The 101,629-nt window shown below is 41.3% G+C and overlaps 1 protein-coding gene across 6 annotated transcripts; it reads right to left on the bottom strand.

Moving 5' to 3' along the window:
- Positions 1-12,590: 12,590 nt before the first annotated feature.
- On the bottom strand, positions 12,591-77,633 carry slc37a1 (solute carrier family 37 member 1). Of its 6 annotated transcripts, none has more exons than XM_053439605.1 (20): positions 77,486-77,633; positions 76,378-76,547; positions 61,837-61,918; positions 52,754-52,871; positions 52,315-52,393; positions 51,374-51,509; positions 47,931-48,007; positions 40,822-40,988; positions 40,387-40,439; positions 40,094-40,153; positions 38,926-39,048; positions 38,144-38,234; positions 26,887-26,949; positions 26,678-26,763; positions 24,684-24,732; positions 21,922-21,995; positions 21,730-21,808; positions 15,610-15,707; positions 13,757-13,821; positions 12,591-12,993 (listed from the first exon to the last, which is right to left on the bottom strand). In XM_053439605.1, the coding sequence occupies exons 2-20, from the start codon at positions 76,431-76,433 to the stop codon at positions 12,978-12,980; spliced, it is 1,572 nt and encodes a 523-aa protein (XP_053295580.1). In that variant the 5' UTR covers positions 76,434-76,547; positions 77,486-77,633; the 3' UTR covers positions 12,591-12,977. The 6 variants fall into 6 exon arrangements, with proteins under 6 accessions (XP_053295580.1, XP_053295583.1, XP_053295581.1 ...); XM_053439608.1 differs by having other exon boundaries at positions 40,094-40,150; XM_053439606.1 differs by having other exon boundaries at positions 77,378-77,538.
- Between the last annotated feature and the right edge of the window lie 23,996 nt (positions 77,634-101,629).

The following is a 101,629-nucleotide window of genomic DNA, read 5'->3' as shown; positions in this document are numbered from 1 at the left end:
TTAAGTGCATTTCGCCGCAAAAGTTGCATTAGTGTTAGCCTTCAAAGCTGGTCAATCTGAGGAAGGCTGTTTTAGACAGGGTAAAAAGGGTGCTGTTTTAAATTATCCTTGTGGTATTTTGACCAAAAAATGTTAGACATTTCATTAAGACCCCAAGTAGCCATATCAACTGTGGTGAAATGGGCATAATATGTCCCCTTTAACACTGAGTGCTGCTGTTCACGTCACATTTCGTGTTGTACTGAGCACAAAATGTTGAATGCTCAATTTTCTTGACGTTAAAATGCAGGCCCATAAACTAAGTAAACTTCATGTACTAATCAGGTCCTAATAACTGATGAGTGTTTATCAGTTAGAGAGCAGGAGATTGGATGAGGAAACAGAAACTCCAGCACGATACAAACCAACTGCAGTTTCTGCTCTGATCATTGAGCAGCTGAGAAACTCTGTATTTCATTGTTTCTAGTGTTCTTCAACAAATTCACTTACCGGCGGCTTCACGTGAATGCTTCTCTCATCTCACTATGTCGCTCTGAGTGTGTGTGTGTGTTCTGACTGACTGACGGACAGACTGCTGTCTTCAACCAGGCTGAAATCACCCCTACTCTGTTGAACCAGGCTTTACGCTGCAGCGGATTAGACTATGATATTCATAGGCAGCAGGCAGGAAAAACTTTCTTGAGGATTTGTATAATTTATTGCATTTAAAAAATTATGTGACAATAATGATATCTCATGAAATATATCACTACCATCTTTTTTCCTTTTGGAGGGCGGCACCTAATAGCCGTCTATTGACCAGCCGCCCCTGCATGAGAGTTGCAGTGCAATGGCAATTTGGGCTGATCTGCTTTTCCCATCTGAAATCTCATAGATGGCTCCCTGCAAACTAACTAACGCCTTGCTTGTCCAAAATGCCGCAGCACGTGTCCTGACGAGAACAAAGAGAAGAGAGCACATTTCTCCAGTATTAGCGTCGCTACACTGGCTTCCAGTCAAATCTAGAATAGAATTTAAAATTCTCCTCCTCACCTTCAAGGCCCTTAATAATATGGCGCCTTTTTACCTTAAAGAGCTGTTAGTACCTTATAAACCCGCTAGAGCACTCCGCTCCCAGAATTCAAGCCTACTTGTCGTCCCTAAATTCTCTAAAAAAAGAGTAGGAGCCAGAGCTTTTAGCCATCAAGCCCCTCGGCTGTGGAATAATCTACCACTTTCAGTTCGGGAGGCAGATACCATCTTTTCATTTAAGAGTAGACTCAAAACCTTCCTTTTTGATAAAGCTTATAGTTAGAGCTAATTAGTGCGCCAGAACGTTACTTGTTCTATTTTATGACACATGACACACGGAGCTTCTCTTTCCAGCTTCTCCTTCCTCTTCTCCATCCCTATCCCCCTTCCCCGGAATCCCTTTGCTTTATCACCCGCAGATCCAGGGCCTCTGTGGCCGCACCATGGATTGCGGTTTGTGGATCGTACACCGGGGGTCGCAGTGGTGGATCCATTGTGGCGGATTCTGGGCTGATCGTGGTGCTGGTGGCGGACCTTGTGTCGCGTTGGCATTGGGCACGGGCGGTGGACCAGGACCGCGGTGGTGGCTTGTGATGGGTCCTGGTGGTCGGCGGTGGACGGTGACTGAGGACTGGAGTGGCGTCTGGTCTGGATGGTGGATCGTGGTCTAGATGGTTGCTGAGCATGGACTGTGCTTGCAGCGGGACTGCTTGGCATGTCATGTTGGGGTTGTCCTTCGGGAGACTTTGATTATTGATGATGTTTTCCTGCACGTGGCATCTATTGCACTTCTGTCCGTCCTGGGAGAGGGATCCCTCACATGTGGCTCTCTCTGAGGTTTCTACATATTTTTACCCTGTTAAAAGGGTTTTTAGTAGTTTTTCCTTACTCTTGCTGAGGGTTAAGGACAGAGGATGCCACACCCTGTTAAAGCCCTATGAGATGAATTGTAATTTGTGAATATGGGCTATACAAATAAAATTTGATTGATTGATTGATTGATTGTTTTGCTACTCCTGTATTCTATTTCAGCCCGATGTCAGCACTGACACATCGTGGACAACTACAGGTGTCACTGACATGCATCAATTCTCAGAGAAGGTAAAAAAGCACGAGAAAGCAAATATGCATATGGTTGGGGATTGTGTGTAATGTGACTGCACTCATATCTTTCCATTACTTGAATTGTAAATAGTTTTATTCATTCCACATCGTCAGCCCCAGTTCCACTGCTCTTGATTCTGCTGTGTTAAGTAGTTGTCTTTACAGACAATTTTGTTTTGAGGCTGAACCAATAAAAAGTATTTGGTCATTTTAAAGCCAAATTTATGTTAATGAAGCCCTTTCTACAAATGCCTGCACAGTATGTAGCCTTAGGAACAATCCTTGTCTTTTGGTTACTGGTGGTATTGCTATGAGTGGATGGGTAGATGGGGAAATTTCATCATGTTGGGGAAAAAGTCAGGGAACTTGAATCTCCAGGAGTACAGCAGGAAAAAATCTAAAGAATGGGATGCGTTTAAAACCGATTTTCAGTGTGTTTTCTGGCGTGATATGCTTTCGGCGAGCCGAAAAAATAGACCAGATGCCAAAACCATGGCTGCAGAGTACAAGCCCTCAAGTACAGCTTTTGTTGACGCAGCACGTCGCTGCTCGGTGCTTCTGTTTCCGGTGTGAACCCGGCATTAGCCATCATCGCAACAATTGCATCCCCTGAGAAACACTGATACATATACATAATATGGAGAGGAAAAGGAATAACATCTATATGTAAAATCCTAGAGGGAAACTCCTTTAAAACCTTTGACAAAATCTAGTGAATTAAAGTTAATGGGGATCTGTTGAGATATTTACAGTTAAGGCATTTCTACGATACAGATATTAAAAAAAGGAATCTTAGCAGAAGGTAATGAAGTAATTGAAGTGCTGACAGGTGCATACAAACAAACCCCCTCAAAGAGTGTGTCTAAACTGTACAGTGGTTTGCAAAAGCAAAGTGGAAGAAATTCTCTGTATGTAAAACAAAAATGGGAACTAGAAATTAACAAACTCAGAAAGTGAGTGATATTCCATGTGTAGAACACAGCAAACATCCATCGTATCCAAAAGATGGAAGGATTTTTGCAGGAATAAATTGATACACTATACTACACCTCACTTAAAAACTAAACAATTGGGTAAGCAAAATAAATGCTGGAGACAGTGTGCACAGGTGAATGCCACTCACTCATATTTTTTCTGGTCATGTATAAAAATTCAAATATTCTGGGACAGCGTTATTCAGATTCTTGATGAGATTTTATGCTACAAGATTCCTAAAGACCCTCGGATTGTGTACCTGGGATTGACAACTGTAAAATGAGTTTAAAAGAAGGATACATATCTTGAAAATCCTGATACTTGCATGTAAAAAGGCCATTACAAGGAGCTGGTTAAACTGTGACCCTTCTCGAACAAGAGAGTGGTTGGACATTGTACAGGAAATATACTCAAAATTGACTCATCATTTAAGGATAAAAGCAACGCTAGGAAAATCGACTGCATACAAACAGAAGAATGCATCATGTTCTCTGCTGCTCTGAAAAGAATGGATCAAACGCTTCAAAAACGAGAGTGGTATCTATCTCCCCGTTTGTTATTACTTTTGTTATTTGTAATTCTAAGGTCATTGTTGTTGTATTATTGTGACATTAATCAGTGTAACTGCAACTGAAAAGTAAATAAAAACTTTTAAAAAATCAATCAGAAATAAATGGTTCAAGGTCTGTATTTATAAAACACTTTTCTAGTCTTGATGACCACTCAAAGTACTTGACAGTCCATTTTTGCAATTCACTTATTCACAAACACATTCATACAGTATATATCTTCATGCATTACTTGCAGACCTGATGATTCTCGGTAAAGCCATCAGGAGTAATTACGGGTTCAGTATGTTGCCCAAGGACACTTCAGCATGCACATAGAAAAATAATCAAAAGAGAAAACTATACAAATATACAAATGTAAAGTAGAAATGTAAAAGGTTAAAAGGAAATATATGCACACATAAAGATAAGCCACAATTCAGTTGACAGTAAACAATAAATTATCAGCAACATATGAAAACTAGCTCTACATGATTGCATAGTTGTGTGATGGAAAGTTCAGTCAGGAGGAGGTGTTTGTTGTAGTGTGATTGTATTGGTTGGTGGAGTTAGGGAGTGTTCTATTGATCTCCCGAAGCTGGGATATTGTTTAGCCAAGACAGCCCAACAATGTCTTAAGCCTTCAGTATCTATACCTAACGCAATCCTCACCGGCTTAGTCAACAAACTGTTATGGAATAGTCTACAATCTTTTTAATTTTTAGAATTTGCTATAATATGAAATTGTCCTTTCTGTTATTCTTTTAATGCAGATAAGCAAAGAAATACTATTATGGTAAAAATAAAAAATTTGAACTAAAAAAGACAAAACATGATTTGGCTGAATCAGATGAGCCTCATAATAGATTCGACTAAATTTGTATGAATGTTTTACATCAAGTTAGGACTACGATTTTTGTCCCCTATCATATCCGTTGAAGGAACTTGACACTTCAATATACAAATAAGCATATGGCTATTTAAAAAAGACAGACTTGGAACTAAAAACTGGGCTAATAATTTAATGCACAGAGATGAGGGTGATATCAATATATTTATCATACAATACCCTGCAAATTATGTATTCAACAAACTGTTACCCAATCGTGGTTTTCTGTGGCACAGAATGTGGGTGGTTCCTTCATTTTATGTGCAATTTTGCATTGTAATCTTTCTAGTTTCTGCCTTTGTCAGTGAGTGGATTTCAGTCTGTCAGGAGCTTACCATTTCAGGTGATACCTGCCAACTCCAGCTGAGACTTAAGGCCACTCCATGCCATGAATTAGACAGATTAAGCCAGCCTGTAGTTTTATGCTCGGAAAAAGAGCCATAAAAAACATCACCTCCAAAGTTAAGTGAAAAAAACGCTTTATTTTGTTTCCCAGAATCTGTACTTTATAAATCAACGTATCCCAAACCAAGATCATTAAGAGTGATGACAACATTTTGTTAACAAAATCAACTGTCTAGCAAAAAGATTAACAACAAACAATGCACACGTCCTAGGTGCAGCAAAGACAATAAATATACACAGCATGTGTTTTTTTCAGGTAGGCATAATAATCTCAATACTACTGCCACAAAACAAAATGATCCCAGAGTTTAAGATTTACATGTATATAACATTGACAAGTTTGTATTTTGGGGATTTTATTATAATACAATAAACAAACAATAAATCACCAGAATGTAGTTATATTAATAAATGGTAAAACTAAGAGACAATAACCATTTTCAAAATGTTATTTTTTGTCCCACAGTGCTACCACTTTTTTAATGAGAAGGTTTAAATAAGCGGTGCCAACTTCACTGCTAGTCCTATTTCATAGTCTGAAATTACTAAGTATTTCAAATAATAACCTTACTTATCTACACTGCTAAATATATCCACAAGATTTTAATAACTTTCACTAATAGTGTTTCAGATCCCCTCCCCAGCACAATTTAGTTGTAAAAATACAACTTTGGTGCCTTAAGTTCAGAACAAATAATGGGGGGGAAATATTGAATCCACAAAACTGACAGAAATAAGTTAAATGACTGTTTAAAGTAGTTTCTAGAATGAATTACAACTTGATCCCTTAAAATCTTTGGTTATGTAAGACAAGGTGACTTACACAAGTCTATGTGCCCTCATAGAGCATCACACAGGAACTCTACCCTGACAACCATATTTGTCCACAGAGAGGATTTATGTAAGTTGGGGACTTACAAGTTTTCTATTCAACTGTCCTGTTGGTTATTTGTCATCCTTGTGCAATGGAAATTATTTCCATTCAACTCACTTGTAGTAGCAGAGAGACCGAGCTTTCAGATAGACTTCAAAACCGGGACAAATCATAAATCTACCTTAATGTATTTACAGGTGCATCTCAATAAATTAGATTATCATGGAAAAGTTGATTTATTTAGATATTTCAAATCCAAAAAGTGAAATTATATAGATTCATTACACAGAGTGAAATGTTTCAAGCATTTATTTATTTAAATTTTGATGAAAGAAGGAAAACGGTGTGGTCATTGCATGAGTGGAACCCAGTTAAACCTCCTACGGTCTGTACCAATCCCTTTCAAGCAGGGAAGCTGCACAAACACTAGATAGCTTGACAATGGCTTACAGTTAATGAAAACCCAAAATTCTGTATCTCAGAAAATTAGAATAATACATAAGATCAATAAAACAAAGGATTTTTAATACAGAAATGTCAGCCTACTGAAAAGTATGTTCATATATATATGCATTCAATACTTGGTCTGGGCTCCTTTTGCATGAATTAATGCATCGATGCGGCGTGGCATGGAGGCGATCAGCCTGTGGCACAGCTGAGGTGTTATGGAAGCCCAGGTTGCTTTGATAGCGGCCTTCAGCTCGTCTGCATTGTTGGGTCTGGTGTCTCTCATCTTCCTCTTGACAATACCCTATAGATTCTCTATGGGATTCAGGTCAGGCGAGTTTGCCGGCCAATCAAGCACAGTGATACCATGGCCATTAAACCAGGTATTGGTACTTTTGGCAGTGTGAGCCGGTGCCAAGTCATGCTGGAATATGAAATCAGCATCTCCAGAAACCTCGTCAGCGGAGGGAAGCATGAAGTGCTCTAAAATTTCCTGGTAGACGGCTCCGTTGACTCTGGACTTGATAGAACACAGTGGACCAACACCAGCCGATGACATGGCTCCCGAAATCATCAGAGACTGTGGAAACTTCACACAGGACTTCAAACAACTTGGATTCTGTGCCTCTCCGCTCTTCCTCCAGACTCAGGTACCTTGATTTCCAAATGAAATGCAACATGTACTTTCATCTGAAAAGAGGACTTTGGACCACTGAGCAACAGTCCACTCCTTATCCTCCTTAGCCCAGGTAAGATGCTTCTGACGTTGTCTCTGGTTCAGGAGTGGCTTGACATGAGGAATGCGACGGTTGTAGCCCATTTCCTGGATACGTATGTAGTGTAGGGCGTGGTGGCCCTTGATGCACTGACTCCAGCCTCAGTCCACCCCTTGTGAATCTCCCCCAAATTCTTGAATGTCCTTTGCTTCATAATCCTCTCAAGGCTGTGGTTATCCCTGTTGCTTGTGCACTTTTTCCTTCCACTCCACTTTCTATGACTATGCTTGGATACAGCACTCTGTGAACAGCCAGCTTATTTAGCAATGACCTTTTTTGCCTTACCCTCCTTGTGGAGGGTTGTGAATGATTGTCTGAATGTCTTCTGGACAACTGTCAAGTCTGCAGTCTTCCCCATGATTGTGTGTCCTACTGAACCAGCCTTAGAGAACATTTAAAGGCTCAGGAAACCTTTGCAGGTGTTTTGAGTTAATTAGCTGATTAGAGTGGGACACTGTGAGTCTACAATATTTAACTTTTTCACAATATTCTAATTGTGTGAGATACTGAATTTTGGGTTTTCATTAGCTGTAAGCCATAATCATCCAAACTAAAATAAATTAACGCTTGAAATATTTCACTCTGTGTGTGATGAATCTATATAATATATGAGTTTCACTTTTTGAATTTAATTATCGAAATAAAGAAACTTTTCCATGATATTCTAATTTATTGAGATGCACCTGTATACAACTATATATTAAATGTTCACAATTTGGGTGGACTGACCCTTTAAGGGCTATTGTATTTATTTTGTAATAGGGACTGACATTTTTTATCATTTTCACTTTGGCTGGACTTGGCGGGGCAGGATTTTGAAAGACCATATCTGACAATTTTTACAAATAATACTGGGAACAAATGGGCTGCAATAGTCCACAGGGGTTCGGGGTCACAGTGTGACAAAAGATAGTTAAAAAAAGATCAAACGAACTGTTCGTGTTCATTTATCTAAATTCATAAGAAAACCAGAGTGACATACACACCAAACCTTACAAAGTTCACTCCGCAGAAAACATTTACCTTCTAGAAGAATTCAAAAGTTGCAAGGACAATACAAAAACAAAAAAACTTCAAGTAGCATCAAATCTTAGTGCAGTTCAGTCTTGCTGTGGCAGGACCCATCTTACAGGCACAGGACAGTTTACTTTACTGTTGTATATTTCCCTGGAAACACAAGATGTATTCCTAAAGGCTGGCGCATGCTTCTGCAACTGCGTCTGCGGCTTTTCACGCCACTGTAGCGCAGGACTCGTTGTCATTCATGCTTCCCCAAGCATTGCGCGTGTTCACCGCCAGAACACTAGGCGGAGTAACGTGTTTTGTCGAAGACGACCTTAGAGACCCCTTCTCTCTTCTTCGTCGACTGTTTATTTACATAGGCACTTAAGGGGCCCGGAAGGGATCTTGCGTTTACGGGCCTGTGAAAACGCAGAAGCATGCGCCGGCCTTTAGTTAGCCTAGAGGTAAGGTGGCTAACTTTTTAGTTTTTCAATTAGTCACGGTTTCATTTGGTGTCACTGTCTCACCTCACTGATATAACATAAACTATCTTTGTAGATGGTTCTTTGTCTGTAGCAGCTTATTACAGGAGGTTAGCTGCAGGGTTTCCCCAAAAATGCAAGCAGGTGTATCACAACATGGCATTTTAGTTTGTCTTCATTATCCAATTAATCAATAGTGGCAGAAAAATTGGACTATGGGCAGAAAATCCAACTGGATGGTCTCTGGTTCGACTCCACGGAGTGACAACAATAACATACCTGGATGGACAACACCTGGATTTCTGTTCAAAAGTCCAAGAGGACTCTCCCTACCCCACTACCTAAGTGCCCCTGAGCAAGGCACCTTACTCTTCCAACATCTGCGCTGTACATGGCTGCCCACTGCTCTGTGTGTCCTGCTGTGTTCACCAGATGGGTCAAAAGCAGGGAACAAATTTCCCCCCATTTGCAAGTCGTGTGTCCATGCGTGTGTCTGTGCATGTGTTTGGGACCAATAAATGTATCTTATCTTATCTGTCCCACTAAATTTTAGCAGCACGGAGGAGGCTATAGGAGTTAAAACTAGAAAATTCCTCCTGCCGAGAAATTTCGAATGGGTGCCTAGAATTTGCCGGTTCCAGACAGACAGACTGTGTCAATTTGAGAGAGAGAGAGAGAGAGAGAGAGAGAGAGAGAGAGAGAGAGAGAGAGAGAGAGAATGGCTGGTGCTTTACGAGAGAGATAGTAAGATCCAGAGCGAGAGAGAGAGAAACTGGTTTGAGAGAGAGAGAGAGAGAGAGAGAGAGAGAGAGAGAGAGAGAGAAACTGGCTGGTATAAAAGAGAGAGCGACAGACTTGATCAGTAGGTGGCGCTAACGCTGCATACACACTCATCGATCTCTTCAGGACAGGGCTCTGATCATGTGACAGGATTTTGGGGGCGATTGCTAAAACTTAATTTTCACACCTACCACTAGATGGCGCTATCCCTATCACTGCATACACATTAATATATTTGTTCAAAGGTAATTTTTGGTTGCTATAGGTTTTTAACTCAAAACCAGTGGATCATTGAGTCAGCAGCTCAACCCACTGATCCAAATGAATTGACCTTAAACATCAATGACAATTGTATATTTAAAGCGTTTAAAGTTCCTCTTCTGAAAGTCACAGAAAATGACAATGTTAAAGTTCTGCCCTCAGTTGGACCTCTGAGTCATTAACCCTCTTCTGTAACCACTAGCCTACCTATGCTGTTAAACAACACCTTTGAAGTGGCTAATATAAAGATCTCACTGTCCCCCTCTCCCCAATGGCCCCTCCCTCAGCGTGTGTGACTCACTAATGACAACACGTGTGTTGGAGAGAGCGAATGACGGATTAGACATCAGGAGAACGTCCTGAACAAAATGCTATAATCGAAAATCTATAACTCCTATCCGTGAAATGAAAACACCCTGAGAACCACAACACTTGGACGAACAAGTACATAGAAACCTACTTCTCATTTCACTCTAACACCGTCATCAAACAAATACTTGTTACTCAAAAACTACAAGTCCTATCTGGAAAATAAACACATTTTGAGAACCACAAGGCTTGACACTACAACCAGATATATTAATATATTTGTTCAAAAGTAATTTTTGGCTTCTGTTGGTTTTGAAGTCACAACCATTGGATCACTGAGTCAGCGGCAGACCCACTAATCCAATCACATTGACTTTAGATATCATTGACAGTTGATTATTTAAAGAATTCAACAGTTCCCCCCTGAAACACAAAGAAAAAATTCAATGTTTGTGTCTTACCCACACTGGGACTTGAAACCTCCACCTCTGTGTTACAGTCCCTCTGCTCTAATGACTGAACTACCTGCAGTACTGATTACCACCTGTGAAGTAGTCTAAAAATAGATCTCAATGTCCCTTTTGGCCCCCCTCCCTCTGCGTGTGTGACTCCCTGATTACAGCAGGTGTGTCGTGAGAGAGGCACACCTGCCCGCTAAACTGCTCGCATGGCCTCATTTTTTGGGTCTAAACAATGATATAGATGTGTTCTTGTTCGTCCAAGCCTTGTGATTCTCACGGTGTTTTCATTTCACGGATAGGATCTATAGACTTTGAATTAGAGCATTTTGTTCGGGACATTCTGCTCAGGTCTGATGTCTCCCTCTCTCACGACACAGAGACCTACAAATAAACCTGCGGAATTACGTCGAATGGTGTGCTATGTGTTTAATAAGAATTTCGTCCAACGGTTCGCTCAAAGATCGCAATAACACGACCGAAAACGACGAATGGGACCCAAGGTCTCTCGCCCTAAAGAGCGAGAGGCTGAAAATCAGTGTTTTCAGACCCCTTTTTTGTCACTAAAACTGCTCTCAAATCCCCAAACGAAGGTCCTCAGACATGATTTTTTAGATATTTGAGGTGGTGAAATTCTTTCCTTCGCAGACATGTCACTCTCAAATCTCTCGGACCTGTGCTTATATCCGCATCGAAAAATCGAGGAATTATTTCCGGATCCTTCTCCCATTGGAGCCCCATGTTAATTCTGAAGATTTTTCTGAAACTGAAAAATAAAACGTAAATCGCTCCCACGGCTCCATTTCTCAGCTTTCACGAATAAAAAATATATCTGGTTCTAGTGTAAACTCTTGTGATTTTCCAGATAGGACTTATAGTTTTTGAGTAACAAGTATTTGTTTGATGACAGCGTTAGAGTGTGAAAAAATGTATCTTCAATTAAAACTAATGATAGCAAAAGGAGGAGATTTATGAAATGAGAACTACGTAACTAAACTGCTCGTACAGCCTCATTTTTTTACTCTAAACAATAATATAGACATGTACTTGTTCGTCCAAGCCTTGTGATTGTCAAGCTGTTTTCTTTTCACGGACAGGAGTTATAGATTTTGAATTAGAGCATTTTGTTCGAGACCTTCTCCTGAGGTCTGATGTCTCCCTCTCATTCTCGCACACCTGCGGTAATTTGCGAGTTACACAAAACTAATAAACTACTGCACAGGTGATAAACAACGCTATAGGTGGGGAAGTCAGCAGAGCAGAGGCACAGTGACCCAGATGTCGCTGGTTCAAGTCCCAGTATCAGCAGGACTTAAACATTGATATTTTTTTTTCTTTGTCTTTCAGGGGGGAACTGTTGAACTACAATGTGATTGGCTCTACATCAGATTCCTGTATTAGTGTGTATGAAGTGACAGTGATAGCGCCACCTGGTGTTCTGTGTGAAAATGAAGTTTAAGCAATCGCCCCCAAAATCCTGTCACATGATCAGAGGCCTAACCTGAAGTTATATATGAGTGTGTATGCAGTGTTAGTGATAGCACCACCTACTGATCAAGTCTGTCACTCTCTCTTTTATACCAGCCAGTTTCTCTCTCTCTCTCTCTCTTAAACCAGTCTCTCTCTCTCTCTGGATCTTACTATCTCTCTCTTAAAGCAGCCAGTCTCTCTCTCTCTCTCTCTCTCTCTCTCTCTCTCTCTCTCTCTCTCTCTCTCTCTCTCTCTCTCTCTCTCTCTCTCTCTCTCTCTCTCTCTCTCTCTCTCTCTCTCTCTCTCTCTCTCTCTCTCTCTCTCTCTCTCTCTCTCTCTCTCTCTCTCTCTCTCTCTCTCTCTCTCTCTCTCTCAAATTGACACAGTCTGTCTCTCTTCCCCCAAAAAATAAAATATTTAGTCTGGAACCGGCAAATTCTAGGCACCCATTCGAAATTTCTCGGCAGGAGGAATTTTCTAGTGATGAGTAAATAACCACAGATGAGATACATTGTTTTTTAAGTTGCTTTTTGTTCTTAGTAGTATAACCACCCGCAGTCATGCCAATTTGTGATTGCCTTATATTTCAAGGTGTCATTGACAACACCAGACCTGTTTGAGTTCTTCAAAAGTCAGATATGTGGCTGATCTGACCCTGCGGTAGATGCCACTGTTAGGCTGTGTTTAGCTGATATATGGTCCCTTGGAAATAATAGCTTTGATATGAAATAGACTGGTTAGTTACAGATGTTATAATTAGGTCAGGGCTTGGGGGACTCATAAGTAAAAGAATAGGAACTGCTGTCAATAATTATAGTAGGATTTATTAGAATAAAGTAATGGAATTTGCTGGATAAATGACTGCTACACAGATAAATGTCACTTTTAGTTTCTCTGTAGTTTTAAATTTGAAAGTAAGGCTACTTTTACATCAAGAATCTGCCTATCCTTTGTTTAGATTTAACAGCTGATGTGCTCAAGTTCAAATTGGCTACCCTTGCAACAGGTTAAAAGAGAAAGAGGAAAAAAAAAAAGTTGAGTAAGTGTACATTTCGTTCTAGTTCATCTGGCAGAACTTCTGCTTCAGCTCTTCCTCGTGGAAACAAGGACCCTCTTGTTTACAGCAAACCTCTGTAGGTTCACACAGTTTTGTGAATGTATGTACACATACATTCATGTTGGTTGCTCAATGCTCCTTCAACCTGTAAAAGACAAACACCAACACAATTTTGATAGTTGGGTGTCATTACGTTTTACCCTTGAGACCACTTAGCTCTATTAAAATGAACATTGTTCATAAGGAACAATGTTCATTCCATTTAACAATTAAATCAAACTATTAAACATGTTTTTTTGATACATATCTTCTAGTTTGGGTGTCAAGTTAAGCCTTTTTCAGACATATCCACAGAATTGGGCCCAGAGTTTCTCCTGAGTTCTCTTTTTACATGCATAATGCAGCAGGGGGTTCTCTGCTAATACACGCTCACAACAGCAAATTATCAGCAGGATTCAGGTGAGGGGTGGTGCAGCAGATAGAGTGGAGATCACTTGATGTTGTTTACAGCACATCAACACCACTGTCTTATCACCACTCTCTTTACCATCTTCGTTTGTGTCTTCTACGTGTATGACACCGCTTTTTCGTCCGGGGCGAATTGTTTGCTTTAAATTTGTAATTTTTTTTGTCTGTCGTGTGTTAGTAGCATTAGCAAACCCCCTTACATGTTCACGGTAAATCCAGAAGGGAAAACAAATGGGTACTAATTTTCAATGAACATAGATTTTGGTTGCAGTCATTTCTGCTGAATTAACTTGATAAAATTTGACCTCCCAAACTAATATTTGTATATAAAATCTAACTCATTTACATTGATAATACGGGATAAAGAATGCAAATTGTGCAACAACCAATGGAAACAGGACATTGAGTTAAATCATGAATAGCACAAAAAACAGACTTACTGTACAATGGAAATGGGACGGGATTTAGTTGAGTCAAGCTCCTTTTTCACAAGCCGTAGCAAAAACTGTACATACATTTCCAAAATGTCAATTATTACAGGATTTCAAATATTCATATAAATACATATTCATATATCAGGGGCGCTGGTATAAAACATGCATTTAGAGCTTTATTTCTCTTGGGGGTGAAGCAAACTGAAAACACATCTGATACGTTATAAACTCAAGAAATGATGGTGACTAACATTATTTTAAATTGTTTGTGTCTGCCATATGCATTAAGGTTCAATCATCACTGTATGTAAGCTCTCTCTTGTGAGTCAGAACACCAGTAGCATACCAATCTGAATGTAAGGAAGCAAAGCTAGAAAAACCATTACACTGACGTAAATGGTGTTTTTTCCCTGGGGATGAGGGTGGGTGTTTAAGTGGTCAGTCAGCCCTCTTATGTGGCACACAGCCAGAAACGTTGTAAAACCACTGTGTGGTCACAATGTCCTGCATTGCATGTTTTATATCTTCTTACTATAATCCTCAGTTCTTACAGCTAGGTCTGCAAACTTCTCTCTAAACCTCTTCTCAGTGGTCACTGTTATGAACAGACATATTGCACAAATATAAATAGGATAAAAATCAATCAAAAGGTACATATTCTCAATTTAAACACTAAACACTGGAAACAAGTGTCAGAGGTCTACTGTATAACTAGTCAACACAATGGAAAAAACTCAGTCCTTAGACAGCCCCATCAAACTGTTGACTGACTTTACCCATTAAAATAATTTGAAAAAAACTGCAACGATAAAACCAATGTTAATGTGGATGTTCTATGTTTTCTGTTCTGAAAAGGGTTTAGGTTGATACCGACCTTGAAACAGTTGTAAAGAGCAGTGAGTATATATATATATACACACATGTGTGCCACATAAGTATATATATATATATACATATATATATTAGTGCTGTCAAACGATTAAAATATTTAAACGCGATTAAGCGCATTTATGTCATAGCTAACTCAAAATTAATCGTGATTAATTGCAAATTGGTATCTATTCTAAATGTCCCTTAATTTATTTTTTTTCCATAATTTTTTTTATTCGTTTTAATGCTGTTAGAAACATGGAAAAGTGGATTGGCTTGCTTTATGCAAATGTTTTATTTTATTGAAAAACAACATTGCCAAACAGGGCGGTACTAAATAAAATTATAAAGTGCACATTTCAGGTAAACAAGGACTCAGCCTATAGTGCAGTTAAACCATGGCTTAATATTTTCTTTTTTTCAAGTTTGCTGCGAACATAGCAGTCATAAAAATATATATTTTAGTTGTATAAAAGCGAGAGCAGGTCAGACTGGAGCTGCAGCTTCTGCTCAAGAAGCAACAAAAGACAGATCTCACTGTGTCTCTCTGAGCGAGTGCGGTGGGCGGAGCCCCGGGACCGGTGCGCTATCTTGGAGCATGCACGCACGCACGCACGCACGCACGCACGCACGCACGCACGCACGCACGCACGCACGCACGCACGCACACGCCCGCCCGCTCCTGGTACTTCACAACAGCCTGATACGATGATGTTTTAAAAATGATTGTTACTTAGTCAACCACCAACAAAAAGCGTGTGTCACACGGCGAAAGTGTGAGAGTTGGCAGCTCTGCGTTTATCTCGCAAGCAAAAACTTGACGTCGTTAAAATGGGTTTGCGTTAACGCCGTTAATAACGCAATTAACTAACAGCACTAATATATACACATATATATACTCACTGCTCTTAAGTATTTATTCATGCAGCTTTAGGGACAAATCAGTTATTGATATTGACACATCTGTTGCTGGTTTTCAAAGCACTCACCAACAGAGCAAGGAAGTCAGCTGTCATCAGCATGTAGAAGACCTGATCCCACCCCCCTGAAGACAATAGGCCAGCCAGCAGGGGGCCCAGTGCTGCACCTGATTACATACAAATTTGCAGGATCATCATTGTAACAGTTTACCGAAGAACCTAAGGGGAGCTCGGACAGGTTGACACATAACTGAACCTTAGATTTCATGAAAAACACAAGACTGGTGTAAAAGAAATGCAGAAATTACTTTTTAGTATTAGTTTTGAGATTTGACTTACTCCAAACACTATAAAACAAATCACTATAAAACAAATCTCTTGAAAACTAACAATAAATGTAACAAGTATTGTGTGTGGATCCTAAGTCTGATTTGTCCATTTGTGCCACAGAAACATGTGCTCTTGCTCTTGGATATTTTTTAAATGACTATCAAAACGTTAACCGACAGAATTCCAGGATTGATGTTGACTAGTAAAATCCTCACCACCTCACCGCAAACTTTATTTCTTTCAATGTCTCCCATAGGCAGTTACTGTTTAGGCAAGTTCATTATTTTATTTCATGGCATGGAATTACATTTTTGTACTTCTATTTATGCTCACTAATTGTTGGTTTTCCATCTTACCAGGTAGAACAGTTATCAAAGTGTCTGTAATCATATCATGAGTTGATATCTTTTAAAGTCAACCTACGGCCATCCAAAACAAATCCGTCTCGTGAAATCTCATTTCGCAACATTAAGGACATTTAAATGCTCTCTCCAGTGGCATTGACAGCCTCCCAGCATAAACTGTTTATCCAGCACTGATGAATTAGTTTCTCATTACAAAGATGTTCTTCATTGCCTTTTAAACACTCTGCCTCCTTTAAAAACCCGGTCAGTCTCCTTCTCCCGATCTGCCCCATGGTTTACACCTTCATGACACCAACTCAAAGCGAATGGCTGCCGCTTTGAACGCCTCTACAAAAAACTGGACTTGTTGTGCAAAAAGAAATGTACAACGATCATATTCTTCATTACAAGGATGCTCTCTCTTCAGCATTATCCACCTATTACTCAGGTTTAATCAGTTCAAGTAGAGGAAACACAAGAGCCCTGTTCTCCTTGGTAAACAACATATTACGACCACCGGACTATCTTACACCTCACCTGTACTCAACCTCTTACTGTCACTCCTTAATGTCTTTTTTTATCCCGAAAGTTAACCAAATTCCCCAGTAACTGACTTCTAATTCATCCCATAGTCCATCCCTTCTGGTTCTCTCAGCCCCTCGCTCTTGCTCACTTTCAAGTTTCAATCGTCCCTCTGTTGTGGAAATTTCTGACCTCATTCAGAAATCTAAGCCATCAACCTGTCAAATAGACCCTCTTCCGACTGCCCTAGTAAAAGCCTGCCTACCCTCTCTAGCCTCCCTAATAACTGTCATCCTAATTTCCTACCTCACCTCTGGTCTGGTTCCCTCATCTTTCAAATCAGCTGCAATAACTCCTGCACTGAAGAAACCTGGTTCACACCCCAAAAACTTCATTAACTTTCGTCCTATTTCTAACTTACCTTTTCTCTCCAAAATCCTGGAAAAACACAGTTTCATCTCAACTCCATGACCATTTATCTGACAATAACCTCTTTGTGTAATTCCAGTCTGGCTTCCACCCCCTCCAGAAAGTACAGAAACAGCCCTGGTAAAAATCACGAATGACCTCCTCATGGCACCTGGCAACGGACTGTTAACCATTCTCATCCTCCTTGATCTGGCTGCAGCCTTTGACACCATCTCTCACCATATACTCCTCGACAGACTAGCCTCCATAGGCATCACCAACACACCCTTGGATTGGTTAAAATCTTACCTGTCTGGCCGTACTGAGTTCATCCATGGATCTGTTCTTGGGCCCCTTCTATTTCATCATCTACTTGGCCATATCTTCCATAAATTTGACATTCATTTCCATTTCTATGCGGAAGACACCCAGCTCTACCTTTCAACCAAACAAACTTCCATCCTCCAAACTACCTCCCTCTCTGACGGCCACAGGAAATCAAATTCTGGTTCTGCTGCAATTTCCTAAAACTCAATAGCGATAAAACCAAAGTTCTCCTTATTGGCACTAAATTCACCTTATTAAATGAGACAATCTTTCATTCAATATTGACCACCCTTTAGTTTCTCCCTCCCCTGAGGTTAAGCGACTGGGTGTCATCCTTGACAGCACTCTGTCTTTCCAAGCCCACATCAATAATGTTAACGGGTCCGCATACTTTCATCTACGCAACATTAATCGTCTCCAACCATCCCTCACACTCAACACTGCCGCCATTCTTGTCCACAACCTGGTTACATCCCGCATTGATTACTGTAATTCCCTTCTTTTTGGTCACCCTCATATACTCCTTCATAAAGTTCAATAAGTCCAGAACTCTGCTGCTCGCATAATTTTCCAGAACCCCTTCCATTAATCACATCACTCCTGTCCTTCAGAAGCTTCATTGGCTCTCGATCAAAATACCGCATTACTTTTAAAATTCTAATCCTCACCTTTAAGACCATCCAGCATACCTTTCTGAACTCCTGCATGTCGAAGCACCATCAGATCTTCTTCTTCAATTCACCTCAGTCTACCACCTGCCCATTTGTCCACCGTGAGATCTAGAGCCTTCAGCCGCACTGCCCCCCGCCTCTGGAACTCCCTCCCACAAGACATTCGCAACAATAAGTCTCTCTCCTTTTTTAAATCACATGTAAAAACTCATCCATTTAAACAGGCTTTTTCAGTTTGATTGTCTTCCATTTTTTGTTCACTGTTCATTTCATTTTATTGATGGTTTGATACATTGTTTCTTATGTTGCGTTTTTTTATCTGCCATGTAAGGTGATCTTGAGTGCCCTGAAAGGCGCCAAAAAAAAAGTATTATTATTATTATCAGTAACAGACTGTATGCATCAGTGTCCAACCTCACAAGCTGTGTTTTTTTCTAAATGTAATAGCTCAGAGGAGCTACTTTTGTCTTCTACTGTCCTAATTTGTTAATAGGTTTACTTTTGTTGTTGGTACTTTTCCCATTCATAAACCCTAAAATAGAGAAGATTTTGAAACAAGTCACTAACTTTTTTAATTGAATTGAAGCCAAATTATTATAGCCATATTATCATGGGTGTATTACTGTTGACTCAAATGTCTGGGTTAATCAATATATTTTTTACAATATATATATAATTCGTATTTTCAAACTTAACTAATTTTAAAATATCAATGGCTTATTTAATTAAGTGTCGCACAAGATGAAACTGAGGTGAAGTGTTCATGTCGTGATTGCCTCCTGCTCACGCACGTGGGAAGAGTCTGTATGAACTGATCAAGGGCAGCAAATTTTGGCTTGTAAAATAAAGAGGAAAAAAGACCAACAGGGAGAGCTTCGATGTGTAGAAAAGGACCTCAGAGAAATCATGAAAAGAGGATCCGCATTATTTTATTTGGAAATGTTTGCACTTAAAAATTGTGCTCCGTTTCCACATACATTTTTTTTTAATCCTCGATGTTTGTTATATCATTTTAATTTTATTCAGCGTTGAGTGACAATGTTGTAGTTGAGATGCATTTATCAGGATACTGTCTGTCATTTTAATTATTATAGGTTAAATGATTAATATTTGCATATGATTTAACAAAGTTGGTACACAATAGAATTTTGTGTTCATAATGTTCATTTCATGCATTTAGAACTTAGATATGAATTTTTTATATTTATTAATAATTGTTAGTTAACCTTTGAATATATTTTTGTTGGTTTGCTGTATGAAAAGAATTTAGATCTTAAGTTAAGTTTAGGTAATATGATTTAACTTATGCAACTAGAATAATGATAGGGAACATTTTTTTTTTCTCTATCTCTTTATTTTAAGGTTATCATGTGTAATCATTCATCCTGAAATGATTCCTTCTGTGAAATAAATACCAGAAGAAAAGGTATTGATGCCATTTTTGCATTAAGGCAAACATTGAAGTAGAAATATCCCCCCAAAACTTGCTACAAGTATAATTTTACAATTAATTAATTACACGAGTAAATGCCTGTAAGTAATTCTGTATGCAGTAAAGAAAATGTTGCCATGACAAGACAGTGACAATCATTTATATATATACACTCCTGATCAAAATCTTAAGACCAGTTCAAAAATTGCATGAATTTGCATTTTGCACTGTTGAATCGTAGGAAGGTTCTAAGTAGAGTTTCAAAATGCAAAAAGAAGAAATGGGAACAAGAGCCCAAAAGTTGTGAGCAGGCAATTTATTGAAAACAACAATTTAACTGAAGTAGACTGTTCAACAGCTGATCAAAAGTTTAAATTAAAAATAAACTCCTAAAACAGAAATTAAAGTATCAAAACCTGACTCAGTAATGAGTAGCTCCACCATTATTGTTGATACTTCAAAAATTTGTTTTGGCATGCTTGATGCAAGTGTTTCCAAAAGGCTACTGCGAATGTTGCGCCAAGTGGTGAAGATGGCTTCACGAAGGGCATCCACTGTCTGGAACTGAAGTCCATTTTTGTAAACTTCCCTTGTCATCCATCCCCAAATGTTCTCAATTGGATTAAGATCAGGGGAACACGCAGGATGGTCCAAAAGAGTGATGTTATTCTCCTGGAAAAAAGTCTTGGTCAGACGGGCATTGTGAATTGGAGCGTTGTCCTGCTGAAAAACCCAGTCGTTACCACACAGACGAGGGCCCTCAGTCATGAGGGATGCCCGCTGCAACATCTCCACATAGCCAGCTGCTGTTTGACGCCCCTGCACAACCTGGAGCTCCATTGTTCCATTGAAGGAAAGAGCACCCCAGATCATGATGGCGCCCCCTCCACTGTGCCGCGTAGAAAACATCTCAGATGGCATCTCCTTGTCATGCCAGTAACGTTGGAAGCCATCAGGACCTTCAAGGTTAAATTTTTTCTCGTCAGAGAATAAAACTTTCTTCCACCTTTGAATGTCCCATGTTTGGTGCTCCCTTGCAAAGTCTAAACGGGCAATTTTGTGGCGTTGAAGGAGACGTGGCCTTTGAAGACGTTTCTTGTTTTTGAAGCCCTTCCTTCGCAGATGCCGTCTGATGGTTATTGGGCTGCAGTCAGCACCAGTTATGGCCTTAATTTGGGACGAGGATCATCCCGTGTCTTGACGGACAGCCATTCGGATCCTCCGGCTCAGCGCCGGTGAGATTTTTTTGGGTCTACCACTTGATTTTTTTGTTCCATAACCCTGAGGATCTTTTAAGAAATACAAAATGACTGTCTTACTGCGTCCAACCTCAGCAGCGATGGCACGTTGTGAGAGGCCTTGTTTATGCAGTTCAACAATCCTACCACGTTCGAAGACGCTGAGCTTTTTTGCCTTTGCCATCAAGAGATCTTCACAGTGTGATTACTTGAAAGGAAATGACATGGAATCAAAATTTTTGCACAGATTTTGGCTTTTAAAGGCTGTGGTCTTAAACTTTTGATCAGCTGATAAACAGCTTATTTGAGTTAAATTGTTGTTTTCAATAAATTGCCTGCTCACAACTTTTGATCTCTTGTTCCCATTTCTTCTTTTTGCATTTTGAAGTTCTACTTAGAACCTTCCTAAGATCCAACAGTGCAAAATGCAAATTCATGCAATTTTTTAACTGGTCTTAAGATTTTGATCAGGAGTATATATATATGTTCAAAGAAATTAGGGAAACAATTAATCGTCACAGTATAACATCTATCTAATAATATCTGCTCCTTTGTCCAAGGAGGAAGAGGAGGAGCATTACGAGAGTCCTACCAAATGACCTTCAGCAGGCTACTGGTGTGCATGTTTCTGACCAAACTTTCAGAAACAGACTCCATGACGGCATGAGGCCCCTACGTCCTCTTGTGGGACCTGTGCTTGCAGTCTGATTGGCAATAGCCAGAGAACACCCGAATTGGCAGGGCCGCCACTGGCGCCCTGTTTTCAAATGTGTGCTGTGAATCATGTGCGAATATGGCTCCAGAGGACGATAACAGAGATTTATTTTAACAGTGTATATATATATATTTATATATATATATATATATATATATATATAAATAAATGAAGACAGTGTCTGCTTATCAGTGGGACTGACCTACAGATCCTGTGCCATCAATGATGGCAGTGACAGTCGACAGTGCTCTGGCGTTGCCTTTCAGGCTCTTATGGGTCCCCTAGAATGAAGAGTAAAACAGAGAGAGAGAGAGTGAGAGAAAACATAAGAGAGTGGACCTGTTCCTTAGTTTCATAGTGAAAATGGAATGTGACTATAGTAGAACACGCTTACCAAATCAGCAGATACTGCAGTTGTGATGAGGGCGTATGGTCCATTGACTAGACCTCCACACACTAGCAGCATGCCTAGGACATACACAGACATGTCCTATTCATGTTTTCAGTATTTCAGTCTGCAGCCACACAAGTCCACTACACTCTGAAAACCTATGCATACCTCTATGGTACTTGGATACATTTAAGACAACTTTGAGGCGAAATTAACTGTTGATAATGTAATATCTATTATGCACACTTCTTTTGATGACATTTGTTGTGAAAATTATTAAATAGGGGCTCAACATGATCTTCTGCTGCATTGCAATGTATCATATAATAACACTTACAATTTTCCTTCAGCATATTATGAGGATAATGATCGGCACCTGTGACCATCATGACATGAGTCATCAGTCGTGCCACAATGTCAGCCACTGATGATCACCAAAGCTCAAATGATGAAGTCATGTGACCTCATTAATCTGAGCGTCATACATGAAAAGCAAAAAGTTTGAATGGTGTTGATTTTTATATCTAAATGCAATATGTTTGCAAATAAGGCAATCAATACACTTCAGATTGCACTAACAAAAGGCATTTACACACAGATATTTGAATAAGGTTTTGTCTCAGAAGCTTCCATCTGAATCAGTCTTTCAATAAGTAGAACTTTAGACCTTTGTATAAAGAAGCAGAGATTTTATCGACCACTCAAAGTGCAAAGTTCATACACAGCGCGTTTTTTTGGCAGACCATTCATACATTGTCAATGCCATCAGGGGCAATTTGGGGATCAGTATTTTGACCAGGTAATGTAGCTTCAAGGAGCCAGGGTATTGAACCACAAACACTCTAGTTAAAAGAAGACCCTCTCTATCAAGAAACTGAACCCCAATATTGCCCCTTCTTATAAAGAAAGTGCTGCATGTAATGGTCTTTATGAAGTGTGTGAATAGAAAATTATACTGTAAAGTGGTCATCAAGACTAGAAAGTGCGACAGAAATACAGACAATTAACCTTCTGTATATCATAATTTATTTGACTACGTTTTCTTTTATGTGGACTTTCTTTCACACTTTCCCTATATTTCATCCACTTTTTATGGTTGGAGACACACACACAATTTAGTGGACACTTGTGTTCATTTTGTTGACAAAAGCTTCAACTAAATATGGTTGTCAATGTAAGTTTTTTTCCAATAATGATAAGGCCTATCTTTGGTCTTGACTAAAATATTACTATTTGTTTCTGACAAGTAAAATAAATAACAATAACAAACCAATGTTGCCGGATCTCAGGACACAGACTACCACTCAAAAGTAACAGTATGAGATATTGTAGATGTCTCCCAAATAAAATTAACTTCAAATCTAAATTAGTCAGGTTTCCACAGAATATATGATGAACACCAGAACACATGCTCTGTAAATTATTTCTTGAAATTACTCTACTGTGACCTAAAAGAGGTCAACAAAAGAAGAATCTATTATGCATCCCAGAGGAGTTCATGGTTGTTGGCCATGTTCAGGGCCTCTATTTCAGAGGAGGAAAGTGGGAGCTGTAGTCTGATGGTTGTTGTCAGTGGCAGCAACCCAAGAGGCTGCTGATGGGTCTGTCAGACTGAAGGAAACATGGCTGGAAGGTGGAAAGAGGACTTAGAGGAGCACCTGAAACTGTCCCATATGTCTATTGTTGAACAGGCAGAGTCTGAAGACTTGGGGGACGGCTTGTCTATATCCCTGAGAGAGGTTGCTATGGTAGTTAAGAAATAAAGGAAAGTGAGAGCTGCATCCTTCAGTACAAAGTTGAACAGATTCCCATTGGCTCTTGGACTCTGCAAGCCAGGGTTGCTCTTTTATCACCAATTTAGTTTGGGACTTTCATGGATATCATTTCAAAGCTCGTCCATGGAGAGGAGAGCGCTTAGATGTGCATTCTTGCTTTTTGCAGACAATGTTGTTCTGTTGGCTTCATCAGGCCTAACTTGTCGAGTGCAACATGGCAAATCGGCTGGAAAATGGTGAATTGCTCTCTTCAGGTTGGGGTTAGTTGCTCCACCATGTGAAGGAGTTCAAGTATCTTGGGGTCTTGTTCACAAGTGAAGGGACGATGGAGTGCAAGATGAACAGGTGGGTCAGTATGGTGTCATCAGTAATGGGGGGGCGATGTACCGGACCATTGTGTTGAAGAAGGAGCTGAGTTAAAAGTCAAAGCTTTCAGTTTACCACCTAATTTATATTCTAACCCTCACCTAAGTTCATGAACTCTGGTTAGTAACCGAAGGAATAAGATCATGAATAAAAGTGCCCTAAATCAGTTTTCTCCCTAGGGTGGCTGGGCTCAGCCATAATAAATAGTGAGTTCAGGAATCTGTAGGTAGGTCAGAGTAGAACCTCTGCTCCTTCATTCTTGAAAGGAGACAGTTAAGGTGGTTCGAGTATGTAGTCAGGATGCCTCCTGGGTGCCTCCCGTCAGAAATTTACTTGGCACACCCAACCAGGATGAGACCTCGGGATAGACCCAGAAGTCACTGGAGGGATTTACATAACCCTGGCCTGGGACACCTCATAATCCCCCAGGAAAAGATTGAAAGCATGGCTGGGGAGACGGACGTCTGGAATGTCCTTCTTTGATGGTTACCTATGCAACCTGAACCCGGATTAACGCAAGATGAGGAGAAATTTAATGATGCATGTTTTTGTAAACTGCTTCTTAAGCAGCTAACCAAGTGGCACCAACTCTGACTAAGTTGTAAAGTGAGATCTGGCTCTTACCGATGGTTGGCCCCAGACCAAACTCACTTATCATGGAGAAGCCATAGAGCTGCAAAACAAAGACAACGCAAAACAATGAAAGCACTCACATTTTCATTCACAATTCATTACTTACTACTGTGGCTTTAGGATCGAAAAAGATGCCGGCACTGAAATTAAAGTGAAATTGCTTTCAAAGTAAGACCATAAATAGCTTTTATCAGTTAAATAAAATGTGTTTTACTCCCCTGTTGCAAGCTCCCCCCAGGCCGAGCTGGGTAAGAACACAACAAATAAAGTTGAAGCCTAAAATAAACACCCATACAAAGTAAAACCCTTAATTGGTAAAAAAAAGAGCGGGAAAAAAATATTAGGATAAAATTATTACATAAATAAGAATTAAAAAGGAGAGAGAGATTTTATCTTTAATGGTCTGCCCCTGCTGTCTCCTATGTGGGCCCCCCATGTTATTGTGAATATATCATATCTAATGGATTAATTAGCAGCAACTTGTTACAATCACCCCAAATCAAAGGGAAAAATCTGATTTTATTCTTCGACACTTTACCATGAAAGTACTGTAGTTGAGTGCTGTTATTAAAAACATTTCTATACTAATGGATAGTACCTTTCATTAGTTTGAAGCAAATATATGTAAAAATGTAATTGATGTTGACATACTGTTTTAACTCTGCTAAATGACGTTGCTTCTTGCACAAGGCGTGCTTCGAGATGGCTGGCTTGACTTGTCAATTATCGCTATGGAAGACATTTTGGGATCGTACCTAAAATTCTATATTTTCAGCAGGTGACTGGACCTCGATTACCAATATGTTGTTCATATTTTTTTTTAATTTGTTCTTCAGAAATTCCCAAAGAAAACTGAAGAATTGTATGCAAATTTGTTCTTATATTGATGAATGTCATGTCTTCCGAAGTTGAAGTGCAGGCCAGTTCTTCCTGGATTTAAAAGGCAGCAGCAGAGCTGCCACACAGGGGAGAGGCAAATGAAGAGAGGAACATGGAGATAATGATAGACTTTATTGCTGTTAATGATAATGATTGCTGATAATGATAGACTTTTTTGCTCTTTGATGCCATTATCAGGATTCAACACAATGTGGCAGGAAGATGGCTTTAAATACTATTATTGGGGCAATTATCATGCTAATTTGCTATTCTTGTGCATGTTCATGCAAATATGCACAGGTAGCATTCATCATGTTTATGACTCCTCTTCTCATAGCTTGATGCCGTGACTCTTTCATGACTCACAGTGGAAACCCATTGGTCAGCAGCATAATTATTCATTAATCATTCATGTTTGAAAGTGGGCTTGTGGAGGGGGGACCCGGATGCAGATCCACCTACACACATTTCCAGGTGGACTGTGATTTATACAGTGAACATTGCATTCAAATGTGCGTGTGCACGGTTTTATATATCTGAATTTTCTTTTGCGTACATCCCTCCACCCTTTAGGAGGTTGGTCCCGGCAGGCCCTGCCACGAATCGTCCCTACTAAGGATCCCCAATGCACCGCCCCGGGGCAGGCAATGGTGGGTTCAAAGAAAACCCTGAAAAAGACTCAATCCACAATAGCATCTTATCTACAGTATTATGCTCTGCACAATCTATCTTCCCAATGTAAAACTGTCCAAAGAGGATTAGTAGGAGATCTAGTAAAGGGTTGCCAGAATAAATACTGATTTGATCAAGTCTTTTTCTGTTTGCACTTTGTATGAAGTTAACTTAGAAAGCTATTCATGATGTTACTTTTGAAAGCAATGTCACTTTAATTTCAGTGCCTACACTTTTTCCACAGTCCCAAAGACACAGAGTAGATTCAAACATATAAATCCAACATTATTTGAAGTGACTGCGCTTGATGTTGTGACTCTGACTTTATGGAATATCCACTGAAGTCTTGTACACTCCAAAATACAATGCCAGATACCAACTTTTGGACCTAACTTAATAATGTGGATAAGTGAAACAGTTCAATAGAAACTTACAGTGGGAGCTGCAAGCAACAACATTACTGCACAGGTGGTGGCTCTCTTCCCCAGTTTATCAGAGATGACTCCCGCCAAGATTCCCCCTGAGCAAACAAGTACACATGATATCAGAGTTAAGTAAATAGTTACATAAGACACACACTCTACACACACACCAACACACAGACTCAAAATAAGTTGAGGAAAATTTGAACAAAAGCACCTACCCACAATTCCTCCCACATCAAACAAGGTGGAGAGATCTCCAGCCGCCTTGGCATCCAGGTGAGCTGAAACAAACAACAAACAAACACATTTTTATAAAATATATTTATATATACACTCACCGGCCACTTTATTAGGTACACCTTGCTAGTACCGGGTTAGACCCCCTTTTGTCTTCAGAACTGCCTTAATTCTTCGTAGCATAGGTTCAACAAGGCGTGGCATATAAACGATGCTCAATTGGTACACCACCAGCACCAGCCTGAACCGTTGATACAATGCAGGATGGATACAAGGCAGGATGGATCCATGCTTTCATGTTGTGTTTGCCAAATTCTGACCCTACATCTGAAAGACGCAGCTGAAATCGAGACTCATCAGACCATGCAACGTTTTTCCAATCTGCTATTATTCCAATTTTAGTGAGACTGTGCAAATTTTAGCATAATTTTCCTAATCTTAGCTGAGAGGCGTGGCACCCGGAGTGGTCTTCTGCTGCTCTAGCCCATCTGCTTCAAGGCTCGATGTGTTGTGCGTTCAGAGATGGTATTCTGCATACCTTGGTTGTAACGAGTGGTTATCTCAGTTAAGTTGCCTTTCTTAACTGAGTGTATTGTTTAGTGACTCGTCATCTTGACGGGCTTTGTCGGAGGGTAACACAAGTATTTGCGGTTCTGTAATGTAACATTGTTCTTAAATTTGTTAAAAGTATTTGTAGCCAGCTCTTGGCGCATGTTAACCAGTGAAATGTTATATGTTAACAAGCTTTACTTTATCGGCAACAGCCGGGTCACGCCATTTTGTGAGAGGCCTCTGAGGAGTTGGAGTGTGTGCGTGTAAAATGGTGATATGTGTGATTGAAGAAAGTGCTAAAAACAGGAATGGGTTTATAGTCCAGGCAAAGCAACTCATGTTGGAGCCAAAAATCGAAATAATTGTAAAATAATTTTTTTCACTATAGATCATTTCTATGAGGTGTCCAGAACAACATACTAAAAGTCCTAAGAAATCCTAGTTGAGGAAATATGTTTAATTCTCATCAATATATGCCAATAAGGCATTTTTCCTTTACTCCTATCAAAATGAAACTTTACACAATGAAAGTACCCATGAAAAGTAAATATTTTTGTGTTTATAGACTATGCCGGCGGGGGCTATACCCATGGCAGGTATTACCAAGCCAGGCGGATTTCAGGTTAGAGGCCAGTCTAAAAGCAGCTTTTCCATCACCTATTTGCAGTGGGATGGTTGGATGAAGATTGGGCTGATGTATTTGTCATACATATGAATGGTGTATCTGCCTATGCAAATTAGGGCATATTCAATAAGTGTGGCGCTCATGTGCATATTCAAATTCATTTCAAAAGAAACTTGTAATACAAAAAAAGTAACTTTTCATGTATACGTTTAGCATGTAAAGTTTTATTATGGTAGGAGTAAAGGAAAACATTAAGCCTATTTCAGTGTATTTTGGGCATATTCGATTAGTGTATAGCTCATTTGCATATTAAAATTCATTTTCAAAGAAACTTGTAACACAAAAAAGGTTATTTTTCATGGGTACTTTCATTGTGTAAAGTTTCATTTTGATAGGAGTAAAGGACAAAAATAGCCCTGGTAGGGTGTATTGTTGCCTGGCCTTATTGGCACACATTGATGAGAATTAAAAATTGTGTTTCAGTCTCTTTAATTATTATTTATGTATCTGTCATTTCATGTTTGTATTATTTTTGAGTATAATGTTAACAGAAAGTACTGTAACCAGAGAGTGAAACCGAATGGAGAATTGAGATGAATGATGTGTGAAGATCTATAAGTTGTGACATCACATTAAAGTGAGTTCGATCTGAGCAAGACGCTGAATTAGTCTCCTCCCTTCTTAAATCCACAGATCTATGATTCTATTGGTTACGCAGCGCTCCCTAGCCTGTGTAAACCTTGCTGCTGGTCCAGATTTCCCCTAGGTCTGGTGCCGGTAACACATGCCACGTTGAAAGTCACTTAAATCCCCTTTCTTCCCCATTCTGATGCTCGGTTTGAAATTCAGCAAGTCGTGATTAGCTATTTGTGTTAACAAGCAATTGAAGAGGTGTGCCTAATAAAGTTGCCAGTGAGTGTATAATATATTGCTGTAGTTTGGTTTCTTTTGTCGCAAAGTCTTTCGTCTGACTAATGAGGTGATGATAAAACTGAACAGGGTTTCATTTTTAAAACGGTGCGCACGCACACCTGAACGCAATGTTCACTGTAAAAATCAAAGTCCACCTTGAAATGTGCGTACTAGGGTCTGCCTCCAAGACCGCCACTTTCAACCATGAATGATTAATGCCAAGCAAATCATGAATATTCTAATTATGCTGCTGACCAATGGGTATCCACCGCGAGTCATGTGAGAGTCACGGCATCAAGGGATGAAAAGAGGAAGCAAAACTTACTGACACTGACATCGAGGTATTTGTTAGTAAGGTGGAGGTGATGCACGATTTTATGGGATAGAAAATAAAGAAAATCCACTGATACTCTGCTGCTGCTGTGGATAATACAGTGAGTTAGAGTGAGTAGGATAGAAAGAACGGAGCCTGAAATTAAAAAAGGTCCTATTCAAAGGTGGAGGCAAAATTAAAAATGCATGATTATTTGATGTCCTCAATCTATAGAATTTAACTGAATTAATATTATTTGGTCGTGTTTGTACTGGGATAGTTCGGTTCTGTCGGTCGATCCGTGTGATATGGCACTCAGTTCAGCACGAAGTTCACAGATCACAGATCAATAGAATCTATATCAGCTGAACCCTTGCCTCCTCCTCATCTTTCCATTCGCGTTCATCCATTACACAGCATCACACAGGATGCACAGGAGGAGATGCTACGTTGCATTAAGGTGATGATGGACGACCAACGAGCTGAAATTGTGGCAAAATTCGAGTCAATCATATCGGAGCTGGTCAAGAAGGAGGTGGCGACTGCTCTCAAACCGCTGCAGGAAAAAGTCTCCCTGCAAAGTGGAACTATTAGTGACCTGGAGCGCTCTGCTAATGAGCACTCGACAGGGCTCACCGCACATTGCGTGCTAAACCAAAGGAGGGAGAGCCGCCACGCCCGAGCAAATTATTCACATATGTTTTGGAGCTGTTCCTCTCTTGCTAGATTTTGATCTGAGATCGTAGGTAATTGGAAGGGATGTGTCTCCCAATGCCTTAACTGCCGTGTTTGGTGTATGGCCTTTCCCACTTACTCTTTCCCCAGCTGATAAGGACTTGATAGCATTCACAACTCTACTGGCCAGGAGGTTGATACTGCTAAAATGGAAATCCCCAGTCCCACCCACCTATACTCACTGGGTTAAGGACGTGCTTTATTTTCTTATATTAGAAAAAATTAGACTGACTCTGATTGGTAAGGCTGTTTCTTTTGAGAAGTCCTGGAATCCCTTTCTGTCTTATGTCAATAGCACAAGCTGTCTGATCACTGTGTGCTAAGAACTGCCTTGCTGAACTTGTGTTTCTTTTATTTATTTTTTATTTTATTTTTTTATTTGTTTTGTTTGTCTGTTTGTTCTTTTTGTTTTGTTTTCCTGTTTAACTATTTTATTTATTATTGACTAAGTTATTTATTTTTAATTATATATATATATATTTTTTTTATTATTACCTGTTGATGTACTGTAGATATTTCTTTATTTTCTTTTATTGATCGTATGTATCTATTTATTTATTCATTTATTTATTGTTAGTATTACTATTATATTGTTATTATTATTATTATGATTTATGTCATCTATTCTTTTATTAATGTATTTACTTGCTTATTTATTTATCCTTTTACTCTCTTCCTCTATCAACCCATCTTTTATGTTTTTCTTTTGTTTGTTTTTCTTTATTTTTCAACTATATGTGCTCATCTGTTGGGGCTAGGTGCTGGAGGGAGGGGGGTTGGTATCTGTTCTGTGGTATGTTAAAATTACATCTGTAATTTTTACACTATTGTTTGTTTGTTAATTATGTAAAATTCAATAAACAGATTGTTTAAAAAAAAGAAATAAAAAAAAAGACATGCAGTGTTATTAAAAACTGTAAAATGACTCGGATCTGTAACTCCACGGTTTAATGGAATCTGAACCTATTTTCCTGTAAGTTGTTTGTTTGATATATTTTTATATATAAAATAAAAGGTTTGTGGTGAGCAGATACGTAAAGCTGTTGGTTTTAATGTTAATGATGAAGTGGATCAATAATCTGGCTTCAGTTCACCCCCTCACGTCTGCATCGCCACTTTCCCGTCTCCAAAACGTTTGTACGCATGGGTCAGTTTGCCTGGAAATGTGCAAATTATCCCGCAAATTTGTTTATAAAAATTCCAACGTTTGCGTGAGAAGTGGCGTATGTACGTTTCAGGCTCCGTTTTTTGCGTGTTCAACGGTTATAAAAGAGACCCCAGGCCGGTTTACCTACAGACTGTATCACAGCCCCGTAGATGGAACCTGGGATCGCCGATCGCCCAAACCATCGGCTGACGGCTTAGGCAATATCAAGATGATATTTAGCTTGTTTTCCCATTTGTATTTTGAATTATTGTTAGGGCCTAGTATTACATTGATTTAATGTGTAGTTTGCCTCATCTTTTTTAATATATACACTACCGTTCAAAAGTTTGGGGTCACTTCGAAATTTCCTTATTTTTCAAGGAAAAGCACAGTTTCTTTTCAATGAAAATAACATTAAATCGATCAGAAATACACTCTATACATTGTTAATGTGGTAAATGACTATTCTAGGTGGAAACTTCCAGTTCAAAACAGGTCAATCTGAGGACGGCTGTTTTAGACAGGGTAAAAAGGGTGCTGTTTTAAAGGGGACATTTTTTTTTCCCGCTTTTGTAGTGCTTCTACACATTAATTTGGATATCTGGCATGTCTACCGTCCCAAAAACTCTGGAAAAAAACAACTCCCGCGATTTGTTGTGGTTCCTCTATTTCAGAAGCGATATGTTAGAGTGCCTCCAATGGGATTACGACCGAAATAGACATCATAGTCGCACATAGTACACTCCCCCATAGATCTATGCACTCCCTCACCACCACTCGACCCACCCATAGATGGACCCACCCACTTCATAGACAGTCTATCGGTGTCCGGCCGCCATTTCATTCTTGCGAGCCTTGGAAACACTTGGATAAGCTAACTAACAGCATGAACCGAATTCGACAACCGAGATGCTCAGTGGTCGGCTGTACAAATCAGCACAAATGTCTTCATGTGACTCCAGCTTCAGAAGACACAAGATTGAGATGGATTGAGTTCATATATGATGGCAACGTTCCTGCAAGAGTTGGCAAATATCTGTTAGTGTGCGCTAACCACTTTGAATCGGACTGTTTTATCAACCTGGGCCAATATAACGCCGGATTCTCGAAAAGGTTGTTATTGAAAGAGGGGTTGGTGCCATCTTTTCATCGCAATACTGAAGACGAGGGAAATGTAAGTATTTTTTTTTATAATTCTGGTATTTGCTTCTTTTAGACATTTTGTGTGGAGGCTAGTGACGTTAGCATGTTGTGGCATGTGTGAGGGGATGGGGGGCTAGTATGTAGTGGTTGGGGATAGGTAGAGACTTTACAGGAGTTTTCATGTTTGACTATTAATAACGTTATTGAACAATTAATCGAGGACGGCTGGCGAGTCTTAGCGAGAAGACCCTGTCGGAGTCCACGGTGAACGGTGTTCGCACGGCAGGTTCGTGAGTGTTGTGCTCTCCACAGTCTTTCCCCCCCCTCCGCTCGCATGTCCTCCCGTGAGCACTGTGCCGCTGATTTTTTTCCGTGGCAGCACTGGGGTGGAAGTTAGCTACAGCGCCGTAGAGGCTACGGGCGCCGGTAGTAGCAGTTACGGGCAGTAGCTGTTACAGGCGTTACGAGCGACGGTAGTAGCTAATACGGGCGCCGGTAGTAGCTGCTACGGGCGCCTCAAGTAGCTGTTACGAGAGCCAGTAGTAGCTGCTACGAGCGCCGGTAGTAGCTGCTACGTGCGCCGGTAGTAGCTGCTACGGGCGCCGGTAGTAGCTGCTACGGGCGCCGGTAGTAGCGGCTACGGGCGCTGTCGCTAACTTCCAGCCCAGTGCTGCCGTGGAAAAAAAATCAGCGGCACAGTACTCACGGGAGGACACACGAGCGGAGGGGGCGGAAAGAGCGTGGAGAGCACAACACTCACGAGCCTAACTTCCAGATACAGCTGCTGCTACGGGCGCTCGCGCAATATACCAGAGGATGTTGTCATAATGTGTGGGACTAGAACGATTATTCATTACCAGCCCTAGTTGGGGGAAATGTGTCCTTGCATCTTTGTATGCATGACAGTAGTACGAACATAAATAACATTGCTGCTTTTGGTGTTTAGGCAAGCACATCTGTTCACGGTGCTAGGGTACATCACGTAGCATGCCAGACGGACCCACCAAAGATGCGCACATATGGCTCGCAGCTTTCTATGAAAACACTGCGACCTCACTACAAAAGTACAGGTTTGTTTACCCTCAGTGTAACTGACTGCTACGCATGCCACTTAAGGCTTACTGTTTTATTCTGTTATTTTGGGTTGGGCTTATTTTGTTTTACACATAGCGACTCCCCTCGCATGAATACCTGCAGTTTAAGGAGCGGACCATTTTAACTGACGCACCAGATCCCTCTCTTCCGGACCACTGCAATAAAACACCTGCCGTACAGCCCGGCATATAGAGAGGAGCAGTAACAAAGACCGGTCGCCGGCTGTGCGGCATTTTCTAAAACCTTACGGAACAAAAAACTATAGTTTAACACCCCTCGCCAGCGGAACGAGGTAAGAAGCTGGTCCTATTAACTCAGCTGCAGGTAGCACCGAATGGGAGTCGCTATATCACGTTAACCGCATCAGACTTGCCTCACGTGGTGATTTGTTTGTTAAATGTATTTTAACGTTTGTATGATTTTATTGATTAAAAGATCGTGTACTTGATCTCATTGCAGTTTTACGGTGCACTTACGGCGCCACGATGATGTGATCAATAAAGAGCCGTGTGACATCAGTTGAGAAAATCTGTGTCGTGTTTGGGGAAGCGGGGGGCTGTTACACTCAGTTACTTCGTCATGTCATTGATTGTGTCTCCGTGTTAAAGTTGTAAAAGCATCTCATTTGTTGTGACTCCATGGATACTGAATGTCTGTTTTATAATAGGCATACAGAAAACTGTGCCCTGCACTGATGTTGGTGTTGGGACCTCAGCTGTAAGAGACCTCGCTTGGAGGAGGGAGAGGACAACCCAAGTTGTTCAAGTATGGACTTCGGAGATCCACAGGATGCTACCTATGATCCTGCTGACTCGATCACAGTCTTGACTGAGTCAGCAGATGTGAGGTGAGTGACTCAATATTTAATCTAAACATTTCAATAATCAGATGGATTACCATCCTACACTTTTTTAGCTGTTGCAGCCTTTTGGTGCAATCTTTGTCTTTCTAATAGAATGGAATCTTCCAACCCTGTTCATAAGACACACACATATATTGTCTATGAAAACTGCCTCCTGGAGCTGTTTGAGGTGTGTCCTGTGTGTCGGCGGGGGACAGATGTAATATATAAGAAGGGCGAGTGCACAGCAAAGCCGGTGAAAGCAGATGCAGCCTTCCGTGAGTCTCACAGGCTTTATTTAAAAGCCAAACAATGTACAAACAGTATGTGAAACATAAATAACATATCAATTAACTGCTGTCTTTAAATGGTCTTCACGATTTAAAGACAATTTATTTATCGCCTTCACGATAAATAGAATAATATTATTACAAAATAATTATAAAAAGAAAATAATGAATACAAAAAAGTGCAAAATGTCCAACTTTTCCCCCCAATTTCTATTACAGATAACATGGATAACCTGTTGGACCTCATCTTTCACGAGGTTTTTCAGGACCCGGCCCCATATGTGAATGAGGTGCTGAAGATCTCAATACCCGAGGATCTCTCTGCCAAGTATGAGAAACCTGACAAGCAGGAAGTTATAGCCAGCTATGTGAGCATCAGGGAACACTCTGCGTATCTGGAGCACTACTCAGGAGGGCAGGACCACCCTGATTCTCCGGCCCAGATAGCCCCAACACCAGCTAACAAAGCTTCTGTACGCCAAATACCTGTAACGGCTGAGCAAAGTTTACATTGTATTTAGAGAATAAAAGGTGACACACAAATATAAAGTGTATACTATAATAAAGTATATACTTATACTTTATTCTATCTATAATAAAGTATATACTTATACTTTATTATATGCTCTGTGGCATTCTTTCTAGCAATCTTTCTGACAATAAAAGTATATAGAAACAGTGCTTTTAGTGTTTGATATGCAACATGTCAACAATTGACACGTGTAAGATGAGCAGTTAGCAAAGTAATACAGAGGGAAGAGTAATTGATGTATTTTATTCCTCAGTAATATTTGTATTGCAGAAATGACTGATATCTCATGCATAAAAAAATAAAGAATTACTGCTCTATTCCTCTTAGACGTAAAGGCCCATAATCTGCCCTATAGATAATAATACTTGGCCCCAAACACCTTAGAGATACATTATCTAATGATATAGCTGCGCTAGACGACATTGCCCTTGCTTCCAATGAAACAGTCAGGAACTTGGGAGTGATCTTCGATCCTGATTTATCCTTTAATAGTCACTTAAAACAAATTTCTAGGACCGCTTTTTTCCACTTGCGTAATATTTCAAAAATTAGACACGTCCTTTCACAAAAAGATGCAGAAAAACTAGTCCACGCCTTTGCTACATCGAGACTGGACTATTGTAATTCATTATTATCAGGCTCCAGCAGTAAGTCGTTAAAGACTCTACAGCTTGTCCAAAATGCCGCAGCACGTGTACTGACGAGAACAAAGAGAAGAGAGCACATTTCTCCAGTATTAGCATCGCTACACTGGCTTCCAGTTAAATCTAGAATAGAATTTAAAATTCTTCTCCTCACCTTCAAGGCCCTTAATAATATAGCGCCTTTTTACCTTAAAGAGCTGTTAGTACCTTATAAACCCACTAGAGCACTCCGCTCCCAGAATTCAAGCCTACTTGTCGTCCCTAAAGTCTCTAAAAGTAGAGTAGGAGCCAGAGCTTTCAGCCATCAAGCCCCTCGGCTGTGGAATGATCTACCACTTTCAGTTCGGGAGACAGATACCATCTTTTCATTTAAGAGTAGGCTCAAAATTTTCCTTTTTGATAAAGCTTATAGTTAGAGCTAATTAGTGCGGAAGAACTTAACTTTTTCTATTTTATGACACATGACACACGGAGCTTCTCTTTCCAGCTTCTCCTTCCTCTTCTCTATCCCCCTTCCCCGGAATCCCTTTGCTTTATCACCCGCAGATCCAGGGCCTCTGTGACCGCACCATGGATTGCGGTTTGTGGATCGTGCACCGGGGGTCGCAGTGTTGGATCCAGTGTGGCGGATTCTGAGTTATGTGGGCTGATCGAGGTGCTGGTGGCGGAACCTGTGTCGCGTTGGCATTGGGCACGGGCGGTGGACCAGGACTGCGGTGGTGGCTCGTGATGGGTCCTGGTGGGCGGCGGTGGACGGTGACTGAGGACTGGAGTGGCGTCTGGTCTGGATGGTGGATCGTGGTCTGGATGGTTGCTGACCATGGACTATGATTGCAGCGGGACTGCTTGACATGTCATGTTGGGGTTGTCCTTCGGGATGTCTACCCTCATCAAATGCTGCTAGAGACTTTAATCTTTAAGACTTTAATCTTGATGATTTTTTCCTGCACGTGGCATCTATTGCACTTCTGTCCGTCCTGGGAGAGGGATCCCTCCCATGTGGCTCTCTCTGAGGTTTCTACGTATTTTTACCCTGTTAAAAGGGTTTTTAGTAGTTTTTCCTTACTCTTGCTGAGGGTTAAGGACAGAGGATGTCACACCCTGTTAAAGCCCTATGAGATGAATTGTAATTTGTGAATACGGGCTATACAAATAAAATTTGATTGATTGATTGATGTTGAATGCATTCTGTAGTGAGACACACATTCAAACACACAGGCTAATTAATGGAGGTAAAAACGTTATGTCCTACACCTCAATGAGAGGGGGGAGGGATGAGAGGGGGGCGGGGCCCTCAAAACAGGTCAATCTGAGGAGGTCTGTTTTAGACAGGGTAAAAAGGTGCTGTTTTAAATGATCCTTGTGGTATATTTACCAAAAAATGTTACAGACATTTCATTAAGACCCCAAGGAACCATATCAACTATGGTAAAATGGGCATAATATGTCCCCTTTAAATGATTCTTGTGGTATTTTGACCAACATTTTTTACAGACATTTCATTAAGACCCCAAGGAACCGTATCAACTGTGGTGAAATGGGCATTATATGTCCCCTTTAAATAAGGAAGTTTATCACTCCATTTTGCAACGCCATGCCATACCCTGTGGACAGCGCTTGATTGGAACCAATTTCCTGCTACAACAGGACAATGATCCAAAGCACACCTCCAAATTATGTAAGAACTATTTAGGGAAGAAGCAGGCAGCTGGTATGCTGTCTGTAATGGAGTGGCCAGCGCAGTCACCAGAGCTCAACCCCATTGAGCTGTTGAGGGAGCAGCTTGACCGTATGGTACGCAAGAAGTGCCCATCAAGCCAATCCAAGTTGTGGGAGGTGCTTCAGGAAGCGTGGGGTGAAATTTCTACAGATTACCTCAACCAATTAAAAGCTAGAATGCCAAAGGTCTGCAATGCTGTAATTGCTGCAAATGGAGCATTCTTTGAAGAATGCAAAGTTTGAAGAACAAAATTAATATTTCAAATAAAAATCATTATTTCTAACCTTGTGAATGTCTTGACTATATTTTCTATTCATTTTGCAACTCATTTGATAAATAAAAGTGTGAGTTTTCATGGAAAACAAGAAATTGTCTAGGTGACCCTAAACTTTTGAACGGTATTATATATATATATATATATGTTAAATTCTCACTTATTATGATTGAAACTAAATATGTCGGCATAAATTGCTTTACTTTGACAGTCAATTGTCTGTTTCTACAGAGTTACAAAGCCACACAATTTAAATATTTTTAGGCTTCAGGGGCTCCAAACAGTCAGTCTCCCTGAGCACTGGACATTTAACTGCCTTTTGCACGGTGTGCCGCGGCACACAAGGATATGGCGCCATGTTTCAATCGAAGCCCATCGGGCTAAATCCTTTGATTAAGTAAAATTTCGTCCTCACCTGCTTTCGTTATGTAGAGCGGCAGCCAGAAGAGGAAGGTGTAACTGACCAGTTTGGCAAAAAGCAGACACAGAGAGAAATCGATCACCCCCTAGCAAGACAGACATACACATAATACCAATTTATTATAATAGCTTTTCTGTGACTGACAACATTCAGGGGTGGTGTCAGCTGACGTCCTCTGAGCCGCTAAAGTTTCACAATGAATAAATGTATTTTTATGTTTGTCATTGCCAATAGGCTGATTTGCTTGAGGCCACCACCACAATATCAGCGATGTGAACAGATTATGATTTTAATTTGTTTTCAAAAGGATAAAATCTTTCTTCATAGTAGATTTAAATCTCATTGATTAATTAATTAATCTCTTGCATTGACACACTCACAAACCTTTTGACAACAGACACAAGTCTGTTGTCAAAATAAAACATTATTTGGTGTTTGCAAGCACAAAGGATGTATGTGATAATTTGAATATAGAGTGGGGACTGTACATTCAGAAGATATTTTAATGCCATGTGTGATCAGTAGACTTAACGCAGTCCACTTGTGATTGGATCTCTTAGGATGGATGTTCTAATCTAGGTCTGAATAGGTCTTATATGGAACAACTTATGTGGATTGACTCTTTGGAGCCGTCTTAAATATCATGTGACAGATTAAATTTCAGTTATTGATTTGACTGTGATCATTCAGAATCATCACCCATGCCTGTAATGCTCCAATGCTTTTAAATAAAAAGTAGCTTAGATGATGGAAGTGTGGGTCTGTGTGTAGCCGACCGGTATTTGTAGGGCTCCCCCGAAGCTGATGGCAGATGGTTCTGATTCGCTCTTAACCACTACGACTGGTTGCACAGGGACACACACTCTGTCCCTGGGCAACAGCAGCTCTACGTCATAGCTCTAAAAGAGAGGGAGGAGAAGAGAGGACAACTGAATGGAAGGAAAGAGACAATAAATTACAGTATTTCTACATGTTCTTTTATGTTTCAGTTGTTCTGATCAGTTCAGTTCATTGTAGGGGGGAGGGGTACTGAGTCAAATGCAATCTGCATCCTCCCCACTAGATTTCCCACTCCTGCTTAGTTCAACCCATTTGTTGTAATAGATGGGTGGTTTGTAAAGAACACCTGCATATAATAAACCTAACTCTGTTAATATTATCATAAAAAAAAGTTTCAAGAAACCCATAGGCTGAATCCTAATGTTCTGACATCCTGGGGCCAACCTAAGCCAAGTCTGCAAGGGGATGTAAGTGCTCTTTTTGTGAGAATCCACACGCCCCCATTGACATGCTATGATGATGGTAAGCATGTCATGGTCTGTTTACCAGATGTCCATAAAGGCAACATTTGCAATCACCTAAACAATGATATTTCAGTGTTCATCCAGAATCCCACACAACCTGAAAGATGTGACTCCTGCTGAAATGACCATTAAAGGCCTTGAATCACTGAGGGAACTGACCGTCCTGTTTTTAAAACTCTTCTGGCAATAGTAGTATGTCTGCCTGAATGACAATGACATGCTTAGTAACATTTATAACAGTATTTGGTAAAAACAAACAATGATATTCTCACACTGTTCAATGGCTGTACTGGGTTACAGACTTGCCAGTTAATCAGGCAAACATTTACAATCTAAATCATTCCGTTACTGTACTAAAGGCTCTGAATGGTTAATAGTTTGTATTTAAAAAGTTAATTTCTTATTTTTTCCCCCTAACTATTGTTGAGGGTTAAGGGCAGAGAATGTCACAGTTGTTTAAGCTCTATTACATTAAATATCTTTGAGCAGACACTTTTATCCAAAGCGACTTCCATAAAGTGCATTCATCATCTATTCAACACTTCGGCATGGGCAAGGATTCAAGCCGCTGACCTTCTGGTTGGATGAGGACATTCACTCTACTCCTCAGGCTATATGAAGGCTACTTAGTGACACACACCTGGGATTTATTGTTCTTGTGTTGGAGATACACCTCATGGTGTCCATTTACTCCAAGCTGCTTGAAAGGACAATAAATCACATTAATATTCACATGTCTTTCAATATATTGTCTGTTTAGGACAGAAGCTCAAATGAGGGGCTGCAGAACAGCCCAATAATATAAATGTAGCTCTTTCAATACGAGTAACAACAAAATAACACAACATGAGCAAGAATGATTAGATCTAGCAGAGAAAATTAGAATGTATTTCTATTTACAAGAATGACAAACAAAAATCTCTCTGTACTCACACTCTTGCCGGGGGGAGAATTTTGAGCATACATGCTTTTTAGGTCATTTGGGTCTGAAGATGGGAAAAGATGCCTTGAGGTAAATATGTACTCTATTATTTCTATACTTTTATATTTTGTCAGTGACCCGGTAAGCGGAAATAAAAGCCGCAAAAAGCAGACAGTTCAGGTTAAAAACACCCTCATGCATTTTCATTTAAAAACATAACTTTAAAGTGACATATATTAGTGGCAACGCAGCCTCAGCTGACTCCTCACATCAAATTACATTTCCTCTAATATTTCAGCCTCATTCAGCAAGTCTCATTTGACAAACATTTACTTTGCACTTTAAAATGAACACATTAAATGAATACATTCAATTAAAATAAATAAATCAAATAAAAATATATCATGATATTTTAGCCAACTTGACAATGAGGAGGCAGCACTCACGCTCAATGAGAAAGAAGAAGCAGACAACTCCCATGGTTGCAATAATTATCCCTGGTACAATAAACGACAGGCCCCAGTTGGAGGAGACCCAATAGCCAGCAATCAGAGAGCCCAGGATGTTGCCCACTGAGGTGTGGGAGTTCCACAAGCCCATGATAAGTCCACGCCTGACAGGAAGACAGGACACTCATTAACTCTTTCAGCGGGTGCAAGAGAGAATACTGCACAACACTGCAACCAGGGGTGAATATTTCATCTCATTGTTCGGAAGAACAATAAACAGAGAAATTTGTCGAGCGCAATTCCTGAAGGGGACAGAAATATATATTACTTATATTATTACAGTAAGAACTTTATTAGTTATATCAATGTTCTTTGTATGTCCAGCAGACTATAAATGTAAAAGGGTATATATTTATATAGTGCTTTTCTTGTCTTGATGAACACTCAAAGCGCTTTACAGTACAGTTTTGCAATTCACCCATTAGAATTAATTGTATCCTTCAGTAACGTCTCTCTCTCTCCCTCTCTCTGTTAGAGGATTTACAACCATCAGGTGAAGCCTGGTTCTTTCCACAGACTGTGAGGAATTCTATATTTACTGTATGGTTCCTGAACATCATAAGGATCTTTAGGAGTTGTTGTGACTTACACTAGGTCTTAACCCAACTATTTGTATAAGTGGTTGATCTGAAGTTATGAGATCCTCCATAGGATTTATTATGCCCGTATGCCAGCCTGTCTGTGACTGTGTGTCAGACATTGAGAGTTTGTGGGAGGACCGAGGTGACGCAGGCTTATATATTTTTCCCTTCTAGAGGGTATACTACTGTGAAGCATTTGCTGTACTCTAAGCTATTTGGTTTGACTATCTGAATGTAAGTTTGACCAAGAATGTTCTTTGTCGACCGATCCATGTCATAATACTCACATATTTAAGTAAGAACAACTGAAGTTCTTTATGAATGAACTTCATGTATTTTGAAAATTACATAGGAAATCACACCATGGCAGTTATTTTACATATAGTAACAACTTACTTTGGGGAAATTCAAATAATTATAGAAATATAACAATATTATCATCTAAATAAGATCATATATTTTATATGAAAACAGGCTTTTTCAATGTAACCAAGCATTCGGCCATCTAAAAGCAAATTGCTTGGAAATCGGTTGAAAATTCTTCTTAGAATGCTTTCCCCACATCCAAAGAGACCACCACTTCTGGAGTCTCAGTGGATGCTGGAGAGAGAAGGATATTGAGAAGGCGACAGACATTAGAGGAGTGCCGGTTTTTCATAAATCCTGTTTGGTCTGGTGATATAATGTTAGGTATGGCCGATTCAAGCCTTAAGGCTAATGCTTTAGTTAGGATTTTATAGTCGACATTTAAAAGAGAGATGAGGCGAAAGGAACTACTATCAGAATTTTCTTTACCTGGTTTTAAAAGTAAGGTCATTGAAGCCCAAAAGTTTGAGATAGGGCTCCCCAGTACAGAGAATCACTGTAAATATTATTAATGAATTTTTTATTGAATTCTATTGAGTAGCCATCTGGACCAGGGGCCTTGCCACTTTGCATTAGTTTAATCGACTCTGGAATTTCATTAAGTTTTAGGGGCTGATTAATCTCACTCAAGTGGGTAGGAGTTATGGATTGAAATTCCAGGTTGTCAAGAAACCTTATGTCTGTATCATCAGCAGGGGATAAAGCTCAGAATATAATGTTTTAAAGATTTCATTAATGACAGATGGGATTACTGTCATTAAGGTCCTTATTTGTTTAATGTACTGGGATGCCAATTGGTTCTTCATTTGGTGTGATAAAAGAAGTCCTGCTTACTCACCATTCTCATAAAGATATCAGCACGATCGTAAGAGTAACTTTGCAGTTTCTATTGTTGAGCGTAAATTGTAATTCATCTGAAGATTTTGTCGTTCTTTGTCTAATTGAGGAGATGGAGACACTGACAACTTGCTGTCCAGTTCTATTATACTCTCCATAAGCTGTTCCTGTTTTCCTTTTCTCAATTTGTTTTGCCTTGCAGAATGACATAAAATCTCTCCTCAGACTACAACCTTTAAGATCTCCCAAAGTAGAGATGGGGATATGAGGTCGGAATAATTAGTTATGAGGAAATCATCACAGAAATTGTTTCACATAATCTATCATCATTTAACAGTGTGCAATTAAACCTCCAGGAAGGGCATGTTATTGTAAGAGTTTAAACGAGATGCCAATTAACAATGGGGCATGATCAGATATCACAATAGGTGAATAATCAGTGCTTTTGACAGCAGAGAGGAAAATAACTATCAACAAAAAAGTAATTGATTCTTCTAAATGTTTTATGAACTGGAGGGTAAGAAAACTGCTTTTTATCAGGATTAAGAAAAGCCATTGATCCATATTTCCTATTTGGTTTGTAAATGATAAAATTGCTAATAATGTTTTAGTGGCGGAATCATGTTTTGGATAAGACAATGTGCCCAATTGCACAATTAAGGTCACCTCCCAAAATTAAATGGTGAGAGTTTATACAGTTGCAATCAGAAATATTCAACCCCTCAAAGATTTTAAGAATTTATCAATTAAAGTTGACAGAATCTTGCTCTTTGAACAAGATTCTGCTTCGGATGACTTCTTTATGAGTTGAGTGATACAGAAAATCTTCATCTTCATCTTCATCGTCATCCGCTTATCCGGGGTCGGGTCGCGGGAGGAGCAGCTCAAGCAGGGGGCCCCAGACTTCCCTTTCCCGGGCCACATTGACCAGCTCTGACGGGGGGATCCCGAGGCGTTCCCAGGCCAGTGTTGAGATATAATCTCTCCACCTGTTCCTCTTCAATCTGAGGTTCGACGATCGGCCGAACCCTCCTTTCCAGCACCTTGGAGTAGACTTTACCAGGAGCCGGGCGGGGGGCCCCCTGCGGCGGTGCGCCTTGGCTGGCGCCTAGCAGCTGACTTAGAACTGGTGCGGACCAGGGGAATCCGACTGTTTAATTAAAACAAAGCATCGCGAAGGGCCACAGTGGGCGTACACGCGAAGTGATTTCTGCCCAGTGCTCTGAATGTCAAAGTGATGAAATTCGATGAAGCGCGGTTAAACACTGGGAGTAACTGTTGGCACTCAAAACAGGTCAATCTGAGAAGGGCTGTTTTAGACAGGGTAAAAAGGTGCTGTTTTAAATTATCCTTGTGGTATTTTGACCAAAATGTGTTACAGACATTTCATTTAGACCCAAAGGACCCATGCGGTAAAGTGGGCATAATACACTCCTGATCAAAATCTTAAGACCAGTTAAAAAATTGCATGAATTTGCATTTTGCACTGTTGAATCTTAGGAAGGTTCTAAGTAGAGTTTAAAAATGCAAAAAGAAGAAATGAGAACAAGAGCCCAAAAGTTGTGAGCAGGCAATTTATTGAAAACAACAATTTAACTGAAGTAGGCTGTTCATCAGCTGATCAAAAGTTTAAGACCACACCCTTTAAAAGCCTAAATCTGTGCAAAAATTTAGATTCCATGTCATTTCCTGTCAAGTAATCACACTGTGAAGATCTCTTGATGGCAAAGGCAAAAAAGCTCACCGTCTTTGAACGTGGTAGGATTGTTGAACTGCATAAACAAGGCCTCTCACAACGTGCCATCGCTGCTGAGGTTGGACGCAGTAAGACAGTCATTTTGCATTTCTTAAAAGATCCTCAGGGTTATGGAACAAAAAAATCAAGTGGTAGACCCAAAAAAATCTCACCGGCGCTGAGCCGGAGGATCCGAATGGCTGTCCGTCAAGACATGGGACAATCCTCGTACCAAATTAAGGCCATTACTGGTGCTGACTGCAGCCATCAATAACCATCAGACGGCATCTGCGAAGGAAGGGCTTCAAAAACAAGAAACGTCTTCAAAGGCCACGTCTCCTTCAACGCCACAAAATTGCCCGTTTAGACTTTGCAAGGGAGCACCAAACATGGGATATTCAAAGGTGGAAGAAAGTTTTATTCTCCGACAAGAAAAAATTTAACCTCGATGGTCCTGATGGCTTCCAACGTTACTGGCATGACAAGGAGATGCCACCTGAGATGTTTTCTACACGGCACAGCGGAGGGGGCGCCATCATGATCTGGGGTGCTTTTTCCTTCAATGGAACAATGGAGCTCCAGGTTGTGCAGGGGTGTCAAACAGCAGCTGGCTATGTTGAGATGTTGCAGCGGGCATCCCTCATGACTGAGGGCCCTCGTCTGTGTGGTAACAACCGGGTTTTTCAGCAGGACAACGCTCCAATTCACAATGCCCGTCTGACCAAGACTTTTTTCCAGGAGAATAACATCACTCTTTTGGACCATCCTGCGTGTTCCCCTGATCTTAATCCAATTGAGAACATTTGGGGATGGATGGCAAGGGAAGTTTACAAAAATGGACTTCAGTTCCAGACAGTGGATGCCCTACGTGAAGCCATCTTCACCACTTGGCGTAACATTCGCACTAGCCTTTTGGAAACACTTGCATCAATCATGCCAAAACGAATTTTTGAAGTGATCAACAATAATGGTGGAGCTACTCATTACTGAGTCCGTTTTTGACACTTTAATTTCTGTTTGAGTTTTTTTTATTATTTTTTATCTGTGGTCTTAAACTTTTGATCAGCTGATGAACAGCCTACTTCAGTTAAATTGTTGTTTTCAATAAATTGCCTGCTCACAACTTTTGGGCTCTTGTTGCCATTTCTTCTTTTTGCATTTTGAAACTCTACTCAGAAAATTCCTAAGATTCAACAGTGCAAAATGCAAATTCATGCAATTTTTTAACTGGTCTTAAGATTTTGATCAGGAGTGTATGTCTCTGTTAAATAAAGTTTAGTTAAATCACAGATTGTTTCATGAAAATCTGATCCAATTTGTGCTCATAAAAAGATAAGTCATAAAGGGCTGAACATTTTTTAAATAGTGCTTTTTAAATAATGATTTAATTATTTTCCTGGCACAAAAGGGTGTATGAATAACAACAAAAACAAAATAAACAAATATCGGTATCGGCTATCGGCCAGATTGTTGTTTTACATATCGGTATCAGCCAAGAATTTCCATATCGGTGCATCCCTAGTTGATAGTATTAAATACTGAACTAAAGTCAACTAATGGCATCTTGACGCAGGTGATGAGATTCTCTAGGTGAGGGAGAGCAGTGTAAAGTGCTAGGGAGATGGCATGATCTGGTCTGATCTGATGTTGGTAAAGATTCAGGGGGATGCAGGCCTTGATGTGGGACAGCACCAGTCTAAACATGTCATGATAACTAGGGTAAGCGCAAGGACCGGTTTCATCAATAAGGCCTGGTCTGGGAAGGAGGTGTCCATTGAGGGGGAGCTGCTGTGGGTCTCCCTGCTGCGATTGTTCAAATCCCTTGCCACATGTTTCGATGGTTGTTGTCATTAAAGTTATCCTCAATGTGCTGGTTGCACTGACCTCCCTATTTACAGATCTGAGTGCTGCATCCTTGACTTTGAGCAGTACTCACACACTGTTGTTAAATAAAGGTTTCTGGTTAGGGTTTGCAGACAGAGTCTGAAAAATGGACAGATTGTCCAAGATGAGGGGATGCGTTAGTCTTATAGGCATCAGTGATGCCTGGTCCGATACACCAGTGCATTTCCGCTTACACAGAGCACGTCAGATGAGTAGGCAGTCCTTCAATGAGGTCAGGACCACAATCGTGTTCACACTGCTAAAAAGATGTTGATACATGTGGCCCAGACCACCTCGGAATGTGGTCTTGTGTGATCGGATCGCTATCCGATCTGGGTGCGTTCACACCTGTACTGTGTACACTGTGAGGCAAATGAAAGGGAGGTTCAGTCGCTCAAAACTTAAAAACTCTTTAAGTTGCATCTATAATTAGCACACTTTCAATAAATGTTATTATACAAAGTAAACTTAAACTTCTATAGCTACATTCACAGTGATATTAAGGGGGAACACTCATCGTCTCCCCCATGTGAAATCCAGGGGGTGCAAGAGGTAATTATAGGCTGAAAGATGTGCCGTTAAGATCAAATGCTTCACATCAAACATATGTAGTTAATGATGAATCTGTGGTAAATTTACATTGTATAATGTCACTGCATGAAACTACTGTGTCTCTGCTCTGAGAAGTAATTACCCTGTTAACCAAAATGTCTCCCAACTGCTGACTTAAATAAACTATATGGAATCTGAAATCTCAGGGTTGTTATCTATATTGAACTAGTTAAACTAACCTAACTTTAATCATATATGTGGTCACTCAGTTGTGATAGAATCAAAAAAGCCAAGTAAAACATTAAATTGGAAGAGGAATTTATGTAATGTGTATTATTTACAAAATTAATTAAAATAGAATAATCTCATGATAGATGTTTTTTTTGTTAATAGTGAAATAAAAAGTAAGCTTTTCTTACCTCGGAAAAATAATGAGACCTACAGTAGTGGTAGCAGCAGGATGGGGTTGGAGTATCACTAAGAATAAGAATTTTTGATCCTCACACTTTACTGTATATGCAACTATATTTTATGTATATTAAATTATATCTGTACAGGGGAATAGTGTGGAATAAGTACATAATTAAATAAAAACAATTATAGTGGATGGGCAGATCTCATCGTGGGGGGACACTATCTTGGGAAATTTTAACTTCAGGAGAACAGCAGGAATATCAAACACATGGGACTCATATTTAATATATATATATATATATCGTATATCATTTATATCGTTTAAGATCAATTATCAATGTGATTTCTGGTCCGATAAGCTCACGGCAAGCAGAACAAATCAAACCATTGTTACAGATCCTGAGCTGGCCGCAGCGCTTCTCGTTGCATCGCGGCGCTTCGTTGCCAGTGTGTTTAGCCCAATGGAATAACACCGGCCCCGAAAGTAAGCGTTTCGTGGCACTTCGCTGGACTTATGCCTCCGGTTTATCCCCAGCATTAGTGTTTGTATATTGTTCCACCTTCTGTTCTCCTTTATGCATCAAGTCTACATTCAAATCTTCTGCATAAGACATCAGCTGCTGCCTGAGTTATCCTTTCACCAGCTTCAAGAAAACTTCCATACAGTTAGATCCTACCTTCCCTTTCCAAACCAGTTGCCAATGCAGGTCACCACACTAGGCCAGCCAGTGGTTTGGACCAATCCGTTAGCCACCTAAAATCACAAAAGGACAAATGAAGACAACATTTATTTTTTATTCAATTTACTTATCTGGCTAATATTTTATTCAAGGCTACTTACAGGTTAGAGATAACGCTAAAGCATAAGTACAGTAGAGCCATTTTCAGACATTACATGCGGCTTAAGTCCGAAGAATTGGGTATGGACTTTACCCGTAGTTTGCCCTTCCACACATGCAAAACGAAGCTGGAGGTTCTCTGCACAGACGCGTTCACAACAGCAACAAGCCTTCCAAATTATTCAGGTGAGAGGTGCAGCCGGGTGCAGCAGGCAGACAGAGCAGGTAACAAAAATAATTGATTTTCTTGACAACACACAGACAGAGCAACTTGAAGTTAGCAGTATGTTCTAAATCTGTTAAATAAAAGAAAAAGTAGGAGATTGTGTAGGGAAATACACTGAAAGTGCTAATTTGATACTTCGATATTTTAAAGCACCTAGGCAGAACTGATCACAAGCGGCCAGCTCTGAGTAAAGGTTTGAATGATCCCAAGATGCATTATAGCTCCTACAATGACCTTTTAATTTTCGCTGATTTTGGTGCCTCTGTGGACAAAAGTAGAAGGGTTTCCATACTACTTCTCCTGTTTGAAAAATCTAGTCTAGCCAGCATGTGCATTGGTTTTGAAAGGAGTGAAAAAGGCAGCTGATTGCAGATAGCAATGAGATAATGTATCTTTTTGTTGCCGTGTGATTGTTATCGTTATTTTAACAAGGTTTGCGTCTGACCTGTTTGAGATTAGCATTATTGACATCTACGTTGATCATCAAATGCGTCGCGTCTTGACCGACCACAACACTACTGAGCCACAACACTGGGACAAATGCACACAAAGAAGAAGAACTTCATATATAACGTTTCCCGGATTTACAAGAATTCTCAAATAATTAAGAATTGACAGACAGCGTTTCACAAAGTTTATAAAGTTTCTCTTTAATCAAAAACTCTTAAAAGTGCACAAGCGGAACAGAAACATCTGCTGCTTAAACGAGAGCTCAAACATGTCATCTGCATCACAGTGAAACGAGAGAATGTTGATCAGACATCTGGTAAACCTGCTAGACCAGCAATGCCCTAGATGCAGCCATTGTTATGTTTAATCGATACTGTTCATGTGCATCTCTTAACAGAGATGAGAATTAGAACCGGATGTAGGCATCTTTGTTTTTCAGGTGGAAGAGGGCTATGTGAAGGGCTGAAGAGATGGTGTCTGAGGTACTTACTCTTTTAGGGCAATAGGCGTACTGCAAAAAGTCCAGCGTCTCAGGTATACTGCTATGAATGTGAGCCGGAAACACACTCTCAAAACACTTTGTGTTGATTGGAGTAGGTGCAACTGACCTCTAGTCAAGTCACTCTGCTCTTTTTGGGAACTGGGATGATGGTGGTTGTTATGAAACAAGTGGGGACAGAGGCCTGTGAGAGGGACAGGTTGAAGATGAAGAGGAGAACATCAGCCAGCTCTGTAGCACATGCCTTGTGCTACAGAGCTGGCTGAACATGGCATGTGATGTGTTGCAGGCCCAGGCGCATCCACACTGTATCAGAAGTGAAGTAGAAGCCATCCAGTTTCTCCCTGTACTGCTTTTAGCCTCTTTGATGGTTTTCCTCAGTCTGTACTTTGCTGATTTATAGTCTCTCGTTCCCTGATCGAAATGCAAGAGAACGAGCACGAAGCATGTGACGTACCCGACTGCTCATCCAGGGCCTCTGGTTGGGAAACTTCCAAACTTGTATAGTGGACACAATGTTGTCAACACTGGTGCTTATTTACCTATTGACGTAAGCATACTCCGGTATGTTGATGGAAATATCCTCCAGTGTGGCTGCAGCTTTAGGCACATCGCTGTCTAAACATGATCCAGTGCATTCCGATCTGTGGGAAGGTTTACATGATGGAAGTATTTCGGGAGCACAGTCCGAAGGTTGCAGTGGTTGAAATCTTCCTTGACAATGAATGCAGCATCAGGGTGAGCCGTTTTGTGCACGCTGCCATGAAGCATGGATTGTGCCAAGTGCTGCTGTTGGGACCTAGTACTTGTGAGCAATAGATGGGCGTACATGTGTAGCCAAAACCTGCAACCACATTTCTTCTTTGTTGTGGAGACAACGGAGAGCTTCCAGAACTCAGTCTCCCAGGGTGCTTCAACTTCACACCTAGGGGTTAATCTATACTTGGACACAACTTTTAACCACAATTGGTCACTGTGTCGCCCATGACCCATAAGGTCATCAGTCAAATAAAAGTCCAGTTGCCCCTCTATTGTATCTCTTTCTAATCACTTCACTGGGAGAAGAAGAAGGTACCTCTCCTGCTCACCCAGCCAGGGAGAAACTCTACCTACCCAAGCTGGCAGAACTTCAGCACAAGCTGCTTCGACACAATGTCTTGCAAGAAGAACAACAATAACAGGAGCCACAAACCAGAAAGATCACTTCATTGGACTTCGATCAGCACATCAAAAGGGACCTTTTCCCCTTTTTCATGAATTACTAACACAACTGGGCTTAATAATTAGACTAGGCTAAGCAAAGGACCATTTAATTATATTTCGTGTGATGTTTATAAGTTTGATTTGTGTTGCTGTGATATTTTGGTAATAAGTTATTTGAAAGCGAATGTTAGTTATGTTATGCTCCTCACAGTCTTTCTTTGTAGGCAACTAACTAATTTCTCCAACCTGGCACCAATTTTAACTTAAGACATACATGTGACCTCAACCACATGCAACCATTCTCAACCATTCCCATTTTGAAACTCATTCACTGACTCACACTCACATGTATACTTTTTGTATTTTCCTAATAAATGTTTCATTTTAACAAATGTGCATAAGTGTGAATTTTGCCAACCTCTACACTGTCAACAACTCCATATCCTTTAACTTTGTTAACTACTGAAGTGGTAATTGTGGTTATAATTATTAATTTAATTATTAATCAGAGTTAGTAATTTCACGAGACTTAATAAAATGCCTTTTCCTTTGAACGGTGGTGCCCTGAAGAAGCTTTAGTGTCAATTAAAGTTATTATTTAATATTTATATTTTTTATATAAATATTAAATGTTTTACTGATAGCCAGATTTATTGAATGCCCAAAGGCACACATATGGTTAATGGTTTCACGTTTAAGGTATAAGTATAGTTCGGTTAATTTAAAAATTAACTATTTGTGAAAACACCCTCTTCATCTCAGCATGCATGGGGGCAGCTCTCTTTCATACGAAGCAACACCGCCGAAACTCACAATTGCTGAGTAGTGCTATAAGTGCAATTCAAGTTGGCTTATGGTCTCTCCTTCAACTTTCTTTGAAAAACAGGTGTTTCCTGATCTTACCTGGATGGAAATATAGAAGCCCAGGCTGTGGATGTTGTATAGATAACCCAGTCCAAACAGGCAGGTGAACAGGCCACTGGCCAGCATTCCCACAGTCAGGTAAAGTCGAATGGGCAAACGCTCTCCGATGATGCCACTGCATGGGCACACAGTGGTTATATTAACAAACAGCTTACTCTTAGTTATTTACTATTCAATATCAACCAAGTCCCCTGGTGAGCAACCCCCAGACCCTAAAATAGGGGTTTTGCACCCTTAGCAACATGAGACTCCGTTGCACTCTTGGGTACAGGTGGATGCAGGTGTGTTTGTTAATATTAGAGAATAAAATGCAAAGTGAGGGAGAGACGAAATAAATAAACAAGATTAAAAAAGTTCTTTGTATTATAGTAACCAACGGTATTTGCCCTGACCTGTTTGTATAATCTTATTGTATATAAAAATAAATCAACCAAGGCCTCTCAAGACATTTGATTTTACAACTGTGGCTCTGAAGTCACTGGTTCTTGATAGTTTTGAAAAGATTATTAAAAAAGCTTAGGAGGGCGTGTGAATGGGTGAATGGCAAAAACTGTAAAGCACTTTGAGTGGTCATCAAGACTAGGAGCACCCTGTGTGGCCCGGGCGTAACTCCTCCCTCACCCATCCTTTCAACCTGAGCAGTGGCTGTTGTCTAATCATCTAATAGGTAGCATTAATTGTGATGAATAATTTAGTCTCGGCTTTATATTATCAATTTATTACGTTTTCCAAATTAGTTTTGTATTACTTGACTGCAAGACTATTTTGAGCTTCTGAAAAATTTGTTGAAAAAAAAAAAAAATATTAGGGTTGAAAGTAGAAATGGTTGAATGTGAAATGCTTCTGTGAACTGATTTTTTACTCTTTTCTCAGACTGACTTAATTCACTCTGCTTTAAATAAAACTCCACTTCATCTCACCTGAGGTACATTCCAACAGCATAGGCACAGAGGAAAGAGTAGTCCATGGCTCCCAGCAGCTGTTTGTAGTTGCTTTTATCTGAGAATATCAAGTAAAATATATATATATATTCAGGATACTTTACCTACAGCTATTTAGGCTGCCAGGGTCTTCCATGATAAAAAACAAACAAACATAAACTGTAAAAGTTGCAGTGTGCTACAATTTTTTTTAAAGTAATTAGTTATGTAATACCTATCAGTGCAAATATCTCAATATCAAAAAGTTACATTTCTTATCAGACTTGTACATGCGAAAAGGGATAGTATTCCAGTAGCTGATCAAAAGTATAATTGACCTCAACAGTACTCAGATGACTCCAGTACATCTAGTGCACCCAAACCTCTAACTCAAACTTTATAAAGTCAACGAAAAAGCCTGAAATGTCAAGATACATACCAAAAGGCTTCCAGCTACAGTCCATGTCGTTGTGTAGAGATGGCAGAGAGGCCTGCTGGCTGCTGCTGGAGGCAGTGGACATCTCACTGACAGATGAGCAGTTCTTATGGAGTTCACTCTGTCAATTCAAAAAATGTGCACCAATCAGTTAACAAGAAAACAGGAAGTGTATCCGGCATAGACTGGGAGGAATACAAATGTATTAATGGGATGTAAATATTAAATCTATGTCTGTGTTAGTTTTCTCTTTTTTCATTTTTGCTTCAGTCAAGCGTCAGAAGAGTCAACAACTTGCAGTGAATCCAGCCGGGATACTCTGCTGTGTTCACACATTGATTTCTCCTGAATTTCTACAGACCTCATACTAGAAGTAATCACATATCCTGATGGATGTCTGTTGGATTTCTGTTGGATGTCTATGAACACAATTTTAACCATTATTGGTCACTTTGGGCCCCATAACCCATGAGGTCACCAGGACAATATAAGCCAGGTCCCCCCTCTCTTCAGTCTCTTTTCGATTCCTCTTTCCGCGCAACCCTCCAAGAGGAGGTCGCTTTCCACTCACCGAGCGAGGGAAACCTCCTCGAAATCCAAGCTCTACCAATCTTCAAGCAGGCCTGACTGGAGCCGACTGCGAAACCTTCCAAAAGGCAACGACACGAGGTCCTGCCTAACAACAAACAGCAAAACAACTGTATCGCACAGAAGAACTACAAAAACAGGAGCCCCAACCCAGCAAGACGATATCTTTGGCCTTCGAACAGCACATCAACTGTTTTTCCCTTTCCATGGACAGGTCACACAACTGGGCTTAATAATTATACTAGGCTAAGCAATGACTGTTTATTCGATTCCTTGTAATGTTTATAAGCTTGATTTGTGTTGCTGTGATATTTTGGTTACAAGTTATTTGAAAGTTATTGTTAGTTATGTATGTATGTTCTTCACTCTATGCTCCCTCTCTAACTTGGCACCAACACACACACACACACATGCATATCTCCGCACCCATCTCTATGATCCCCACCACATGTCCTTTGAAGGGTTGTGCCCCGAAGTACTCTAATAAATTAAAGTAATTATTAAATATTAATATTCAATATTTTATTTTGATACACACATTTATTGAATGCCAAAAGTCACATTGCGCAAAACCGACCTCAACTTGAGAAACAGACAAATAATTTGATCAAAGCATCACAGCACAGTCTCAAAGCTTGAGCTTCAACAACCTCCAACTTCTTTAACTATGTTTTAGCTGCTGAACCATAGCATAACTACTGTAGTCTAGCACAAATCCAACAAGGGCTGCATAAATACTTTTCATTGAAGACCTACTCGCTCCTCATCCTGACCCTGTTTGACACTCATCACATTAATAATATTTTTACATTTGGAGAGTACCTTGTAGATATTATATGTTCATTAAATGTGAGCTGAGCATCCAACCACACACCCAAAAACGGAAGACTTGAGAGTGGTTGTCCTCCAACCAGAAGTTCGGCGGTTTGATCATCAGTATTCCCCATCTGCATGCCTTAGTGTCCTAAGGCAAAATACTGAACCCCTCAATTACATTAATGCTTTAGTTTTTTCCACTGAGAACTTGAAGCATTGTGTTACAACATTAATTACCTTTTGTAAATAACCAAATTAATGTTATTGTTGATATTGTTGAAGTGTCTTTCTGTTATTTTATTGTGAAATATTTGCTCGCTTTAACGTCAAACATTCTCATTTCTGTTTTTGTATAAGATGCTTTTATTTTGAAAGTGATGTTCCGGTAGAGACGCGGACTTCCTGTTCTGAATCTGTAACTTCACAAAGGTAAAGTTTGATGTTTTAGCGACCCTCCGAAGACGCACAAGCTCTTACGGTGTTGTTTAGGGAAGCATATAAGAAAACTGAAAACATTTTGTAAAAGTCTAGACCTCTATTCCTTCCCCTTTTCAACAAGGTTCTATCATCAGCAAACAGCGACTGACCAATGTCAGCCTGAACTTCAGAGAACTTCACATTAATAATAATGAAAAACATTATTTGACTAATGACACTACCCTGAGGAGTATCATTTTCCACTATATACCTTCCTGATAAAGCTATCCCAACTCTTACTTGAATAAACATATCAAATTAAAAGTCTCTCATCCAAGTATATGTCGTACCTGCTGTCCTTATCATGTTTAATTGAATCATTAATCCTTCCTTCCAAACCATATCATATGCCTTTTTGGCATTACAGACTCTTTATTACTGTACTTGTGCTTTCTTAAGCTCTGTTTCCTAGCATAGACCAGTTGCATGGTCTCTCTTTCTAATGTCCCCTCTTTTCCAAAATGCCTAAATCCACTCTGATAGCTAAATAAGATTCCTCTGCTTTCCATATAAAATCTTCCCGTAATAATTTTTTCAGTGCTATTGGCCTACATTTCATTGGATTTGATGAATCCATCACTGGTTTCCTGAAAGGAAAAATCAACGTCATCCTTCCCTGGAGATGTTAGCCCAGATCTTTCAATTGCTCTCCTCATTTCTTCCAAATACAATGATGCATCCATTTAACTGTTAGTACTGTCCCTTCTCTGATCTCTGATCTCAGATGCCCCTCATGCTACTAATCATGCCCCAAGACAAAGATTGCAACCTGCCAGTGGATCAAACAGAGAAGAGGAACAAGAGATAGGGGTGAGCAGGTGAAAACAGTAGAAAGCGATAATGCACCTTGATGTTGGTTACCCCTCATCAATAAACCAAACAAAGAAGAAGATGGGGAGGGAGATGGAATAGGGCCTTGCTCTGTGCATTTCACGTATCTACCTGGTATTCCAGTACCTCTAGGAATGGTTCACCAACACAGTAAATGGTGGTAATAGATCTTGACTTTGAATGCCACCCACCAATAAAACAAACTGAGAAGAAAAAGAAATAGAATATTGCGTGGAATAGTGCCCCAACACTGTAGATGGCGGTAATAAACGTTGATGTTGGTTCCCACCTGCAAATAAAACAAACAAAGAAAGAGAAGAAGATGATGGTGAGTAACGATTATTGACAGCGTTGATGAGCCTTAGTGCTGGTTGCCAACCACTGGTGGGCCGAGCATAACAGCAGAACAGAACTTGTCTAAGAAGAATACATTTGATAGGGGTAATGCACCTTGATGTTGGTTGCCACCTGCCAACAAACTGAACAAAGAAGGAGTAGTAATATACAGTAGATGGCGGTAATGCACCTTGATGTTGCTGGCATATATCCTGTTGCTAGTAGGTGGTGTTGTGCAATAGTAGGAGTAGAATTGACGTTGGCTAATTATTAATAATCATGAAATATGATTATTAAAATAACAATTATTTCTTAAAAATAATCAAAAATGATAAAGCTATTAATTAAGAAATGTAACACATTTAATTAGAAATGATACGGTTATCCATTAATAATAGTTAAAATAATTAATGAAAACAATAAAATTATCAATTAAGAATAATACAAATCTGTAATCATTGCTTATTGTTGCGGGGCACCACCCTGGTTACAGGGACCAACGAGTCAAACTATAGTTATCAGTCTCATAATGATAAATGTCAAATCAATAATCTCAATATTTAATATTAATAATTATTTAATTAACAGTGAAGGCTACTAAGTTCGAGCACAGGCAATCATAATCCAGCTGCAATCACATACATATGCACAAATAATCACAGACTACAGATACTTTAATTACAAAAGCATTTATTAAAAAGGGGAAATAAAGTTAATGTTATTCAATGATTCATCATTTTAACAAGCTCCGATATTTCAAAGATAAACACAGCAGCAGCACTTATCACAATTCAGAAAATACATGTAAAACCGGCGGTCTACCTATGTATGTCTGTCTCGGTGTGTGTGTGTGTGTGTCTGTGTCAAAGTGTCTCTCTGTGTGTGTGTGTCTATGTGTATGCATGTGAAATAAAGTTAGTGTTATTTAATGATTCATCATTTTAACAAACTCCCATATTTCAAAGATAACAACAGCAGCCGCTTATCACAATTTAGAAAAACACATGTATTCATCTATGTGTATCTGTGTGTGTGTATCTGTGTCAAAGTGTCTCTGTGTGTGTGTGTCTATGTATATGCATGTGAAATAAAGTTAGTGTTATTTAATGATTCATCATTTTAACAAACTCCCATATTTCAAAGATAACAACAGCAGCCGCTTATCACAATTTAGAAAAACACATGTATTCATCTATGTGTATCTGTGTGTGTATCTGTCTGTGTCTATCAATGTGTCTCTGTGTCTGTGTGGGTGTGTCTGTGTGTGTGTGTGTGGGTGTGTGAGAGAGCGAGAGAGAGAGAGAAAAAGAAAGGGGGCGTGGCGATGACGCAGTCACTTGGTGACGTCACATCTAAGATGGCCGATCATGATTCGTGGAACCAAGGCCTAAAAACTCTCAAAATGGCGGATTGACTACAAAACAAGATGGCGGAGCCATTATGAATTTAGAGCCAGAATGGGAGGAGAGGGAGAGAGGAGGCGTGGCAATAATAGATTCAAAATGGTGGTTTAACTTGCGTTATTCAAAATGGAGTCTATGTTAATGACACCATGTGGCCGGAGCTCACACTGGTGGTCGTCACATGAATTACACCAAGGGATTTTCAGACAAAGAGAATTCTTTGTCTCTGCTTTGGCGTTCGGCCGCATGGCTTCCAGATGTGTCCAGCCTCTCTGAATATAGATTTAACTATGTTACATGAACTGTATTCTAAATACAGATCGGATGTATGTATAGGTCGGTTTAGAAGGAGAGAGAGAGAGAGAGAGAGCATACAAGGAGAGAGCAAAGCTCTTAATGCACCGTCAGAGACAAGTTACATTTACTTTACCACTCAGCACCCAAGTGGCGTTGTGTGCTGAGGTTTGAACGGTAAAGTCTCTTTAAAGTTGTTCAAACGGTCACAATGAGCTGGAGACGCTGCTCACGGCGCTTAAAAACTGTGGCACAAGGCCTTAACCGGAAACCGGAAGTGGCGAGTCGCCGCTAAACATTAGAGACTCGGCGGTCTCATACAAAACAAATACGTTCAAGTATTAAAACAATACGCTACGTATTAGATTAACATCTGCCCAGACAATAAAGCCTCTTACTGTGACCTCCGCGGTGTTGCTTGCGCGTGGGGCGCGGATTTCCGGGAGTCCAGTGAATGTCTCGTTAAACCCCAGGATGCGTGCGAACGGGCGGATTCCTGGAAAACAAAATCAGTGTCCTGGCCTCTTAAGCGGTGCTCCGGTGGGTCTCGTGGTTGCAACGGAGATCAGCGCTGGGCCGAATCGAGCGAACTTCTCTTGCTCTTGGAATGGAATTCAGCTTCGTCTCTTCTGCAGGGATGAACAGCGGTAACGCCGCTGTGGATTTGGAAAGAAAGTCTGTGATGCTCGACCGGCGAGCGAGTTCCTGTGCGCGGTCTCTTCAAGTTAAAGTAACAAAAGTCCTTTTGAAAATAAAAACGTCGACTGAATAAAGAAATAAAAGAAATGAAATAAAATAACTCTGGTTGCCCCCTTTAGCCACTAAATCAGCTGGGAGGCCCCAAAGGGGGCCTGGTGTTGTCTTCAGAGCAGGGTAAAATGGCTGCGATTATTGGGGTCTCAGTGGTTTTGTTCTACCTGAGAGGTCCTCCTCCTTGAGGAATTGGTCATAGGATGATGCTGGCTTTAAGCCAATTGAGTGTCAGAAATGGATCTGAGTGGGCGGGGCTTGGAACTGAGCAGGGGCTTCTGGGAAAACCCCAGGACATTTTTCCACCACCAGGGGGAGATTCTTGAGCCTGCAGGAGGATGTTTTCCCGCCCAAAGTTTAACAACCCTTTGTTCCTCTCGGCTCCAGTGTCTGGCGGCCCCCCGCTGGGCTCTGGCCCAACAGTGGTGCTATGAATAAGTTGAATTTTGGCATATAGATATGGTCAAGCCAGGTCATCAGACATCTCTTTCACAGATTGGACAATGTATAGATAAATTAGTGAAACTTCCTGGCGATATGGCCATGGGCGTGCAATTCAAATCACTTTTACCAATGAAACATTAATGTAATGATCTAAACCCCAACTACATACAACATTTGATTTAAGCATGTACACTCAAATGAGAACTTCCTATTTCAAAAGGAAACTTTCAAATTTTTTATTGCATTTTTGGTTGCAATAACCAAATTTGAGTTAGGAACACTTTAGTCAAAGAAAAGTATTTCCCTATGCGTAATTTACATTTGGTGGTATGGCTCTGTTTTGGGATCCCCTCTGGCCCCACGTGCATACATTTAAAGACATTGAAAGACCTCTTAGACGGGGAGAGTGGCAACAAGACCCAAAAATACCTAAAATGAGAGCCAGTCAATGGGATCAATGCCTTCGTCATCCATGAACTGCCTACACACTCTGGCCTCATGAAGCCAGAGTCCTGCATCAGGAGTAACCTACGGCCCACTGTACCAGCGTAAGGTCTGAAAATCGCTCTGAGAATTTCATCCCGGTACCTAACAGCAGTCAGGGTACTGTTAGCTATGACATTGAGTCCTGTACGACCCTACAAGGCTATGCCTCCCCAGACCATCAATTACCCACCGCCAAACCAGTTATGCTGGATGATGTGACAGGCAGCATAACATTCACCACGGCATCTCTAGACACTTTAATGCCTGTCATATGTGCTCAGTGTGAACCTGCTCTCATGTATGAAGTGAATGCTGCTGCTGAGTTGATGTCCTTCTAAAGCCCTGTCCAGCTCTCCTTGTGCAATGGCTGGTCTCCTGGTATTTCCTCCTTGCTCTTGAGACCATAACATTCACAGAAAACATTCCTACCACTGCACGTATGGATGTGCCATCTTGGAGGAGCTGGACTACCTCAGCAACCTGATTGGGCTGCAGGTACCGCCTCATGCTACCAGTAGTGACAAAGACACTAGGAGAACACAAAACTAGAGAAAAATCTTTCAGGAAGGATAAGGAGAGAGCAATTGTCTATGGCCACCACAGGCACAACCCTTCCCTTTTTGAGGGTTGTCTTGCTTGTGCCTTTCTATTGCACCTGTTGTTACTTTGATTTGCACCATTGCCTACAAGGCTATGCCTCCCCAGACCATCACTTACCCACTGCCAATCCAGTCATGCTGGATGATGTGACAGGCTGCATAACATTCACTACAGCATCTTTAGACACGTTCATGCCTGTCATATGTTCTCAATGTGAACCTGCTCTCATGTATGAAGAGAATGCTGCTGCTGAGTTGATGTCCTTCTACAGCCCTTTCCAGCTCTCCTTGTGCAAAGGCTGGTCTCCTGGGATCTCCTCCATGCTCTTGAGACCACAACATTCACAGAAAACATTCCTACGACTGCACGTATGGCTCTGCCATCCTGGAGGAGCTGGACTACCTCAGCAACCTGATTGGGCTGAAGCTACCTCATTCTACCAGTAGTGACAAAGACACTAGCTGAACACAAAACTAGAGAATAATCATTCAGGAAGGATAAGGAGAGAGCAATTGTCTGTGGCCACCACACGCACAACCCTTCCCTTTTTGAGGGTTGTCTTGCTTTTGCCTTTGTACTGCTCATGTTGTTACTTTGATTTGCACCAATGCAGGTGAAATTGATTCATGATCACTTGGAAATGGAAAGATTGATTTTTTCCTGAAGTTTAACTGACTTGGTGTTATATCGTGGTGATTAAGTGTTCCCTTCTTTTTTTTGAACAGTGTATATTCATTCATTCATATATTCATCACTCCAACCTTACTCTGCTCTCTCTCACTTGTGCTGACAAGCAGACACACAGAAAGACTCAGCTGACCCGCTGCAGTTTTAAAGTTGATTCCTTTGTAACTACCGCCACATTAACAACACTGATCAACACATATTGATAAATACTTTTTTCAATGAGTAAAATCTTTCTACATAGCTGAGTGCATTCATTCTTTTACTCATCCCACCACCCCCGACTCTGCTCGCTCTCTTCCTCCCTCACTTGCACTGACAAGCAGACAGACACACACCACCTTCATCAACGAGTTGGCGCTACCCTGGTACCATTTTTTTTGTGTTTCAATGGTAAATGGTAAATGGTTTTATAAAAATAGAGCTTTTCTAGACTTGATGACCACTCAAAGCTCTTTACAGTACAGTTTTACATTCACCCATTCACATACACATTCATACAGTGCATCTATTAGCAGCACTTTGTTGTTCTATGGGGGGCAGTTCGGGGTTCAGCATCTTGCCCAAGGACATGCAGATGGGGAAGACTTGGGATCGAACTGCCGACCTTCAGGTTGGAGGACGACCGCTCTACCCCTCAGCCACAGCCAGTTCTTTGGCAATTTAAACACAAAAAGCTGCAACTGCCTTGGTGGAAAAGGGGTAAGTTAGTGGTAGTGGCTTAGGAGATGGTCAGTCATCGGCTACTCCCGTCTGCAAGTCAATATCCCTGGGCAAGACCAAAACAATTGCTCCCGATAGTTATTCCATCAGTTTGTTGATGGGATGTATGCACTAAATATGAATCACAGTAAAAATGTGTGTGAGTGTATGGGTTATACAAGTGCATTCCATTTACTATTTAAACAAGTTAGGCAAAAAAACACATAAAACTGTCTCAGAGCAAACAGTAGATTTTAACTGTACTAACTGAGTTTGGAGGTCTACAACCTGACTGTGTGTGTGATTGCAGTTCATTTGACCGATTTATTGACTGATGTAAGAAAACAATTACGAAAAACACAATAGCAACGTAGACTTTCATGTTTTGCTTGTGTTTCATAATAACTTCTCATTATAATGTTCAGTGTAGACAAACCTCTCAGTATACTGAGGGCAGACATACCTGCACCTCCACTTCCTATGTAGTGTACAGCTATTATCAATCTAACATTGCTGAGCTGCCCTAAGCATCAGTTACTTAAACAAATAACTTCTTTCCCTCAGTAACATTATCCGTAGAAATCTCAATTTAGTTTTGTCGTCAGTCTTAGACTGGGGTCTATCACTGTCAGGAAAACTTGGTGTATCTGTATACTACAACAACCGGTTTGTTACCTTGATGATGCTAATGGGTTTCCTGGAGAGGTGGAAGCTGGTATAGAGGAGAAAGGTGAGGATAAAGGTGAGGGCTCTGTACCTGCAGACAGGAAGCACAAGAGAAAAGAGACGACAATTGAGGTACAACAGAAAAAAATTCAAACACCACCACTGAACTAAATTAAACAAGCATAACACTGGTCATTTTTTACAAGCCTGCTTATTCTCATCATTGTTAGCAGGACATGCTAAAACCAAAGCAAACATATCCAAGAACACTGCACACAGATTACTCCCCATCTCAAAAGTAGCAACTCATACAATGACATTGGCAGTCAAATAAAGAAGATGGTAATTGGGTATATCTGTGTAACTTTAACAGACACAGAATTTCTGGTAAAGCCATCATTTTGATAGAGTTAAGTAGATCTATACAATCACTTAATATAGTGATCTTTATGTTGGTTTTTTAAAGAATATTCTGATTTAATCTCTTCTAATATTACAATCGCCATGCTGTGTGCTACACCGACTTGTATAGTAAATGTAGTGTAGATTTTAAATGAATTTAATAGATGTTATTAAGTGTCACTTTTAGCAAGAGAGACATTATTACTAGCATGTACGATACCAGTGAATAGTTTTTAGTAATAAATATGTACTTAAGAGACACTGTAGTCATCACTGAGCTACAGTGACAATCACCTGAAGTTCATATTGCTGCAAAGAAGCTACCAATTTAAAAATACAGGCACTTCACATACACCAGCAGCACAGACGATCTATACAACCAACACAGTTTAAAGTTGGGAACCCAAAATGAGTGTACCAAATTCAATATCTGACCAAATGTGAAATGCAGTCACAATCTCACCGGTCGGTGAAGTTGAACAATTATGGCTACAAATGTGGTTTGAACAGTCAGAATAGTGTTCTTGAACTTTGACCAAAACAACCGAGTCACTTCGATGTTTTGATTCCAAGTGAAGATGTCTGTTCATTTTGAAGACATTTTCCCAGAGCATTCACCAGAGTGTTCAACAGAATCTGGTAAAGCATGAAGTTTAATATAGCCTATAAATAATGAATTTTAATATAAAAATATTAACGATTAATCGATCGTTAATTTTCCCGACGATCGATTAAGACAATTTAATCGAATGCCCATCCCTAGTTAATACTGCATCATATTCAGTTGGTTGAAACTAAACAATAGTTAGATATCAAACTTACACTTCACTTAATGTTTTAAATTCAGAATATAATAATATGTCATTTATATCAGGACTCCTGGATGATGGATTCAACTGACTTTTAAACCAAAAAATATATAAAATTGGAAGTTGCGTAGCAATAGGGATTCCTGGAACTTAATGACATGTAGCCACTGTTGATGTTATCACAACTTTGCATTTCCTCTTATGACAATTTAAGTGTTTGCTATGTCAAATGGAATAGTAAATATGGACTTTGTTCCAGCTTAACAAGTGTAACTTTGAGTTGTAAGTCAAACAGAGAAAACATTTGGTTAACATCAGTGAAATAAGTGAAATCCTGTGTGCCTTTAAACTGAAGTAATGACAAAACCGTTTAGCGAATAAGAAAACTTGGTATAGCACAATTAGAAGTGTAATGAAAAAAGAAATATTTACATTACATTCATGAATAATGTGACTTATACATCCACTGGTGAGATGAAAACTAAGATCTGAGACATTTTTCATACATGAAACAAACAGCATCCCATATTTCTTAAAAAGTATATCAATATTTGTCAGTTTATGGTTTGACTGGTGCTGTTTAAATAATTACATTTTGCTGGAACATCTTCTTCATTAATGGTTTAATGACAGTTAACTAAAAAAATGTATTCACCAACTTGACATTTCGACAAACTATTTTCCACTTTTCGCATCACATATCTTGAAATTCAGTTAAATGTGATAAAACAGATTTTCATTAAAAACATAGACACACAACAGTCTGTTGAATCTGAATCAAAATAAGAACTAGCTCTCCTCCCTCTTCCCCTACCTCACCACTTCACCAATTTGTCTCTTCTCCCCCCAACTACTTGAGGTAGTGATGGTGTTTTTTTAACCATAAAAATAGTTGGCTAATAATTATTTTTTTATTGGCAATTGGCGAAATGGCTCAACGGTGCCCCCTGAGACCCCTGGCACGTGTTCACATTGACCGACCTTCACAAAAATCGATACAAAGGTGTATCATGACCAGAAAAAACTAAAAGTCTTAGGTGCAATTGTAAAAACGCAACAGAAAGCCTGCTTTTTTGCATTTAGTGGCTATTTTCAATTTTGTTTCCTATTTTTATATTTTATATTTATACTTGCACAAACACACCGAAGCAAATATCTTGTATCTGTGTAAACATACTTGGCAATAGGCAGATTGTGATTTAGACTAATAATTGACACTGGCAGGTCAGAGCCACTGGAGCTGAGCGCTGTCTGCTTTAATACCATGTCATCATAATATGTAGTGTGTTTATTTTCAATTAATCACAAAAGCATATTGGTCTTGATGAGCATAATTATCTACATTACAAAGAGGATTCTAAATCCAAATCATAAACTAATGCTAATAATTCCTATAATTCCTAATACGACCGTGATTAAATGTTTTTTGCATGTTCAATCTCTGGCTGTTGAGGTGGTGTCCTGAAAACGGTGTGGGCTTTGTAGACAATTGGCAAACTTTTTGGAGGAAACCTGGTCTTGTTAGGAGAGATGGTGTTAATCCCACAGAGTTGGGGCCAGGACGCAGAGCTGTAGTCCTACACACTGCATAGAGACTTTTTCTGTCACCCCTCCCACTAAATTATTAAATTCAAACATTAACAGAGGGAGAATCATCAAAAACCTCTGAGACACAGGAGGTTTTTGACAAAGACAATTAAATGTGGACTCTTAAACATAAGATCACTGTCATCAAAGGTTATTTTAGTAAATGAACTAGTCTAAATCACAAAAAAAAATGTATAGTCCCTCACTGAAATCTAAACTAAGCTACAACTCATTTGAAAGCATTGTTCTTAGGTCTTCTACGCCTATCCATGCAATCAAAACAGCCAATTATGTTAACCATGCTCCGGGGGTTTATTCTGACATTTTAACCGAATTCCCAGAGTTTTTATCGAACCCAGTCCTAAAAACAGATAAAGTTATTATTGTCGGTGACTTTAATATTCAGGTTGACAATAATACTCCTTTTTTTTCTCTCCGTCTGTGACATCGCACCCCCCATTTTGAGAACCACTGCCTTAGTCCAGCGGATCATCCGGTCAGCTGAGAAGGTCATCGGCTGTGACCTGCCGGCTCTCCTAGACCTGTTCCACTCCAGGACCAGTAGGAGCCATCAGGACTAAAACCTCGCGTCACCTGAACAGTTTTTTCCCCATGGCAGTGGGGCTCACAAACAAGCCCCCTGCATCACACTGACTCTGCTGACCCCCCCACCCCCCACCCACCCTTGCACATAATTTATAACTCTATATTACTGGCACTATTACCAATCTCTGCACCTTAAAACCGCACGTAACTCTTTAACTGTATATACTGTTGTTGTTTTTTATATTGTTATATTGTTCAATATTGTGTTTTTTAATTTTTTGTTTGTAAAGTGCACCAACCACACCAAGGCAATTTCCTGTATGTGCAAATATACATGGCAATAAAAATAATTCTGATTCTGACATACGGTGTCAAAATTGAACATCCAATAGTATTTCCACATAATCCGGATCTATCAGACCATAATTTAATAACTTTCGATTTATCATTATCAGACTACATGCCATTAATGAAAAACTCCATTCTAGATGTCTAACTGATAGTGCTTTAGCTACATTTTAGGAAATAATTCCAATTACATTTAAAGTATTCACAGATGGTGTTAAAGCATATAAAAAGGCCCTCCACAAAGCAACAGCTGCCTACTCTGCGAATTAATAAAAGAAAATAAAAACAACCCCAGTTTTCTCTTCAGCACTCTAGTCAGGCTGAGAGTCACACCTCCACCGAACCAAGTATTCCTCCATCCCTGAATAGCAATATCTTCATGACCGTCTTTAATGATATCATTTTAACTAGCACAGAGACAGCCTTGGCAAAAATCACTAATGACCTTCTAATAGCTTCAGATCAATGGTTTGTGTCTGTCCTCATCCTGTTAGATCTTAGCAGAGGTGTCAAAAGTATTCCCATTCATTACTCAAGTAGAAGTATAGATACTAGGGTTTAAAAATACTTCTGTAGAAGTTGAAGTATCAACTCAAGCTTTTTACTTAAGTAAAAGTATAAAAGTACTGGTTTCAAAACTACTTAAAGTATAAAAGTAAAAGTAATGTAAGGGGAATTTTTTTATGTAAATACATTAAAGTACCATATGTGTACTACTGAGCATTTACATGCGTTTCATGGAGCGGAAGACATAATAACTAGTTGCCAATAAGTAATGTAATAGTGCAAAAAGTCAAACTTCAGTGGAATGTTATCAATAACCTTTATTGAAAGAGACCTTGAGACCTTTGTGCTAAACCTGTATGTACAACAACACTACAGATAGGCTTTGTTCAGCCGCAAAAGCAGCTGGTTCTCAAAGTTATTTGAGCCTATGCATGCTCTACCTGAACTGAAGATGAGCCCTGCAACACTAAACAGTCTTTCACAGGCTGCCGAGGCCCTGCCCTTTGTACACACCGCCCGTTGCTACTACCGATTGAATGGTTTAGTGAAGTCCTCGGATCGGCCCCGCCGGAGTCGGTAACGGCCCTGGCGGAGCGCCGAGAAGACGATCAAACTTGACTCTGTAGAGGAAGTAAAAGTCGTAACAAGGTTTCCGAAGGTGAACCTGCGGAAGGATCATTACCGGTAGGGGAGAGCAGGGTAATGTGGGACATCGGGTAATGTGAGACACCCCCTGTATCTAGGCAACGGAACACATTTGTGGTCATGTGAACATTATGTTTTCAAGCCCCTCCCATTCCCCCCTTGTCATGAAGGAGAAGTTAATGCTGGTGCTGTGGAAAGTATTTTTTTTCACAAAAATGTGTTTTTTGCATGTAAAAGTAAATTTTCTTGCTTTGAACTTAATCAACTGTTGCGTCAAAACAAATTGAATCAGGTAGAAAATCTTATATCATACATGTTGGTGAACTTCCAACATATAAAACCATGTGATTGATGCTAGCTGAAGATTAGCCTGAATTGCTAAGAGATGTTTTTTCTAAGACGTGGGACAAATGTTGTGAGACAGTGTCTCACTTTACCCCACCATGAAGCACAAGTTAAGTTTAGCTTTAAACATATTCTAGTGTTATATTACATTATATATGTTTTATTTTTAATGTCAAACATTGTAGAAAAGCCATCATGCCAAGAAACCATACACCAGGAAGATAACCTGGGGCCAAACACCCCTCGCAGAGATGGAGAGTGCAGCCGCTAAGGTCATGCAAGGAAAGAAGTCTTTAAGAAAAGCTGGAAGGGATAGAAATATTGATAAGACAACCCTCAAAAGATTCATAAAGAAAAAAGAGAAAGGGGAAGTAAAATCAGTAGCCTGGGGTGCAGTAGCTGAGGTAAAGAGAACATTCACAGATGAGATGGAGGAGGAGCTTGCCAAACACTTGAAACAACTAGCTGACCAGTTCCATGGCCTTGCTCCAGTTAAGTGCCGTGAACTGGGATTTGAATACACAGAGAAAAACAATATCACTGTCCCTGTGCAGGTAAGCTAGGGTGTGCAAGAGATCACATGAATCATAATAATCATAAATTTGCTTAATTGACCAATCCCCATGATTCTGTTACTAGTCCGATATTAGTTTTGGAATGTGTGGTTGTCAATCTAGCTGTCGGGATTTTAACTACTACAACATTTGTTGTTTTGGTGGTCACACTTTACCCCGTAGCTGGGGTAAAGTGAGACACAAGACCACTTTTTTTAAAACAATCATATTTTCACTGCCCTTTGTCCTTTAGACATTCTGATCATTTCCATTGCTAGAAAACATCCTGAATTAATGGGAAATGTTAAATTTTACTGATATATCATTTTAGCACGCCTAGAGGGGAGCAAATGTAAAAAATTTCTCACATTACCCCGCTCTCCCATACAGCCGGATTCGACTGCATGGCACCCAAAACCCCCCCCACAGGTGCTTAGGGTCTCGCGCTGCACCCCAGGGCCAGCGTGTCTCCCGAGGCCGGGGTTGTGTTGGTGTGGCATGCGAGTGCTCTCCCATCTACCCCCCCGCCCCCCCACACTCTTTCTATTTTTCTGTCTCCTCCACTTCGTCTGAGCACTGTCCACGACCGTGCGGTGCCTCCTTCTCCGCTTTTCCACCCACCTCCGTGCGCCTTTGCCGGCCTGCTCCGATGGCCGACGGACCTGTCAGCGGAGGCGGGAGGATGACGGATGCTGCGAGGACGGTGCCGCACGCCGCAGCTCTGGCTTCGCTCTCCTCTTTTTCGGAACCCTCCAGTACGGTTGTGTGGCGGCCTCGGCCTGGCCGTCATCCCGCACATGCGGCGGGCACCCAACTCAAACTCTCCTCGTTCGAGGGGGGTTTAATGTCTCACAAAAAAAAACCGGAATGAAAACAAGCCAAAATGAAATAAGAGTAACGAGGCTATTTTTAAAATGTAAGGAGTAGAAAGTACAGATATTTGCGTGAAAATGTAAGGAGTAGAAGTAAAAAGTCGTCTGAAAAATAAATACTCCAGTAAAGTATAGATACCAAAAATGTCTACTTAAGTAAGGTAACGAAGTATTTGTACTTCGTTACTTGACACCTCTGGATCTTAGTGCAGCATTCAACACTATTATGCACAGGTGAGGACATTATCTGCCCTTAACTGGTTTAGATGTTTTTCTGATCGCTCCCAATTCATGCAAATTAATGATGAGTCATCTGTGCACACCAAAATTAACCATGGTGTTCCATAGGGCTCTGTGCTCAGCCCAACTTTATTCTCATTATACAGTGCCTTGCATAAGTATTCACCCCCCTTGGACTTTTTCCCATTATGTACTGTTACTAACTGGAATTCAAATAGACTTAAATAAACTTTTTCCCGTTTGATCAAAAAAACATGCATAGTACTTTGGAGGTGCAAAATAAATTTTATTGTGACACAAACAATAATGAGAACAAAAAAGTTGACATCTGTTGGGTGCATAAGTATTCACCCCCCTGTGTCAATACTTGGTAGAACCCCCTTTCGCTGCAATTACAGCTGCAAGTCTTTTGGGGTATGTCTCTACCAGCTTTGCACATCTAGAGATGGAAAGGTTTGTCCATTCTTCTTGGCAAAAAAGATGAAGCTCAGTCAGATTGGATGGAGACCGTCTGTGAACCGCAATCTTCAAGTCTTGCCATAGATTCTCTATTGGATTGAGGTCTGGGCTTTGACTGGGCCATTTTAAGACATTAACATTCTTTAATCCAAACCATTCCTTTGTAGCTCTGGCTGTATGTTTAGGGTCATTGTCTTGCTGGAAGATGAACCTCCGCCCCAGTCTCAAGTCTTTTGCAGACTGCATCAGATTTTCTTCAAGGATTTCCCTGTATTTGGCTCCATTCATCTTTCCCTCTATTCTGACCAGTTTCCCTGTACCTGCTGAAGAGAAGCATCCCCACAGCATGATGCTACCACCACCATGTTTCACTGTTGGGATGGTGTGCTCAGGGTGATGGGCAATGTTGGGTTTTCGCCACACATAGCGTTTTGCATTGAGGCCAAAAAGTTGCATTTTGGTCTCATCTGACCAGAGCACCTTCTCCCACATGTTTGCTGCGTCTCCCACATGGCTTCTGGCAAACTCCAAACGGGATTTTTTATGGATCCCTTTCAACAATGGCTTTCTTCTTGCCACTCTTCCATAAAGGCCAGATTTGTGGAGTAGACGACTAATAGTTGTCCTGTGGACAGATTCTCCCACCTCAGCTGTGGATCTCTGCAACTCCTCCAGAGTAACCATGGGCCTCCTGGTTGCTTCTCTGATTCATTTTCTCCTTGTCCGACTCTTCAGTTTGGCTGGACGACCTCCTCTTGGTAGGTTTGCGGTTGTGCCATATTCTTTCCATTTTCTTATGATGGATTTTATGGTGCTCAGAGAGATGTTCAACGCTCTGGATATTTTTTTATAATCTAACCCTGCTTCATATTTCTCCACAACTTTATCCCTGACCTGTTTGGTGAGCTCCTTGGTCTTCATGATGCTGTTTGTTCAGTAATGATCTCCAACAAACTCTGAGTCCGTCACAGAACAGGTGTATTTATACTGAGATTAAATTGCAGACAGGTGGACCCTATTTACAAATTTTGTGACTTGCAAATGTGACTTGTGAATGCAATTGGTCGCACCAGATCTTTGTTAGGGGTTTCACAGTAAAGGGGGTGAATACATATGCACTCAACACTTTTCAGATTTTTATTTGTAAATAATTGTGAAATCCATGTAATATTTCCCCCCACTTCCAAATGATGCACTATTTTGTGTTGGTCCATTACATAAACTCACGATGAAATAAATTTTAATCTGTGGTTATACCATGACAAAATGTAGAAAAGTCCAAAGGGGGTGAATACTTATGCAAGGCACTGTATATGCTTCCACTAGGAAACATTATCAGGACACACTCTGTATATTTCCACTGCTATGCGGATGACACCCAGTTATACTTGTCAATAAACCTGAAAAAGTAATCAATTAACTAAACTTCGAGCATGTCTCAAGGACATAAAAACCTTGATGACCCGCAATTTTCTCTTATTAAACTCAGATAAAACAGAGGTTTAAGAGTAGGCTTAAAACCTTCCTTTTTGATAAAGCTTATAGTTAGACCTGCTCTTAGTTATGCTGCTATAGGTCTAGAAGTTTGATAACATCAACTGGTGGTATGCATTAATAGAGCAGCAGAACGTAACTTAACCTATGTTCTAAAAAAAGAAGCGTTTAGTTCAAAAAGGCATAGAGGTATTGATGTCTGATCTACTGAGTGGGCCACATGGCTTTAATAGTACTGCCATACAAACCAGTAGCCAGTCAGATTTACCTTTGTATCATTGATTACAAGGCAAATACACCTGATGGTGCAAAGGGAATTTATGACACATGACACACGGAGCTTCTCTTTCCAGCTTCTCCATCCTTATCACATCAAAGTAATTCATATCACATCAATACATGTTTCTGACCCTTGTACCCTTTCCGGCAATGGCGGATCCTTCGTCACGTTAGCATCAGATAATGGTGGTGGACCATGACAGACGTGGCAGCTGATGATGTGTCCTAATTGGCTGCAGTGGACAATGACTGTGGACTATAGTGGCATCCGATCTTGATGGTAGATCATGATCTTGCTGGCTGCTGACCATAGATTATGATTGCAGCAGGAATGCTTGACATATAGTATTGAAGTTATCCTTCAAAATGTTAACCCTCATCATTGCTGCTAATACCTTTATCTTGATGATGTTTTCCTACACTTGATATCTATTGCACTTCTGTCCATCCTGGGAGAGGGAACTCTCTGAGGTTTGTACGTATTATTACCCTGTTAAAAGGGTTTTTAGTAGTTTTTACTTACTCTTGTTGAGGGTTAAGGAGAGAGGATGTCACACCATCCTAAAGCCCTATGACACAAATTGTGATTTGTGAATATGAACGCTACAAATACAATTTATTGATTGAACCTTATTTCCTCCCTTCAGGATCTAGGTGTCTCAGGCTCTGCTCTCTCCCTGTCTCATCCTACCTCAAAAATTGCACTTACCAGGAAACTTGGAGAGGATCTGTGTCGAAACCTTGTCCTCTCACTACTGGGGTCCCTCCTCTTCTCTCTGTACACCAACTCCGTCAGCTCTGTCATTCACTGACAGGGCTTTTCCTACCACAGCTACGCTGATGACACCCAACTAATCCTCTCTTTTCCCCCCAATCTGAACACAGGTAACAACACGAATCTCTGCCTGTCTGACTGACATCTCTAAGTGGATGTCTGCACATCACCTGAAAATCAACCTCAAGGGAAGGGCTCTCCTACCCATGACATGGATATTACCTTTGACAAGTCTGTGGTAATCACCACTCAGACTACTAGGAACCTGGGTGAGACTCTCGACAGTTAACTCTACCTTACTGCCAACATTACTGTAACAACCCGCTCCTGTGTGTAACCCAGGTCTCATGACTTTAAAATAATTTTTAAAAAAATACAATATTTTCCGAACCGGAAGTGCAACTACTACTTCCAGTTTCGGCACTATAAATATCAGGGTCGAGAGGCGCACTTCCTCTTTAATGGCTGAGCAGTGCGAAGGTGAGTTGAGTCCTCTGTGTTGTATATGAGTAGTATAGCGTGATGCTAGTTAGCCTGTGTGTGTGGGTTGACTCTGTCTGTGTACGTTAGCTTAATGCTAATAATGCTAACGAACCCCCTTTGGGGAATCAATGATCAATTGGAATTGTTTGTTTGTATTTACTTGCATTTGTGTTGTACTTTGATTGAATGTTTTGTAGGGATGAGCGAGTACAGCATTATCTGTATCTGTATCTGTATCTGTTATCGGAGTGGGCGGGGCCTAACCCGGAAGTGGGTGTGATTTAACCCGGAAGTGGGCTGGATTTAACCCGGAAGTAGGCCGGGTTGTCTTGAAACGGGCGGGGCTTTAACCAGTATGTTATTTTAAGCATGCAATTGATATGGGTTGATCAGAAATTGTTATATTTATTGCTGATTAGAAAACTATTACAGGACAGCATCTGCATTGAGCTTCAGATCAATGATTTTGATCACAATAGCAAGCGAACTATTTACAGAACAAGTTTTGTAACAATGAATACAACACATGCTGTTGCAATTATGAAGTGAAATGTAATAACAAGTGTTTTCATACTCAACATAACTTTCTTTTTTAACTTTGAATTTTTTTTAATTTATTTCCACACCAGGTGTGTGTGTGTGTGTATGTGTGTGTGTGTGTGTGTGTGTGTGTGTGTGTGTAAGTGAGTAAGAGAGAGACAGAGAGACAGAGAGAGAGTGTGTGTGTGTGTGTGTAGCTTAATTTGTAATATTTTTTATACCACTACTACCTAGAACTTGTTCCTAGAACTTTTACTTCACTCAGTGCGTGAAGTAAAATAAAACTGGTTAGAGCCAACTGACGGTTTAAAAAAAGTTTAAACCGTTAAAGTAAAAAAAAAAAAACTGTTTAAAAAAAAAAAAAAAAAAAATCTCCGACAGGCAGAGACGCAACGCGAGTCGCTTTCTACCAGCACCACGTCTGAACGAACCCACGTTTAACAGAACTCTACTGGTTAATAAGTAAGTACAAACTGAAATAAAAACAAACTTCAAGCTGAAGAAACCCTAAACGTTAACGGAAAAGACCCGCGAACCTGAGTGACTGAGAGACAGAGAGCTGTTCTTTGAGTGAGTGAGCAGAGCGGTGTGTGAAGGGGAGGAGCGCTGTGACGCTGTGTGAGGATTTTCATTCAGTCCGAGCACAGATATTGACTCGTATTACTCGTATAATACTCGTGCTCGGCAAAAGTGCTTTATCCGTACCGGATACTCGTTTCAGCCGAGTATCCGGCTCATCTCTAATGTTTTGTGCTTTGTTAAGTCAATTAGTATATAATGAACAGTTAGCCTTGGTCAAAGGTTTGTATGATTTAAATGTAATACTGACTGATTTTGGACTAATTCTTTTATTTCCTTCAATGGCTCTTTAATGGCTGAGCAGTGCGAAGTGCGAAGTGTGAAGATACCGACAATTGATGGCGAGCTATCCCCTGTATGGACTTTTTCAGAACCAACCTTTCCCTACGAGCCTCCTTGCCCTGCGAGCGGTAGGAGAGAACTAATCGTAACCTTTTTTTTCTCCCCCCTCCTTGGAATAACCTTTTTTTGGACCAACAGACTCTAATTAACTGAACATATAACTGAATGAATGAATGCATGCATGGCGTGAATTAAATGTGTATAATACAATTTATATTTAAAAGCACCTTTTTGTCTGTGTCTTGGTATTCACACGAAGGGCTCCAACCGAACCTTATAGTCCACACTTGTTACATGTGGATACATACTGCACAACATCAGTCCCCTTCTCATTCACAAGGCAGCGCATGTTCTGGTCCAGGCTCTGGTCATCTCACGCCTGGACTATTGCTGGTGTTATTATGGCTGGTGTACCTGCTAGTGCCATCCAACCTATGCAGCTCATCTAGAATGCAGGAGCTTGACTGGTCTTTAACCTACCTAAATTCACTCACACTACTCCGCTCCCTTCACTTGTTACTAGTGGCTGCCCGCATCCATATCAGAACACTAGTACTTGCATACCATGCTACGAACAGATTGGGCCCATTCTACATCAAGGACATGGTCAAACCTTACACCCCAGTTGTCCACTCAACTCTGCATCGGCCAATCGGCTTGTTGCTCCCTCACTGCTAGCTAACCACTCAACAAAATCACGACTCTATGCTGTCCTGGCTCCTAAATGGTGGAACAAGTTCCGCTGCAGACTAAAGACACATTTCTTCAAACTATACCTCGGATAAAAAAACAATTATATGGTTAAGTTAGGACTTATTCACAAAAGTGGATAGTATTAAGTATAAAAAAGTGCGCAGGTGATGTCTGTGCGCGTCTGTGTGCATAACGAGCAGCAGACACCTTATTGCTGCCATGTGCAAAAACTTCAGGGTTATTTATTTTAGCCTAAACATTGCTTTCATTTCTTAAACTCACTAATGAGCTAGGTGGGCTATATGCATGGAGCAGAGCGAGTCCATTCTCTGCTTTATTTTGGAGACGGCGACTCTGAGATCATTCTCCACGTTTAGCTGCGCTCTGCAATTATTCTTTAAGTATGACAGGGCTGAGAAAGTCTTTTCGCACAAGTCCGCCAGCCTTGTTAGCCAGTCAGGGTCAGTGAGGTGGTCAGCGAGCTGGGATCCATGCTCCATCAGAAATATGCGCACCCCGTCCTGCAGCTCATACAGGCGGCTCAGCAGATTTCCTCACAAGATCAAGTCTGATATTGAGTGGACGTGTTTTGATGTAGTTGACCATTTTTTATCGCAATGTCAAGAATATGTTCAGCTCTGGTTCAAGTGTTTTGCTTGCAAGAGATTCTATGTGAGTAATACAGTGTGTGGAATTTACGTCTGGCACTACTTGTAAGACTCTCGCTTTTAGTCCTGCCTTTTTCACCAGCATCGCTCTAGTCCTGTTCCTACACACACTAATACAGTTTTCCGAAGATAGTCCCTCTTCTTTTAGTTTTGTAAAAATGTCCTCACCTGTGCACGTCCACTCCGGAGCGCGGAGCAAAACAGCATTATGTTTCCCGTCAAAACTAATTATAGTTACAGCTGCGGGTTTAATTAACGTTTCGTTGATTATGTCTGGCTTTTTTGCCTGTGCAATTAAATATGCCACCTCTTCTGATGCCCTTCGAGCTGCGGCTAGGATTGTCTGTTTACTAAGGACTTCCTTTTGGCCTTGCAACTTTCGCTTGTTCCGCTAATCCGTGTCGGAATAACCTCATGGGTCAACAAAGAAAAAGGAAAAATCTGACGGATAGGTTTTTATTGCATGGTTTTATTCTAATTCAAACCCACGCATCATTAGCGGGGAATCGTAGATGAGGGAAATTGTTATGTACTGGGTCGAGCAAGATGGAGCAGTGGTTGTTAGTGAGAAATAGGCAAGCTGTTTATGATGAAGGTGAATCAGAAAATCATACTGAATCATTGAAAACAAAAAAGCTGTCTCTGGGATTTTTGAGTGCGGGCTCAGAGGCCAACCCCCAAGCCTGTGTGTGTGCTGTGCTGAGATGCTAGCTAGCGAGACCCTGAAACCATGTAAAGTGCGCCACCATTTAGAATCTAAACATGGACGTGTAAGTGCTCTGTCAAACATATAGCAATAATATATGTTTAACAATCCACTATTTGCACTTAATGTTTTACATTTGTTGCTTTGCAAATTGTATTGCTTAAACATGGATGGATTATTATGGAAAATGTTGGGACTTTTGAGACAGCGCTTTGGTCTGTCCCGTTATTGGATTTGCAATGCATATGTATATCTAGTCTTGTGAATGGATCATAAAGTTGTGATAATTTAAATTTGGGGTTGGGCACACAAATTTGTCCCTTTTTCAAATTGGGTAACGGCATTCTAAAGTTTGGGAATGGCTGAGTTCCACCATAGCATTGTTATTGCACATACATATATAAATAAAGATTATTAACAAGCTATTACAGCTTGATAGTTTTGGATGGAGAGAGATTTAACAAATAAGTCAAGTTGGCAAATAATTCACATTATCACATCATTGTAACATCAGTAGCAAATTGGCAGTTAATGGTGAAAAATACTACTAAATATCCAAGAGAATTAATGATTCAACAGTAAGCTGAAATTCAAAGGAAAGACATGTAAAGAGACTCCAATTCACACACACACACACACACACACACACACGCACGCTCGCTCACTCACTCACTCACCACTGGTTCCTGTCAAAGGACACCAACAGGCGGATCCCAGGAGGAACAGGGGCCATATTTGGACTGAAGTTTTGACAATTGTCTTATGTGAGCTCACGCTGAAGAGATTGATGCATTACATGCTGACATGGTGGTTATGCATCCATAAATCTCCATTCCAGAAGAAGTTGCTGGGAAATGAGAGAAAAAAGGGTTTAGCAGGGGAAAAAAAAGGTCCTGTTCTCAGCTGGTAGTAATATCAGTCCTGGTGTGAATACTGTCACAAAGGTGAAACTGAGTGCAGAGGAGAGGAAACGCCACCATAAATCACAGCAAAACCCAGAAAAGACTCTCACTATGAGCTTAAAAATAAACAAGTACACAAATTAGGTGTATACTTTTTTTTGTTGTTTAGTCCTTTTCATTCTAACAAAATATCTCATTTGTGACATTAGACTGTCCTAATACTGTGTAGAATGACATTACATCTCAGTATCAATTAAAGTTAAAATTGGACTGTGCAAACAGCCTGTCATTTTTTTCACTCCTTAAAATCTGCCTTGTCTTTAATTATCGTTATGTTTCAATAAATACCCGTGAGACAAATGTTAAGGCTCATTTACCTCATGTACCTCATGTGACATAATGGTTTCAAAAAACTTTATCTTATGGAGGCGAATATCACAGCTCTATGGTGATAATATCAACATACCGTGGTCAAAGCCATCGACACAAAGATTCAGGTCTCTGACGTTTACTGAGGGTGAGCATCTCAAACTACAGACGTGGACAGTGTCCGGGTTCACAGCGTGGCCGCTTCGACCCTTTAAGCGACAGTGTTTCCTCTTGTGTAACACATGTCGAATAGTAACTTAACAGGACGTCCAAATATCAGCAGTGTACCGACAAAGACAGTCGATATGCTTAATGACTTTCTTTTCCGTGAACGTTTAAAATTCACATTTGCCCCGATGGCGGAAACAATACGGTTATTAAATCGCAGGTTACAACCAATATCTACCTTTCAAATGTAATGACAGGTAGGCAGAGCACGCTGCGGCTGAGAGACAGTCGGTCCCGAATTGTACACGACTCAGTTCAAACACACGGGTCCTCCTGCGGAGCTTACCTCGAACGGAAAACTCGACGGTTTGTGTTAGTTCCTGATCTCGGCGGCGCGACACGTCCTCCACTTCCTTGTGTGAAAACAAGCGACCGTCACCACAAAGCCACTCACACAGCTGTGCGGCTCCTCTGTGCTTGTCTGACGTCATCAGTTTACACGGTTCAGGCGGTATGTGCTTTTTGTAAAACATCCTGCAAATAACATCAGATTGCTTCTGGTTTATTTTATTATTTAGAATGAATTTATGAGACACATTTTATTATTTAAACTTTAAGACCTTGAACCCAATTTTGTCCAATTTTATCTTTATGTCTTCTGTCTTTCATTTTACAATAATTCTTTCAAAATACTTTGCTCAGTTAGAAATTCTTCAGACATATTCAAGCATGGCACCTCACCCGTGTTCATCAACGCTGTCTGATCTCTATAATTTGTTTTGAATTGTCTGACTCCTCTTTACATTCAATCATTAAAGTAGCAGAATGTTCAAGGAATTTACCTTGTTGGCAGACATATTATAGTCAGGTGACTAATGATACTACAGTATTTTACAAAATCCCTGTAAAGTCTCCAGTAACATTTTTAGGTATTGAGATTGTTTGTGCGTACGTTTACTGGAAGCTGGTGAAAGGAGAACTCAGGCAGCAGCTGTTTTCTTTTGCAGAAGATTTTAATATAGACTTTATGCATCAAGGAGATCAGAAGGTGGAACAATCAACAAACGCTAACAGACTAACATGAGCAATTGGCTTGCTGCTCCCTCACTGTGAGCTAACCACTTAACAAAATCAAGACTCTTTGCTGTCCTGGCTCCTAAATGGTGTCTGATGATGTCTCCCACAGCATCCCCATATATCTTCCTCTACCTGCATCACCCATTCGAACATCACACCCATGAATGGCTAGAATTGCTGTTACTCTCTATTTTATATGTAGTAGTTTGCTTCCTATTGCATAGTGAAGTCTAAATTTGCATTCCTAAATCAAATTGTGTACTTATGTCTTGCCACTGGTGAAATATGTAAGGAGTTTGAGAAGTTGGTGCCTCTCTGTACAATACAATAGATAAAACACAGTGTAAATTCAACTTAATAGGTCTCACACATCAAGCATTAATTTGAACCGCAAACCTCTCTCAGCCAATTTCAGTAAAAGCTCTGCGGCAACCAATTAGTCTGCCTAATTTCAAAGAATACATGATAATATAACTATCGTTGTGGTCAAATGAGACATGTTTCTTAAATGTAATAGTAAAATTCTTGAGTCAAAACAGTCCAATTAGATAAACATAAATGTTAATCGGGAAAATTGTAAGGTTTCAATCTGTTATATATCCTTTTTCGTCTCAGCTCCAGAATGATCATCAATGATAAGTATTCATTATATATCAAGGGCCAGTGATAAATAAAACACTGCATATTGAAAAACACAATATAAATCTATAAACAAGTTATTTCAAACCCCAAATTACAGTGAAACCATTATTATTCACTTCAGTTCTATATGTAAAGCACCAAAACTTCCCTCTAATTCAGGTTTAGGACCCTTTTCTCTTCTCTGTGGTGTCTAGGGAGTGAAACGCTTTGACATTAACCATGCTCTCAAACTTCCACAAACACGACAGACAGCTGCACTACGTCTCAAGGAGAGGAGACAGAGTCTCGGAAACTTCCATAACATCCCCCTTTATTACCATTCCCTTAACTATTACATTTTTCAGGCAGGCACAAAGGTCAAACCTCAATGATGTGGACGAGAAAGACCTAATTTTGCCAATTCTCATATTAGATGAAACCCTATCAAGTAAAGGGGGTAATAACATGAACATACCTGAATACATCAGAACGATATAACAATTGAATAAATTAACTAGTTTTAACAACTTCAATGAAAATCAAAAATATAATAACATTAACCATCATCACAATTAACACATTGTCAAGTCTTCAACCCATGTACTTCACGCAGAGTAGAGGGTCACCACCATGGAGAGGTTATTAGCATATACGATGCATGGCGATATGGAATCCATACTAGCAGGATTATCCTTCCAACTTTCACAAATTATCCACTGCTATTTAGTTTTCTTCTTGATTCAACATTTCTATGATATATATATATATATATATTTGTTATATTTACTGTCATAACTTTTAAACCATTTTAAACCATTGAAAAAATTATACTACAGCTTAATCATGCAAGTTCACCTTTTCAGAGAGCAATGATCCTACTGTAAAGAACGTTCAATTTGACATTTAAATTTGAATGAGAAATATGAAAATATCCTTGGTAAATAAAACATAAATAAAATAAACCACTAACAACTAAAACAATAAATAAAATGGTCTCCCTAGCCCTGTTAACAAAATTGCTCTTGAATACATATTAAACATTTGCCACAGGATATATGTTACCAGCTTAGTAAACGTTGATGGGATGTACTAGGTTAGTATTCCAGCTTTCCTCTAGAGTGTGTATGTTTGTATGTATGAATGTGTGTGTGTGTTATTTTGTAGTTATGGATTGCCTCATGGGCCGGATCAAACAGTCTTGCCCGACGTTCCCCACCCCTGATCTGATGTAATCTTTAAAATCCAAAACAATCATATTGTTCGGGACAATTACCAACTGACCCGTATCTTCAGACCTACACACGCTTGGAATAAGAGCACTTTAATAATTATATCAGATAGGAACACTAAAATTGATTAAAACAAAAGACAATCTCATACATAAAGCTAAGCTGGAAATGAAATATTTGAATTCAATACAAATTGTGATTTTAAATTAATCACAAAAAGTAACAGTCTTGTAAATCGTTTATAATGTCTTAATTATCTAGGAATTAAAGTAAAAAACGCTTATTAGACAAAATATTCACTGTCTGATTCCTAGAAATCAGACTTTCAACAAAAATCATGGCATCAAGCATTAGGGATTTTTCTCAGGTAGAAACAAACATGGATAGCACCACCCAGAGTATGAAGTCCTGCTATCTCCATCGTCTTCTCAGAAAGATTCATCTAATTTACCTTTACATATGAAACCTCCAATCAGGATCAGGCTCTAGGTCAGGTATCTCATCAGCTTCACATACATACTTTGAGGTCTTAAATCAGCCTTATTAAAAAATCTGATTAAACATTGGAGAATGCATCCCTCTGTAGGTTTTTGTTCATTTCTGCTGTGTTTGTCACCTAGAGATGGGGTGGGTTGGTGGGTTCTCAAGGGGTAGGGCGGGGATAAAACCAAAAATAAATAAATGTGAGCATTGTTTATTGCTTTTTCTCTTCTATTTTGTTCTGTGAATACCATATAATGTAGATGCTCAATGAAAATATTTACAAAAAAAAAACTCACTGTCAGCACAGATGATGTCAGGAGGGGGCTCCGAGCTGTAAAGCCCATGAAAGCTACTGGTCCGGATGGCATTCCGGGGGGGGGGGTCACTAAGAGACTGTGCAGACCAACCGGCAGAGATATTTAGCAACATCTTCAAACTCTCCCTGTCAACATTCACTGTCCCAGAATGCCGCAAATCTGCAACCATTGTACGTATACCCAAGAAAGCATCAATCACCAGCCTTAATGACTACAGACCAGTAGCTCTCGCAGAATGGAGACCAAACTGCTGGGCCTCGGTTTGAACTAGCACTTATACAGTTTGATTAAGGACTTCTTAACCAACAGATCACAGATGGTCAGGATAGGGACCCATCATTCTTGACCCCTGATAATCAACACAGGAACCCCACAGGGGTGCTTCCTCTCCTATTCTCCCTCTACAAACATGTTTGCACACCGACCTACAATATAAACACTATAATTAAATTTGCAGACGACACCACCGGGGTTGGCTTGATACACAATGGTGACGAATCTGACTACAGGAATGAAGTCTGCAAACTGACAGAATGGTGCTCCATCAAAAACCTTGCATTTAACCTCTTAAGAAACGGGTGAGATTCGCCTAAAACGCCTGTTTGAGGACACCCAAATTAAATTGAAAGCTGTTCTTGAACCATTTGGAGTAAATTAATGATTTTGGTCTCTTTTGAAAGGTAACATTCTGAACTTTCCCCCCCATCAGAATCACTTTGAGTGCTACTGGCATTGAGTAATAGCAGTTGGCACACAGTGAAGAAGAAAGTTTTTATTTTCGTCTGACTATTTTTGGTAAACAGATGCCTGCAGATGACTCTAGCTGGGACTTATGAGCTGGAAAACACAATGGGACCCTAGCATGAAGCCTTGACTTGCCCAAGTTCAAATTTGAACACAATACCACAGAAAATGAAGATTTTACAGATGTTTTACTAAGGGCATGTCTAGGCGTTTTCCAAAAAGGTCCTTTGGAGACTCCAAAGAACCCTTGGTAACCAAATAGTCTAAAAAGGCTATTTTACACTAAAAATCATACTTTTATATAAAGGAGACAAAACTGGTCATGTGGTTTAAAATGCATTCAAATGTACATCTTAAATTTTTTTGGTTACAGGCCAGCCATTGTAGCAGTCACGACCGGGGACTAAACACAAAGGCACATCGCAGGAGGAGGCTTGTGGAGGACTTTGTAGTGCCCTAGCGGGATATCAGCACCCATGCACCTCGATGGACAGTTATGGGAAAAGAAAAAGAAGTCGGAAGCAATTAGAAAAGCCGTACAGATGCGGTAAATATCTATCCATGATAATAAACATAAATAATACTTACATTTCACATGTTATTGGCAACATGCCAGCCATTGTAGCAGTCACCCATGCGCCTCGATGGACCGATATGGGAAAAGAAAAATAAGTCAGAAGCAATTAGAAAAGCTGTACAGATGCTGTTAATATCTCTCCATGATAATAAACATAAATAATACTTACATTATCATCCGGCACGACATAGAATCAGCCACACTGGATCCACCACAACGACCTCCGACACCACAACCTCCTCCACAGCTGTGGCCCTGGATCTGCGGGAGATAAGGCACAGGGACTACGGTGAAGGGGTCAAGTCAGAAACATGTATTGATGTGATATTAATTACTTTGATGTAATAAGGATGGAGAAGAGGAAGGAGAAGCTGGAAAGAGAAGCTCAGTGTGCCATAACTTCCCTTTGCACCATCAGGTGTTTTTGCCTTGTAATCAGTGATAAAATGATACAGGCCAAACTTGAGGCTACACTGAGGCTCAAGGTAAATCTGTCTGGCTACTGGTTTGTATGGTAGTACTATGAAAACCATGTGGCCCACTCAGTAGATCAGACATCAATACTATGCCTTTTTGAACTAAACTTCCTATTTTATAACTTTATAACTAAGAGCAGGTCTAAGACAAGCCTGGACAGGCTCTAATTATAAGCTTCATCACATATTATTGACAACATGCCAGGCATTATAGCAGTCACGACTGGGTACCAAACATAGAGGCACATCACAGGAGGAGCACTTCAGTGGTGTCTTTGCATGGCACTGCCTGCAAATCAGCCGACCGTTGGTGCTGTGTCCACAGATATAAACCAGCCTGTGATGTGCTGTGACTGGAGCAGGAGGTGGTACGGTTCTGGCTGTGGTGGCAGATCCCACCTCTGCCAGCTCCTCGATGAGGGTCTCTCTGAAGGCCTTTTGGGACATAGGTACCTGTCCTTTAGCCTGTGCACGGTCTTTTTGGAGGAGAAAGGCATTCACTATCCCGATGTCCATGAAGTGATAGAAGAACGTCTTGTACCACCTCATCGTCTTGTGGAGGACTTTGTAATACCCTATCAGGGTGTCAGAGAGGTCCACTCCACCCATACACCTGGATGGAAAGAAAACACATGATTGAGAAAAATATACTAAAACATAACTATATGAAGCATACAAATTATTACATTTCAAAGGGCATAAAAAATCGCTGAATTTATAGTATGTACCTGTTGTATTCCTTCACTGCTGGTGGAACCGGGATGTTCTTCAATGACCACTGCCCATCTGCACCTTTGACTCTCCTCTGCACTGTCTCCTCTGCATGGGCCGTGTGGAGTGTTGAGCACATGGAGATGTCCCTCGTGTCTCGCCACTGGACTAAGAGGAAGGAGTCCTTCCTGATCCAACGGATACTACCACGGGGAGACTTCGAGACAAGAGCGTTTACATTGCTTTTTGGGAAACCAATTCTGTTTGTGCGGATGGTTCCACACGCCCAAATCCTCTTCTGAAGGAGGTCGCGGAAAAGGATGGGACTTGTATAAAAATTGTTCACAAAGAGCTTGTAGCCCAATCCCAGCATTTGTGTGTCAATGAGCGCCATAACAGAATCGTAACTCAGCCCCTTGCCAGTAATTCCCTGTAACTTCCCCTGATAGACAAAAAAGTCCCATGTATAACCGTTCCTGGAGTCCGCAAGAACGAAGAGTTTGTAACCCCAGCGAACAGGTTTGTTCTTCATGTACTGTTTCAGTCCAATGCGGGCTTTGGAAGCAACCATGCGCTCATTGATGGCAATATCTTGGCTCGGGTGATAATTCCTTTTGCAGGCTTCTCTTATCTCATCATAGATGAGTTTGATTTTGCAGAGTTGATCGAAGGCTGCTGTGCCTCTGCTCTGCTCGTTAGCAGCATCCGCCACCAAGCTACTGAGGTGAAGTGCCCAGGAGATCCTGAGCAACTTCCTACCACTCATTACCCGTCTCGGGAATGGCAAACTGTACAGTTTGCTCTGTATCTGAATCAGATGATTACCTATTTTGTGAAAATGAAGAAATAACGTTCATTTACAAATCTAGATAAAACATGTATGCATTCTACACAAACAAACATCTTCCCCCACATGTAAATGCACACTTATTCACATTCCAGTCGTCAAACAATGGCAACAATCATCTCTCCCACATGTATATGCAAACCTATTCACACACCAATCGTCAAACAAAGGCAACACTAATCTCTCCCACATGTATATGCACACCTATTCACATTCCAATCGTCAAACAAAGGCAACACTCATCTCTCCCACATCTAAATCCACACCTTTTACTAATCAACAGTAAATCCTAAAAAAACTAAAAATACACGAACACACACACAGTAATTTATGAGTTATATATTATAATAAAATACGTACTTGTCAAGAGTAATGTCTCGTCCTTCCTGAAACATGGCCTCTGCCTCGGAGTTGAACGACTTGTCGCTGTCTTCCTCTGATACGTCATCATCAGACTTGTTGCTTGCACGCCGATAACACAGATCCCTGATTTCTTCGGTCGTGAAGTTCCGTTTCTCTAAACGTTTCGCCATAGTGTAGCTTCAAAACTTTTCAAAGCAAGACTGAATTCTGCGCACAGATCTCACAGGCAACGCTCTCGGACTTTTACGCACGGATCTTAAAAGCACCGCTCACTTACTTTTATGCATGGAGGCGAGATGCTCGGGAACCAGATGTCCGCTGTTGTGCAGTTACTTGCTGGGTGTTGATATTTATCTATCAGGTCGAGCATCACACGTACTTGCTGGAAAATGTCATTGGCTAAACCAGGGGTGTCCAAACTACGGCCCGCGGGCCATCTGCGGCCCGCCATCCATTTTAAATTGGCCCGTCTCAAAAAAAATTAAATTAAAATGTTTTTGTTTTTTTTAAAGAATTATAATTTTTTGTTTTTTTTAAACTAACAATTTAGTAGCGCTGAAATGGCAGTTACTTATAGCACTATGTAGTTTTGCTCTATTTTTGAAGAAATTGTACTTTCTTGATTCTTGTTGTTCTGGGTTTGTACACTCGAGTAGGGGAGAGGGGGGTAATGTGAGACATTTTTTACATTTGCTCCCCTCTAGGCGAGCTAAAATCATAAATCAGTAAAATTTACACATTTCCTATTAATTCAGGATGTTTCCTAGCAATGGAAATGATCAGAATGTCTTCAGGACAAAGGGCAGTGAAAATATGATTGTTTGTAAAAAAAGTGGTCTTGTGTCTCACTTTACCCCAGCTTAGGGGTAAAGTGAGACAGACCAGAGAAATCAAGGGGGTAAAGTGATCCACTTACCTTTTCCACTTTAAAACTACCATAACAACACATGTTGTAATAGGTCAATTAAGCACATTTATGATTATTATGATTCATGTGATCTCTTGCATACCCTAGCTTACCTGGACATTGTTTCTCTGTCCAATTGGCAGGGACAGGGATATTGTTTTTCTCTTCGTAATCAAATGCCAGTTCACGGCACTTAACTGGAGCAAGGCCATGGAACTGGTCAGCTAGTGTTTCAAGTGTTTGGCCAGCTCCTCCTCCATCTCATCTGTGAATATTCTCTTTACCTCAGCTACTGCACCCCAGGCTACTGATTTTACTTCCCCTTTCTCTTTTTTCTTTATGAATCTTTTGAGGGTTGTCTTATCAATTTTTCTATCCCTTCCAGCTTTTCTTAAGGACTTCTTTCCTTTCCATGACCTCAGCGGCTGCACTCTCCATCTCTGTGAGGGGTGTTTGGCCCCAGGTTATCTTCCTGGTGTAGTTTCTTTGCATGATGGCTTTTCTACAATGTTTAAGGCATTAAAAATAAAACATATGTAATGTAATATTACACAAAAATATGATTAAGACTAAACTTAACTTGTGCTACATGTCTCACTTTAACCCACAGCCAACATTTTAGAAAAAACAACATCTCTTAGCAATTCAGGCTAATCTTCAGCTAGCATCAATCCCATGGTTTTATATGTTGGAAGTACACCAACATGTATGATATAAGTTTTTCTACCTGAATCAATTTGTTTTGACACAGCAGTTGATGGAAGAAAATTAACTTTTACATGCAAAAAGAACATTTTTGTGAAAAAACATTCTAACCACAGCATCAGCACCAACGTCTCCTTCATGGCAAGGGTGGAATGGGAGGGGCTTGAAAACATAATGATCACATGACCACAAATGTGTTCCGTTGCCTAGATACAGGGGGTGTCTCACATTACCCCGCTCTCCCCTTCCCTTGAATGCACTGATTGCAAATCGCTTTGGATAAAAGCGTCAGCTAAATTAATTGTAATGTAATGGACTATGGCCCACTGTATTGTACTTCTCAGTTTTGACACTAGGTGGCGCCACGCCCCCGCCACTGGTGCACTGGTCCGCTCCAGGGCAGGGGGGCGTGGCGGCATGAGTGGCCCAGACCTTCAAATTTTTTTGTGTATGTGGCCCTCAGGATAAAAAGTTTGGACACCCCTGGGCTAAACGATAAGCCAGTCATAAGAACAATCGATTGCAATTGGCTGAGTCTCTACACATCAGAAGAAGGACGCGCACTGTCTGTCAACGAGGGCTCTCGTTGGCTATTGTAGGCTGTGGACAATTGGAGCCTTCTCCAATTGGGTCGAATGAGCTGTCCATCTAAAGTTCAGAGTGCAGCCACCATTTTGATATCCAGAGAGCTGCTTTGTTTACATGCTAACAGAAGTTAGAACGGAAAATAAGTCAAAGTTGGCACGTAGCTTCTGGCTACTCTGAGATTACGCAAAAGTTGACTGTGGCTATTCTTTGATGAAATAGTGTGTTATGGAGTAATTATGTTACTGGATTAGATCGTCTGGACCTTGGGCTATGTACCAACACTGTTTTTGTTGGAATATTATCGATCTGTGGATTAATAAAATGCTTCATAAGTGAGTGACGTTGACTATCGTAATTTATTTTTAATGTAAGTTGACTGACTGTTACGTTGATTGTACCGGCTGTTGTGATCGGATCTTGAAATGGTTTACATCAGTGGAATCAGAAGAGCTAACGATATGTTGCATTAGTACCTAGCTGTACGACGCAGTTCTGTAAATAACTATGTTTGATGCTGATCGGTAAAGCAGCGCACCTTTAGACGCCGCCGGTAGGATGATGCACAGGAAGTTAACATCTCCAAAACAAAGATGATCATCAACTTCAGGAAACAGAAGGAGGAATCCTTCTCCCCTACAGAGGAGACTCATTGGAGACTTCTTCAAATTCCTGGGCATGCACATCTCCAAAGGACCTCACATGGACCACAAACATCCCGACTCTGGTGAAGAAGGCACATCCCCTCAGGATGTTGAAAAGAGACAACCTGTCCCAGCAGCTGCTTCTCACCTTCTATTCACTGCTCCATTGAAAAGCATTCTCACATATGGCTTGTGTGTTTTTTTAGCGGCACTGAGGCAGACAAGAAAGCTCTTCAAAGAGTAATTAAGACTGCACAACAAATCACTGGAACACAGTTACCAACCCTAAAGGACGTTTACAAAACACGTTGTCTCAGCCGAGCTAAAAACATAATCAGAGACTCATCCCCTATTGGTCACCACCGCTGTACTCTGCTGCCGTCTGGGAGGCGCTACAGGTCTTTAAAAACCTGCACTTCCAGGTTCCAGAAAAGTTCTGCTCTACTAACTTAATTCTGCTCAAAAGTACACAACATTGTGAAATAATCAAGTATGTACAATCATTGCCATCATGTGACATATTTTATATAGTGCAATACAGAACATGTGCAATTAAATTTTTAACTCTTGACTTTTAAGTTATTTATTTAGTTTTAATGTGTGTATGTGATCCACAGATTTTCATGTGTGTGTATATTTGTAATCCACTGGAGACACTTAATTATGTTGTGCACTGTACAATGACAATAAAGGCATTGATTTGAATTAAGAGCAACAGCGGGTACAGCCCTGAGACAGTCACTCTTGCCAACAACAGGAGACAAACAAGACGAATAGTATGGAACAGGACGATAATGAAACTTGTGTTTCTGAACCACAATGTTTCTGTGGTAGCCTGGATGCCAGACGAACTTAGCCCCGCCCACAACATTTGAGGTCGGGAAGTCCGGTCTGGAGTCGCTCCGTTGGGGAGAAATTATGCCCGGTACGAAATCGACCGGGCCAATCAGATTGTGAGGGCGGGCTTTATACGATGATGGACAGATGATAAACGGTAACGTAATCAACCACGTCATCAAAGTGTGCTTAGGTTGAATGCCTGCCGCTGGAGAGCTGAGATGTGTAGATGCTGCATTTGAGTCTGTTTTAGAAGACATCGACAGCACATTCATTTTGAAAGAGGAACATTGAATGCGGAGGTGACGCCAAAGCGCCGCGCCGCGCTAATCCCTATCGCGACGGCGCTTGGCTGTTCACACCGGACGATGAAGCGACGCTGAACCGCTGGGCAGCACTAATAATATCACCCGTTGATCCAGTAGTATAAAAGCATATACTTACTTGTTGCTCCAACATTAAGCAACAGCATCCCAACATTTGTCTTTCTTGGTGTTGTCTTTATACAACATGTTCCGAGAATCATACAACTCACTGCACTTCTCCACTTCAATTATTAATTTAATGTCATCCATGTTGAAGAACTTCTCCACTGTTTGCTCCATTAAATGTCGGGTGTCGAGGGTAAATTACGTATTCTCCACCCAAGCCTATGTGGAGAATACAAAGCCCCCCCTCTCTCTCTTTTTATCTTTATCACTGCTTGTGTGGCTGTAGTGTATGGGCAGAGGGGGACATTAAATAATGTCATTGGTCAAATTAAAACTCCAGGACAACAGAAGGGGAATTCAAAGTATGGGATGCATATTTGATCATTTATATCATACAAAATATGTCATCAATATTGTTTAAAATAATTTTTCAGTGTGTTTCCTGGCGCGATACGCTCGCGTCAATCGCAAAAAATAGACTCGACGCCGAAACATAGCTGCACGGCGCGAGGCAGCCTTGGCGCAGTGCGACGCTTCAGCGTCCGGTGTGACCCGCACAAAGGTTTAACATGGGAGTGGATGGGAGCCAGCTGTTATTTAAGGCTTGGCACTGCGCTTCAGCATCCGGTGTGAACCCAGCGTTAGTAAATAACTCACAATGAGTCGCTTAACATACGTCACATACTACGTTGCTCTGATTGGTTGTAGGTCTATCCAATTGAGACAAGAGGCTTTTTTTTTTCTGGTTCGGTTGAAACACGCCCCATAATCACAGCCCAATGGAGCGGTATCAGACTCACATTCTGACTAGAATTGTGAGTATGACAACGTCAGGCTATTTCTGTGGCATAATTGTTCTACTCTCAAACCTACAGGCAAAAGGGCTGCCTGTAGTCAGGGATTCCGAGGCAGGGGGCGCTAGAGAGTCTTTTTGAGGTAATCAATAACCTTGTCCATCTCCTCTGTCCGTTGTGCTGTGGTCGGCACAGCCTGCAGTGTGGCAGTGCACACGATGGAGACTGGCAGCTTACTCGTAGATTCAGTGTCTAGAATAGTTCGCAATTCCCAAGAAAGTGTGCATTTCTTTGTTGACTCAGGGGAAGGCACATTATTCAAGACTTATTCTCTCTCAGGCATCAAAAGGCACTGTCCATCTCGTAGCACGTATCCCTAACATGTAACCTCTGGCGAGCAAATCTGTAGCTTAGCCAGGGATGCTCTGTGACCACTTCCAGGAAGCCTCTGCAACAGCAAAAATGAGTAAAGGCCAATGTATGCTTCTCCATTTTGACGAACACGGACAGATAAGACCGCCCTCTCCAACGTGGAACGCCCTCTGCGTGCCTCTCTGCGGCTCCTCGCAGAGCTTTTCGTGCAGCTCTCATTTTTCTAACTACACGTCGAAATGGCGGAGAGCCCACGGATAGCCCTTGGCTGTGATTGGTCCGCTAACGCCAGCATTTCGGAATGGAAACTTCCTGTTCCATTCCCTACATCACAATAAACCAAAATCACAACTACGACTCTATGATTAATGTGACAAGAGTGTTAAGCCAGCGGCGTTGTCCGGCTGACGGTGGCTGGTTAGAGCACTTACGGCATGTGTGTACGGTCACATACGGTTATAACGAACTTTCATAACGGGGCTAGCGGGCTAACCACCATGCTAACTGCGGTGGGAACAGCGCAAAAACCCGCTGACTCTAATACCACGGCTGTCATGACACTGTTTCTCAAACACCGTCAGGTTAGAAGCAAACACTTGGTAGTAGTTAGTATCGGGTGTCCCTGCTGACTGTGTGTGGAAGCTGGCGGGGGGGGGGAGCTAGCTGCCTCCGTGTAGCTTCAAGCTGTTGCAGCTGTTGAATTAGCAACGCAGTTTGGAAACAAGACCGGGGAACCGCTGCGTTAAGACACGATAACATAAGCATTTTGACCCGCTGGGTTTCACTTTATTCAGCAAAAACTGTCGCGTCATCAACATCCTTTTTCTGTTAGTTGCCATCGTTCACTGTGTGTGAGGAGCCGGGGGGACGTAAATAAACCAGCGTGGACTTCTTCTATATACCTCATGAGGTAGGCTTCTCTAAGCTCGACTTCAGTTGCGCCATCTACTGTTCTGGCGGTGAATTGTTTTCACAACAAAAAGGCTCGTAGAACTATAAATCAAAAAGGGTCCGTCCGATCCGTCCGTCCGTCAGTCCGCAACGGACTCGGAGAAGCATACTGAGGCCTTTAGAGCAACGACAGGGAGACTTTCAACAAGTCATCAGCATACGGCAGGAGTGTGCTGCCACTAGGCAGGCATAGGTCATCAGGTCTTGCTTTACCATCGTTGCATACACCGCCAGACTTTCCCTGAACAAATACAAGAACGGGCTGTCTGGGTGGAATAAAGAGAAATCTGTCCTCAAATCAACAACTGTATAATACTTTGAATCTGGCAGCAATGAAGCCAAAATCAAATTGGTTTCTTAACAATGGATATCATTAATAGTTGCAAATCCTGAACAAATCTCTACTCATAAGTTCGGTTTGGTTTTGGATTCAACAAGATGTGAGTATGGAAAGGACTGGTGGTTTCCACCAACACACCTCAGTCCAACAGAGATTAAATCATGCCTGTTATCACTCCGGGAGGCAAGAGATACTATCTAATTGCAGGTAGCTTAGCATTAGCTTAAACTTTTGTGAGGTGGTCCAATATGAATTTTTCTTTTATTTCTTTTATTTTTTTGCTTTACCTTTAAGATGATAGGAGCTTCATGCCGAAACGTCTGAGGGCGGTCCATATTTTATTGGATGGGGTGGCTGTTGTAGCTTAGCTAAAAGACTTGAAGAAGCTTCATAGCTTCACTCTTTGGCTGGCATGTAGCCACCATCTCTTCAATGTGTTCTATACATGTCACAACCACATCAACATGTTGACGTGTGTAACTTATTCTGTACAAATAACTTTGACTGTTGAATTTTAAAGGTGAGCCATTTTGGACCAACAAAATTTGTTTTTTATTCCAAAATGCATTAGCTCATTGAATTTCTGTATAATTGAATACTCTTGTGCAGTTACACTGTAAGACAGGTCTCATTGCAAACATCGATGGCACTCAAGTAATTTTTGTATTAGGGTGATGGGTAAAAAAGTAAACAAGACTTCCGGTGATGCCATGTTCTGAGACACACGCGTTTGAGTTTCGCTCCCTCAAAATTCAGCCTGATTAAAATTTTTCAAAGTTTTAAAACATTTTGAATGCAACTGGAATAACTTAAGACAAAGGAGTAATTGTGAGCTCGGTTAGAGACGCAAGAAGTACAGGAAAGTTACAAGAACCGCAGGAAAAGTCCAAAGAATGAAAGGACTGCTAGTTGGCCCAGCTGAGACAGCTAGCTACGACGACATGAAGAGCATGGGAGAGATTATCCGGGAGCTGAGGGAACTAAGGAAAGAAAATCAAGAGTTGTTTACGGACACGAAGGCATCGTTGTCTAGGTTGGAGGAGACAGTGAATAATCTAAAACATTGAATGGGGGACCTGGAGCAGAGAACAGCGGATGCAGAGGCTAGAATCAGTGCCATGGAAGACGTTAGCCAGCGCCATGACAGGGTGCTTCAGCACCTGGTGAGATGGGATGCGGCCGTCTGTGTGATGACCTGCAGAACCGTATGTGCCATAATAACTTGAGAATCAATCAAGTCCCTGAAGAAAGCGAGAATATGACATGGTGGGTTAGGTGGAACAACTAATTCTCACAAAACAAATTTCTAAAACCACCTTCTCCCACCTCTCCTGGAACCGTCACCTTATCGTGGTGGAGAGGTTTGCGTGTCCCTGTGAACCTGAGGGCTGTGTTGTCTGGAGCCTTGTGCTCCTGGTAGGGTCTCTCATGGCAGAGTGGTCTCAGGTGAGGGGCCAGACTAAGAATGGTTCAAAAAGCCTCAATGAATATCGACGGAAGAGGAGATGTGACCCGGCCCGGAGGAAGCCCGGGGCCCCCGTCTGGAGCTAGGCCCAGACGGAGGGCTCGATGGCGAGCGCCTGGTGGCCGGGTTTGCCACGGAGCCCGGTCGGGCACAGCCCGAAGAAACTACGTGGCACCCCCCCTCTCTTCATCTCATGGGCCCACCACCTGTGGGAAGACCCGTTGGGGTCGGGTGCGCAGCCACATGGGTGGCAGCGAAGGTCAGGGGTCTCGACGGACCAGACCCGGGCGGCAGAAGCTGGCTCTGGGGACGTGGAACGTCACCTCGCTGTGGGGAAAGGAGCCGGAGCTTGTGAGGGAGGTGGAGCGCTACCAGTTAGATCTGGTGGGGCTTGCCTCCACGCACAGTCTCGGCTCTGGTACCGTACTCCTGGATAAGGGTTGGACTCTATTCTTCTCCGGAGTTGCCAAGGGCGTGAGGCGCCGGGCGGGTGTGGGGATACTCATAAATCCCCGGCTGAGCGCCGCGGTGTTGGAGTTTACCCCGGTAGACGAGAGGGTCGCCTCCCTGCGCCTAAGGGTTGTAGGGGGGAAAACTCTGACTGTTGTTTGTGCGTATGCACCAAACAGCAGCTCAGAGTACTCGGCCTTCTTGGAGACCCTGAATGGAGTCCTGCATGGGGCTCCAGTAGGGGACTCCGTAGTTCTGCTGGGTGACTTCAACGCCCACGTGGGCAACGATGGAGATACCTGGAGAGGCGTGGTGGGGAGGAACGGCCTCCCTGATCTGAACCCGAGCGGTCGCTTGTTATTGGACTTCTGTGCTAGTCATGGATTATCCATAACAAACACCATGTTTGAACATAAGGGTGCTCATAAGTGTACCTGGTACCAGAGTACCCTAGGCCGAAGATCAATGATCGATTTTGTGATCGTGTCATCTGATCTGAGGCCGCATGTTTTGGACACTCGGGTAAAGAGAGGGGCGGAACTGTCAACCGACCACCATCTGGTTGTGAGTTGGATCAGGGAATGGGGGAAATTTCCGGATAGACCTGGTAAGCCCAAACGAGTAGTGCGGGTGAACTGGGAACGTCTGGAGGAGGCCCCCGTCCTAGGTATCTTCAACTCACACCTCCGGCGGAGTTTTTCTGGCATTCCTGTGGAGGTTGGGGACATTGAGCCGGAGTGGGCAGTGTTCAAAGCCTCCATTGCTGAAGCTGCGGCGGCTAGCTAGCTGTGGCCTCAGGGTCTTGGGTTCCTCAAGGGGCGGTAACCCTCGGACACCGTGGTGGACACCGGTGGTCAGGGAAGCCGTCCGATTGAAGAAGGAGGCCTTCCGGGATATGATATCCTGGAGGACTCCTGACTCGGTTGCAGGGTACCGACAGGCCCGAAGGGCTGCAGCTGCTGCCGTGTCGGAGGCTAAGCAGCGGGTGTGGGAGAAGTTCGGAGAGGTCATGGAGAAGGACTTTCGGTCGGCACCAAAGTGTTTCTGGAAGACTATCCGGCACCTCAGGAGGGGGAAACGGGGAACCATCCAAGCTGTGTACAGTAAGGATGGGACTCTGTTGACCTCAACTGAGGAGGTCGTCGGACGTTGGAAGGAACACTTTGAGGAACTCCTGAATCCGAATAACACGCCCTCTATGTTGGAGGCAGAGCTCGAGGTTGATGGTGTTTCGTCGTCAATTTCCCTGGTGGAGGTCACTGAGGTAGTCAAACATCTCCGCAGTGGCAAAGCCCCAGGGATTGATGAGATCCAGCCAGAAATGCTAAAGGCTGTGGGTGTTGAGGGGCTGTCATGGTTGACACGCCTATTCAACATCGCGTGGGAGTCGGGTACAGTGCCAAAGGAGTGGCAAACCGGGGTGGTGGTTCCCCTGTTCAAAAAGGGGGACCAGAGAGTGTGTACCAATTATCGGGGTATCACACTTCTCAGCCTCCCTGGTAAAGTCTACTCCAAGGTGCTGGAAAGGAGGGTTCGGCCGATCGTCGAACCTCAGATTGAAGAGGAACAATGCGGTTTTCGCCCCGGACGTGGAACTACGGACCAGCTCTTCACTCTCGCAAGGATCCTGGAGGGGGCCTGGGAGTATGCCCATCCGGTCCACTTGTGTTTTGTGGATCTGGAGAAGGCGTATGACCGGGTCCCCCGGGAGAAACTGTGGGAGGTGCTGCGGGAGTATGGGGTAAGGGGGTCTCTCCTCAGGGCCATCCAATCTCTGTACTCCCAAAGCGAGAGCTGTGTTCGGGTCCTCGGCAGCCAGTCAGTTTCGTTCTCAGTGGGTGCTGGTCTCCGCCAGGGCTGCGCCTTGTCACCAATCCTGTTTGTGATATACATGGACAGGATATCGAGGCGTAGTCGTGGTGGGGAGGGGTTGCAGTTCGGTGGTCTGAGGATCTCGTCACTGCTTTTTGCGGATGATGTGGTCCTCATTGGATCATCGGCTTGTGACCTTCAGCACTCACTGGATCGGCTGGCGGCCGAGTGTGAAGCGGCTGGGATGAGGATCAGCACCGCTAAATCTGAGGCCATGACTCTTAGCAGGAAACCGATGGATTGCTTACTCCGGGTAGGAAATGAGTCCTTAGCCCAAGTGAAGGAGTTCAAGTACCTCGGGGTCTTGTTCGCGAGTGAGGGTACTATGGAGCGTGAGATTGGCCGGAGAATCGGAGCAGCGGGGGCGGTATTGCGTTCGCTTTACCGCACCGTTGTAACGAAAAGAGAGCTGAGCCGCAAGGCAAAGCTCTCGATCTACCGGTCGATCTTCGTTCCTATCCTCACCTATGGTCATGAGGGCTGGGTGAAGACCGAAAGGACGAGATCGCGGGTACAAGCGGCAGAGATGAGTTTTCTCAGAAGGGTGGCTGGCGTCTCCCTTAGGGATAGGTTGAGAAGCTCAGTCATCCGTGAGGGACTCGGATTAGAGCCGCTGCTCCTTTACTTAGAAAGGAGTCAGCTGAGGTGGTTCGGGCATCTGGTAAGGATGCCCACTGGGCGCCTCCCTTGGGAGGTGTTTCAGGCACGTCCAGTGGGGAGGAGACCTCGGGGAAGACCCAGGACTAGGTGGAGAGATTATATCTCAACACTGGCCTGGGAACGCCTCGGGATCCCCCCGTCAGAGCTGGTCAATGTGGCCCGGGAAAGGGAAGTCTGGGGCCCCCTGCTTGAGCTGCTCCCCCCGCGACCCGACCCCGGATAAGCGGATGACGATGAGATGATGAGACCTTCTCCCATATCTCAAAAATCCTTTCTCAAAAAGATGCAGAAACACTAGTCGACGCCTTTGTTACATCCAGACTTTTTGATTATTGTAATTCCTTATAATCAGGCTCCAGCAGTAAGTAGTTAAAGAATGCAGCTTGTCCAAAGTGCTGCGGCACGTGTCCTGACAAGAACCAAGAAATTATATTATATGTATTAGCTTTACTAAACTGGCTTCCGGTTAAATCTAGAAAAGAATTTAAAATTCTCCTCCTCACCTTCAAGGCCCTTAATAATATGGCACCATTATACCTCAAAGAGCTGATAGTACCTTGTCAACCCACTAGAGCACTGCGCTCCACTAATTAAGGATAACTTGTCATCCTAAAGTCTCTAAAAGTAGGGTAGCAGACAGAGCTTTCAGCCATCAAGCCCCTCTCCTATGGAATCATCTACCACTTTCAGTTTGGGAGACACACACCATCTGTACGTTTAAGAGTAGGCTTAAAAAAACTTCATTTACGATAAAAGTTATAGTTAGAGCAGGTCCAGGCTTTGTCTTAGACCTGCTTTTAGTTATGTGGCTATAGGTCAAGAATGTCGGGGGACACATGACACACGGAGCTTCTCTTTCCAGCTTCTCCGTCCTCTTCTCAATCCTTATCACATCAAAGAAATGAACATCTCATGAATACATGTTACTGACTTGACTTCTTCCCCGGAGTCCCTTTGCATTATCGTCCGCAGATCCAGGGCCACAGCTTTGGCCACATCGTGGATTATGACGGTGGATTGCGTATCAGAGATCATGATCGTAATGGTGGATCCAGTATGGCGGATTCTGTATCGTGCTTGCATCTGATAATGGTGGTGGACCACGATCGAGGTGTTAGCTGATGGTGTACCCTGATGGCGGCAGTGGACAATGACTGTGGACTAGAGTGGCATCCGATCTTGATGGTGGATCATAATCTTGGTGGATGCTGACCATGGACTATAATTGCAGCAGGACTGCTCGACCATTACTGAAAATAATCCATAAATTCCTTGACCTTCAGTTATGCTTCAAAATGTTTATTCTAATCAATGCTGCAAATACCCTTATCTTGCTGATGTTCTCCTTTACACTTGACATCTATCGCACTTCTGTCCATCCTGGGAGAGGGATCCCTCACATGTGGCTCTCTCTGAGGTTTCTACGTACTTTTGACCCTGTTAAAAGTTTTTTTTTTGTAGTTTTTCCTTACTCTTGTTGAGGGTTAAGGGTAGAGGATATTACCCCTTGTTAAAGCCCTATGAGACAAATTATGATTTGTGAATATGGGCTATACAAATCAAATTTGATTGATTGATTGATAATTAAAACCATGCTGCCGCAAGAGATGAATCTACAATTTGAGAGGGAAACCAGATCTTTGCGTCTTATGCGAGGCAAGTCTGCACCACCACGCTCCATTATTGTAAGGTTTCTGTACTACACAGTGAAGGGAATGGTGTAACGACAAGCCTGGGCATAGAAACGAATCAACTCAAAAGAAAAAGGATTACTCCAGAGGTACAGATGAAAAGGGACCCATGGGTCCGCGCAGTGATTAAGCAGTTGAAGAAGAAAGGGATCTAGGCCAGATGTCGCTTTTCGGCACAGCTGAGAGTCAACCTGGTTACCGGAGTTAAAACATTCCCCACTCTGATCGAGGCACTGCTGACACTCGGAGAGCTAGGCAGGGGAACCGGAGGGGAAGAAAAAAGACGTGTCTCTGTAAAATGCGGATTTGCAGTCTTTCATACAGGACTGAGATGACAGTAAATATGCTCAGGTAACAAGGTATTGAATTTTAGTGTAATTTTTTTGCCTCAGATAATAACAAAATGTATTAAACTTATTCCGCTTCGAGACATATTTAACAGCTGTTCGTGCTGAATAACAGAAATGATTTCATTTAAGATTGAATAAGAGGTATGGGCAGTGTAACACTTGTCCCGTATTTAAATTTTTACCAGACCAAGCTATTCAACAACAATAAAAAAACTATAGAAGATTACTTTGCAATAAATGATTATGGATCAGTATCCCCCTCCACACTTTGGAATGCCTCAAAGGCTGTGCTGAGGGTTAAATGTATTGAAATAGATGTCAAATTAAATAAACAAAGACTTGAAAAGCAGAAACAATAGGAGGTGATATAAAAAAACTAGGACATGAGCATTACACTACAGGGGATGCTCGTATATTGTCCAAACTACGACCTGCGGGCCATCTGCGGCCCGCTATCCATTTTAAATTGGCCCGCCTCACAAAAAATTAAGATAAAAAAAATAACTTAAATGGCACTCACTTATAGCACTTTGTAGTTTTGCTCTATTTTTGAAGAATTTGTACTTTCTTGATTGTTGTTGTTTTGGGCTTGTACCCTCGGGTACCCTTGAATGCACTGATTGTATCGCTTTGGATAAAAGCTTCAGCTAAATGAATTGTAATGTAATGGACTATGGCCCACTGTATTGTACTTTTCAGTTTAGACACTAGGTGGTGTCCAACTCACCCCTGACCTGCCAGCTGTCCCTCAGAACGCCGCCACGCCCCCCACCCTTAGCAACGCGATTGAAGCGCACTGTCAAAAGTCCGCTCTAGGGCAGGGGGGCGTGGCGGCATGAGTGGCTCAGACATTCGAATTTGTTTCTGTATGTGGCCCTCGGGATAAAAAGTTTGGACACCCCTGCTCTAGGGGGTACGCAAGAGAAAAATGTAATAGTGCTCTCTCTCTCTCCCCCTCCCTCTCTCTCTTGCTACAGGCTGAGCGACCTGCACTGCACTTCCCGTAACTGCTGTTACGTATGGTTAATTGTAAATTAAATTTGATGCCATTTTTCTTTAATGCGGCTGAAAATATGACAGCATTTTTCACCATTTTCTCTCATAATGGGCAAATCTGCCTCTGAGTATGTGCGTCCGTCCTTGCCATCCTCTTTGCTGTTTAAAAGTGACGGCTTTTGTAACTTTGTTGACATTTATTGAAACTTTGTTGCAGTGTTTCAGTTTCATTCGAATGTGAGAGCGTTGTTGCAATCTCTAGATTATATTGTTACGTGTGTTCTGATCATGTGTTCATGCTTAAAGATGATGCATTGAATGCGGCTATAAATAGGCTCTGTTGAGCTTTTTTTTTTAAGGTGTGGGGGATGGGGTTGCGTGAAACCAGTCAGGATGTAGAAGGGAGTGCGTGGCCTAAAAAGTTTGGTAACCGCTGATCTAGAGCAACTCAAATAGCTTGTATTAGTGACTTTTTGCCAGCAAAACTGGAGAGTGAATTTAGTAGGTGGGCAAGGAAAGACCTGACCACGAATAACCAGTTATTTGAGGGAACGACTCTCAGGGCTTTCTCGCAAATTCGAATCGTTTTGACTAATGAGATGTTCACATATTTCCAAATACGACATTATTTGACGACACATAAGGAATAGGATGGAATTAAAAGACTAACGACTGATTTTGAACAGTACTGGAGTGATGTGGTGGAGAATCAAATCCACACAAGGAAAATAATATCTTGTTTATACAGAAGTAGGCGCTCAGACCTATCAGATAATACATTTGATGTGAGAGATAAATGGGAATTGGAGGCCAATGCCATAATTACTGATGATGAGAGGGAGAGGTCCTGGGTGTCTTGGTATAAATGTCTAAATAGTCAAAATTAAAGGTCTAGCCCCCTCTGCTGGAGAGGATGTGAATTAATAGGAGACTTCACACACATCTTTTGGGATTGCCTGAAAAAACGAGTATTCTGGAAGAAGGTAATGAGTGAAATAAGAGAGATTTTAGAGTTGAAAATATTACAGTCTTATTCCTGTAGTGGCCGTTTTACTCCGTTCCACATTACCAAAGGCCACTTATATTAACCCTTGTATTGTCTCTGCTTCCCCCGGCTGTTGGCCCCCTCACATAGCCCACCCAATATTAGGACGCACACGTAGGGCAATAGACAAGTGAGCAGCCCTTGCAGATGTATTTGTACCCACGGTATGAATTTTACAGTCCTTTTTCCTTGGGCATATCGGACACCACTAGTGTTGCACGGTGTACCGGTACTAGAAAGGTACCGCGGTACCCTTACGTTAAAAATGATACGGTTTTGCATATTTTTTGTACCGGTACTTCATTGAAATAGCAGCAGTCAGAGCGCACTCGCTGTTCTGCTCCCTGTCACTTTGCATGCAGACTGCGAGGGGCGGGGCTGCCAGCTCTCACACATGCAGACGGCCCTCACTCACAGCGAGTGATCTCAGGGGAGACATGGCATCATCTGCAGGAGCTCTTGCCGACCGTCCTTGGCTTATTGAAAAGAAAGATGCCAGAAGTGAAATCTGGAAATTATGTGGCGCGACCGGGCGGAGACATAACAGGTGGGGCGTGCGAGTGGGAGGGTGAATGTGAGGCGCAACTAATGCTTTGACGTACACATCTCTTTAATGGCGGAGCAGTAAAAAAAAGTAATTCTTTCTCCGGAGCCAGGGGCCGCAACCCGCGGCCCTTCAGCCCCTCTGCAGCGGCTTCCTGTACAGTGTTCATATGTTGAACGGTAACGTGAGGGAACGTAACGTTAATTTGTCACGGCTCCTGGATTTATCATAATGGCCTGATACGATGCTGATTTGACAAATTAACATGACGTTCCCTCACGTTACGCATGTATGTTTTTGCGCACAATGACAAGGGGCCAGTGAGCAGTCCTCCTCCTGCAAGCTGTACGTTCCGATCACCTTGTCTAGGTTGTCCACGCCATCTTTGTTGCGGTTGTAGTCCAGGACGATGACTGGTTTCCCATCCTCGTGGTTCATGACATCTATCTCCGCGAGCCGCATGCTCAGGAGCACCACGTTCCTGTTTTACTTTGGGATGTAGGACACAAGAGTGGCGGTGGCCGTGAATGCAAACTTCCCTTGACCGGGAGCAGCAGAGCTCGGGCTTGTTCTTCCGAACCATCCCCACAACGGTGATCTTCCTGTCCAGGAGCTGCCGCGCGAGTTCGTAGGAGGTGAAGTAATTGTCGGACATGACGTTACGACTGTGCAGTTCCTCCGTCACATAAAGCACTACCCGTAACCCCTGGTTCCGTTCTGGGCGTCCGCCGCTCGACTTTCCGGTGTACACTTGCATCTTCCAAGCGTAGCTGGATTTTGCGTCGCAGGCCTAACCCACCAACATATTTCGCCGGGTTGCTGGCCATGTACTGTTGGAAAGGACACTGGTCCAGGAAGAAGAAGAGGAGAAGAAAGGAGAGGATATGAGGACGAGGAATAGCAGCCACTATCTACAAAACATAATAACATAATAATAAAATTTTAAAAAAAGAAAAAAATACTAAAGGCCGATATATATGCTTCTCCGAGTCCGTTACGACGGACGGACGGATTGGACGGACATTTTTTTGATTTATAGTTCTACGAGCCTTTTTGTTCTGAAAACAATTCACCGCCAGAACAGTAGTTGGCGCAACGGAAGTCGAGCTTAGAGAAGCCTACCTCATGAGGTATATAGAAGAAGTCCACGCTGGTTTATTTACGTCCCCTCGGCTCCTGACACACAGTGAACGATGGCAACTAACAGAAAAAGGCTGTTGATGACGCGACAGTTTTTGCTGAAATAAAGTGACACCCAGCGGGTCATAATGCTTATCGTGTCTTAGCGCAGCGGTACCCCGGTATTCTAACCTGACGGTGTTTGAGAAACAGTGTCATGACAGCCGTGGGATTAAAGTCAGCAGGTTTTTGCGCTGTTCCAACCGCAGTTAGCATGGTGGCTAGCC

This window comes from Pleuronectes platessa, chromosome 14 (assembly GCF_947347685.1).
Source record: "Pleuronectes platessa chromosome 14, fPlePla1.1, whole genome shotgun sequence".
Classification (NCBI taxonomy): Eukaryota; Metazoa; Chordata; class Actinopteri; order Pleuronectiformes; family Pleuronectidae; genus Pleuronectes; species Pleuronectes platessa.
Note: the sequence above shows the minus strand (reverse complement) of the source record. Positions and strands in the feature narration are given on the sequence as shown.

Bases quoted from the DNA above. Each gene is read 5' to 3' on its own strand.
- slc37a1 (XM_053439605.1), bottom strand. From the start codon at position 76,433: ATGGCCCCTGTTCCTCCTGGGATCCGCCTGTTGGTGTCCTTTGACAGG. The intron at 61,919-76,377 runs GTGAGTGAGTGA...TCCTGTCTGCAG, and splicing joins TCCTTTGACAGGAACCAGTG to GTACAGAGCCCTCACCTTTA. The intron at 51,510-52,314 runs GTGAGATGAAGT...GTGCCCATGCAG, and splicing joins GCTGTTGGAATGTACCTCAG to TGGCATCATCGGAGAGCGTT.